This window comes from Chelmon rostratus, chromosome 4 (assembly GCF_017976325.1).
Source record: "Chelmon rostratus isolate fCheRos1 chromosome 4, fCheRos1.pri, whole genome shotgun sequence".
Lineage (NCBI taxonomy): Eukaryota > Metazoa > Chordata > Actinopteri > Chaetodontiformes > Chaetodontidae > Chelmon > Chelmon rostratus.
In genome coordinates this window covers 29,443,500-29,587,678 of record NC_055661.1, presented here as the reverse complement: position 1 = coordinate 29,587,678, position 144,179 = coordinate 29,443,500, and the positions used below count along the sequence as shown (strand labels likewise).

The window sequence follows — 144,179 nt, the reverse complement described above, 5'->3', positions numbered from 1 at the left end:
AACTAATAACCAGCTAATTGCTATTACCTAATCAGTTTGCGGTAACTAGCTGCAAAGAATAATATGAAGGGAAATGATGGACCTTCATGTGAAACCTGCACTGTTACCTGACCTGGATGGCCCGGTCATACAGGGGCCCTGAGTTAAAGTCTGCTTTTAAGGGCCTTTATTGTTTCTGTTTATATCGCGCTAACAGGTGCACACAAAGCTTAATCGAGTTGTTTATCCCGGACAAACCATATACATCATTTTTGTAAACCTCTGCAAATGTTTTACTGCAGGAAAAAGTCAAGTTTACGAGAGAGAGAAACTGAAATACTCCATGTTGATAAAGAAACATGAAAGAAACATGTTGAAATGTTGATGAAAACAAAGGCTTCCGTTAAACACAAGCTTCAGACAGTATCTACATGTACAACATATAGTAAAATTATTCAGATTTGTTGTTTGCACTCAGAAATCGCTGTTTTTAAAAAAATGTTTTAATCGTGACTGTTAATGAATTATTATCATGATGAATTCCTTTTTAAAATGTTGCAGCACAAAACAAGCAGCTTGTAAAAACACCTCATGTCAGCACAAAGTGGCGTCAGCGTGTTGATGCTTCAGTCAGCTGAACTGCTGCAGGATCCTGTCAGCAGAGCGAGCCGCCACACGTTTCTCCAATTTATCCCCAAAATCCAATAAGTTTGCCAAATATGTGCATTTCGCTTCCTTCCTCTCGCTAACCGGAGAGAGAAGAAAAGGCCTGATTGTCAACATCTGTTTTCCCTTTGCCCCCTCTTTGTGGAGCATGTCGGCGCCCCTGGGCGTCACAGCAGCAGCAGCACCCTGCCACCCAGCACTGCAGCCACCCACCCATCCATCCATCCATCCACCCGCCCGGCTGTCCCGCTGAAGCTCAGTGAAGCCAAACTGTCCATATGAAGACACATTAACATGGACGGTTCGCCAGCTGTCCTTCCACTGCTGCAGTCACCACATCAGCCATATTAAATGACCCCTTTGTCTTTTTGCATTCTCCTCCTCCACATTCTGCCCAAAAGACCTTGTTCGCGTCGTCTCCTGTGTATTCTCATGTTGTTCTCCCCCCTAATTTTAAATGTTTAGCTCTGGTGCATCTACACTTGCAGAACATTAGAGGATCGCTCAAACGGAGCATTTGACAAAAGCCAGGAAGCCTGCGCTCCAAACAAGAGTGTTTGTTTTCATGCATTTTTCCTCGTCCTGATTGCTGTCAGATGCCTTTGTGTTCCAGGTGGTTGAGACAGCAGAGGGAGAACACACAGAGAAATAAATACCACATATCCCCCTTCACGTCTGCTGCTGTCGATGTATATACTGTCCTCAGTATGGAGTGTAAGTAGGCCAACTGGCTCTGAAATCCACAACAGGAACCGTTTACTCTCTGAGGAGCTGGTGAGGAATCGGCCACCTGACCGATTCACTGATTCACTGGACTGAACCAGAGCGGTTCAACCCGTCAGACGTGTTTTCTTGAGTTTTTGGTGCTGGTACAAACTTTTCATTGACAATCCAGTGAAGACTGATGCTGCTAGTGACAAAATATTTAATGTATGTTCACATTAAAGGAAAACTTCGTTTTTTACAACCTGGACCTTATTTGTCGCATTAAATACGACCATTTACTCACCCAGACAACTTTGGTGGCATTTGGAGTCGTTTTGAAGAAATTAGCCCCAGAGGAGCGGCGCGTATATCCGTATAATGCGAGTACTCGGGGCATCCATGCGCAGCCTCTATATAACACATAATCTGCAGAAACTCGTTCATATTCCAATATTTAGTTATGATATGCTGGTGCTATTCCCCTCTGAGCCCGTGGTGGCATGTTATCAACATCTGGCGTCTCTAGACAACTACCTCTGACGTGGATGATGTCATTACCGAACGCCGGGCGCCACGAGCAGCCAGCCACAACACGGCTGACTCTGCGGCGGTCGGCTACGAATACGCAATAACGAACCACAGCTGTGACAAACTACAGCTAAACTAGCCGACCGCCGGCTCAGAGGGGAATAGCACCAGCATATCAGAACTAAATATTGGAATATGAACGAGTTTCTGCAGATTATGCGTTATATAGAGGCTGCGCATGGATGCCCCGAGTACTCGCATTATACGGATATACGCGCCGCTCCTCTGGGGCTAATTTCTTCAAAACGACTCCAAAGGCCACCAAAGTTGTCTGGGTGAGTAAATGGTCGTATTTAATGCTACAAATAAGGTCCAGGTTGTAAAAAACCAAAGTTATCCTTTAAGCACAGCCTGTAAAGATTAACAGATACAGACAGTAAACTTAGTCAGCAGTCAGAGACAGATGACCAAAAGTGGTCTACACCTGGTTGAGCATCAGTGAGGTCCAGCACTGATGCTGGTCATCAGGTCTGGCTCACAGCTGGTGAAGCAGTTCATCAGATGTGTTGGAGGGGTTGAGGTCAGGGTCAGGTTGACACAGGAAAGAGACAAATAGAAACTGTGGACACAAAGTGGAAGAACACAGCTGCCTCATCAGCGGTTCTCAACCTGCGAGTCAGGACCCTCACGAGGGGTTGCAAGATGAATCTGAGGGGTCATGAAATGATTAGCCTCACAAAATTCGGTTCATTTTTCTGTCATCTCCAATGTTTTGTTTTTTTTTTCTCGTGACATACTGAACAGTTTTACCTCTTTGCTGCTGCTTCTTAGAGGCCACAAGCAAAAGTTTGGAAACGACTGGTCTGAAATACTTAATGCTGCAGCAATAAAAGTCCTTCATTGGAACTGAGGGCCCCGACCAGGACAAAAAACCAGAAGTGGGAATCACCTCGTGTCGACATCACAGCAAACATCTGATCAGTTTTATAATCGAGCAGCATTTCTTCTGCAGCACTGACACAAACAGTCATTTACACAGCAGCACCAATAAGATGAGTTACTGCTCCAGGATCAGCTGCTCATGTTGGTTTACAGGAGTCAAGGTGATTGATCAGGATGTGTTGGGATTTGTTTTTTTTTCTTTAGGCTAAGTATTTATAATATAATATTATATGATAATATAACAGTCCAAAACAAATACAGACTCATCTGGTTACACTGTTACAGTCCAGCTTCCTATGACATGAATGTATTTTTGTGTAATAAGATAAATACTCCACATTCTATCAGCAATAAAATATACATTCTGTTATATAGTTGGATGAAAATATGTTTCAGTCCACAAAAGGGTGTACTCAAAAATTTTAGGCTGTATGGCGACCTTTTTGACATACATAGGAAATATAGATGACGCTAGCACTTAAAATTTATAGAATTGATCCTATATTGTATATAATCTATAGCCCATTTATTAAATTTTATTTTCCTATCCTTTTATATTATTATTATTATTATTATTATTATTAATTTTATTTATTTATTTATTTATTTTGATACTTGAATATTCAGATTCAGACAACATGACCTCTTAAATGTGGACATGGATCTCCGGCTGTGTGAACTGAGCAGGAACTTGACCTTTCACTTGCACAATAGCAGTAACTGGAAGCTAAAAGACAAAACAGGAAATGACAACAAAACCAGCAAAAAACTGTGCTGGTCTCATGAGGTCAGTAAGATTCAAAACACCTTTTTATTACCCGAATCTTTAGCTAAACACTGATGGTCCGGTGTAGCCTGCTATCTCTCCCATGTGCCCTGAACGCAGCATGAGGACAGTAATAAGGACCTGCTGGACACGCGCTCCGACGATTAGAAACACACTGCAGATCATCCAGACATCTGGTTCACTGAGCAGAAGAAACAAATCAGTGCAATAATGACTTCATTGTTCTCCAGCAGAGAGACGAGGAGGAAAACATGACTGTCTGCCGAAGACGCTCAAACTGCATCTACAGCTCAAAGCAGACAGCAGAGGCAGCGGAGTAATTAATGAATTCATCGAGCGCGGAGCTCCAGCCGACATGTCTTAATCAGAATCAGAAGTGGACAAATACGTGAGCACATACAAGGACCCTGACTCCAGTTTAAACACGGCACTTCATGTACTCGCACAGGACAAAAAGATGAACTGGTCCTGATGAGTTTTTGAACAGACACCAAGAAAAAACTCTTTTCAATGAAGTCCTCTGAAAAATAAAAGCAGTTCATAAAAGAAACAAACATTTTCTAAATGTTGACGTGTTCCACAGACTCTTTAGGGTTAGAGGAGGTTTCTGGAGTCACTGAGGAGGTTTGAGGAATCCTTGAGAAGGAAACAGGGGTCCTTGAGGAAACTTAAATTTTCCTTGAGGATGTTTCAAGGCTCCTGGTTGGGGTTTTGCATGGTCCTTGATGTTCCTGGAGTCTCATGAGGAGGTCTCAGGGTCCTTTCAAAAAGTACCTTAACAATATCTTTGAGCAAGCTAAAATTAAATCATAGGATTTCAGGAGTCCTTGAAGACAATCCCGGAGTCATTGAAAGGTTCCAAAGTCCCTGTGAGGGGTTTGGGGATCCTTGAAGAACTCAGATGGTTTTTGTGGGAATTCAAGGGGTCCTTGAGGAAACTTAAATTTTCCTTGAGGATGTTTCAAGGCTCCTGGCTGGGGTTTTGCATGGTCCTTGATGTTCCTGGAGTCCATTGGAGGTCCCAGGGTCCTTTCAGAAAGTAACTTAGCGATATATTTGAGCAAGCTAAACTGGTCCTTCATAGGATTTCAGGAGTCCTTGAAGACAATCCTGGAGTCATTGAAAGGTTCCAAAGTCCTTGTGAGGGGTTTTGGGATCCTTGAAGAACTTAGATGGTTTTTGTGGGAATTCAAGGGGTCCTTGAGGGAGTTAATTGTTGACATGGTGCACATCATCAGAACTGTTGCCATGGTTACCTGCATTTTATCACCTTGCGGACTGAATGGCTGACCAGAACCATGACATGTCGCCATGTGTGATTTCAACAGACACCTGACAGCCAATCAGGGACCAGGAGTAAAGTAAACGCAGTGCTGGTCCAATAGGAGCGCTGAGGACTAACAGTCTGTCACTGCAGAGACTCTGTGGAATAAAGTGGACCATCGAGGTTAATATATTCTCCTGGAGAGTCTCCACACAACAGAGCTGACACCTTCACTGTACAACCAGCTGCTGCACTACAGCTCCTATACACTCTGAGTGTGTGTGTGTGTGTGTGTGTGTGTGTGTGTGTTGTCCAAACATATTGGATGGTGAATGTAGAGGCAGCCACAGAGCCCAGAGGCCCCTGGCAGACAACATGGACCAGAGTGTGTGTGTGTGTGTGTGTGTGTGTGTGGAGGGTTTGAGTGCTAGCCACGAGCACCATCTGCCTCTCTGTCACTCAGAGCCAACACGTTGGGTCAGAGCGCCCGTCGCCGAGCTTGGACGTGGTTGTGACGCTCGGCTCGTTCTCTCGCCGCTCGCTGTGTTCAGACGTTGTTTTCTCTCATTCACAAACACTCAGAAACATCATGAACGAACTGCACAACGGTCTGAACACTCATCTGCTGCTCTTCATCTGTCCAGCAGCACTGACAACACATTTCAGAACAAAACAAATGCATCTTAAAACGAACAATTAACCGACGGATCACAAACATCTCACATATACACATGTATATATTTCTAATTATTCTATTTCTACGCTTAGATCTGATGGTTTTGACTCCAGCGAAGGGAAAACTAAAGATTTTAGCAGTTTTGTGGCTTTAAAGACACAAAACAAACCTCTTTAATAGAAATAAGAAGTATGACTTATTTTGCTTAAATGAAAGAACAGACGGGTGTGGACAAAATAATGTGAACACCTTGCAATATGAAAATACAAAAAACCAACCACTGAATCAACACAGAACCAACAGAACTCTGACATCAAGAAGCTTAAAGAGTCACAGTGAGATGTTTAAGCTCTTTAACTACGAATCATACAGACTTTATATTTCTGTTGCTGAACATTTTTAAAGGTGTAGATTTTTTTACCTGAGCGGTCTGGTCCAATCAATCTGTGTCAATCTGGATCAATCTGTGCTGACTGAACAGTTCTTGTTGTGGTGATGGAGTTTAAGTGCCAGCTGATAAGATGAGTCAACAGATGTTCATATTTTATTAATAAAATCCACTGGACGCTCAGAACACAACAGCTGCACGACTAAGTGAGTATTCACGACATTTAGTACAATAAGTGGACTCCAAGGTGCAGAACCACTGGTGTCACCCTTTAACTCAGTGTATATATATATATATGTATATATATAATATATATATATAATATATGTATATTATATATGGCAGACTGTGTGTAGATTTTCAAACAGGGCCACTGCAGCTTTCTAAGACTGATGAGCTCACATTCATTTAATAAAACATGTGGAATATGTCAATAACACCACTGAAAACTGAGAGTCAGACTCATGTGACAACTTGAAAACTTTCTAATTTCTGGACTTGTTATGTAAAGTCTGGGAGCTTTCAATGAGGTCATGAGGAAGAGGAGGAATATGTTGCTGCTGTTGTGCATCCTGACAGACGTTTCATAACAGACAAACACCTCCACGTTCCAGATTAATGAGGAGTTTCATGCGTCCTCTTCAGCTTAATTTCCTCACACGACTCCACACGGTGTCCTTGAAGGCTATTTATACCCTGCGACCTTTAGCCGTGTCTTAATGGATTATCAGAAGGCACTCATCAATTCCGCCGGCTGAGGGCTGACGGTCACGTTGGCACCGAACGCTAAAGTTTGGTCTGATTTGTTCGGCGCTTTTTCCTGATAAAAAACACACGGAGGCGGTGCAGTTCCCTCCAAACGGGCCCCGAAGACACCAGAACGCCGGCCAAATGACACGGAGGCAGACGCCTGGTGCCAGAAGCGCCGCCGTTCTTCCCCTAAAACAAGATATTGTGCAGCTTGTGTTGGCATGCGAGCGGACAGGCGGGGCTGGTAGCCAGAGAGACCCCGGCTGTGCTGAGGTCCATCCTGGCACATCACAGCCCATCAGGAAGAGCCGCCGTGAGTGGCAGCCAAGCCTGTCATCCTCATGTCCTCTGACAGCCAGGACCCTCCCACACACTGACAGACCCTCCACCCTCAAACCCTGCACCCTCCTCCACCCGCCCCCTCCCCGCCGCACCGGCAGAGTTCCTCTGCTACCAGAGCTGAGCACATGACACACACAGAAACACACAGAAACACACACCACCACTAACACACACCGACACTAACACACACTGACACACACCCTGACTAACACACACCAACACACACCGTCACACATCGACACACACCACCACTAACACACACCAACACACACCGACACACACCACGACTAACAAACACCAACACACACCGACACACACTGATACAAGCTGACACACTCCTACACACACCACCGCCAACACACACAAACACACCTCGACACACAGCTGAGAGAAGCAGTCACAGTTTATGACTTCATTGAGTTTTAACTCTTCATCATATAAACTCTGAGCATCTTCTCGTCTCAGCTGTAACATGAAGCTGTTTGCAGCTTCCTCCAGCAGCTAATATCTAATCTGAAAAAATGTCTTCACAACATAAAGTTCTGTGGACATGAAAGAAGTGAGAGTACGACTCCAGCTGCGACTCCAGCTGTGACAGACATGTTTCAGATCATCATTTTTAATGAGAGAAAGACAAACTCTCTGTACTTCTGCAGACAGGCCCGGACCTCCTGAATGTTCTTCATATAAAACCCAAACACAGAAACAGTGAAGCAGCAAATTCTCTTCAATGTGACACAAACATGTTGGTGTGAGTGGTGCATGAGGCCAAATGAGGCGGCTGCTATGACCCACTAATCAGAACACAGCATGAGATGACTGAAATGATCTCTGACACGCGGCGTCTTAATAAAGCTACAGAAATGAAGAACTTTGAAAGGCCTGTGGCCAAAGCTGCTTCGCTGTGTTTTCAAAACATGTTTCACTGGACCTTCATCACACAGATTTCATCAGACTCATCCTGCACATCATAGAGGAGCCCTGTAAAGGTTTACTGCACACCTGCTGCACAAACACACCTCACTGTGTGTGTAAAAGATCAACACGGACAAGAAACCAGCCAGAAGATGCCAACAACCACCAACGAGAGAAATGAAGTGCCAGTGAGACAATATCACTGTCAAATATCAAATGTTCCCATTGACCTCCATTTCTCTTATGTCAACACTATAAAGGTAAAATATCTACATACTGTATTTGAGTGCATGCATCTGCTGTACGTTGCAGACTTCTGTGAGAGATGCAGGACTGCAGTGCTTTATAATGGCACACAGAGAGCATGAGATATCAGCTCATACACCCTTCAATCAATATTGATTGTTTTTTGAGGCTCTTGCCCTCTGGGGCCGAAGCAGCCTCTCTGGCTGAGAGACGGTGGCTGGCAGCCCCCCCTCGTCCTGGCAGCTCCACTGAGTTTCTCCGGCCAGCACAGAAGAGCTTCAGCCAGCAGCAACGCAACAAACACTTCTCCACAGCTCCTCTGAGTGGACGATTCACCTGCATCCAGAAGCCAGAGAGCAGCAGGAGAGAGTCAACACCTGGAGAGAACCAGTGCATGTAGGAAACAAGAAAAAGTCAGACATATTGAGGCCATTACGAGTTAAATAGATTTAATACATAAAATTAATATATCCAGTATCAGCTTTTTTTAATTATTAAACCTTTGTTTAACCAGGTAAGTCCTGCTGGCAGCATAACAGTGTTTCAAACACACCAAACAAACCACGGAGTATCAACTGGTGTCGCAGTATTTCAAAGCACATACACGTGAACATTAACGGCACAAAACACACACACAGTATCAGTGTGTGACTGCGGTGCTCAGGTGACGTGTTTCAGTCTTCACCTGTTCGCTTACAGCAGCAACACCCTCAGGTGTCGTCACAGCAGTTGGTGCAACATGAACAGGACAGCAACACTAACCGACAGCTCACACAGCAGCCTTTTATAGACAGAGGAGGACTGAACCACCAGTGGGGGTTCCCTCTAGAAATATACAGCAACTAAATCGACTGAGTGGGCAAAAAAATATCATCAAGTTATACTGTTCTGTCCATAAACCAACAAAGAACGAAAGGACCAAATATCTTTGTGACCTCCAGTTTCAGGAAACTGTTTCATGTCAAAAACCAGCACGCTGACCCCCTGCACCTCAAACATGGTGGAAACAGGAAGTATAAAGGCCTGTGAAACCCTTCTCAAACCCTTTTGCCAGACAGAGAATCACGGTAAGAACACCTGATGCTGCAGGTGTGAATTCACTTCACAAACCTGCTCGCGTGACTTCAGCTACCAGTAAGATAAGTAGCTTAATAAGCTAAAGCTAGCATGCTAGCATTCAAAGTGTCCTCTCTGTATTTAATTCCAATATAAACTGAAACGAGACTCAAAGTGCAGCTGCTGGCAAATGTGTCTATGTGAGAACTGATGTTTTTCTGTTATACATTTACTCAACTTTGTAGCAAACTGTGCAGCTAGCTTGCTTATGATGCTAACATTAGCCACATAAGGTAGCCACATCATTCACCTAGCTAGCTTACTTGTGTAGCTAACATTAGCCACATAAGTTAGCCACATAATTCACCTAGCTAGCTTACTTGTGTAGCTAACATTAGCCACATAAGTTAGCCAGATGATTCATCTAGCTAGCTTACTTGTGTAGCTAACATTAGCCACATAAGTTAGCCAGATGATTCATCTAGCTAGCTTTCTTGTGTAGCTAACATTAGCCACATAAGTAGCTAACATTCGCCACACAAGTTAGCCAGATGATTCATCTAGCTACCTTACTTGTGTGGCTAACATTAGCCACATAAGCTCGGCAGCTAGCTTGTGTGTGTAATGTTTTCTGTGTAGGCTAGCTGGTGGATGAGATTTTACTGACAGACGATGTTACACATACAAACACAGTAGGAAACTGGAGCTAGCTACCTGTGGCTACATCACAGGATGCTCACCTGTAGCTGTGTGGACATTTCTCCTTTTAAATGGTGGCTGGCAACTAGCAGCTAACTGGAGTGGGTTTTCAAAGGCAAATGCTAATATTTAGAGAGCAGGCTGATATATAATGCTAATACCATCTTTTGCATTTGCTGAACTTAACCCTATAATGCCTGACCCAAGAAATAATGGACAGAAATTCTGTTTTTTTGAATTTGAAGACTTTATTTGGCCCTTTAACAATTAAAAAAAAAATTAGCAAATATGTTTTTTTGTTTGTATTGTTTTGAGCAAAGTTTTTACCATATGGTAATGAAAAACGTTTCAGAAATGCATGTATCAAATATGATACCCATGGCATTATAGGGTTAAGTCAACATTTTTTTAACACTGTTATCATCTGCATTCTCTGTTTGAGCAGATCTGCACAGCAGGCGTCAACTACTGTGAAATCTTTTTATCAGTATGGAAAAACATTTTAAAAAGATTGATATATTACTGCATTATGTCATTTCTTTAGCTGCACTTGATACAGGCTAAAAACATTAATTTAGTAAAAAAGAGAAATTATTAGGCCTAAATAAATGTATTTTATTTTGAAAGTCTGGCCTCCATCGTGTCTGAATATTGTGGCCCTTGGATCAATGCAGTTGACTCCTGCTGCAGCTCCTCACAGGGAAGCACTGAATGGCTCCATTTCTTTAAGGGTAACCCCCTAAAAACTACTGTTGAGTTCAGAGCCACAGATGTTTGAACTGTGGGAAAGCATCTGCGTCTCTGCTCACTTGCGGTCTTCCGTGATTGAATCGGTGTTGCAGACCACAGACAGACTCATTTGCATGAAACACTTTTCCCTCCAGTGAAACCTTCGTGTTTATCTGCGGAAAAGAATCTGCACAAGAACGTCGTCTTTGGAGGTTACGTACCATCAGCTGTATCGAGTGCAGAAGACGGAGGCCGGCCACTTTCTATCTCCTGTGATGAGGAGGGCCGATCATTTGAAATGGTGGTTTTGGGATGTGTGTGTGTGTGTGCTGGGGGCTGGGAGTGAAAGCTGGATCTAAGATTTCCCTTCTTCGTATAAAGCCCCCTTTGTTGTGACTGCAGATTAGAGACTGGAACTGAAGTTCACAAAATACCTGCTTTCCCCTGAGTGGGTGCCTGAAAGCTCACTTTTATTCCTCCTACCTTTTGAAATGCTCCTCTCGAGGCAGCCTCGGCGGCCGGCCCGGGCCAGGTGGCTTTCATCTGCTGATTTGGTGGAAGCCGGCTGCTCGCGCTCCGCCGCCTGAATTAGCCCGTCCGTCTCGACGACAATGCGGCCGAATCTTCTTTGATATACGATCGGCTTCCCGACGTGATAGGAAGTCTTCAGCTGTGATTCGTGTAAAAGAAGCTCAGGTCTGAACACATGCTTGAATCTACGATCCTCCAGTAGCTGAGAAGATGCAGCCTGCACTAAACGTTCTGCATGGAAGAGACACTGCACACTGGTTTTCATAGTCCTATGCAGTTTAAAACTTAAATCGATGTATGCTGGACCAGGCGCAGCTGGTTTCTGGTCTTGGAAAGCACAGCTGATGCCAAACCACCTCTGCTGTGCAGCTTCACCCTCTGAAAAATGAACATTTACCTGAGAGATGGCTAACACCTCTCTGATCACTGATTCACCAGTGTTTTGTCTCTTGTAAGATGCAGACTGGAGATTTTTGCCAAATCAGCACGACATCCGATTATTTTTGGCATTCTGCAGATTTTGCGTACTGCAGGTGTAGAGGACAGTTTCTGATAATTATTTGTTGAGATTTGCTTTTATTTGCTTCCTGACCGTCCTGCTACAGTAGAGACCTCGGTGGACCTGACGTCCTCCCTCAAACTGCAGACTTGGTCATCACTACAAGTAAACTGTGAACATGTAGGAGTGAACTGATGAAGGTCATGGTGTGTATCAGCACCTGGGTTAGACTAACAGACATTTCAGTGACTCAGGTGTGAAACAGGAACTTTGGAAAGTGAAACTCTGGATGATCTGCTGATCAGAGCCTGTTAACATGATTGTGTCGGGTCGTCAGAGACAGTTTGTTATCGGTAAATGTTGAACCTGCAGACAGACTCTGACTTTGGACGGACTGACGGGGTCTGATCCGAGCTGCCCCCTGCTCACGGGAGTCGGTCCTTCCAGAATTCGACTGCTCCCTGCTGATGAATGAAGACGTTAATTGAAAATGGTCACTGTAGGAGATCCCAACATGAGCGCCGAGCCAGCCAGATAAAGTGCTGAAAGAAAAATGAGATGCTGGGAGGAAAAACCGAGGAGAGGGGAGACTACAGGAGGAGGGAGGAGGACACAAAGGACAATGTGGGGATTGAAGGTGAGCTCGCTCTCTCTCTCTCTCTCTCTCTGTCTGTCTCTCTCTCTCTCTCTCTCTCTCTCTCTGTCTGTCTCTCCGTCTCTCTCTCTCTCTCTCTCTCTGTCTGTCTCTCTTTCCGTCTCTCTCTCTCTCTCTGTCTGTCTCTCTCTCTCTCTCTGTCTGTCTCTCTCTCTCTCTCTGTCTGTCTCTCTCTCTCTCTCTCTCTCTCTCTCTCTGTCTGTCTCTCTTTCCGTCTCTCTCTCTCTCTCTGTCTCTCTCTCTGCTGGGGGGTTACAGTTGATTGAGGCTTACATGTTAACTTTTTTGAGTCCTCGTGCTTCGTGTTTTCGTGTCCTGATGTCCATGACCTCTGCTGTGGACTTTCATGTTTCCAGGCTGAACCGTGATGATTTCCACGCCTGGGGTGCCACCCTGAGGAGAGTTTCCTTTGATACTTACGCAGACGTCCACGAAATGTCCTGATCACATTCTTGTTCGTCAGGGGATGAACCCCTGAAAATGCTTCGTCACAAAGCTGAAAACAGGCTGTTTTTCTGAGATACGAGGTTCTCACAGGACAAACATGTGATGACCTTATAGAATATGATGATCAGTTTCCTTTTTTCTCTTATTTCACACTGATAAGGGTCATTTTATTTCTTCTCTGCTGTGCTTTCACTTGTGTTTCATGCTGTTTCTACGTGCAGTTCCCTGCACGTAGAAACAGTGATCAGTGATGTGAATGTCCCGTCTCACCTACAGCAGCTTCTCTACACTGTTTATGGGATGTCGATGATGTTTTTTTCATGGAACAAGCTGGAACGTGCCACAGTGCCTCCCCTCCTCCTTGAAGGCCGTGATTCATGGTGATGTTCGTGCCCCGCAGTCCTGCATTTTAAAACCTCGACCTGAGCTCTGAGCGTCTCGTGCGGTCGTCGCGGCTGACTGCGGGCGGTGATCCGAGAGCTCCGCCGGTCCGTCCGTTTAGTTCTCAGGGAAACAATGCGGCCCGCGCCCCCTCCCCTCCCGCTTTAACTGCTGTTTAGCATAATTAATGTGATCGGCCCGCAGCGAGGCTCGGTGGGCTCCGGCCTCCTGCCACTGGGAATCACATCGCCGCGCTAACCAGTTTAACGGCGGAGCGGCCGAGCGGCCGCCGTTCACGGACAGAAACGCTGCGAACACATTAGAGCAACATGTTTGGAGAACTCATTAACATGCGGCTCTGTCAGCCTGCACTCGTCTGCATGTCGAACCTGCTGCAGGAGTTTCTTCCATTCAGACTCCGGATCATCGGTGAGGTCCAGCACTGATGCTGGTGATCAGGTCTGACTCACAGTCACAGTTCCAGGTCATCCCAAAGGTGCTGGACCTGCTCAGACCACAACAGTCACCATCCACCCTCTGGCCTCCGTCTGCAGATATAAGCCAGGTTGCCAGATTCAGTCGTCAGCTCAGTTTTTTGATTCTGGCAGGAAGCTGCACACATTCCTGCACCGACTGCAGTTCAACAAGCTGAGTTCAGCTCGTAAATCCTGAAATCACAGACTTTCACATTTCTGTTTGTACAGATTAAACACCTGAAACCAGGAGATCACACATTAATCCAAAGATGTTACAGAAAAAAGGCGTCACTGCAGAATGAAGCTGTCACTTTTACTGATTTTTGACCTTTGAACAGAGCCTTATGCTAAGCTAGGCTAGCCACATCATGACTCCAGCTCTGTACTCAAACAGACAGGAGAGCAGTTTCAATCTTGCACATTTCCCAGAGTATTCGTTAAAAGCAGGATGGACGATCATTCAGATTTATTTGTCTTTACAGATTCTTCAAATTCTCACTTTGATAAATTGTGGTTTTTAATTTTGGACTAAAGTTAAATCAGTCACATCTGACCCATTTATCAAAACCATGTATGTGTTTAATATCTTTACTACAATCCCTCTGTGACAGCGATCATTCGGATCCATATTAATGATACCTGCTGAAGCTTTTTACCCACAGTCTATTTGTAAAACTGCTGGTGGTGATAAGAGCATGAAAAATAAAAGAACCTGCAGATGAAAATATCCCACAGAAACAAAAAAACAAACTGAAAACTGAAGCGGAGGAAAATGTTTCGTTCATCGAGTCTGGACTCAGCTGGACAGATGTGATGGAGAGTCTGCAGGTGTGAGAAAGTCAGTGGAAACAGGACGACCTCGGAGCTGGAGCCAAACCACCACCTCCTCCTCCTCCTCCTCTTCCTCCTCCTCCTCCTCCTCCCATCAGCACCTCCAAACTCTAAACACGACGAAACATCGACACTCTGTAAGTTGTGGTTTCATTTCTTTCCGTGCCGCATTATTTTCAAGGTTTTTTTTAATTGGAGCGATCAGATTGTTGTATTTGTGGGAAGACAGCGCAGCGGAAGCATATGTTGACCAACCCCCCCAGCAGATGTCCGACTCCAGGCTCCAACATGCCACTTCTGCTGCTGCTGTGAGTCCAACCTCAGCTGCCTTCTCCTGGGTTCACCACACAGCGCAAGACTCGGCCGACTCAGGTAGCTGCTTTGAGCTTTAATGAGAGACGCCCCCCCTTTCATAAGCACACACAAACTTCACTTTACTTGACCTTCAGAGGTCCTGAAATAGTCAAATATGATTATTTTATCACATAATCAGTGGATGGATGGAAAATCTGGAAAATGTCCGAGTGTCACCATGAAGCAAGTTAGAAATAAAGAAGACCTTAAAGGATCGGCGGTCGGCTAGTTTAGCTGTAGTTTGGCACAGCTGTGGTTCGTTATTGCGTATTCGTAGCCGACCGCCACAGAGTCAGCCGTGTTGTGGCTGGCTGCTCGCAGCGCCCGGCGTTCAGAAATGACATCATCCACGTCAGAGGTAGTTGTCTAGAGACGCCGGATGTTGATAACATGCCACCACGGGCTCAGAGGGGAATAGCACCAGCATATCAGAACAAAATATTGGAATATGAACGAGTTTCTGCAGATTATGCGTTATATAGAGGCTGCGCATGGATGCCCCGAGTACTCGCATTATACGGATATACGCGCCGCTCCTCTGGGGCTAATTTCTTCAAAACGACTCCAAATGCCACCAAAGTTGTCTGGGTGAGTAAATGGTCGTATTTAATGCTAGAAAAAAGGTCCAGGTTGTAAAAAACGAAAGTTATCCTTTAAACTAGACTGAATGACGCGAGACGGCGGATTTTACTTTGTTCAGACTCAAACATTCGTCTTCAGTGAGGTCTCCTCAGACCTGAGGCAGTGGACTGAAGAGACCGATAAAACAAATAAACTGATGCATCAGCATCAGTTTAATTTTCTAATTTTAAACGCAAAATAAAATTATTACGACGTATCCGTTCAGCATCAACAGGAAGTGATGTGAGCTTTCAGCAGCAAACCAGCAGACGTTAGCAGCGTTAACACCATCCAGACGCTGCGGTGAAGGTGTGAAGGTCGAGCTGCTGGAGGGACGTGACGCCAGTCCAACTCTGATGTCACTTCCTGTCACAGAGACCACAGTCTTTCTCTGAATCTACCTTCATTCATTTTCTGTAGCCGCCGTTTTAATTCAGCGAGTCCTCCAAATGAAACTAAATACATCCGTTATAACTCCAGAACGACGATGATGTCACAGCTCTGTGGTTCACGTTTGTCCGAGTGTCCGAGACAGATCCGTCCTCCCTGACCATCACTCTACTTCCTGTTTCGACCCGGACAGACGAGCCAAACATCAATACTGCGGCCGCCATGTGCAGATATTATGAAAGAATTCATTATAAGAACAGTACTGAACATAATGTGAGGAAACGTCCGATATCAGCGCTGTCGTAAGAACATTTCTCATGGTGACAAAACATTTTGTCCGACGCCACAAATGATTATCTGACCTCACGGGTCTGTCGGTCCCAGGTGTGACAAAAATTTAAAAAATGACAAAATATAAATGAAACACATTAAGAAATAATTGAAGCACGATTTAAATGAAAAGCAGAAAAAGATTTGTGTCCCGTTGTTTTGTGCACGTGATAAACAGATGATTGATCCGATGCTTCCAGCCCGTCTGCTTTGCTCCTGGATTGTTTTTAGACATGAACAGTGAGCAGAAACAGGATTTTATTGTTGCTGTGCGGAAACATTCCTGCAGAAAACAGCAGCTTCACCTGTTCAATAATAATGAACTCAGAGAGTAACATGAAGTAAGAGCTTGTGCTGAAGGAGCTGGAGAAGAGCTGGTGAAGTGTTGCCATCTGCAGCCTGCTGGCCCGCTCTTGGCATCGCGTCCGTCAGCCTTTCCCGTTCCCAGCGAGCGCAGATTAACAGACAAGCCGAGCTGTCTGGCAGCCGTGGACCCCCCCCACCCCCCGACAGAGAATTATCCCACCCCTCTGCAGGCCCCGATACCACCGCTACTCCAACAAAACAGCTTTTCACACCCAAACGCTCAGAGGAGGAAGGCACCATCCTAATAACGCTGCAGCACAGAGGACGACCATCTCCCCCCGCGTCCCTGCTGCCAGAGTGCTGGGGACAAATCCAAGCCGCTACAAGGCCTATTGTACCTCTTCATCTTTATCTCTCCTCTCCTGCTGCTCACGAGCCTGTCACCTCTCCAGCGTTAAAACCCCAACACAGAAAAACCTTCAGCTCCAGCAGCGACAGTAAGGAGGTGGCTGCGGCTCAAAGCGAGAGGCGGCCGAGGGTCAGTGGACTGAAAACAAAGCTTGGCTCGGTCCGGGACGCCTGGCTCCGGCCTCGCGGTCTCCTTCCCTCGGGTCAGAGGCTACGGCGAGGGACGACGGAGGCTGATCGGGAGCTGGCTGCGACGAGGTGGGCCGGGAGTGCTCTTCGTTACAGCCTGGCTCCGCTCCTCGCCCGCCTCCAGTACTGAAATCTGATCCCGTAACTGTTGTCGCGTCGGCCAGGTTTGTGTTTACCCCCGTTTGAGCATCAAATTAAGCTGAAGGCCACATTATAAAACACAGAGGCCAGCAGTCTGAGAGGAAAGCGTTGACAGTCCACGCCGGATGTGCAGGAAGGAGGCGCTGCTTCCTGTTCACGAGCTGAAAGAAATCATTCAAATCGAGTGAAATCAAATCATTTCAGGCTCTGAGTTGCTGATGAACATTTCTCAGAAATCTGGCTCCTACATTTCTGCTGATGAGGGGTCGCAGACTGCGGGGGGTTGGAAGAAGTACTCAGGTCTTGTACGAAAGTAAAAGTAATAATACTGCAGTCGAAATGTGAAAGCATTGAAGAATTGAACTGCATTCAGAATTTATCTGAATTAAAGTAAATGTGTACTTAAAGTAGCAAAAGTACTCGTTATGCAGAATGGCTCCTTTCACATTAATGTAAACTATTTTACTGAATTTTAATTATTAATGTTTTCTTGGGTTTATGTGGAGCTCATTTTAATGACTTTATATACTGCTGAGTAGCTTAAATCTGGAATAATACTTCAGAATTTATTTACTATCATATTATATTTTGTATTAACATGAATCTGCCAAATAATTAACAATTAAAATAAACGCAGTAATGGAAAAAGTACAATATTTCCCTCTGACAGTCACATTAAATGGAAATACTCAGGTGCTGGAATCATGGCGGCATCTATAAATAACCACACGGATCAGAAATGAGCTGCTTTAAAATGTGATGTAAAACTACAGCAGACAGATTTCAGTGATGATGATGATGATGTGACCACTGGAGCGCTCTGCTTCTTCAGCAGTGGAACAGTGAACTTATCCAGTGGATATCTGAACTCTACTGATACCACAAACATGAGAGTCTGAGGGGAAATTAAAGGAAACCTGGATCATCAAACACAAGAAGCACAGCAGTCCTCAGATTCAAGAGGCCATTTAAATATTCATGTGAACATATTTTCATAATCTCGTTAGATTTTGTTCATCATTCAGTTTTTGTTCGAACTCACTCCATCAAACGTCGATGTGTCGTCGAGTGTGAATGTTGAACAGTTCCTGGCTGCGGGCTGCGGGGCCGACCTGCTCTAAAATATTTAAATTGAATCTGGAGCAGAGCCATGGGTGCTTGTTTAAAAATCTGCGCGTGCCCTGCAGGTTGGTGAGAGTTAGCAGCCTCTGCAGCTTCAGGTCAAATATTTCCTGAAATGTAAAAGTGGATGTAAATCAGCCGTATTTGAGCACTTAAAGGCGGCGACGCTCAGTGAAATCCTGCCTGCGGGGCTGGCCGCGCATGTGAGAGTCATCAGTCATCGCCTGTGACTAGCACCACCTGCTCGCCGGGGACGACAATATGGAGGCCCTCCGCGATTAGCACCCCGCGCTAACTGCTGTGACAGAGGGGCCCGTTCGGGGGACGAGGGGGGGGGGGGTCCTGGCAGGTGACAGGGCTGATTAGTGTAGATTAATAGTAGTTAATATCATCGGGGACTTTCCACTGTGTCGCCACAGAACACACGCTCATTAATAAGTGCTTTTAATTAGCGTCATTAGCCTGAGTTTGTCCTCTTCTAAACAGTCCAGTTTGTTTCCTGCGTCTCTGTGACAGAAACGTCCCCGAGCAGCACGAGGAAAGATTTACAGCTGCAGCAATGTGACATCGTTTCAGTGTTCCAGACCCCAGAACCAGAACCCAGAGCTCTCTGAGCTCTCACATCTAGACTACTGCAACTCCTGCTCGACCTGCAGTCCCTCTGTGTGACGGCGTCCCAGCTCACGCTCAACAAAACCCAGACTGTTTGCTGTCGATGGTGTAACCAGCTCCCCACTGACATCAGGACAGCAGAGAGTCGACACATCTTCATACTCAAAGGCTACCTGATTAAACTGAAAGCTCACCTGACCAAACCGAAAACTCACCTGTTCAAACTGACAACTCACCTGTTCAAACTGAAAGCACACCTGTTCAGACTGAAAACTCACCTGTTCAGACTGAAAACTCACCTGTTCAAACTGAAAGCTCACCTGTTCAAACTGAAAGCACACCTGTTCAGACTGAAAACTCACCTGTTCAAACTGACAACTCACCTGTTCAAACTGAAAACTCACCTGTTCAAACTGAAAGCACACCTGTTCAGACTGAAAGCACACCTGTTCAGACTGAAAACTCACCTGTTCAGACTGAAAACTCACCTGATCAAACTGAAAGCACACCTGTTCAGACTGAAAGCACACCTGTTCAGACTGAAAACTCACCTGATCAAACTTAAAACTCAGCTGTTCAAACTGAAAACTCACCTGTTCAGACTGAAAACTCACCTGTTCAAACTGAAAACTCACCTGTTCAAACTGAAAACTCACCTGTTCAGACTGCATCTTAGCCCACGAGAAGGCGGAGGAGGTTAAAAAGATAAAACATCAGTTCAGTGAATCAGTGAACCACCAACGTTCATCCTTGTGTTCAGTTTTAGCTCCCCTGCATGTACTACATGTACATGTACCTGTACTACATGTACATGTACACAGGCTCTGTCTGGCAGACCTGAAGTCAGATTTCTTGCTGCCGCTCCGGTCTGACAGCCTCTGGGTTTGAGTCTCGGTTGTCTCGCAGGGATCCAGAGCAGCAGAGTCTTTGTTCTTTCAGCCCCCTGTTGCTCATAGACTTTGACAGCTGCTGGGTAATAAGTGTTAAAATGAGATAATTAATGAGTGCTGTCAAACGAGCACAGTCAGCTCTATTAGTGCTGGGAGTCCATCTTCCTCCTCCCGTTAGCACACACACACTCTGATGGTCACAGGAAGTATTCAGAGTCTTTACTAAAGTAAAAGTAGCACTACTACAAAACTATCTGTTATCATAACAAGAAATATCTGGTTCTACTGATATACTGGTAATATTTTCTCATTCTCATTCCTTTATTGATCAGTGTACTACTGCGTGAGTGCGTAAATGAAAACGAAGTAGAGGACCGAGTCCAAATCCAGGAGGGATGCCACACCTTAGACCACACACTGCTCTCATTGGACCAGCTGTCACCTATTTGTTAGAGCTCTCACAGTGCAAATCAAAGCTGAACGTACAAAGTTACTGAGGAAACACAAACACATCACATACTGAGTTTATCACTTTAAAGTTGCAGCAGGTAAAGGTGGAGTTGATTTTAAGTACTTATTTGTTACAATAAAAGTACTATTAATACTATAATATAATATAGTATTATATAAATTATAAAGATTACTCATTACAAACAAACAACAAAGTAAAAGCTGACTATGTGTATGAACATATTGTATAATATTTTATATATTTTTTAATAATATTTTGTATTTTGTTTTTTGAATTTCTCTGTTTCTGTTGTTATTTTCTTTTCTAACTGCCGTTACCTGCTGCTGTAATGCCAAATATCCCATTTCTTATCTAATCTTATCTTATCTCACTGTGCTTTTTCAGGACAACACTGATCGAATGAAAATAACACGCTCATCATGCAGGTAACTTCTGAAAGTGTGAAGTACATTTTCATCATTTGAGTGTGAACACACACACACACACACACTCACACACACACACAGTGTCAGTACTAATGATGAGGTCTAAGGAAGAAGTATTTACTCAAACTGCCTCTGTGTTACTTGATAAGCCGTATGTCGTCTGTTTTCTCCTCCATCGGCAGCATCTTGTGTGGTTTGTGTTCTCACTGTAGCAGCAGGGCAGCAGAGATGCTACAGAGGCTCCTGAGGGGCCCCGCGGCCCCCCTGCTGGGACCGACTTGGACCGGGACAACGCCTTTGGTCACGCTTCCAAATGTTTCCATTGATGGGCAAGAAACACGTTGGACGCCGTTCCCAAAAGAGGGTCCTCCCAAACACAGCCGGAGCCAAAACTCAATCAGGCCTGGACTCACGGCGAGCGGCGGGTTCTGCTGGCAGCGGATCGCCTCGTGTTGTGAAAGCGTTTGGGCCGCGGCTGTGTGAGCATGAATTATTGAAGGATTAGTGATGATGATGATGATGGCCAAGCGTTTGTATTTGCTGCTTCGCCTCCTGGCTGCGGACACACAGCAGATGCTGGTTTTTCTGATGATGATAGCGCGAGTGGTGACATCATCTTTTCAGCTGGACAAACTGCGGCTGATTGATCTCATCTCGACACTTCAGAACAGCTCCAGCTTTCACATGAACTGTCCCTCCGGGTCAGCTGTTCGCTTCAGCGGCTCAGATGATGACGATTACGTCACACAGCGACCCGATAATCGGTTCACGCGAGGTTCTTTTAGGCGCCACATCCTGAAACATGATTATTAGCTTCAGTCACATTTGTGAGTTTTAATCAAACATTTTCATCTTTCCCAGCTGTTTGAACGCTGACAGTCATCTTTACACCCGAGCAGCTAAACTGTCAGCTAACGTCTGCAGAGAAGCTGACATGAACCCACAAACACAGTCAAAGGGAAACGTTAGCATTAGCATTTACTGACTAGCGTTAAACTGAAAGTCATGTAAACATAATAAACATTAATGTTATTTAAACGTTAACATGAGTTTCCCTTTTTAGAAATGTTTTTCTTTTTTGGTTCATTTGTTGCCGCTTTTCTTCTTTCTTACTTTCAGTGGGATCACATGTCATGTCGCTAACGTTAGCTAGCATCACTGACGGACTCATAACGGCACTGAAGAGAGGCTGATCGACCAATCGGGAGCTACGATCCAGACAGACGCGTGAGTGAGAATCTGCATTAAATCAGTTCATTCTGTTCATTCACATTATTTAGTTTTTAATCAACAGTTTGTGTTTTCAGGTTTATTTTCTCCTCGTCTTCATCAGAGCCTGAATCGTATTCAGCTCTTTGAAACTGTGACTTTATCCACCGCCTCCCTCTGCTCAGGTTCATCATTCTCTTGAGTCGTGCCGGGATACAACCACAGAAAGATGCCCCCCCGCTGACCAAACACAGAGCAGAAGAGCCAGATGGACAGAAGCACTGGGAGCTCTGGGAGCTCTGGGCAGTGAAGGGGAAGGAAGCCTCCGTCAGTCGGCATGGAGCAGGAGGAGGAGGTGGGTGAAGGGGTAATTTTTTGGGGGGGGTGAGTTCAGACACATATTTGTTTGTCTGATATCATTTAACACATTTTCCTGGAGATCAATAAACGTTGCGGTGGTGATTAGGTGGTGATTGACCATGAAATCAGAAATGTAACAAAAACCGTGAGGTCGCTTTGTTTAGCGTGTTAGCATGCTAACATCTACTAATTAGCGCTGAACACAGAGTGCAGCTGAGGCTGATGGGATGTCATTACCTCTGCAGGTGTTTGATCATGAACCAAAGAAGAAGAAAAGTCTCACAGGATCAATAAAGTTATCAGGGTTCATCCTGAGGGGAACATGAACGTCTGAACCGGCTGATCGACGCTGAGCACGACTGAGAGGGAGAAACTGTGTTTTTTGACCAACAGCAGTTTTATTGTTAGTACTTGTGTACTTTTACTAATGATGATGGATCTGTGAATCACAACCAGCCACTTTAAAGGTTTTCATGTGTTTAGATGCTGGACTCACTCTGATAACTGAAGACTCAGATTTGTCCCCCGCTGTCTCTGCAGTCTCTGTCTTCAGACCGTGGCGTTCCTGCAGACAGAAGGTCACAGACTCGTCTCAGCTGCAGCGTCAGACGCTCTCTGTCTCGGTCCAGACGTGAACAATGTGAGTGACTGATGTGTCCATTCTGAGGACGGAGATGAAAGCAGATAACAGAGTCTTTTTACTGCAGACAGCTCCCAGTCAGAGCTGATGTTCTCCAGCAGGTTTGACTGAATGGGAGGTGCTGGGAAGATGGCTGACCCTCGGCCTGGGGGGCGGGGGGGTGGTGTGTGTGATGAGCATCCACACACACACACACACACACACACACGCACACACACACACACACACACACACACACACCGGCCTGCTCCCTCAGTTGGTTTCTATTTGTGAATGATAGAAAAAACAAACCACCACCAACAAAATGCTGCCTGGTTGGCAGCTGGGAGCCACGGGCAGTTGGCACTGTGTGTGTGTGTGTGTGTGTGTGTGTGTGTGTGTGTGTGTGTGTGTGGGGCCTCTCTTTCAGCTGTGGTGACAGTTTATCCTTCGTGGACTTTCTTCTTCTTACAGATTATTTCGTTCACGCTTCAAACTCTGTGTTGCTGTTTTTTCCTTAACATATTTTTGTTTAATATCTAAAACTTTAAAGCTCTTTTTCTCTGATCACTTTCAGCTCTGACATTTTATTGATATTTTTCCATGCAAACACACATTCCTGGTCGATGACTTTAAAACGTGAACGCTGTATTTTGTACTTTCAAAGTCAAGTCAAAGTCAGCTTTATTGTCAATTCTGTCAATTTCAATCAAAATTACGTTACTCTCAACCTCTTTGACAAGACATATATTAAAAATAAATAAATAAAAAAAACAAAAAAACCTGTACAATCTAAACAATGACACATTGATGTAAAAAAAAGTACTGCACTACTGTAATCATCCCTCTACCTCCTACATGCTATAACATGTGCAATACTACATTCTTTTTTCCTTAAGAACTACACTATGCATGTGCTTTTATTTCCACTGTGACACATATATATATATACATTTATCTACTGTGCAATAGAGCAAACACTGTCCTTAACTTATCCACAACAACCACGTGCAATTTTTCAATATTTCTCAATACTTTCTTTTGGCATATATATATTTTTTTAAGTCTTTTGTATAAAATGTACATATACATTGTCAACTTCTTATTTTGTGTTTTTTTTCTATTGCCTTTGCTATCTGCTATTTTTGTTTTTATTCTGCCTGTAACAAATCAGAGGCAAATATTGTACTTTTTACTCCATTACATCTCTTTGACACCTTTGGCTACTTTGAAGATTCAGATTATAAAAAAATATATAATCAGCTAATAAATTATGATGCATCATCACAGGTTAAGATACTTTATTGATCCTCAGGGGGGGTTACCCCAGTTACCCAAAGTGGGGACAGTTTTTAGGATGTGACAACATTTTGTCTGGCTCTCACTTCCTGTGTTTGAGGAGCAGAGAATGAATTATGGTATAAAAGTCCTAAAAAAATCAATTATATGCAGCTCTTCAGTTTATTAGAGACGCTAAATGATTTTATTCAAAGTGAACAACAGGAAGTTTAGATTTAAACATCTCTGCAGTCTGGTTCGTCTGGAAGTAGTTCAAGTAGTCCACACGTCTCAATGTTCTGTGTATGTGCGTGTGCGTGTGCGTGTGTGTGTGTGTTTGCGTGTGATCCTCCTCTCCAGCAGATCAATTAAAAATGGTGGATGAATAAATGAAAGGTGTTTGGGGCCATTTAAGCTGAGTTGCCCATTCAGCTGAGAACAGCAACCAGGCTCTCTGGCAACATCTGGACCCCCTCCCTCCTCCTCCCTCCTCCTCCCCCCTCGTGTATGTATAATAGATGCGTTGCTTCTCTGACGGCCGCCGTGTCGCGGGGCCTCAGGTGAGAACAGTCAGCTGCGACACAATGTTTGTGCCGCTGAGGGAAAACCTCGTGTTTCCTCTCTGGGTCTGGAACCTTCGTCTGTAGTTCCAGTGAAGACGAGCCTCACCTGAAACGTGTTGTCCACGTGTCCTCATGCTCTCAGCCTCGTGGTGTCTCATTAAGGCTTTTGATTAAGATCACATGCAGCGTCTGCTCTGATTAAAGATCTTCTTCTGTGGTCTTTTTATCGTTCATGCAGCTGTGTGAACAACCAATCAGGAGCAGGAAACAGAAGTCACACGGACTGACAGCAAACTCACTCATTCATTCACAGTTTTGGTGACACCTCACCTGCATCATGACATCTCTCTCTGCTGCTTTTGATGTGAACTGGTATTAAAGGTATACGTATTCCTACATGAAGCAGCTTTGTTTTGACCTTGGGTCTTTCCCCTGACCTGTCACCACAGACTCTTCCTCTGGTCTGGTTTCCCTCGCTCTTCCTCTGTAGCCTCCGCAGTGTTTCCACATTCGGACTCGCTGCCGTCGGTGGGGCCACAAACCTGTCGGCTGAAATCCTCCCCGGCTCGTTACGAGCCGGACTTATTATTGTAATTGCATGTATTCATGTAGATCAGCGTGCGTTTCCGGGCCTGCGGCAGCGTGAGCTTATCGGACTGTCACATGTTGTTGTCGGACTGTGAGCTGATCTCAGACCTGTGTTCACTCTGTTTCACATGTTTCTGCAGAGCCGCTGTGTCACATGGCAGTGGTTCAACATACCTCCAAAATGATTTCACATCAGTCCAGCAGTCAGGATCCAGGAGGATCCAGATGAAGCTGCCTCCGGCTGATGTGAGACCTAAATGAACACAGAAACCATGAAACCAGGATCAGCTGATGGTTCAGAATCACTCTGATGAATGTGGCTGTAAACAACTAATGTGGCCTCGATTTGTATAAAATCTAACTTACAAATGAGCTGGAGGACTGCGAGTGTGTGTGTGTGTGTGTGTGTGTGTGTGTGTGTGTGTGTGTGTGTGTGTGTGTGTGTGTGTGTGTGGTTAAATTCAGACTCAGAGCTGCAGTTTTTTGTCCTCGCTGTCATCTGAGGCTTCACCAGCAGGAGGAGCTCTGCTCATAATGCTGCAGGGCGACACACACACACACACACACTGAAGCTGAAAATTCAACTTTTAATTGTCCGTGTATAAAGAAACACAGTGAGAGGATCTGATCATCTCAGCAGACAGAAATCACACAAAATATTAAAAAATTAATTTGATCTAAAGCATCACTGATATTAAAAATCTGTTTTTCAGAGTTCAGTCAGTGAACAATGAGTAAAAGATAAAACAGAAAACATAAAATGTGCCACAGATCAGAATGAAGCAGAAAAATATCTCACACAAAAATCTGAAAGATTTAGTCTGAGAAACAGAAACAAACAGAAGCTTCAAAAAACCAAAAACTAAAAGCAGAAACATGAAAGAGACCAAACGTCTTTAAATTTACAGAGAAATCCTGAAAGTTAGTTCAGCGTTCTCGGTGACGCTTCATTAAATAAAACGGATCCTTTCTCATGATTCATGTTGTTTTACAGGTTCAGCAGTTTTACTGACTCTGAGTGAGTGTCGTCATGGCGACGCCTCTGAAGTCACACCTTTGGTGGTTTTCATCCGAGTTTTATTTGAGTTGGACATTCGTGGCTGCAGGTTGATTAAATAAATGAAATAAATAATAAAAATTAAATAAAGCAAAACTTGTTTACTCAAATCATTACAGGCTGGTTTGAGGAAATATTCTGGTTCCTGAAGGACTTGCAGTCCGTCATGAGGAGCAGCTGGTTCACTGGTGGTTTATTCACTGCAGCGAGAGCTTTGCTCTGATTTTCTGAGAGTCATTTTAATTTAACCAAAGTGAGCCGATTAAAAGGGGGTTGGAACTTTAAAAATCACCTAAATGAAGTACAAAAATCTTTTATAAATTAAAGAAATTCAGTATTACTGGTAAAATACTATGAAAATAGTATTTTAATTTAAAAATGACAAAATGTAAAAGTGAAGAAAATGTGTAGCTCAAAGCATAACGAGGATCTCGTCATGAGAACGATAAACAAAGACTCTCCTCCCCCGCTCGGGGTCACGGAGCTGCTGTGTTTCTGATGAACAGTCCACCAGTAATTGATTAAATTAACAACCACATTAACATAATCAAGTGTTTTTAGATTCTCCTCTGTGGGCGAACGAGGCCCAGAGCTAATCCCCTCTCTCTCTCTCTCTCTCTCTTTCTGTGTACCATCCATCCATCCATCCATCCGCTCCGTCCGTCAGTCAGGCCATCCGCCCTGTCAGTCTCCATCAGTCTCCTTGGTGATGGGATGCTGGTGGTAACCCGCGGTGATGGGAGGCCACTCTAATATGTAAAGCAGGCCGTCTGGACGCGGGCCGAGCTGTCAGGCGTCCCGGCTGCCTGTAGCTGCGAGGGAGGCCGCCGCTCGGGTCAACCCAAATCTATGCTAATTTGACATTTCCAAACTCATTTGCATATGTACACATCAAAGTTTTTTTCCCTTCCTGTAATCTCCTTTTTTTAACCTCCTTCCTTCTGCTGCTGGAAACAGTTTAAAGACGCTCACGCACGTGGAAACGTGAAGCAACAAAACTGGCTGTAAACTCATGTATGAGCCGATGAAAGACGTTCACCCCGATGGCAGAGCTGCAATTAAAATACATTAACCCCCCCCCCCAATATTTACACGAGCTCAAACATTCCCCCAGCTCACTGATACAAAACATCAACAACAATGAAAACATCGCTCTGACATGACAGGAGACCGCAGACTGTTCATCAGACATTGATGTCACTCCAGGCTGTGACGGCGTCCAGTGGGTCTGCGTGTGGTTTGTCCAGGTGGTGTTGCCGTACCTGTGCAGGTACTGACGATGTCACGGTCTCTGTGTCATCACTGTCATGTGGAGTAAAAGGTGGGAAGCATCGAGCATCTATAGCCTGTCTGAGTGTGTTCGCTCTCACATGAGATTATTCTTTCCTGAAAGGTTATCGACTCACAGTCTCACGCTCCTGTCAGGTTCACGTTAGCTAGGTGGCTAGCTCCCACTCTGAGCACGTTCCTCTCGTTAGCTTTGTTCTGCTAATGTTCTCGTCAGTTGTTAATGGGACACTTTTGACTGTAACACCGTATAAATAGCAACACATTGATGAAAAGGTCATCTGTGAGCGCTAATCGTTCACGTTAGCTACGTTACCTACGTTAGCTACATTAGCTAAGTTACCACAGTGGCGCTCGCAGCCGCGTTCGACTAGCATTAATGTTTGTTTTCTGTTCTGGAGTGATTCATTCATAAAGTCATTCATGAATTCTCTGTTTCAGTTTTCACTTCATCGTCTCTGCTGCTGCTTTTTAAAAGTCATTTAATCATCACCTTGATCACCTTTACATTTAAACTAATTAAAACTACAGATAATAATGATAATAATTATATCCCACTCTGTCATTTCTCATGAATCTTTCATAGAAAGACTCTTTAAACATGTTAAACATGTAGAAAATTATTTTGAAATTAGCTGTAATGTTGTTGGTGTTTTATCTTTCAGAGCACTTTTATTTTATATAGAAAAGAACTGATGATGAAGTACAGTTTACTCAGCCGCCCGGGGGTCACATCAGTCCTCGTCTCTCCGGGCGAGGATGCCTCCTCCTACCCAGAAGGCCGTGCTGCTGGGGGGGTGAGGACCTGCCCACCTGTCAGAGCCTGACACAAAGTGCTGTGCTCATGTATGTTTCCAGAGAAGATAAAACTTTATCGCTCGCTGGGAAAATTAAAGTGTTACAGAACGCAAAGAATAAAAGAGACACATAGAAAGATCAAGAGAATAAAAATCAACTCAATATATCTGTAGTACATCACATACAAGAGGATAAGAATACTATTATCATAAAAATACTATTATATAGAGCAGGCATCTCAAACCAATTCCATAAAGGGCCGTGTGGCTGCAAGTTTTCATTCCAACCAAGGAGGAACACACCAGGCTGGAATCAGTTAATCAGCTGATCTCAGTCTTCAGCTGATAACTAAGTGATCCCTTGATGTTGACTGGTTGGCCTGATGTGCTCCACCTGGGTTGGAATGAAAACCTGCAGCCACGCGGCCCTTTATGGAATTGGTTTGAGATGCCTGATATAGATAGTTATATTTCCAGGTCCTGATAACATGTATTTGAGAGGTGATTTTTGGTTACTTTCATTTTATTGTATAGAAAATGCACTTGGAGAATCTTTCAGGACCTTTGGAGCAGTCTGTCCAGTCCACTCTGTGTGATGAGTACTGTTACTCTGGTGCTTGAAGTGCTGGTAGAACTTTTTACTCAGTAGAATGTTGAATGCAGGATTTTACTTGTGACAGAGTGTTTTTAACCTGTGGGATCGTTGCTTTCACTGTTCGGCTCTGACGGCTTCTGTTTCCTCCTCAAAAGTCTGCTAGAGGACCTTTGAGTTGTCACAGTACAGTCAGGTGCAGGTGTGGTGAGGTGAAGTCCATGAACTCAGGTACTTCATTCAAGTATTTCATTTTCTGCTACCAGCTGCAACATGAACAGATGAACAATCAATAATGCATCAACAATTCTCATCCAATAATATGATGCATGTGATTCTGCATCATTAGTACTTTTACTTTGATGCTGACACTTCAGTTAGATTTTAAATGCAGGATTTTTTCTTGTAACAGAGTATTTGTACACTGTATTACTGCTTTTAGTACTTCTTCCTCCTTCAGTTGCTGTGATTAATCTGACACTGTTTATATGTTTCTGACTCGTTTCTTGTTGCCTTATTTTGACACATTTTATCAGCTCAAATACTGAAGGAGTACATTTTCCTTTCTCTTATTTATGTAACAAAGTGAAGAAAGTGAGTTTGAATTTGTGCTGATCGTTTTATAGGAGCGTTTTATTGTGATGCTTCTCTTCACAATAAAATGCAGGATGATTTGAATATGACCTGAAAACATCCTGATAATGTTTCCTTTAACCTCTGCTGTGATGTGGTGCGCGACAGTGGACAACACTGCATAATGAGCGTGTGCTGAACGGTCGGGGGGTTTGCTTTAATCCTGCGCGCTCGTGTTCGACCTCAGCACGCCGCAGCTCCGATTAGAAACATGATCACGCTCCGCCGTCGCGTCTGTTTGACATTCAGAGCTTTATTCAGCTGCACGACGCCTCGGGGCGACGGCCTCCCCGCACACAGGACGTTAGCATGTTAGCATCAGCACTCTCACAGGTGTCATGGATGATTGTGAACACTGAGGATAAAACCGCGCACTCTGTAATCTGTAAACTGTGTTTGTGTGGAATCACACAAACACATCATCATCAGCTACAGGCGGTAAGAATACTGTCAAAACCCTCCAATACACTTCAAGTAAAAAAACGAAAAATACTCATTATGCAGATTGGCTCACTTCAATATAATATAAAATACTGGATTGTAATAATGTGAGGTCTGCTGCTGAACCTCATCCTCTTAAGACCAGTGTGCCCATTTTCTATTGGCTCCTCCCAGCATGAAAACACAGCACGTCACAAAGCTCAAATACGTTGGCAAAATAACCAAAATGCATCCCCCTTATTAAGCTGCCATCCCCCCTCTCACCCCTCAGCGGAGGGCTTGTTTAGTTGAATGTGTTGGTCTGGTCTGTCGGACTCACTGATCCTTTATCTGACTGAGGTGTCAGTTAGAGTCAATGAACCCGACCAGGAAACTTTTGGTTTCACACAGGAAATGAACCCTGGTCTCCGGTGTGAAAGTCCTGGTTTTGGCTCATCCAACCACCCCGACCTCCTCAGTATGTGGACTTTTTATCATCATAACACAACAAGTAACGAGAACCTGCAGCCTCACAGTGTGAAGCTTCGAGCCGCTGACCATATCTGATGAGCTGGGAGTGAGAACGGTAAATATTCTGTAGAGTAACACCCCCTCACACAGCAGCATATAGTCACGGAGGAGTGAGAGGATCATAGAGACACACTGCTGCCTGCTGTTGGCCATAATGTTCCTATAATGACTCTATGATCATTCAGAGCTGCTGTTCACACTCCAGACCATGGCTGGGAGGTGTAGGAGTGTGTGTGGGGGGGGCAGGTGGAGCTCCCATTGGGCCATCCACCCTGTTAAAAATGAACAAATCAACTGATCTTTGTAATATATCATTAAAATAGTGTAGTCACTTTTAGTTTTGTCCAATGTTCCCCCTCTCGTAGCTCTGGTTTGGTCTCGCAGGTCTTTAGCATTGAAATAACTTTTTAAATAATAATAGAGAGAAATATTAATATTAAATATGGAAATCATCATATTTTTCAACCCTGTAAACTGTACATTTCTCACCCAGTGACGAGCAGATTTACTGATAACTTGCAGATATTGATTATAGTTTTTATTACGATTCAAACGTTTCCTCTCAACATTTAACAACAGCAGCACAGAATCCCTGCAGCTGCTGCGTTTCACCGCCAAACTGTCATCAGGAGACACTTTCACACCTTAAAGATCCTGTTCTCACACACACACACTCACACACACACTCACACACATGCTGGCACGGTGCTGCTGTTAGCGGCTGCAGAGCGTCGGGGGAGTGGCGGTGGACGGACGGGTCATCCAGCGCGGTTGGCAGCTCGGCGCCGGCCTTGGCTCAGCTCGCCGTCTGCGTGCACTCATGGTGTTGGCAGGTCACACTCAACCCCCCCACCTCTCCTGGCTGCAGATTACACACCTCCATGCTGGATGAGAGGTGAGGGGTGGAGGGGCATGATGGGGGAAGGGAAGCCCCAACTCGCTGAACACACACACACACACACACACACACAGTCCTGATGTCAGCTGGCTGTGAAAGGCGGAGGCTGACCGCTCGCTGTGATTAAGCACCAACTGGGCTCCGGCCAGCAGACTGGAGCCTGGCCATGCTGCCCTGTCCTGCTCCTCCACCAGCCAACATCCTCCTCCTTCATCTCCTCCTCTGTGAGGACATGTCCACACTCAGCCAGCTGTGTGTGAACACTCATCTTTTCTGCTTCAGTCTTTCACACCCTGATCAGGGTTTTCGGGGTTTTGGTCTTCAGAGTGGAAGAGTTTGATGGTGTTCAGGTGCTGCGTGACCACGTCCACACTGAACCAGCTGACAGGAAGCACTCAGACATCAGACATGTGATTCAGACATGACAGCACATTTACATACAGAGCCCCACTGCTGCAGTGTGTGTGTGTGTGTGTGTGTGTGTGTGTGTGTTGCATCGTCAGTCTGGTCTCTGTTTCAGAACGAATCTCTGGAGTCACATTTCTGTCGTTTGTCTCAGCTCGTCTCATCAGCAGCTGCTCACCTCCCCCACTGCAAGCAGCACCACCAGCTCCACCACCAACCCCACCAACACAACCACTAACATCACCAGTAACACCAACAGCAGCACTGACACCACCACACAACCAGTAATACCACCAAGACCAGCGCAGACACCACCAACACCACCAGTAACACCACCACCAACCCTACCAGCACCACCACTAACATCACCAGTAACACCAGTAACACCAACACCAGCACCTCCAACAATACCAGCAAGACCACTTACACAACCACTAGCATCACTAACATCACCAGTAACACCATCACCAGCACTGACACCACCAACTACAACACCAACACCACCAACAGCACAACCAGCACCAACTCCATCACTTGCACCAACACAAGCACTAACACCAGCGGCAACACCACCAGTAACACCACCAAGACCAGCGCAGACACCACTGACACCACCAGTAATACCACCAACACCACCACCAACCCTACCAGCACCACCACTAACATCACCAGTGTCGAGGACGTGTCTCTCAAATCTCTCTGGTCCTCTGGGTTCTTTTAATGAAGCAATAGGAGAAGCTGTTGAGTCCAAAAAAATCAGTTTTATTCTAACATCAATAGAATGTGCAAAGTAACAGAGCTCTGGGTCTCGACTGAACCCTTCCCTGATCCACAACAGAGTTGGGTCAGTTCACGAAGTCTGACACACAACCCCTCCCTGACCCAATATTTTATAGACAGAACATCTTAGAGAATCCAACGTCACCGCAGCAACCTGTTTGCAAGGACAAATCTAGAGAGACACCCTTATCCCTGACACCAACCTGTTCTATCTTAAGTCGAGGGCCCCAAGATGATCCCCATGTCAGGCCTCTATCTCAAACCTCCTGTTCTAGGTCACACTGGCCTCAGATATATTCTGCACACAGAGAATCACTCCTCGTCTAAATCACTTCTATGAATAATAAAGGAAAAACTTCACCAGGAGAAGAAGAATTTCTGTTGATTATTCAGTCACAAAATCCATCAGCAGAAAATATGAATCAGATCAACACATCAGGATCCAACGATCATTAATGTCAGCATGTGCATGTAAACTAACTATTAGCAGAATATATGTGTGTAATCAAACCTATCAAAGTATAGGAATATGACCCAAATATCCGTCAGCAGTAACATCACCAACACAACCTTCATCACCACGAGTAACACCAACACACCCACTAACATCAACACAACCAGTAACACCAACACAACCACTAACACCACCACCAAACAACCACAAGCTTCTTTCATTGTGACAAACATGTCAAACCATCAACATGAAATAAAAACTAAACCGTGTTTTTAACAAGCTGCTGCAGTGACTCAAGACAATCTTTAATCTTCAATCAATCACGTAATGCATCAGATCGATCAGAGCTGAGACAGAAAGATGGCGTCCAGTTCAGGGCAGACACACTGGGGACTGCAGCTCCAAACAGAACACACACATTGACCTGGATCACTTTACATAGACTTCCATTCATTTCCTTGTCCTCAGTTGCACAAACTGTCCCCAATTAACTGGTCTTAAGTCTGAAAAATGTCCCCAAAAGTAGGCTAAGTCAACAATACACACACACACACACACACACACACACACACACACACACACACACACACACACACACGCACACACACACACACACACACATGCACACGCACACACACACACACACACACAGCAGGACAGGACTCTGGCTGATGATGCATGAAGTCCGGACTGCAGCCAACTCCTCTCCAGCCTCGGCGGGCTAATCTGAAGCTACTGCTCGCCTGCTGCTTCACTGAGCGTGCTCCGTGGGACACACGCCATCCAGCTCGCCGCCGCTCCGCCTCGCCCAGCCCGTAGCCTCTGGTCCATCCATCCATCCATCCATCCATCCATCCATCCGCCCATCCATCCGGGCTGGGTTGGCCTGAGCCCACGCAGCCTCCAACAGGCACGATGGCACAGTTTCAGCAGGACCCCCGGGGATGGATGGAGAGCACGTTCTCACGTCGGAAGGAGTTTGTGGTGAAGTGCCGCTGATATTGATGTGGGATGGGTGAATGGAAAGTGAAGGTTTAACTCAGAATAAGACAGTTTTTAATGCAAATAGTTTTACCACTGAACATCCCGAGTCCTCCGTCAGCTCTTTAGTTGATCTTCTTCTTCGTTTTCACTCCTGAAACTGCAGAGAAACCAGATGTGAGCTGCATCACCTGGCTGGATGGAGATGTTAGAGGTCTTCAGGGTGAAAACCTGTGGCTGGGCCCCCTGCTGACACCCCCTCCTCTGTGAAATGTGTGTCCACAGACCCAAAAACAAACCAGCAGCAAACTGTTTTCTACAGAGTCTTAAAAATGAGCTAATGATGCCTGACCTGTTGTATCTGAACACAGATGACCAGAACCAAGTGACATGTGATGAAGGTGGGACCCTGAAGGTGCAAAGAAACCAGTCTGAAGTCCTCTTACCTGGTTTTTATGACCTCTGTGAAAAATAATTAACACTGCAATCCACCACTTTTCTTCTGTCACCAGGTAGCTGTTGCCATGTGTGATGTGGCTTGTTGTGATTGGCTGAAACTGTCTTTTCAGGCAAAAACAGGACAAAATCAACCAGTGAGCGAATAAGAAGCAGAAGTCTTTCAGCTGCTTTTATGTCGCGAGCAGCGACAGTCAAACATAATTATTACTGAAAACAAATAGTTAGAGTTTGTCCTTCTTTGCAGAATTTTGAGCGTTTAATGTGAGCATGGATGTGAGAAATAATAATCTAAGTTTATAGAGTTTATTAAAGAGAAGCAACATATAAGATCACACAGGGAAGGTATACAACAACTACTGTACACTGTATACTGCATGCTGTTTGGTCAGTTAGTATAATAGACAGCTTCTAATACAGCCAGTGTCTGTTTTTGCTTGTCGTCCGCCCTCCAAATTCATCAGTTCAGTGCTTTTCCACAGCTGAGTTGCAAGTTGTTATATTTCGGAGTGTCCCTGAATGCACCAACAGGAAGTGTTTTGTAGAAGCCAGCCTCCACCTGCTTCACCATTTGGCAAAAAGTTTGACCGAAGTGCAAGCTTCTGGCTGCGATGAACCATCAGCAGCTGCTTCGTGGAGGACCTGGACGATTCTCATCAGTGAGTCACACACAGCGTGACCTTCTGACTACACTTCATGTGTGCGATCATCTGACCTTCAGCTTCTCTGCAAACCAAAGGTCACTGATCATTAAATGAATGAGCTGAATGTGTAAATCTCTTAATACTCTTTACACTGAACACACTTTGCATTTCCGTAATCTATTTTTTTACTTACTGCACCTTCAAAGCGTGACGATCTTGGAGTCCTGTGTCTGGGTGGTGAGCGATGACTTTAACTGTACTGTCGTTTGGTGGAAATGTTGTGATCCTGCATCAGGATCCCTTCGGGTCTGCGGTGATATCAGATCCAGAGTTTTGGCCTCTCAGTGGGAATCAGCAGGTCTTTCAGGCCTTCGGCTGCAGGACGCGATCGCAACCCAAAACCACTTAAATCTCATGTGTGCGTTTGGTTGTGTGCCCAGGTTATCTGGCCACGTGTGCGAAAGCAGGCTGCCAAGGGCCCCCAGAGGCTCCTGGGGGCTCCCGTTAGCTCGCTGTCTCTCACTAATGGCACTAATGTTCACATATTAATCAGATCCATGGACGCCATCGTCGTTTATAGGTCGATGGAGAGTGTTGTTGTGTGTGTTGGCGTGTGTGTGTTGGATGGTGTGAGAGGAAAGGTCAGAGGTCGTCACTCAGTAACAGAGGAAGAAAGGGAGCGGCCGGCTGTCCTCGCGGCTGTGAACGCACCGTCGAGCCGCTTCCTCATTTCATGTGGAAAAACCAACTAATTACGTGGAAATATGATAATGTATAACGCTGGGGGAGCCGCCGGCCCAGCCCCTCTCATTACCCAGAGTCCCCTGCTCCTTCCCTCCCTCTCTCTCCCTCTCTCTCCTGGTATTTCTCCCAGGGAGTCTCGCCCTTTCACGACTGGAGAAACATTAGCAGCCAGTCCGGCTTGTTTTGCATCAAAACGACGCCTCATTTGCATAATCTGAGGATGAGCTCCTCCCTCCTCATCGCTGCCAGGGAAGGTCAGACCCCCACCCAACCTCCTCCTCCCTCTCCCCCCATCTTCCTCGGGAGGTGATACCCCCACCACTTCGCATCCTCCTCCTCTGTCTTCCCTCTCTTCATCTTCTCGTCCACCCAGTCGTCTAATTCCTCCTTCAATCCGCCTTCACCTGACACTGCCGGCCAGGCTTCAGGCCTGCGTGTGTGTGTGTGTGTGTGTGATCCATTTCCCCTTGCTGACCCCACCCGCCGCCGACATCACTCCATCCTCTCCTCGGGGAGGATGGTGTCAGTCAGTCTGTTGTTTTGATGTATTGAAGCTGACAGGTTCCCAGTGTGACTCTGAGCCTCCACTGGTCACCAGTATGACTCTTTAATGGGACTAATGGGCCTGAGAGGAGCTCGAGCTCGACCACAGCAGACACTGTCAACGTGTGTCTACACACCAGGTGTGTTTGCAGGTGTCATCCATGAACTGTAGCTGCGTCTCAGTTCTGTTGCGTTCTGTGTCGACCTGTTTGAATTCAAATGTTCAGTCTGCAAACACAACGCGCAGTTTGAAGTAGTTTGACTCGTAGTCCAGCAGGGGGCGCTCGTTAAATCAACTTGACCTCCTGACCTGCTGGCAAACTGAGCTGGTTGAGTAATCGACCGTCTGACCGGTTTTGGGTTCTGCTGTTTGTGAGAAAAGTAGCTGCTTCCCATAAAAAAAAAAGCAAAAGTAAAAATGACAAATCTGCTCAAGAAGGATAAAAGTACTTCAATAAACGACTCAAGGTACACGTTTCATTTTGTTTTAATACTGTTTAGTGCGTGCAGGCCAGAAATCTTCACAAGTCGTTTTATCCCCGTCCGAGTCTCGAGTCTCTGGAATAATCAGTGCTGGACACTGTGGTGATTTTTAGGAAATGCACTTTGCATGTTGATTCTCTAATTCAGCTTTTTCTGTTTTAAACAATAACTGTACTTTTACTTGATGTACATGAAGGTATCGATGAGAGCATGCTCACTGCCTGTATCTGTTGTTATCTTGATATTTGATATTTTGTTTGCTAAAATCCACGACATCCTGTGCAATATTATGTTTTTTTTTACTGTGCTGATGTATCATTTCTACTGTGTTATATATTTTTCTTATTATCCATATCTTACCATGTGCAATGGTTTCCATTCAGAAACTGAGCCATCCTTCTCAGGACAGTTCTATTTTTATACACTTTCTGTATATAATGTCCATATACCATGTTTTCGCACTATAAGGCGCATAGAAAGTACCGTGGGGTTGCGTTATGCATCCACTAGATCAGAGGTCAGCAACCCGCGGCTCCGGCGGCTCTTTCATCCCTCTGATGCGGCTCTTGAAAATAATTAATGAGCATTTATTTAAAATATATTTTATTTTAGTTCGTTCATTTTGAAACAAACGCCGCGCGCGCTCACAGATGACAGTTTATCCTGCGTGAAGATGCAGGCGCTGAGGTTCAGGAGCAGAAATCACATTAACCACGTTTGATTAATATTTTAATTTAGCACATATTCTTATTTTACTGTTACTTCGGCCACGCCCCCTGACTACGATAGCCATAATTAGGCTTTTAGGTGAGCCTTATAGTGCGGAAAATACGGTGTGTATATATATATATATATATATTCTTCTTTTTTCATTTTATTCTTACTCTTATTGCTGTCTCTACAAAAAAGCCAAGATCAGCGACATTCTATTAAATAAATTCATCTTCAGATAGCAACATAAGACAAACAGCAGCCAATGAGAATGAGCGTAAAGAAACAGGCTAATTTCCATCAGGGGAAAGTCGAGCTCTGTGCAACAAGAGGTTTCTGTTAATTCACCAGAATCATGTTTGTACAGTGTGTAGCTGCTTTATTTCTCTCATTTGCATTATGTAAGGAGTCAGGAGTCACTCCTGCTGATCACAGACTCAGATTTATTTATATAGATTTATATTATGTGACTGTTTGAGCCTCCATATCAGATTCAGAGCAGCTGCAGATGTGTTGGTCTGAATTAGTCCAAACTTGATGTGACGACCCTCAACAGTACACAGCATGTGCTACAGTTTGATCTGAGTCTGAGGCTTTGGCTGGAATATGAGGGGGGGGGGGGGGGGGGGGGGGGTGTCTGCGTGCAGGCAACACAGAGGGAAATTTATTTCATTTGCATAAACAACCAGACTGTGATGATACAACGCTGCTGAAAAATCAGCAAGTTTCCCGTCATGATGCGACCGGGCATCAGAGCTGGACCACGCAGACACTGAGCAGGCGGTAATGATGGAGGAATATTCAGCGTTTCACTCTGAATCTCTTAATGAAGACGTCCTCCTCTCTCAGCCTCTCGCTGTGGGATGGAGGGAGGGATGGAGGGGGGGAGGACGCCGCCTGTGGACGCGGCTCTGGCTCTTCGTGGGCCGCTGCCACCGAGCTGAACGGGTGCCACGAGGCTGGCGGCGGCCCGCTGCTCTGATTCTGCTGCCAACGCCGCGCCGGTGGAGGAGCTTCAGTGGAAAGCTCCAAACCCGAGCGGCTTTAATCTCTCACTTTATTCGTGGCTGTAAAGAGGCTCCGCAGAAAGCCTCGGCTCCGACTGGAGGGGTGTCGCCCGCTTACCTGATAATTACCGAACTCCAGAAAACTGTCGTTCAAAGCGCCGCACGCAGGTTCTCACTTTATCGGCCAACGGACCTGCAGGAAGGCGTCGGCCTCCAACAGAGGGAAGGCCTGCAGTCCTCCGCCACGCGGCTCCGCCCCTGCTGATTCAACACCCAGAGGATCCACCGCTCCGCGAACACGAGGACAAAATGTCCTCCGAGTTCATGGCCAACAAAGTCGAAAAGAGGATTCTTCTTCTTCTTCTTTCTTTCCTGCCTCCACTTGTCAGTACAGACCGTTCCAGGATTTAATTACGGGTCAGCGAGGAAGGGAAATTAATTTCAGGCGGTGGAGGAGTCACGGCGTCAGGCTGACAGGGACCCCGGGGCCGAGGAGGTGGGCGCGGGGCCAAACGCCGTGGCAAAGTCTAAAGTCACCACGCAAAGGGTAGCAGTCAGAAATGATCAGAGAGCGCCGGACGGTCGACTGGAAGTCAGTCAGAGCCGCAGCGACGTTTCTGGCGCCGAAGCCTCCAAATAAACCTAAATGCATTGTGACAGACACGCCTCAACTTCAGCACAACTTTCTGTATCTGACCCCCCGCTGCTGAGGTCACGACACGTCACGTTTCCTGTTTCTGTCTTTTTGTAATTTTAATGACATTTAATAGACTCTGAAAAACGCTTCCATGTATGGAGTCGCACTGAAGCCGGTTCAGATAAAAGAATCAGTGTGCAAAACACGCACATCCAAAACCTCTTTCAAGGACTCACAGCTCGTTTATTATCATTAGATTTAGAACACTATAATAATAAAAATGGATATGAAATAACTGCAACCAAAGGTGAAGGCACCTACAGAGAAAAAACAATTAATTACATAAACGAATTAAACCCCAACCTCCGGAGACAATAAGAGCCATCAGACAGGAACATAAAATCAGTAGCACAATAATAATCAAATAACTGTGATCTGAATTTTAGATTCATAAATTCAGCTCCTCCACTTCCTTCCTTCTGTATGGAAGCTAATGGCTGCCAATATTTATTCTTCCCATCAAAGAAATGCTAAAGCAAAAGTAAAAATTACCATTTGACAAACGCAGGTAAAAGTATAAAAGTACTTGGTCAATGAACTACTCAAAGTACAAGTAACTTGTCAAATATATAATGTAATGTGAGTAGTCTTACCGGGTGAATTAATGATTCAGACTGAAAAGCAGTGGACTTCAGCGAGCAGGTGACGAGTCTAAACTTCACCTGACATGTGAAGAATGTCGCTCACAGCTGTGGAGATTCAATAGAGGGCTGTTTGTGCTGCAGGTTCAGAGTCCAGAGTCCAGAGTCCAGAGTCCAGAGACCAGAGACCAGAGTCCAGAGTCCAGAGCCTGATCATCATCACCAGAAACCACACTCACCGCAGCGTCCTTTTCTCTGCTCTTCCTCGTCGTGCTACAGGAAGTCTGCAGTGATAACATCCGTTCTGGCCTCTCTGCTCTTCTTCTTTTAACGTACGCAGCCTTACCTGGACTAGTCCACCTAACGCACCTGAGCTAATTACACCGCAGACACCGGCACGCCCTCTTCACTCTCTCAATCCCGTTCATTCTGACAAAAACTCACCTCCTGACTACTGATATTTATCTATTGATATTTATAAAATCACCTCCTCTCTGGAATATGACCTTTCAGTCCATGTTAAAGATGAAATCTTTAGAACAACACGTGTCAGTCACCTCCAACACTGATGATTTTAATATGGCACGTTGATTTTCATTGGCTAGTTTAATCTACAGCAATGCATCATATGGCTGTCCCGTGAGAACCTCGTATCTCAGACAAACAGCCTGTTTTCAGCTTTGTGACGATGCATTTCCAGCTGATCCAAGAGGCTTTTTAAAAAGTTTATTTAGCTAAAGAAAGACGAGAATTTTCTCACTTCATCCTTCAGTTTATCACAAACATTCAACAGCAACACATCTGGAGATACAAGCTTTTTACTGGACAGGAAGGAATCTGAAGAGTAACTAGTAACTAGACAATTCCGGCGCCGCCGAAATTTTGACAGGCTCGAGGGGGCTGCTGGTCTTATTAACTGAATCAATAAACATGAATGAATTTAATGGAAATGAACCATCTCTATTATCATCCAAAGTTTCCTTTTACTAACAGAGCTAACAGTGCTAACGCTAACGGTGCTAACGGCGCTAACAGAGCTAATGGAGCTAATGCTAATGGAGCTAACAGAGCTAACACTAAGGGAGCTAACAGCTAATGGTGCTAACAGAGCTAACGGTGCTAATGCTAACAGAGCTAACAGTGCTAACAGAGCTAACGGTGCTAACATTTCTAATAGAGCTAGCAGAGCTAACGGTGCTAATGCTCTTGGCGCTAATAGAGCTAACGGCGTTGTGCCTGTCTATGTATATGAGGCTGTCTGTGTGTATTTAACTGTATTTGTGTGTGACTGTGTGTGTGTGTGTCTTCATCTGGTTGTGTGTGTTTGTCTGCTTGAAAAACACATTTATCAAATTGTCCAAAGTATTTTGAACAAGCAGCCCAACCAGTTCCTACATGGAGATGTGTCTGGTATATGTGTGTCTGAATGTGTATGTGTGTGCGTGTGTAACTTCTGCCCCACCTGCTGATAATTACCTCTCTACCTCTCCCACTTTTTACCTGTTCCTGGACAGCTACTTTCTCGCTGTCGGTTTCATCCGAACAACTTGTGATTGTGACAAAACCGTAGCTGCTATCAAAAAAACGATTACACTGTGAGATGCGGACAAGTCTGGGCCAGATGTACGTGTGTTTTATGTCCAGATATTCTTTAGAAAAATGACTAAATGGTCGATTTAAAAAGACACACTCCGGCAGGCTGCGACTCAGAAAACAGGAGATTGTATGGGTTTAAATGGAGCAGCAGAGCAGGGCAGCTGGTGCAAGATCCCTCTTTATTTAAATTTGGTGGGGGCTAACCCTTTAAAATTGAACTTTGACGAGAGAAGAAAGGTTTGTCTACAAAAAGATCCAAAAATTATGTGTCTCCTATTCACCGTTTGGATTTTACGGCAATTTCAGAAAAAAATTTTAGTCGTTTTCTTACTGGCTCTGTCACTCTAAGTGATGATGTCATCCACTCTAGGGGGAGAAATTCTGAGCATTTTTTGAGAAACTTTATGGTCTTCAGATGGTCATAGCCCGAAAACCGTAAGAGATATCAAAAAAATGTGCCAGGTTCATTTCAACCCGACAAAATTATCTAAGTTTTAAAGTTTGAATGAAGTCTCTAGGAGTCTCTCCGAAGCAGCGGACAATTTAAAAAGGCTGAAATTTGAGGAAATTTCCCCATTCATTTCTTATGGGAAATTCTTCGCAGTTTCTTGCGAATAGCTTTGCGAATTATTGACAAAAGAGCTATAAAAGACATAGCACACCATTCCCGATCGAGCCGCACGTTTTGATATATAGTTTGCGAGGGTTTTCTCAAAGCTGCGGGACGAGTTACGTGCCGAAATTCTGGCGGAAGATGAAAAATGGGAAGGAAAAATGTGCGGGATAACAATAGTGGATCGAGCCACTCGCCTCTATAGCTCAAAGAGCTTTGCCTCGTGCCACTAACTAAAGCTGTCAGATAAAGTGGAGGAGTAAAGCAGAGGAGAACTGGCATTCAGCACATTCCTGCTCTCAGGAGGATGAACCGTTTCTTACCACGGCCAAGAAACACTCTCGCCTGATTCGCTGATCTTTTAAAGAGGTTACTATCAATAGTTTTAACCCGTGAAATGAATTTTAGTGGACAACAACCAAGCGTCCTCGCAGAAATATAATCTCTCGCCTCCCAACACGTGACAGCCAGCGTCACACACGTCAGACGCCATGTTTGTTTAGCTCCCTCCCACCTGGCGACATCATGCAGGTTGATTGGTCGAGTCTGTTTGCTGAGTCAGGACCAGAATTTATGACTTGTTAATCTAAAATCTGACACAGTGAACAGACGCAGTGATCCTGAACGCAGCATGAGGCTGTTAATGTGATCAGAGCCTGTGTGTGTGTGTCTGTCTGTGTGTGTGTGCGTGTGTGTGTGTGTGAGGTGAACAGGTCAGCTCAGCAGCAGCTCAGTGGGGGACAAACCTGTGTTTGTGTTTAAAGCAGTGAATTAATGAGGGCGACAGACTGTAAAGACTCTCAGACCGTCAACAACACGGAGACACAAAGTTTCTGTCGGTCGTTTTCCTCGTGGGACTCAAACGTTCTTCTCTTTTGATGAAGCTCGGCGAACAAGTTTCATTCAAGTATTGTGCTGCAGATTTGAGGTACTTGTACTTTACTTCAGGATTTTCTTTTCAAGCCACTTTCTCCTTCCACCCCTCCACATCTCAGAGGGAAATATATTGATTATTTTTGTCAGAAATGAAATGACAGTTTATACAAGTACAGCTGAAACACTTAGTCATCTAGTTAATTAGGTGATTGACAGGAAACTATTTTAATTATCTTGGGTAAAGTGTAGTGAAAAATTGATTTTTTCTGTAAAGCAGATCATTGATCTGCTGCTTTTCCTCTGAATGATCTGAATGATCTGAATGTGTTTGTAATAATGTGGAGCTTCGGACTAAACAAACACTGTGAAGGCGTCACTTTGGCCTCATCGTCACCACATTTCTCACTATTTTCACAATGTTTCCAAACCGAACGATCGATCGATTAATGGAGGAAATGATCAGCTGATTGATCCAGAATGAAAAGAATCATTAGTTCAAATGAAGCTCAACCAGCTCCAACAGTAAAATCCTGCTTTGACATGAACGACTGAGTCACAGTAATCTGATGAGATCAGAGAGAACAGGAGAACAGGAGAACAGTGGAACAGTCACAGGGACGTTTTACTGCAGTACTTTAAGACTTGAAGTACAATTACTGATTTTCCTGAAGTAACATTTTGAATGCGACACTATTTTACACTTAAATCAAACATCTGAATGCTTCTTCCATCTCTTAAAGCTCAGTTCTGCCACCTTCAACTCTCCACCATCGCTCTAATAGCTCTCTAGCAGCTGATCACATGACAGTAAACAGGAACTAATAAATCATCGAGGTCCTCAGGTAGTTCTAGTCCAGGTTCAGGTCTCTGAGGTGGTGAATTTCTCCATCGTGAGATCAATAAAGTCTAATCTAATCTTCAAAGAAGGTCAACACTGAGAGCAAAAGGTGGATTTTCATATTTATCTGCATCACACAGAAAGAAATAAAGACAGAGAGTGGGAGGCAGTGGGGGGAGGGGGGGCAGTAAAAATAACAGTCCTGGAAACCTCACAGAATATTTCCTGTCTTCCTCTCTCTCTCTCTCTCTCTCTCTCTCTGAATGTCTCTCTCTCTCTCCCTGTCTCTCTCTCTCTCTGTCTCTCTCTCTCTCCCTGTCCCCCGTCTCTCTCTCTCTCTGTCTCTCTCTCTCCCTGTCTCCCCCCCCCCCCCCCGTCTCTTTCTCTGGTTTTGGCTTCAGGACTCAACCAGTCGAGGAAACTCGCTCGCCCTTTGTTCTCCTGCCTCACAGTTCAGCCCCCCAGCCTCTCTCTCTCTCTCTCTTCCTCTGTGGTGTTGGATGCCAGACGTGTGGGGGTGACGGTGAGCTGTTGAATGGGGGGGTGGTGGTGGTGTGAAGTGTGTATGTGAATGTGTGTGTGACAGCATTCTGCTTCCTCTGAGCGTGTGCAGAAGGTGAAGAAGACGGAGACGAAGAGAGAAACTCCAACAGCTGGAGGTAGGTGCCAACCAGCTTCACGCACACACACACACACACACACACACACACAGAAGAAACACAGATTAGAGGACACTGAGGGGTTTTCCTTCCTTGTATTCTCTCACTTTTCTGTCCTTCGGCTTCTTCCTAATTTAAAACACTCACACACTCGTAAACACACACATTCGTGGAAGTGTGTCCCTTCGGTTTTACAGGCCGAGGATGTGATTAAAGCGGCAGGAGTTCAGTGGAAACTTTCTCTGCAGTGTTTTGTTACAGTGAGTTTAGTTCCTGCAGTGCTGCAGATGCTGCTGCACATCTGCATCTGTGCTCACCCTGCAGACAGACAGACTCACTGTGGACAGATGTGTGGACAGGTAAACACAGCACTGTATGGAGACACTCACTACATCAACAGATGAACATAAAGTCATGAACAGCATGGATGGACAGATTCAGACCGATAAACTCATGTATGAAGACAGTTAGCAACCTTCAATGTTTTCAAGCATAATGAGCTTTTCTGGTTTTATAGTGCAGATAAACTCACGTAGAGATCAAATTACATACAAACTGATGACGCTACAGGTGAACACAAACACAGGTAAACAAACAGGTAAACTCAGCAGTAAACAGGTAAACTCACTGTGCAGACAAACAGAGCATGGTAGCACACTAGTTTTCCGTGTTGAAGGTCTGGATGTTGTAGTATTTGCCTGACATCAGACAGACTTGTCAGGTCGTTGCACTCAGTTTCCATCCCACCATCATCATCATCATCATCATCATCATCATCATCATCATCATCACCATCATATCGTCACATGCTGCTTTCTGCTGTTCCCTGTATGCCGGCATGTTTGTGGTGTTCAGTGTGAAACAGCAGAAGACGATCATCTGATTTTAGCAGCTTTACTTGAAAAGGAGGCAGTTTTAACTGATGACTGTTAACTGCTGGTTCACTGTCGCTCACACAGTAGTGACAGTTCCCAGCATTTGTGCTGCCAACACATCATCAGGAAGTACCTCAACAGCAGCAGCAGCAGTAGTACTCAGCAGTGCTCAGTTGAATAAAGTATACTGAGGATTCACACTGATAAACTTAGAGTTTTTGTATATATCCACTCATTCTGGATTTTTGTATTGCATTCAGTCGAATGTACGTCGAAAAGGATCTTTTTATTTACGCTTTACAGAATGTGCCAGCTTTCTTTCGAGTTGGGTAGAAGCAGTATCTGTTGTTGTCAGTGTTCAGAAGCTGCAGCAGCAGGAGGACCAGGAGTGACTGATGAATTAGTGGCAGGCTGGCGGTTACAGGAGCAACCATAACCATAACATAACGGTATTCGCTGAAGTATTCTGTGTTTCAGTGGAGAGTTTTAACGGCTTCACTGTTTAAAACACAGAAATGTGAAGGAAACACTAAACACCTGGTATGTTTGGAATGAAAATAATCCAATTTCATGCTTTTAAGTGTGGCACAGTTACCAGCCAGAGACGGTCTGAGTCCAGAAACTGTCGGTGTCGGTGTTCAAAGGCCTGTGTGGGTCTGACTGTGGTCAGATCTGCAGTTAATTACCATGTTTCATTCAGAACTGAGAACCGTGGCAGTTCACCTCAGAGTATATGTTTCCCATTCAGCAGCAGTGAGTCACTTCCAGCCATCGCAGCAGCTGGAGGATAATTTAACAGACGTCCTGCCTCAGCCTGAGTCCCACCGTTTGCATCTGTCCCGTCCAACGCTCGCTTCTGCGGAGACAAGACACCGACCTACGGGCTGTGCAGGTAAAGTACGTTCCTGCTGTTTTCTGTTGAACTGGGAAAGGACAGAGCCATGCTGGCAGCTCTCTCTGCACAACGGAGCTTTGAGCAAGAAAGTCGGAGTCCGGAGGCTTCGTCCTCCGGTGATCACAAATGTCTGGACACAATCTCATGGCAGTGCATCAAATAATTGTTGAGGTATTTCAGTCTGCAGTGCAGAGCCGCACTGCTAGCTCTGCTGAAAACACATGCATATTGTTTTTAATGAACAAGTTTCTAAAGTGGAACCAGCTCTAACTTCCATGTGCTGAAAATCTTCCATCTGTTTTTGTCATCAAACCTGTGTAGTTTGGATTTGGTCAGCGTTTCACTCTCGACCTGAGCGAGCATGTTTTTCTACTTTGCAGAGAGCAGGAAACAACGTTCAAGCCTCGAGCTTCTGAACAGGTTGTTTCCAACAGCTGAGAGCGAGCGTCAGGAGATAAACTGTCACCTTCCTTTTTCAGGCAGTGTGAGCTCCAATGTCAAACCCATCGTTCTGTAAGCTTTGTAACAAAGCTACTCATGTCAGCTTGCTAACTAACCAACGTTAGCTTTAATCCTACTGAGCATCAAGGCGCAGGCCATTTGTTCTCACCGCTACCAGCGGGGAGCGCTATCCCAACCGCCGGCGTGCGCCTGATGCTCATGAAGCTGCGCTCGGTTGGTCGCATGAAAAGTGACAGAAGAGTTCGAGTCAAGAATGAGAAAGCTGAGAAGTTCAAACCGTGAGTCCTTTCTCGCCTCCACACAGCGAGCCAATCAGGGCGTGAAGGGGGGGTGAATGTCAGATTGTGGGTTTCGGACGGTCACAGAAGTCGTTGGATGCAGCCTCCCCCTTTTCTGACGTCGGACAGGTGTGGGCGGAGGGCTTTTCTTGCACTGTGGGAGCATCCAGCAGGCAGCTGTGATGGAGCGTACCAGCACCTTAACATGGGGAGTCACACAGGGGCCTGAGGTCACATGACAACATCGGCCCCCAGCTGGTTCAGACCTGCACTGTACTGTGTAAATCTGGAATTTAAATGAAAAACAATGCGTTATTTAAAAGCCTGAGCGGCAGACAGAGATCTCTGTGGACTGGAACCCGCCTCCCCATGAAAGGCCTGTTTCCACAGAGCAGCACCCAGAGGTTCACACATCCAGCCGAAGCCTCGAACTAACGAACCGATGCTCGTCTGGCCGGATGGGAAGTGACAGGCCGGCTCCAGTTGGTGCCCCGCTTTGATCCTGAAAACACCCTCCCCCGTCCTCCCCCGCTCCGCCCGTCCCATGCCATTTCCAGCACCTCCGCGGGGTCACGCAGATTAACCCCTTGTTTCCTGCAGTGGGCTTTAGTTTGAAGTGAAATGGAGGGTGAAAGCGTTTTCCGGCTGGGAGCGTGGAGCAGCGGGGGAAGACGGCTGGCCGGCCAGCTGCATGCTGGGAGTTTTTTTAAGTGTTTGGAGGATTTAGGGGAGTTTTGGTGTTGGGTAAGGGCAGTCGTAGGGCTTTGGAGCTGAGCAGTTGATCATTTTTAGCACTTTGAAGGGGTAGATGGTAACGCTGGAGAAGGTTCGGAGCTATTCAGTAAGTATTTTGAACATCAGACTCAGGGTCGAGGGAGGAGTCTGCGTGTTGGAGGTCAGGGGTCAGGTTTGTTAGCGTTTAAATGCATCAAATTTTGATTTGTTAAAGCTGGAGAGGCTCTTTAGTTGAGCATTAGTTTCATACATTAGCAGCTAAAAGATGTGACGCGGCGTCGCTCACAGTCTCACATCTCAACAAAATGATCACCAACTCTGCAGCTCAGTTCAGCCTTTTAGCCTCTTTAGTTCTGGCTTTGCAGCACATTTACTGCTCTGATAAACTCAGCGTCCACTGCTCTGCACCGGCCAGCAGATGGACAAACCAGAGCCAGAAGGACATTGATTATTGGACATATTACATCATCAGGTGGACACACACACACGACAGGATGGGATGGTCATGTTGGGCTGTGCTAGCTGCTTGCTAACACGTTAGACACAAACACGTTACAAGGTGATGATATGTTAGATGTTTGTGAACAGGAAAAACTGGTTACTGTTTTGGAGCAGCTGGCACATTCGTTTAAGCTCTTGTCTCGTCTGCAGGTCGTAGAGACACGGGACCAAAGTATGTGGGTGGAGGCAGACTGAATGGAAAGCCTGCAAAAGAACCTGCACTGATGCCCTCATCCTCCATCAGCTGTGGTTCACAACTTCACTTCAGAATAAAACTTTCCTCCTCAACCTTTGCAACAAGAGGACCTCGCTGATCCAAAATGGCTGCCGTCGGCGTGTTGTTGCTGCTGGTGGTGACGACCGTCTGCAGAGGGAGTCTGGTGGTGGTGAACTCGGGCGTGGAGGTCGCCAGGGGCCGATCGGCGTTCATCACAGAGAAGCAGCTGAAGATCAGCGTGGATCCGGCCGCGGACTGTAAGGTGGAGGCGGTGATGAACGAACCCGTCACTCAGAGAGTCGGGACGCTGACTCCACAGGTGAGGACACACCTGCCGTAGTAATCGAGTTAAGATGTTCAACAGTCGGCCGACGCTGTCTGCAGCACGAGCGAACCAGTACAGTGATTTTACTGGTGTCTTCTTCTGTGCTGTTTGCAGGTGTTTGACTGCAGCTTCCTGGAGGACGAAGTGAAATACGTCCACAATGGCAGTCCTCAGCTGGACGAGGACACGGTGATGCTGAGAGTCTACAGGTCAGTTAGCAGCAGTGAAGCGTTAGCGTTACAGGCAGTGACACTAGCACTAAAAGTACAGTACTAGTAGTAGTAGTGAAGTAAAACAGTTAGTGATCACGTAAGATGATCATGGGAAATACTTTAATCCATCTTTATACAAACAAACGTGATGTGAAGCTTCCAGAAGTTTCCTGCTGCAGTTCACAGTGAAGCTCCTCTCAAGCACTGGATGTTAGCACTGAGCTCCAGATTCAGTCTTGATTCAGAAAGTCCTGATTCTGTTCATTATGATTTGGTTCTTGGAGGTTCACTAATATCAGATAAATACCTTTTGGACTACTATGTGTTAAAAAACTTAAAGATGCTCTTTCAACATGCTGCATCTGTGTGGAGGTTCACGTCCTCAGACACGCTGGTGGAGACGGTCATTCTGCCGGTGCGGGTGGTGGACTCAGGGTCTGGCGTGGTGGAGTTGGGCAGCGCCCCGCTGGTTGTTCCTCAGTTCTACGGTTTATCCAACGCCATCGACAGCTCTGTCCTGAACATCCGGACCACGGCCGACCTGGTCTGCAGCGTCAGACTGACCACCGACACCAGGGTCCCCGCTCTGGGTCAGCTGGTGAGGGAGGAAGACGCCACACAGAGGAAGGGTACGTCATGTGTGCACAGATCATAGCACTGGCACAAGGTCGTGATGGGATTTAATGCTTTTTAAACCATGACAACAAGAAACACTGGTTTCTGATTGGCGGACTCATGCCCATCAAAAATACACATAAACATAAACATATACAGACATGACATCACCAGTATGAATTAGATGGATATTGTTTCTCTGGAATAAAAATAATGATAATTATAAACTGTATTTACTGTATGTAGCACTTTTCTAAATGTTACTTTATAATAAAACAAAGCTAAACAGAGAGAAATGGCAAAATGTGATCGTTTGTGAATACAAATAAAAATGCTGAAACACATAAAAAGTGAAATATATATTGAAAACAATAGAAACTATTAGACTAAATAAAACTAAACTGGGACATGGAATATGTTTGGTTTGTGCCTGATGGTTAAAACATGTCCACGGCTCGTCTGTCTGTCCTCCAGGCAGAGAGACAGCAGCGCTCTGTCCGGGGAACAAACCCTGTCTTCATGACGCCAAGGAGGTCCGTTTCCTCAAAACCAGCTGCCAGGACTTCCTGAGCTCCGGCCTGAAGTACCAGCACCTCAGCCCCCCATCACCGGAGATCGACTACATCCCCATCAGGGTGGAGCTGAGGGAGCAGGCCACCAGGGCCCTGCTGGAGGTATGGTGACGTCCAGAAACGGATGTGGAAGACATACAAATCCTCTCCTAAAGACAGAGAAAGCTTGACATTGATATTGGTGCCGTCAAATCTTCACTGCTCGTGAACTACAGCGTTGGAAATAATGAATTGGAGGAAGCAGCTTTTAGAGAAGAAGCTGTTTTAAGTGTTTTAATTGAAGAAAGTTGATGAACAGCAGATTCAGTCATATCCGAGTCGGATGTGGAAGTTTTCCAGGCGAGACGTTCGGAGGTTTATTGGCAGTCAGGAGGTGACATCCCACTTGGATGTACTTTTCTCAGCTCTGTGGATGTGGAAGGATGTGCAGCTGGAGGTTCTGCAGGGCTTTAAAAAACCCCAAAACACAACATGTTGGAACCATTTTTTCTCTGCTTGTTAGCACGTGAACACGTGTCTTTATGACAAACAGCTGTCATTCCTAACACATCTGATTGTCTCTTCTCTTGCTTACTCTTCAACACCACCTATAACAGTGCGGCAGTACGTGTTGATTTCTACGTGCTATATATATATGTTGTGTTAAAACATATGTTTGTCCCAAAGAGACGCAGATTTAAACAAATTGGGAGGAAAAAGAAGAAAAGGGAAAGCTGCTAAGATTAAAATCATGTAGAACCAAGAGGCACTTCATCTTTGACCTTCGCTGTCGCGTCCCTTTGCTCCCAGGCACAGTCGGTGTGGTTGCCGGTTCTGATCCACGGTGCGATGCAGAACCAGCCGCCCCAGGCCGCCTTCATGGCCTCCTTCATCCTGGAGGTGGACCAGTTCATCCTCACCCCACTCACCACCGCCACCCTGGATGCCAAAGACCACGAGACGCCGCAGGAGAAGCTGGTCTTCCAGGTGACCACCCCGCCCGCCGAGGGCTACGTCACCCACCTGGACGACCACACTAAGCCCGTCACGTCCTTCACCTGGCTGGATCTCCATGAGATGAAGGTGGCCTACCAGCCACCCAACAGCAGCCAATCACACCGCAGGAATTATGAGGTACTGGAGGCTATGCCAATTTTTATGCTAATGATAATTATGATAAAAGATAAAGAGAGACTAAAAACATTAAAAGTCTATATCTCAAATAAGATACACGGTTAATAACCCAAATCAAACTGCTTTAGTGTAGCAGCAAAACTTTTAGCTAACCTGAACCAAATAGCTTTAGTTACTTAACTGACCAGTCAGCTAACCTGATTCAAACTCATTTAGCTACTAAGCTAAACTGTTAGCTAACCTGCTCCAAGCTTTTTTGCTGCTAAACAGAAAATTTGGCAAACCTGAATCAAACCGCTTCTTGAAGGTAAATGTTAGCTAACTTGACAGAAAAGCTTCTTTAACTACTAAAACAAACACCTTGCTAACCTCAACCAAGCTAAACTAGCCGTTGGATGAAGGCTCTCAGTTTCTGTTATTATCTGGCAAAATAAAAACTACTAAAAGCCATGAAGATACAAAGCTCTGTCAGTTGTGTTGCTGCCAACTGTGAGTCAGTATCATGTAGCTCCTGCAACTTTCCGAATCGGACAACTAGTTACTGTTGACAACGGTTATCTGTTCTTAATAGCTGAGCTAGCTAATTGACCAGCTAGCTAGCTCGTAGCATAGCATTGTCATCAATGCTATCACAATGCAAAGCTAAGGACTGGAACCTGCAGTCACTCTCAAGTTTATTAAACAACTAAACGTGAGTTATTCCTTTTTGAGGATAAGTTTTATCAAATATTTTCAATTATATGAATTTGGAAAACACACAAAATGCATAATTTCCATGTATTATTCAAACTGTTTCATGTTCTCTTATGGTCACATATTAGATTTTCAGTCATATAATATTCTGTTAATCTTCTCTGAGGTGGAGTTCCAGGCTATAGATGGTTCCTATATGACCAGCCCGCCCATCATGGTCCACATCTCCATCAGGGCAGCTGAAACAAACGCACCCAGAGTCTCCTGGAACATGGGTAAGGAAACAACTTCTCGGGAGAATATCCCACTGATTTACCCCCGAAAAATGTTATAATCTAACTTAAGCACATGTGTGTAACGTACACTTTAAAGGGCTTTTGTGCTCAGATTTGTTTTCCTCTGCGGTGTCTCAGGTTTGGACCTGTTGGAGGGTCAGTCCAGACCAATCACATGGGAGGAGCTGCAGATAGTCGACAGCGACAACATCGATGCCGTGTACCTGGTGGCTGTGGATGGACCTCTTCATGGACGCCTCAGTGTCAGAGGTGAGGGTCAAAGGTCACAGGGCACCTTCGCCCTTCATTTCAGCAGTGGCTGCACTTTAGTTAACCATAATCTGTTAGTTAGTTTAAATCCCTTAAAACAAAGTATGTGGTGTCCTGTTCACACCAGCAGCTGTTTCCTTAACATGTGAATATTTAAAGGTTTAAAGCCCAGAGCATCTGGATCGCCTCAGCACATTCCTGATTGGACGCAGCACGTAAACTGGGTGTCGACTGATGATGGAAAGTAGCAGAATTGACATTTATCCTCATGCAGTTCGCTGATGGAGTCCCGTTTCTTTAAGGGAGAACCCCAGTTCGCCCTGAAACCGATCCTCTGTGCTCGTACCTCAGTCCTTTAATCCCGTGCTGGTATTCCGACACACGCTGGGTTGGGAATTCCCGGAGAGCATCGCCTGGCCTTTTCCGCCCTTTTTCCTCCATGTGTCGCCCCATCCGCCAGGGACTGCGGTGTGGCTGGGGAAGCATATGTCTAGTGGCTCTGCATGTGTTTCCTAATCAGGTGTAAAATGGGGCCGTGGCCACTTTGCCAGGGGCCGTGGCAGCATGGAGGCCGCTGCTGCCTCCCTCTCCGTCCACGTCTGGCCCTTCCAGCCCAGCGCGTTGGGGGACGGACTCTTTGTCTCAAACGGGGAGAGGGACCAAGCAGATTGGAGGAACTTATGTCATTTCATGCCGTCGTGCACAGGGAGCAGATGCACTGTCCCCAAACAGGTTTTCATGCTACCAGCTAGGAGGAGGCGGCGAGGGAGGGGGGGGTGAGGTGGCAGGAGCGCAGGCGGCCCGAGGGGCTCAGGCAGGGAGTTAACCTTTCATGGCTGCTTTAGACATGTAGAAGCAGAGAGGGGGAGGGAGGTGTGTTTTGAACTGATTCTCTGGCTCATTTCATCACATTTGTGGAACAACGAGCTGATATTTAACATGTGATCTCTCTCTTATTTAGAGACGTCCACAAATAATCCTCATGACCTGCCGAAGAGCCTCGCAGCGGGCTTTCACGGCGGACTCAGACAGTTCAGACGTTAATTCAGCTTCTGAGTACGAACTGCTGTGGCCTAAGCTTTCTTCTGTCCTTATTCCATTACAGACCATAATAACCAGCATGTTAGTGATGGAATGGAGGATTTAGACCAGTGTTTTTCAGCCTCTTTGGCTTGTGACCCATTTGTTGAGGCCTGAGGGCGTTGAAGTGTTCAGTATTTGATGAGGATTCGTCATTGAATTAGAAAATGAACACAAACGATTGGATGACTTTCCTTCGTTTCTCCATATATTCTGCCTTTGTTTTTACCATCAACCATCTCAAACTGTACAGACAAACCTTATTTAACAGCGCAGTGTAGTAGTTGGATGGTTGTTGAAACTTTTGTCCCACTGGGCAGGTTTCCACCCCCCCGCCCCTCCATGTTGGGCAGCAGCACCTGCTCCAGCATCATTTTATCGCCTCGGTTTGGACTCTTGTTTATCTGCCGCTCTTGTTAAGTAGGAACAAAGCTGACAAAAGTTTGGCTTGCTCTCCACACATGTATGGGGCCTGTAGGAAGCAGTTAGTGGTTCCTCCGGTGGAGTCGTGTCCCTGAGGAGGGCGCCGCTGACCCTCCATGCTGCGATTCAGGGGCGACGAAGCTGCAGCGCGGGGACAGTCACTGCAGGCTCGGTCCAACGCCTTCAGCCAAATGGATGGCTGCCTGTCCTGCTGCACACACACACACACACACACACACACAGTCCTCCCATCCCATTTTTCCTTTATGGGCCTGTTGCCCAACGCCACCTTTGGGCCCAATTACCAAGTTGTTTCCATCAGTTGGACCAGTAGCCGGTTTCCCTCGGTAAAGTTGCTAATGAGGTTCGGGCTCGCGACCGTTCGTCGCTCAATCTGTCTGCTGACCTTGCCCTTCTGTCTCTCTGGCACGCACAGGGAGACAGGAAGCCCCCATCCTGGCAACCGGGCGGCCACCGGGAAGGACGCCATGTTTTACCCCACCGGTGTTCACAGCACAAACCCCAGCCAGCGCCTCGTGGTGCCTTCAGGCGCTAAGAGAAACTTGTTATTTCCAAGTGACAATGGGAGAAAAAACAGTGCATGTGTTGGAGACGGTAATTGAATCAAAGTGCGAAGCTTTGGCTGGAAACGGAGCCGTCCGCCGACAACAACACATGTCCGCCAGTAGGCCGCCAGTCATGTGACGCTCTGCTTTTAGTGTTAGCATGATGTACAGTGTGAGGAAGGCCAGCCAGCAGCAGAGAGCTGACAGATGGACACGGCCTACATTTCATTAATGTAGGACATAGAAGTTTTTCATGTTCAGTCCAACTCTTCTTACTGACAAACAGGCTCCACAGTCTGTATTCACAGCACAAATCAGCTGCTCAGAACACAATTTACTGACACTAAAACCACTCATTTGTGCAGCTAAAACTATTACTTTACTACTTTAATCACATACATTTCAGAAGAATTTGTCCAAATATTTCTTCTTTTAATCTGGTGACTAAAACAAATCACATAAATGTAATTTTAAGATGCTTCTTTGGTTGCAGCGTTCGGGCTGAGTGATGTGGTTGAAATCAATAATCACAATAATGAAAAGAATATTTTTACAATGTAAATATAGATTCACGAAGCAAATGCATGAAAAGTCACATTTAAAACATTAACATATTTAAATGTATGTTTCAGGTGATGGATCGGGTACCACTGTTATGAATCCATTAAATAATTAAAATCATGGTTTTATGATCATTATCACATGATCATGTGATCATATGATGATGTCACAATTTCACTGAAAAGTCATTCAATGCTTTTATTGGATCACAGTTGTTTCCCCTGTGAATTTTATTCTGAAGCTTCTGAAAGCTTCTGTTTACCTGTAATGAAAGTCTCCTCAGGTGTGAACTGCAGGTACAGTCTCGTGGTGTTTCCTGTGTCTCAGGTGGGAAGGCCTTCATGTTTCGCGTGCGGGACCTGCGGGACGGCGTGGTCGTCTACCATCACTCCGACAGCGACACCACCCGTGACCACGTCGTCTTCCGCATCAGTGACGGCCGTCACAGCACCCGCCACAAGTTCCCCATCAACATCCTGCCTAAAGACGACTCCCCGCCCTTCCTCATCAACAACGTGGCGGTGGAGGTGCAGGAGGGCGGGGCCGTGAGGCTGGAGGAGTACATGCTGCTAGCGTCCGACCTGGACTCCAGCGACGACTACATCCTGTACCAGATGGTCTCCAGCCCCAGGGCGGGGCAGCTGGTCAGGAAGACCTCCACCTACGAGACAGGTGAGGGCGGGAAATCGAAAAATAAACACAAAGAACTCGTCTTGATGAAAGGTCAGAGGGCGTGTTTGGTTTGCTTTAAAGGTCAAAGGTCATGACTGATCAGAATTTAAAGTTTTCTAAATATCAGGCCTTGATTTTAGTTTAATGTTCGTTCATTTAAACCGAGACGTTATATCAACATTTATCAGTTATTTCAAGTCTGAATCGTGTTTAACAACAAAATATGATGTTTTTAACATTAAGTGATAAATGTTAGATAATATACGTAATAAAATGTAAAGTGAGACTGAACCTCTCTGCTGGTTGAAGCCTTTTCTTAAAAAACACTTTCAGCTTGAACTTTCACCTGCTGCAGCTTGTTCACATTTAATTCTGTTAGAATAAGTCAGTGCAGGAGTTCAGCCTCAGGTGTTCAGGTTTTAAGGTGGAATGAGTGAAAATGTGCTGCCTGGTGTCGCAGGTCCAGTCAGCTGATGCTTGTTGTTAAAGCTTAATTTCATGCATCAGTTGTTTCTATTACAGCAGCTCACCTGACAGCCAGGTGATGAAACGAGAGCACAGAGAGCGTTATGTCATGAAAACCAAACGTTTCTTTTTATTTATCCTCAGAAAGGACATAAAAACATTCAATTTGACAGTTTGCTAAAATAAATAAGGAACATCTGCTCTCTTCTAAATAAAATCCATCAAATTAAAGAAGTTGTGCTCGACTTTAAGATAATACAGTTTACTTTATTTCCAGGTTTTAAGGCTGTCTTGCTTTTATCGGTTTCTTTTGTGAACATTTTCATTTTTTCTAGCTTCAGATGTAAATGACATTAAATACTAAACACAGAAAAAAAAACATTCATCCACGAGTCAGAGCAAAAAACAACCACAAGCAAATTTCAACTCTTTGAGCCTCAAAACACAGTATAATCAGATCACTCCCATTACATTTTTATTATTCTTGGCAGGTGGATTTTATTCTCTGTCTTATTTCACTTTAATTTTCTGTTTTCTGTTCACTCTCTTTCCTTTTCTTCATCTTGTTTTTTTATGTGAAGCACTCAATTTCTTTGTTGTAAATCACTTTGAGCTGCAATTCTTGTATGAAAGGTATGCAGATAATGTGTATTATTATTCCATTTCATGCTGAGCTCTTCAGGTAATCTCTCAGTGATCTGAGCTGAAGTTCAGATCACTGTTGATATGACAGACTGCAGATCGTCTCAGTCTCTCTCACCTGCTCGCTGCACACAGCAGCAGGTCTGTATTCACGTTTTCTGTTCGCGCTCGTCATCTCGTCGTCGTCAATCTGTTCACGCAGGAGCTCCGGTGGACAGTTTCCTGCAGAGAGATCTGATCCAGGGTCAGATCTACTACCAGCACTCGGGGGAGGAACGGTTTGAAGACTCTTTTGACTTAACGCTGTCCGACAGCCACCAGCCGCCCAACCTCTCCCAGACATACGTGAGTACGTCCGGCCTGAGAGCAGCGACGTGTCCTCAGACTCCTCTCATCGCAGTGTAGAAGTCATCCTGCCACACTAACCCCTCTCCTCCCTGTGGATCCAGACGGTGGTGGTCCATGTTTTCCCGGTGAAAGACCAGCTGCCGGTGGAGGTTTCCGGCAGCGCCCGCTCTCTGACGGTGAAGGAGACGGAGGTGGTTTACATCACTCAGGCTCACCTCCACTTCACCGACAGAGAGCATCCAGACACAGACCTGACCTACGTCATCACACAGCCCTGCTTCAGCCCACTGCATCCTGGGTAAGGACAGGGAAGGACTCCCCCTGTTTAGCCTAGCTTAGCACACAGCTGGGGGAAAGTGCTGTCTCGGCGGTTCTGATGCTCTGTGGAAACAGGCGTTGATCCTGAAATGAAACTGAACCTCGTTTTTATTCTTTTTAATGTTCAGGCTGATGGATGCAGGACGTCTGTTCTACACCGACAGCACCAACGGCATGAAGAAAGACCACATGGTGCCGGTGTTGAAGTCCTTCACACAGGTTTGAAACACACAGACACAGATTTACTGCATCCTGAAGCAGGATCCTACTCAGGGCTGGATTCACTCCTGCCACGAGAAGGTGTTTCATGAAGATTATCATATATTTCCACGTAGATGCGATATTGACTCAAAAATGATCAGATGATTAAAACAACAGTCCCTCCAGGTCCGCCTCAGAGCTTTTGATCAGCAGATGGAGTTTGTCCAGTTGACAGAACTGAAGGTGCTCAGATTTCCTTTTTTCTGAGCTCTGAGGATTTCTCGTCCCCATTAGCTTCAACGTTTGGCTTCAGAGTTCATCCTTGATCTCAGAGACAGCAGGAGATGAAACGAACTCACCTAAAAGTCCATTTACTTCACTTCACTTCACCATGAAAACTGCATTCCTGGGTACATATACTGTGTTGAAAACTGAAGTAAAAGCAGTAGTAAAGTAAAAGGTTTCTGCTCTAAAATTATAAAGAAATCCAAGATTTTAAGACTGGCAGATATTTTTAATAAGCACAGTTTGCACTGAAAATGCATCAAATTTAACTGTTCTCATATTTTTTGAATGTAAAATGTTCGGAGGCCTGAACAAAAAATCGCCAGCTGTTGACGTCTCCCTCTGAGTCTGTGGAGAATTTGTAACAGAATTTAAGAAAAGTACTCGAGTAAATGTACTCAGTTACTGTCTCCTGTGCTCTCCCAGCATGCAGTGAACCACATGAAAGTGGCCTTCATGCCCCCCGTGGAGGACATCGGCCCGGAGACGCTGTTCGTCCAGTTTGTCTTCTCCGTCAGCGACCACCACGGTGGCACCGTCTCTGGCCTCCTCTTCAACATCTCCGTCACCCCCGTGGACGACCAGGCGCCAGAGGTCAGAGGTCAAACACAGACTGAGCCTTATGATGAATGTGGTCTTGGTGCATATGATGATCCCTGACTGGAGGTTCTGTGCTTGAACTTTTTAAATGTTCTCTTCCTCAAAGTGAACATTCAGTAAACTTTATTTTTTGTTCACTTCAGCTCCTCTCGAAGGCAGATTTCAGAATTTCTCATGACGTTTGAATATTTTTGACCCTTGTTGGTTGATCCTCTGTGTGGTTGTCAGGCCTTCACCAACGTGCTGCGGGTGGAGGAGGGTGGAGGGGCCTTTGTGACGGAGGAGCACCTCCTGGTTCAGGACCAGGACAGTCTGGAGGAGGCACTGAGGGCGGAGGTTGAGAGGACGGCCCGCCACGGCCGGCTGGAGCTGCAGGGCCGAACGCTGCAGCAGGGAGACAGATTCACCCTGCAGGACCTGAGAGGACTGAGACTCCGGTCAGACACAGTGGGCTGGTTTTAAGATTAGTGTCAGACTCAGGTTTACTCAGCTTGGACTTGGAGAATACAGAAACAAAAAAGAAAGAGGCTTTCATTTCTGAGACAAACTCAAAACCTACTCGTTTAATGGCAGGCTTTTAATGTGAAAAACATCAGGAAGAGCTGCCGATGACATCGATGAGAAGTACTCAAAGAATCAGACAATTACACTGACTCCAGCTGCAGTGTTTTTCAGCCTGCCTCTGGCTTTCTAACCAGCTTTTATCCGAGAATTTGCAGCGTAGAAACAGAAAGTCTGAATTCTGAGCTGGAGGTGTGCCGAGCAGAAAGGTGCACGAAGCCTGAACCAGGTGTTTTCGTCGTGAATCATTTCATAGTTTCCATGTGCAGATGTTGTTGAGAGAAACCTACCCAACCTGTCAGGCTGGGGTCAGGGTCTGGGGAATGTTGTGTGTGATGACAGTTGAACTGCAGAGCTGATACATGAGTCTACATGAGGGTTTAGATGGTGGATTAAACAGGGTCTTCAAAAACAAAAATAAGACCCAGGTTTTAATGAACTGCGGTCCAATAATATACTGATGTAATTCAAGCGGAGGTTCTTGTTCTGGTTTGCTGGATCACTGACTGCAGCTTCGTGGAGACCAAACATGATCAAAGCCGTGTGAATATTACAGAGAGCTAACGCTAATTAGACGGCTCCATCCTGCAGGTACCTGAGTACACAGTGCAGACATGCTGACCCACGTGTACTTGATTCCTCTGTAAACTGTTGTTCTGCACCTCTTTTAATGGATTATAGTGGATTTTATGTTTACTGAGTCCATGTCACCGCACTCACTGATCCAGGAGCTGAACCCACAGTCACATAAACTAAAACCTCAGCAGGAAATAACACATTCAGTCAGGCCTGTGATTTGGAAGTGGATATTTTAATGAAGGTGTATGAGTGTGATGGGTCTTTGTGCTCTCGGATCGTCTGAGACTGTTGGCGTCAGTTGTCAGGCTCTCTCTTCTGGCATGCAGCCTCAGTTCACTCCAACAAACCTAAAAACTGGACCTGATGGGACCCCTCCCTGCCTTTCAGGCCTGGTCTCACCAGCTGGTGGAGTCAACACAATGACTGTATGTGTTCACGGGCAAAGCACATCCAAGGAAAGCTAAACTTGTTGAACTTTGACCTGCACATTCACGACATTGACCAGCAGGTTGGCCGTCATGACTGAGCTGAGAGTCCGAAATGGAGGATGCTAACGTAGCTTCTTAGCTGTGAGCCACCATTCAGTGTAATTGAAGCTCCCCTGCTGGAGCACAATCACAGCACAGACCGGGTGTGCAGGCAGTTATGTTATTTTAATTATTTATGTCCACGGTACAAACTTTAGAATAAATTCTGTGAACTTGTGTGAATGGCCGCGCTAAGCTAACAAGCTAGCTGAGTTTGCTAAGGGACCGCTAACAGGTTTGTTATGAGTAATGATGATGAGTAATCATTGTGTGGTGACCAACATCTGTAAAACTTGGATGATAAGCATGTGACGGCTCTTTGTGTTGCAGGTACATCCACGATGACTCCGAGACCACGGCGGATGAAGTCGATCTAAAGGTGACGGACGGTGTGAACTCAGCCGATGTCGTGCTGCTGATACAGGTGAGTTACCTGCCGCCAGGACTGACGGGACATCATCAATCAACATCCTGCGAGTGACGTACATCATCAGAGCTGCTGCTTATATCTGACATCCAACATTTGATATTTGACAGGTGTATGTTGTCGTAGTTACACCCCCAATCACTTTGTTTTTAACCTTCTTGAGGTAATTTTAGTGATCTTTGAGTTGGTGGAGGGAAATATCACCAAGTTATGATAAAATATTTAGATTATGTAAGAAGCTGTGGGAAATATTTGTACTTTTGATCAGCTGACACCTAATGCTGACCAGATGATGGAAGGTTTTTCAGACAGACTGATTTCAGAGACCACTTCCTGCTCATAGTTTAAATGTGAATGTTGATCTTTTCAGCTGACCTCATGGACAAAAATTATTATTCCAACCAGCCTTATTCATACCAGCGTGCAAAGTTTTGTCAGCACTTTTCCACTACATTTCTTAATTACATTGAGTCAATTAAAAAATCCAGATGTGATCTAGTTTCCTCAGACTCTCTGTAGCATCATGGCATCAGAACCAGGCCTTTATTTCCCTCCATGTTTACTTGTTGTCTTGATCAGTTCAGTGTGATGTTCATATCCATAGCACTAATTCCATCATTACAACTCGATCAGGTGTTCCACTGTTTCCCCCCTTTCCACCACACGATGTTAACCTACCATGAACCTTCTTCCTCCGAAATCTTCACATTAAAAGTCTTGCAGTCTTTCACTGATATGAAGGCTTTTAATGTGAAAAAAACATCAGGAAGTGTTAAATTTGTGACAGTGTTTTATCATTTATCAGCAGTACGACAAAGAAGAAACGACATGAATTAAGTATGAAGCATTTTTTCTGCTGATTCCACCCCCTCAATGTTTTTTCAACCCGGCCTTTATTAAAGACAGGCCTTTGTTTGGCTCTGATTTGAGACTGAACCATTATCTGTCCTCAGGTCCTGCCGATGAACGATGAACCTCCCCAGCTGGGTGGGGGTCTGCGGGGGGAGCTGAGGTGTGAGGAGGGGGGGCGGGTCCAGGTAACAGTGGACTACCTGTCGGCAACAGACCGGGACAGTGATGACTCCAGACTGACCTACATGCTGGCCCGGAGTCCAGCCCGAGGGGAGCTGCAGAGAGCTGGACTGACCGTGGACAAATTCTCCCAGCAGGACCTGCTGCAGGGACACATCTACTACGTCCACACAGGTCAGAAAGCATCATGGAAGGCCACGATGTGTTCATGGCATGTGGGAAAAATACTTTTTGACTTTTTCTTGCGGGAAGTGCAGTGAGTGTATTGAGGACTGTTTTTCATGGTATGTTGTCAACCTCACCAAAAACCTCATTGCAGTTAACAACATGATGTCACGGTCGTCGTAGCAACACACAGTGTTTTCTGGTTCAAACTTCCGTGTTCATGTTGGTGTTCAGGAGGTGAGATCGGACCTGAGCCGACGTTTGACACCGTCACCCTCATCATCTCTGACGGCGAGGCTGGAGGGACAGACGGCTGTTGTCACGGAGACGCCCCACCCCCACCCGTACCTCTCCATGGCACACTTCCTGTGTACGACCTCAACGTCACTGTTCTTCCTGTCAACAACAAAGTCCCCGCCGTCACTCTGGGTGAGAGGCCAAAAAAGGTTTTTAAAGTCTTAATTCTTGGTTCTGGGCTGATAATGTTCATTGTAAAATGTTTCTGTATGTGACTGCAGGCTGTCTAAACTGAAAGTTGTGACAACTTCAATCAGCAGACATGTAAACTCAGAATAGGTCGCCTATGTGATCCATGTAGATATGAGGAGAAACTGTCTCTGGGGGGCTCACGCTGCCCAGATAGATAGATAGATAGATAGATAGATAGATAGATAGATAGATAGATAGATAGATAGATAGATAGATAGATAGATAGATAGATAGATAGATAGATAGATAGATAGATAGATAGATAGATAGATAGATAGATAGATAGATAGATAGATAGATAGATAGATAGATATACTTTATTTATCCCAAGCTGGGAAATTGCAGTGCAGCAGCAGCATCACACACAGTGAAATAAGTGAAAATAAGACTATAAAGAACAAACTATACATAATAAAAATATAAAAATAGCGAGCAGTAAAAAGGTGATATACATAACAAAATAATAGAATAGCCAAATAGTAAACAGTAGTAAAAAGTATTGCACAAAAGGAATATCAAATGCAAATGGCAGTGAAAATAAAGTGTACTGTGACTGTAAGAACAAACTATATATAATAAAATATCAAAATAGCAAGCAGTAAAAAATTATATACATAATAATAAAATATCAAAAGCAAACAGTAGTGGTAAGAAGTATTGTATTATTATTATTATCTTCAGCTGTTATTGTACAGTGTAATGGCATGTGGCAGGACAGATTTCCTGTATCTGTCCCTTGGACAGCGGAGCTGTAGCAGCCTGTGGGAGAAGGTGCTCCGCTGTCTGTCCACTGTGTGATGGAGAGGGTGCTGATCATTGTCCATGATGGATAGCAGTTTATTCAGCGTCCTCCTCTCCACCACAGTCTCAAAAGACTCAAGTCTGAGTCCAAGTACAGAGCCGGCCTTCTTGATGATCTTATCAAGTCTGTTGGTGTCGCTGGCTCTGATGCTGCTGCCCCAACAAACAACAGCAAAGAAGATGGCACTGGCAACCACAGACTGGTAGAAGATCTCCAACATTTTGCTGCACACGTTGAAGGATCTCAGTTTCCTCAGGAAGTAGAGTCTGCTCATCCCCATCTTGTACACAGTACACACCCAAAGGTGTTATGGTTTTGGGTTATACAGGTAGATGGACAGACCGTGTAACCAATCATAGAGCTAGAATAAGCAGCTAAACTGTGCAGGGAGTGAGCGAGGAGGGTTGTCTGACAGCACTTTGTGCGACGCTGTGTATGGGTGAATAATGAGGTTTTAAATTAAACAAACCTTTAGTTTCCTCAGACAGATCGATCCAGTCAATCATTAAAAATACAAGTTTCTTCCCTGTTTTTCCATCATACTGTCATGCTTTGGCCGGTGTGACCTTGAAACAGGCATTAAATGTCGTTCTATGTGCTATTAAAAGGTTTTTAAAAGTCTTTCACGCGGTGACATTTTGCTAGTTTTGGCCAGTTTTAATAACATTTTACTCCCCAGTCACGAAGACCTGAGCTGTAATCACATTTTGTTAATAGCAAGAAAAAGATTTCAGAACATTTACCAGCTGAGCTGTAGTGTGTGAGTGTGTGTGTGTGTGTGTGTGTGCGTGCAAGCGTGCTTGTGAGTGTGTGCGCATGTGTCTGTGTGTGCCAGCGTGCGTGTGCGCATGTGTGTGCGTTTGTGTGCATGTGTCTGTGTGTGTGTGTGTGTGTGTGTGTGCGCGTGTGTGTGCGCGTGTGTGTGCATGTGTCTGTGTGTGTGTGTGTGTGTGTGTGTGTGTGCGTGCCAGCGTGTGTGTGTGAGTTTGTGTGTGTGTGTGCGCCAGCGTGCGTGCGTGCGTGCGTGTGTGTGTGTGTGCCAGCGTGCGTGTGTGTCTGTGTGAGTGTGTGTGTGCCTGCGTGCGCGTGTGCGCATGTGTGTGTGTGTGTGTGTGGGTGTGTGTGTGTGTGTGTGCCAGCGTGCGTGTGTGTGTGTGCGTGCGTGCGTGCGTGCGTGCGTGCGTGCGTGTGTTGTGTTCTCCTGCCGACTCCTCCTGGTGCTCACGCTGACAATCCTCTTAATGCAGCGGAGCAGCTCTGACCCCAACGACACGCCGTCACCTATCAGTCCAACACACACTCTGCACTGGGAGGGGTGAGGGGGGGCAGACACCATATTTATTCACACACACACACCTCTCTCCTGGGGAGGGTGTTAGTTCTCGCCAGAGTCGGAGCCAAAAAGAGGGATTGGAGGAGCTCTGTGGTTATCAATGGAGACCAGTGACCACTGGGACTCACACTGGGATGACTGGGAGATGGTCTGTGTGTGTGTGTGTGTGTGTGTGTGTGTGTGTGTGTGTGTGTGTGTGTGTGTGTGTGTGTGTGTGTGTGTGCGTGTGTGTGTGTGTGTGTGTAAGACAGATAGAGTGCTACAGTCCTACTATAGAAACAGAGACATTACACCACAGTACTGTGTATGTTTACACACTGCAAAAAATCTCAGTCTTTAATCATTTTGTTTTCTTGTAGTTTTTCAAAAAGGTGTCAAAAGCGAGTAAAGTCTGGTTTGTTCCTGTTTGGAATGTGTGGAATTTGTGCAGTTTCTGTGTGAAGCGTTCATCTGAAGTGAACTTCAGGATTCAGCCGTACGAGTCAGACAAATCAAGTGAATGTTTCCCGAAGTTAAAATTTGTTACTGTCCATCGGCTGCAAGGAAACACAAGGGGGGGGGGGGTTCTGCTAAAAAGACTGTAAGTTTGGAAGAAGGAGGAAGAACACAGCGACCAGTGACTGTTTCAGCTGTTCGGTTTGTATTTGGATGGTTGGACCGTCTCCCTCCGACAGTCATCATTTTTCACTTCCTCCAACTTTAACTGAGTTTTTAGACGTAAGCAGACTTTAATCATGGAGCAGCAGGAAGCAGGTGAGGAAACAGTCAGATGTTTTGTCATATTAAGACTCTGAAAACAAAGTGTTCCTCCGTGGTCTCACCTGCTGCCAGATGCTGATGAGGTTTTAGAAACGATTCGAAATAACATGTTAATAATATTTAATATTGACCAAAATGATTTGGCTGTGTTGTGTTTCTTGCAGTGTGTGTTTGTTGTGTGTGAGCGACTGCAGGCTTTAACCGAGTCCAAAGTCTCATTGTCTGCACAGTGCATTGTGGGTCTTTTTACATTTTATTCCTTGCATTTGTGTGTGTATGTGTGTGTGTGTGTGTGTGTGTGTGTGTGTGTTTTGTCGTTTAGCGTGTCGGCTAACGAGGTTGGCAATGATGTGTTTAAGTGAAATCTGCCTATTGTCTGCTGGTATTACATGTATACACACACACAGCTGGGTGAGATTATCACTGTCCTGTGTGTGTGTGTGTGTGTGTGTTCCCCAGGAGACAGTGGACAATGAGTCTTTACAAAACAAAAGCCGAGAGAAGCGCATCCCTAGCTCACAAAAGGCGACGTGTACTAGCCGCCTCGCTAGCCGGATTACCGCGGCGCTACCAGCGGCAGCATAACTCTCTAATCCTGCCATCATATCTCACCATTCATTCACCAGCAGCACCGCCAGGCGGTGCAGGGTTTGGGGTGGGGGTTTAGGGGCTGCATGTGGTGTCTTGGTCTAATTAATTAGCAGTGAATAAAGACGCAGAGTAAGAGCATTAGCCGGCCAAACAAGAGGAATCCGGCTTTACCTTGTTTCTTCATTTAGAGGGACGTTAGTTTATCAGCGAGATCCAGGACTGTCCATCATTAACGCCCACACAAACACACACACACACACACACACACACACACACACACACACACACACACTTCATACATACACATGGATTACAGCAATAATCCATCCAGGACCAGAGGTGACTGTGTTTGTTAATTAACAGCAGTGTGAAGGAAGATGGCAGTGTGATGGACTCATTAGCAGCTGATGAGAGGATGGATGGATGGATGGATGAATGGATGAATGGATGAATGGATGATGGATGGATGGACGGACGGATAGATAGATGGATGATGGACAGATGATGATGGATGGATGGATGAATGATGGACAGATGGATGACGGATGGATGAATGGATGGATAGATGGATGGATGGTAGATGGATGAATGATGGACAGATGGACGGATGGATGATAGATGGCTGTGTGATGGACTCATTAGCAGCTGATGAGAGGATGGATGGATGGATGGATGAATGGATAGATGGATGAATGATGGACGGATGGATGATGGATGGATGAATGGATGGATAGATGGATGGATGGTAGATGGATGAATGATGGATGGATGGATGATAGATGGCTGTGTGATGGACTCATTAGCAGCTGATGAGAGGATGGATGGATGGATGGATGAATGGATAGATGGATGAATGATGGACGGATGGATGGATGGATGGCTGTGTGGATGGATGGATAGATGGATGATAGATGGACTGATGGATTGATGGATTGATGGATGGATGAATGGATTGATGGATGGATGATAGATGGCTGTGTGGATGAATGGATGAACAGAGGTGTGTTATTCATACACGTACGTTTATGCTGGTACAGGTTTGGTGGTTTATCACACGTGTCCACTAGGGAGCAGCGTCACATTTAGTTTAACGAGAGTGAAACATAGATCAGGTGACAGAGAAATCAAACCACGCACACATTCAGGTGGAGTACTTGTACCCTAATTGAGTCTTTTTATGCCAAGTTCTTCTTCTACTCCACCACATCTTAGAGGGAAATACTGTATTTTTTACTCCATTACTATTTGTCTGACAGCTTTAGTTACTTTACAAATTCAGATTTACACACAAACATGAAGAGTTTCTAAAATCTGATGTTTTGTTATAAATTAAATTAGATTAAAACAGTTTATACGAGTTTGTCGGTGTTTCTCTACAGAGGCTGAACTCCAGCTTCACACAGTTTACCTGAAGAAGAACACTGACTTTCATGTCGCTGTTGTTGTGTCTCCGTCCAGGTGAGTCCATGTTGGTGGTGGACGAGGGCTCCTCAGCCTGTCTGTGTGGGGGGGTCCTGGGAGCCTCGGACCCTGACAGCCTCCCCGACCAGCTGACCTTTCACCTGGAGACCCCTCCTCTGCACGGGTTCCTGGAGAACACGCTGCCGACGCCCGGCTCCGAGAAGAGCAATGCAGGAGTCCGAGTCGGTCAGTGTGTGTGTGTGTGTGTGTGTGTGTGTGTGTGTGTGTGTGTGTGTGTGTGTGTGTGCGTTAAGCATACGCCTGATTTGACCCTGAAGTTTTTCTGTTCCCAGAATCCTTCAGTCTCGTCCACCTGACCTCTGGTTTCATCAACTACATCCAATCAGAGAGCAAAGGGGTGGAGCCAACTGTCGACCAGCTGTCCATCAGTGTGAGTGATGGGCTGCACCGCTCCGCCCCCGTCCCCTTCTACATCATCATCAATCCAACCAATGACGAGACGCCTTCACTGCTGCTCACCAACTTCACCGTACGTTCACCCGAGCGCTAACTTGTTTTACTCCACCCCTGATAAAGATCTGAGAGTAACAAAGTCGTCTCTCGCATAGTTTTCTTTGTAGACTCAAAGTTCTTCTTGTTCTCCACCTCCTGCAGGTGAAGGAGGGCAGGATGAGGGAGCTGACTCCGTCCATACTGAACGGCTTCGACCTGGACGCCCCTCTGGACGTCCTGACCTTCACGGTGGTGCAGCAGCCGGCTCACGGCGTCCTGATCAACGGCGTCTACGGCACCGAGATGAGCCGCTACAAGGAGATGGGAGCGGACCTCCTGCAGAGGAGCCTCCCCGTCACCTCCTTCACCCTGCAGGACCTCCGACAGGGTGAGAGTGACACCGACGGGTCGCCGTACCGCTGTCAAATGGCTGCGTTGACAAATGGCATAAAAGTCTACTGCATTTTTAAAGTAGAACACTGTTCTGAAAGTATCATCTTAGTTTCTTCTAGACAGAAAACGATGGAGTCGTGTTAGCTTTGCTTTCTTTAGATGATATAGAAGAATCACTTTCCTGCTAGGAGTTAATGGCTAGAAGCTAGCTGCTAGGAGCTAGTGGCTAGAAGCTAGCTGCTAGGAGCTAACTCATCAACTAACTCATTCAAATATGAACACACAGATACAAATAATGGCTAGAAGCTAACTGCTAGGAGTTAATGGCTAGAAGCTAACTGCTAGGAGTTAATGGCTAGAAGCTAGCTGCTAGGAGCTAGTGGCTAGAAGCTAGCTGCTAGGAGCTAACTCATCAACTAACTCATTTAAATATGAACACACAGATACAAATAATGGCTAGAAGCTAACTGCTAGGAGTTAATGGCTAGAAGCTAGCTGCTAGGAGCTGAATTTTCATGCCTCACCTCAGATTCACAAAAATGTAAAGAAATATCGACTAGAATGGCGCTCAAGCTGTATTAGCATACACCTAACTCACTGACTCCATGGTAACATTAACCTTCCTGTTAGCATCACCCAAAGCATGTTGGGAACAAATGACAAATGACAAAATGACAAAACCATGATTATTAGCTTTTTGGCTATGCTAGCAGCATGTGATTCCCTGACGATTCGTCTGGCGCCACCAGCAGGTCACAGTTTGTGTTCAGCACTTCGGTTTATCGATCTTTCCTTTGTTCAGGTTTTGGTTTTCTTTACAGTGAAGTTTTGTAGCTTCACAGAGCTGCTCGTGTGTCACGACCAACAACAGTTGACCTGTTTTACTAAAAACCTAAAATATGAACCTCATGCTGGCTGCAGAGGACCACCAAAGTCCGGAGGATTCATCCTCTGAGAGCCATGAATGAATCAGAGATATTTCTCTCTGGACCAAAGTGGTGGACTGACCACATCAGGACATTAACCTGACAACTGGTAAATAGTTTGTCATACCAACAGTGACTCTGGTCAAAGCCTGTAAGTAAAGTCAATTAAATAAATCATCAGAATAGTCTGTGGATTTAACAGTTTATTGTAATCTGTTCTATTATAAATGTTGCATTGACTGAGTTTGTCTGTTTGTATGAACCTTCAGTGTCCTCCTGTCCTCCTCTGCACTGTGTTTTAGTGTGTGTTCAGTCTGTGTGTGTATATGTAGGTATAAGTATATATAGTATGCGTGTAAATGTTATTGTGTGTATATCTTTATGTGTATTTATAACATTTCTATATTATCAGTGTACAAACAAACAGATGGAATTAAAAACAATTATAACGAATGATGTGTCCTCCTCCTCCTCCTCCCCCTTCCTGCTCCTCTTCCTCCTCCCTGCCCTCCCTTTCACCTGCTCTCCTTCTCCCGACTCCTCATCCCTCCTCCCCCCTCCCCCTCATTCCCCCCCTCCCTCCCTCTGCAGGCATGAAGATCGTGTACATGCACGATGACACAGAAACCCTGAAGGACGCCGTGGCTCTGCGGCTGACAGATGGCGTCCACACAGTCCAGGGGACGGCTCAGGTCACCGTGCTGCCGGTCAACGACGAGAAGCCGCGACTGCTCAAGTACACACGAACGCACGCGCACACACATGCATGTGCACAGGCACAGGCACACACACACACACGCATGCATGCACACAGATTTTGACAGCTGATTTGAGGATTTTAGTTTAATGCTTGTTCATATGATATTTCAGAGTTTTTCGACATGCAGAGATTTTTGCTTTGTACATGCTGATACTCTTTATTATGCATTAATAAATAAATAATCTATTCAGAATTTGAAACTAAACCTGTCAGAGAAACGCAGCGCAGTAAGAAGTACCACATTTCCCTCTGAAATATGCTGGAGTAGAAGTATAAATATACAGTAACAGTAAAACAAGACATTGAAGTTATATCAAATGTCTTGTTTTACATTTTAATTATTCGTGTTCTGTTGATTAGATCTGACTTCTATCAGCAGAAATTTAGTGTAGTTATCATAAAGAGGGGAGACCGGGGAGGAGAGGGGGGAGAGGGGGAGAGGGGGAGGAGGGGAGCTGTAACCTGTGCACATGTGGCAGGTCGCTCTGCTTGAGTGGGTGGTTAGAGACCAAATCTGTGACCCCCACCCATAATATTTTCATTTGAACGAGTGTTTGCATCCTTGACTGCGTTGCTCATGCCGTCCCGCCACCCCCCTCGCACGCTGTCCCCAGATCAGTTGTTGGCGTGCGTGGGTGCGCTGGCGCAGGCGAGCTGGTGCTGTAAAGGCCGCCGAGGCAGAAGTAACGCGGAGACTTGGCAGATGCCGGCCGCCTTGTTTTTGCGTTCCTGCAGGATGGACGTGGCGGCTTCTCTCCTGCGTGGATTTTAGTTACGAGTGAGGAAGCAGCCAGACGGTTTCTGATGTTCGCCCCCACCCGCCCGACACCACCACCCCAGTTCTCCACGATCCCGCTGGAAAATCCCGCTCTCACGCAAACTTTCGACTTCTTCCTGTTTGTATCAAAGCGTCTGCAGGTCGTGTTCATCACATCAAACCGCGTTCAAAGGAGAACTGGGTTCCTGCTTTTCCTCGTCATTACACAGATAAACACAGATACTGATCGACACGAAGAAAAAAGATGCTGCAAAGAAATGAGACAAAAAACAAAATAAGAGACATCTGAGCCCACCTGGATGAGACCACCTCCGACAGGAAGTCTGAGACCACCTCCGACAGGAAGTCTGAGACCACCTCCGACAGGAAGTCTGAGACCACACCCGACAGGAAGTCTGAGTCCACCTCCGACAGGAAGTCTGAGTCCACCTCTGACAGGAAGTCTGAGTCCACCTCTGACAGGAAGTCTGAGTCCTCCTGCACTTTTCAGATTGAGGTGGATTTAGAGTCGGCTTCTCAACAACCAGCTAACAATGTTGGGAACGTACCTGAGGCCAGAGAAGAAGCTTTGTGACGTGTGCGATCGTTGGCAGCTTTGTGGGTGTTTTGGAGGGACGAGTTCCTCAGTGAGGAACATGCAGTCATCGCTGCACCGTCAGTCAGAGGACGTGACCTCGGTCAGGTGGTTCATGAACCGGCCTCTGGTGGCTGGTACCTTGTTAGTAAAGAAGGATGCAAAGTCATCAGCTGAGATCAGCTGTCAGATGAATAGAACAGAGTAGAAAGTGCAGTTTTTCCTTTGAAGTTTGGTGGAGTAGCTCAGGTCAATGACCGATGTCCACTTTTGTTTTTATTGTTGGACCATTTTTCATCCTGAATTGTTGCTTTTTAGTTTTAGCGTCTTCTGTTAAAGTTTGGACTGTTGGTCCGGAGGTTGGTTGGATGTTTCTTTTTTTATAATTCACTTTTTTATTGAGCTTCTGCATCAATTTTAACAGACATCCATTTCAATTGTTATTACCAATATGTTAGCTTGAGTGTCCTTTTTTCTGATAATAGCAATGAAACGAACAAACAAGCAAACAAGCAAACATGAACAAAATGGGAGTGAAGTACGGTTATTGCATTTGCTATACAAGATCTTCTATGCAAAATTAAGAAAATCAAAGTCCGGTCTACGTAGTATGATGTAGTTCATCCATTTCTTCCATCATGAAACAAATAAGTCCGTCTTATAGTTCACCTCTGCGGGTAGTCTTGTAATGTCCATCCACATATTCAGCGTTGGGCTTTCTGATGAAAGCCATTTTCTTGTGAGGGCTTTTTTGGCCGCTACTGACAGAATGTTAAATAAATATTTGTCTCTCTCATCTTTCCAGAATGAGTCCAAAAAAAAAGTTTTACATTCCAGAGACAAGTGACTCCCAAAAATTTCTTGTGTTGCCTTTTGTATCTCCTTCCAAAAATGTTTGATAACTGAACAACTCCAAAAGACATGATAATGATTTGCATTTGTATTTCCACAGTTTCTCCAACAAGTTGGAGAGTTGTCTCTATAGTGGGACTTTTGGTGTGGTGTAATAAAATATCTCATCAAACTCTTCCCAGCTCTGTGAGCTGCTACACTTCCATTGATATTCCGAGATCATTGCCCACTCCTCCTCTGGTTGGATGTTTCAAACACTCTTCTGTTTCTTTTATGACTCTTTCTGAAAAGTGAGCAGAACTAAATAACGTCTGAATGATTCTCATGTTTATTTCAGCGGTTTCAGTCCAGCAAAGTGACTGAAATCAAATAAAACTGATTCAAACCTCATCCCAGCTCTAAGTTTACAGTGAACATGTGATCATTGTGTCAGGAACGCCGGGTTGGCGGTGGACTCCGGCGAGCGCAGGGTGATCTCGAACGTGGTCCTGGAGGCCGAGGACCCGGACACCCCCCCGGACCGGGTGTACTACTTCCTCAACGCTGACCCCCGCTTCGGCAAACTGCAGCTCAAGGTGAGCGTTCAGATCGGAGCCCTCCTGGTCACATGATCTCACTCTCAAATCCAGTTAAAGCAGCGTTTACCTCAGACATGTTGTTTTAGACATTTTCCTGTTATTTCTAACTATTGATGTGAAGCTTTGGCTCTGTTCACTCACGTTCCTGCAGTTTGTCTGACAGCAGACCAGCAGTAACCACTCATGATGTGATGGTTCTGGTCCGCAGACCGAGCCGGGCTGGACCGAGCTGTCGGCCGGTCAGAACTTCACTCAGGACGACGTGGAGATGAACCGTCTGTGGTACGCGCACACCGCCGCTACCAACGCCGCCGGGTTCAAAGGTCACGACAGCTTCCGCTTCACCCTCAGTGACCTGGACAACGAGAGTCCCGCTCAGAGCTTCTTCATCTCCGTCCACACCGTGCAGAAAGGTCAGAGGTCAAATTCACAGTTCTGCCTCACAGTCCAACGTAACACGACTCCAAATGACTCTACAGTCATGCTAGCAGCTCTGCGAGCTAAATGCTAACGTCAGCATGCTAACATGCTGATTTTTCTGCAGGTTTAATGTTAGTTAGTTTAGCATGTTAGCATGCTAATATTTGCTCATTAGCAGTGAACACAAAATACAGCTCAGGCAGCACTTTAGGTGCTTCTCATCCACGTTGAGTTCGAAGCTCATGTCTGATCTGGAATCAGCCGACGATCAGCCGACGATCACATCCAGATCCGTTCAGTATGAGCGAAGAGTTTTTAAAGTACTCAGAAAATGAGACGTTTCCATGACAACTGGACCATCAACAAAGTGACCGAAGTTACAGCAGCAATAAGAAGGATGTTCTCATACACACACATAAACACACTCTGCCGTCCCCCCTGCGTCCCCCCTGCCGTCCCTCCGGCCGGTCCTGGTTCATGTATTATTGAGCGCCCCCCCCCCTCCCTCCAGCGCACCGTGCCAGCTTTGCCAGTCGGGTGAACACGGTGCGACGAGGCCTCGGCCCTTCTGGCTCCGGGCCCTCTGATCCTGGAGGAGCGGAGGTGAGAAACGACCGACCTCCTCAGCCGGTGAATAATTAACGGAGGGGAGGTGGAGCAGCTGTGGAGGGGCGTCGGCTCGTCTCCTCTGGGCTCTCCTCCTCCTCCTCCTCCTCCAGCTCCAAAAAACTGACCTGTTTGTTTTAGTTGTAGTTATTTTTAGTTTCACTGTTTTTTCCATCAATGGAGTTTTTAAGAGAATATTTAAATCCTTTGTGTGTGGGGGGGGGGCAGATTCCCACAAATGCTCCTTCAGACACAGTTTAAACCAGGGGTCACCAACCTTTTTGAAACTAAGAGCTACTTCAAGGGCACTGAGTAATGCAAAGGGCTACCACTTCTGAAATAACAAAGTTACACAGTGTACCTTTAATTTTATATTATTATTAATGATATTCTATGAAGTGTCTCTCCACGTTAGCCGTCGCCACAGTCGCACCACAAATGAGACACACGCAGTTTTCTTTCACGTTAGTAAAAAAGAACTCTTCCTCCCATTCACTGTGAAAATGAGAAGTTTTCTTCCTTTTTTCTGCTGTTTTTGTGGGTAGAAAACGCGTTCGTCTCCTCATCTTTGCAGCGCTCACAAGCTCATCTCAGCAAAGCTGGTTTGTCACGCGCAGTAGACTGGCCTCCGACCCAGACTACGTCAGAGTTCGTATATTAAACTTTTTTATGATATACATTTCTTTTTACGTTTTTATGTATTCGTTTTTAAATTTACATCACTGTAAATGTAATTCAAAAAGAATAGCAACACAATTAGATAAAATTTTAGACAGAGCTAATTCGTGATTAGTGCTATTTTTAGAACTGGCTTACGGGCGACTGATGTGGATGCTGTGCGGGCACCGGGTCGGTGACCCCTGGTTTAAACGATGAAGATGAATCCTGGTTGTGGGTGAAACTAGACAAACTGTGATGTATGTAAAGGATTTCAGTTTGTGCAGAAATCTGTCCTGCAGACGTGGTTAAATGTCATTAAATGACATCTGCAATCTACCAAACGATTAACAGACGGAGAGACGTCTTTTCTCTTCTGTGCTTTTAGCAACTTAAAGCTCAGCGCTCCGTACGATCTCTACTATGAATCTGCTGAACGTGTATGAAGTTATTATGAACACCACAGGGCCGACGTCGTGGCAGCTTCTTCTCCTGGTCCAAACGTTTCAGATTGTTATTAAATGATTCGTTTCCTCAGACATTAAGAAATCAAGGAGTTTGATCATTAGTGCATCATCGTGACCTTCGTCTGTCGGAGCGGGTGAAAATCCCCGACGCTGCAGGGATGGTCGAGAGTGCAGCTCATAAATCAGCCGGCGGGTTCGTCTCTGGCTCGTGGGCACTTCAGCGGGAGAGATGATGAGAGATTACCTGCTCGTATTAACACTGAACAAACACGGGAGCTTTGACAGGAGGCCCGAGGAAGAAAACCACAGAAGAAGAAAAGAAGAGCGAGTTCAGGGCAGGGATGCAGGAACTGACTGAAAGATACATTCAGATAAATATTGATTATTATTAAAGGAGTCGATCAATTCACACTGAGTTTTATGTGGATTTTATGTCCACAGAAACAGCCAAAAGTTTCCTTCTTCAGCAGGAGCTGCTGGTTTTCCATTGAAGGCACAGAAACAGGAAGACGAAGTGGAAACTCCAGAGTCCCTTCAAAATAAAAACCAGGAAAATCACCAGATTTCTTTTGAATAACGTTTTGAATAATGTGTATAAATTGTCAGCAGAAAGCTCAGACGCTCCTCCTGAATCCAGCGGTTTGACCTTTGCCCTCTGGCTGCCTCCAGGTGACGTGGTGCTGCAGACCAGGGCGGTGCGTCTGACGGAGGGGCAGCGCGTCGTCCTGAACACCGACGTTCTGCTGGCGTCGGACTCGGCCGGTCGCCCGGAGGAGCTGGTCTACACGGTGTCGGCCCCGCCGCGCCACGGCCTCGTCCACGCCGTCCGGCGGCCCGGAGTCCCGCTCGTCACCTTCACGCAGCTGGACGTGGCCGCGCACCGAGTCTGCTACACCCACGACAACAGCCACCACGCCGAGACCGACTCCTTCAGGTCAGAGCACACACTCAGACGTCAGCGGCTGCTGAAAACTGACTGACTTCTAGACGCCACCCGGGTTAAAATAGAAACATGAATCATGATTTCTGATATTTGAGGCACATTTTCAGCCTGTGAAAACCAACGTGTGTGACTGTTGCTGTGGAGCAGCTGTGCTGTTTGACTTTGGCCCTCTCAGCTAAGTGAAGCTATTTTGCAGCACAGCATGAAATTCTGCACACATCAGGAGAATAAATGGCAAATGATCTGCCTACATATTGTGAGCAGAGGATATTTCTGTCGGCAGCGCTCCCCCCAAAAAAACTATCACACGCAACATTTGGCCGAGGAAAGAAAACCGGGAACCGAGATGAGAGAAAAAAGCGTCGGCGTCAGGAGACGAGAGGCTTTCTCTGCTGCAGTATGTTTATCTGCTTTTCCAGCCAATTTGGCAGTGGCGGGGTTTGAGAGGGGGAGGAGGGGAGGGAGGGGAGGGAGGGGAGGGAGGGCGAGTGTGTTGGGGTGTGTGTGTGATCTGGAGTGTGTGCAGACCCCGGGTCTGTCACCCAGACCTCTGCTGCCCCGACCGGCTGCCTGTCTGGCTCTCAAAGAGCCGTCAGATCATAGCCAAGACCCTGAGACTGAGAGGGCAGTGAGACAGACAGACAGAGAGACAGAGAGACAGACAGGGAGACAGACAGAGAGACAGACAGGGAGACAGAGAGAGAGAGGGAGGGAGACAGACAGACAGACAGAGAGACAGACAGGGAGACAGACAGAGAGACAGACAGGGAGACAGAGAGAGAGAGGGAGGGAGACAGACAGACAGACAGAGAGACAGACAGGGAGACAGACAGAGAGACAGAGAGACAGACAGGGAGACAGAGAGAGAGAGGGAGGGAGACAGAGAGACAGACAGACAGACAGAGACAGAGAGACAGACAGAGAGACAGACAGACACATGTGTTCATGTGAGGAAGCTCTCAGCCTCCTCATCATCCTCCAAACACATCTGACGTTTTCAGCTCATCAATGAAAAGACATGTAAGTCACATGATTCATGACATCATCATTTATTCACTCGTCTGTTTCCATTAAACTAAAACTCAACACGTCAAACACAGTCAGTACACAGACGGTACACAGTCAGTACACAGTCAGTACACAGACAGTACACAGACAGTACACAGTCGGTACACAGACAGTACACAGACGGTACACAGACGGTACACAGTCGGTACACAGTCGGTACACAGACAGTAGGCAGTCAGTACGCAGTCAGTACACAGTCAGTACACAGACAGTACACAGTCGGTACACAGACAGTACACAGACGGTACACAGACGGTACACAGTCGGTACACAGTCGGTACACAGACAGTAGGCAGTCAGTACGCAGTCAGTACGCAGACAGTACACAGTCAGTACAGTCAGTACAGTCAGTACGCAGTCAGTACACAGACAGTACACAGACAGTAGGCAGTCAGTACGCAATCAGTACGCAGACAGTAGGCAGTCAGTACGCAGTCAGTACACAGTCAGTACACAGACAGTACACAGACAGTACACAGTCAGTACGCAGTCAGTACAGTCAGTACAGTCAGTACGCAGTCAGTACACAGTCAGTACGCAGACAGTACGCAGTCAGTACAGTCAGTACGCAGTCAGTACGCAGTCAGTACACAGACAGTACGCAGACAGTACACAGACAGTACACAGTCGGTACACAGACAGTACACAGACAGTACACAGTCGGTACACAGACAGTACACAGTCAGTACGCAGACAGTACGCAGTCAGTACGCAGACAGTACACAGACAGTACAGTCAGTACGCAGTCAGTACACAGTCAGTACGCAGTTAGTACACAGTCAGTACGCAGTCAGTACGCAGTCAGTACACAGTCAGTACGCAGTTAGTACACAGTCAGTACACAGACAGTACTCAGTCAGTACGCAGTCATTCATCATTGGATGTGTGTGTGTTGTTGAGGAGGATGGTGCCACATCTGAAGAACACACAAGTGCATCGTGTGTGTGTTAATGTGTGTGTTGTGTTGCCATGACAGCAGATGATGAATGGGCATTATTATGAGAATAACAACAGCGCTGGCACGGCGACGGCGGTCAGAGCGCCGGCCACAGACGGCCGTCCCTGGGCAAATATGGCCGACATAGGAGCCAGATGTTGTGCGTGTGTGTGTGTGTGTGTGTGTGTGTGTGTGTGTGTGTGTGTGTGTGTGTGTGTGTGTGTGTGTGTGTAGTGGCCGGTGTGCCGAGGCCCGGGGCAGTTTGTCAGCTGCAGGGCTGGGAGGCAGATTGTGTTGGCAGAGGGCTGAGAGGAGGACAAAACACACACACACACACACACACACAGACACACACACACACACACACACAGCATAGTGACAACTGACAGTGTAGTGGACCTGAGAAATGAGCAGTGTGTGTGTGTGTGTGTGTGTGTGTGTGTGTGTGTGTGTGTGTGTGTGTGTGTGTGTGAGTGAGACGATCTGGTGAACACACACACACACACACACACACACACACACACACACACACACACACACACACACACACACACACCAAAGCCTCAAATGAAACCAGGAAGTGTTACTCAAGAAATCAAACTTCTTCTTCTTCGATTCTCTGAATATTTTTTAATGTATTTCATGAAAAATATCAGGAAAGCTGTAATTTAACAAAAACTAGTTCCACTCCTTCTCAGTTTTGATCTCACGTTGATCCGGACTAAAGGAGATCGACTCGGTCCAGAAATACTGGATCCTACAACCCTGAATCCAGAGCAGTCTGGACTCTGGAAAACAGAAAGAAAACCAGAATCAGTCAATCAATCAGTGTTTCCTGAAGTGTACCTGAGTCCAGGTATTAATCTCATTATCCAATCACGTGTTGACAAAGTGTTGACCCTCGCTCCATCCTCGCTGTGAACCACTGAGCCTTTCAATCATGATGCTCTCACCTGTTACCAACCAGCCTGTTTACCTGTGGAATGATCCAAACAGGTGTTTTTGGAGCGTTCCACATCTTTCCCAGTCTTTAGTTGCTCCTGTCTCAACGTGTTTGAAACGTGTTGCTGCGTCAGATCCAGAATCAGCAGATATTTACAGAAATCACTGAAGCTGATGAGCTCAGACAGTAAATATATTGACTTTGTGCTGTTTTCAGGTCAGTTTCTGTCAGAGAGGATTTTTCAAATCGTGTCTAAACTGTTTTGGAATCAGTGTCATACATTTCCCATAATGCACCTGGATAGTGTCTTTGATTAGAGTGAAACACAGGAAGCTCATATAACGAGCTAACAGACTGTGGCTGCAGCGTTTGCGACACGCTGTCAGTTTTTTACTGATAAAACTACTAAAATACCCTAAAACGCTAAAAAAAAAAAACAAAAAGGAGTAAAATTACTGCTTTTAATTCTGGAGTGACAGAAAAGTTGCAGCGGCTTTGATCTCTTTCAGCTGTCTCTTAGTTTTGGTGTTTTTGTCTCGACCTGCGAATCAGAACTCGTTTTGTTTCTTAGCAACATTATTTCCTGACTCAGCAGCGTGACGCGTGAATAACTGACGACACATGAAAGACTTCACTCTCAAACTTCATGATCTCGGTCTGTTTCTAACTACGTTTAATTTTCTTCACAGTTTCGTCGTCACCAACGGCGACTCGTCCCGCGGCGGCACCCTCCACCTCACCATTGAGCACGGCGACCGCATCCCGCCTACCCTCCACCACAACGCGGGCCTCCGGCTACAGGACGGCTCCACGGAGACCATCGGCGCCGACCGGCTGCAGCTCACGGACCCCGACACCGCCGCCGCCAACCTGAGTTACGTCGTCACGCAGCCGCCGCGCTACGGTAAACTGCTGCTGAGAGGAGGCCCGCTGTCGCCGCCGCCGAGCTTCACTCAGGCGGACGTGGACGAGCTGCACCTGGCCTACCGGCACGACCCGGGGAGCCCGGCGGAGATCGACAGGTTCTACTTCCTGCCGACCGACGGGACCAACAGAGGATACCTGGAGTTCGGACAGCTGAGAGAGGAGCCTGCTGTCTTTGACATACAGGTGAGCGGAACACGCAGCACGCAGCACACGGCCATGTAGAAAACACGTCCACACATCCACACTCTGTGTGACTAACTCCTATTTTTACTTCAGCCGTCTCGTCAGTCATGTTTCCATCTGACCGCCAAACGGAATTTAAGCGAACTTTTAAAATGTCACAAAAAAGAAGAAGAAGAAGAAGAAAATGTGATTTAGGTGCATTTTCAACAGATTGAAGCAAAGAAAGTAGTTCTGTCAGAAGGTGGCGGTGTCGGCACAAACAGAGCAGATGAAGAAAAGGTTGCAAATCAGAAACAACAACAACAGAAGAAGAAGAAGAAGAAGAAGAAGAAGAACAAGAAGAAGAAGAAGAAGAAGAAGAAGAAGGAGAGAGCGACCTCAGCCATGCGTAACGTGGCCTGTACCGCCACCTTGTGACAAAAATGCACTTTACGTTAGCCTCGTTTCTTCGCTCCAAACCAGCCTAATTCACTTCTTCTTCTTTTATGTTACATTTTAAAAGTTCACGTAAACTTCTCCGACAGTTAACAAACTTTTAGTTTGAGTTTGCTGTTTCTGTTTTCCAAAGCTTCAGAACGAGTACAGACGGAAACACGATGAAATCTAAAGAATCAGAACGCTTCTGAACTTCAGCTGTAAATTCAAACACTCATCTGTCTTCATCCAGATAATCTATCCTGCAGATCACGTCCTGCATTCAAAACCCGACTGGAGTAAAAGTATTAGAGTACTATCAGCTAAAAGTACTTAAAGTATGAGGGGTAAAAGTACTCGGATACAGCTGCAGCTGAACTCCTGAACAGATTCTTGTGATCTGAAGCTTGTTGGACGTGAAGCTGCTGTCGACTCTCAGGTGGTCGCTGAAGTACACAGATAAATATTTGAAGCAGGTGAGCCAAGACCCCCCCCTCCCTGTCCCCCCCATCGCATGCTACACACACACAGAGGCAGCCAGGTGGCTAACACGCTGGCCGGACCGACTGTCCTGAGCCTCTGAGAGACTGGAGGCTGTTTATGATTTAACAGAGTGTGTGTGTGTGTGTGTGTGTGTGTGTGTTATACTGTATATGAGTAGTTTTGCTTTGTGTGTTTATGTGTATGAAAGGATTTTAGTGTAATTCTGTGTGTAAGGTTGTTTTGTGTGTGAGAGAGTATTCAAAGGCTTCATGAATATTTGAGACACACACACACACACACAAACACACACATACATTAAATTACTTTAAGTGTTTAAAAACTGATAAAAATTTGCAATAAAAATCTTAATTGAGGTAAAAGTTCTGTTTAAAATTGTTTTGTGTTCAGGATGAGTCACAGAAGGATGAATATATCTGTCTATATGTTGATATATCTGTATATATATATAATGTATATTATATTATATCTATATATAAAATGTGTGATTTATTTTTATTACACAACATTGATTTTAGATGATTGTTTAACTATTTTTATTTGATTTTCATTTAAATTTTCTTTACATTTAATCGTTTAGTTGCTAAAATGTCAGAAAACAAAAATATCTTTACATATTTGAACCTTTTTGGCATTTTTGTATCATAAATAACTTTAATGGTCAAAATATTCTCGTGTTTTAGTGTTTAATCCGACATAAACAAGCCAGAAGAAATAAAACTGAAAACAAATAAATAAAAATAAACAGAAAGGGAGAAAATATTTATCTCACCTGAAGAAAGAGAAACTCACGCATGACAGGAGCGACACCTGGCGGCGGGAGATGGGAACTGCACCTGTTTGACTCGTTTGTTCTTCATCTTCAGTCTCTTCCTGTAGTTTTTACAGTACAGGCGGTGGACAAAATAACAGGAACATCTGCTCCTTCACCTGTTGGGAGACTTTCTGCTGCTCCTCCACAACATTTCAGAATAAATATTAGAGAAATAAAAGAAATATCTGACAACTGGAGGCAGTAATTACTCTGCAGATCATTTTATAACATTTTATTGATTTTGTGTATTTCTGTTGAAATTATTGATTTTTTTTACCTTTATTCTAAATTTGTTGTTATTACACTTCTTTTTTATTTTTCCTCCTGTTCCTTCTTTTAAAAGTGATCTATGAATAAAACTATTTAATGTCAGATTAACACAGAGTGAAATGAGTCTAACCAGAAGCTGAAGCTTTAAGAGGTTTTGTGCAGTGAAACTTTTGCCTGCTCGTCTCTTTACACAATCCTCCTGAATCCAGACTCCACGCTGACCGTCAGGTGTTCTCCCGCTGTGTTCAGGTGCATCGGGTGGACAGGACACCTCCCAGTCTGACCACCAGGCGGAGTCCCAGCACCGTGGTGGATCTGGGCGGCGGCCGTTACGGCATCTTCATCACCTCCAAACACCTGCAGGCCTCCGACCGCGACAGCCCCACAGAGGAGCTGGAGTTCTCCATCACCAGACCGCCTCACTTCGGCTACCTGGAGAACGCTCTCACAGGTGAGCCGTCTGTCCCTCAGCAGTTTAAGGCTCCTGGATAGATACAGTGTTCAGCTGAACCCCCGTCTTCCTGTCCTGTCCTGTCCTGTCCTGCCAGGAGCTTACATCAGAGGACGGTTCACCCAGCGGGACGTGGACCAGCGCGCCGTGGTGTTCGTCGTCCCGGCCGACATGGAGGTGACGGCTGACAGCTTCCAGTTCCGCCTCACGGACCCGGCAGGAAACGCCGCCCTGCCCGACATGTAGGTTTGTAGAAGGATGTGACTGAAGGGAAGGAACCAAAGAAGGAGCCTCAGGTCTCATTTAGAAAACACTGTGAGCCGCACCAAAAAGTAATCAGTCAGAGTCTCTGTGCAGGTAAAGGTGCGCTCTCCTGTCAGGTGTGTTCAAAGATCTCTGCGTGTTATAAGAGACTCCTGGTCCAATCAGTGCTGACCACCACCAACAAGACACACATGAGGCAGTTTAGAGCCCTGAAAATGTACTTTAGGACAGTACTTGAGTAACTGTACTTAGTTACTTTCCACTACTTGACTTTACATCACTGCAGTATAGTATCAGCTGTGTGTGTGTGTGTGTGTGTGTCCTGCAGACTGGAGCTGTCCTGGTCTCGGGTGGAGCTGTCGGCGACCTGCTACAGAACCTGTGAGACGGCGGGGACGCTCCAGATCCAGATCCAACGCAGCGGGAAGAGCGGCGAGCCGGCGTACGTCGCTATCCAGGTACGGCGGTGACGCCTCCGCCCACCGACCCCACAGTCCACGTCAGAGAGTCGGCGCTCAGTGTTTGTGTCGTTTGTGCAGGTGGAGGAAGGATCGGCCAAAGCCGGCAGAGACTTCACCCACAGCAGCGCCGGTCTCATCCAGTTCGATCCAGGTCAGACTCTGTTCAGGTCTGCTCTTAGTTTAACACAGAAGAAGTCCAGGAGAGAAGTCAACTCAAGTCCCAGAAAGCCTTGCAGTTAGAAAGACAGCTTCAGATTCAGTGGATTCATCTTTGTGGATCTGTTTGGATCCGTTCTGGATCGGGTTGTGATGTTGCAGCTCGGTGCTGATTTTTCTGTCTGTCTGCCGTTCAGGAGTCAGTGTGAAAACCTGGAACATCTACCTGATAGACGACGGTCTGGAGGAAAACCACGAGACCTTCACAGTCGCCCTGAAAAACCCCCAAAACGGCATCCTGGGCCAGAGGAGCTCTGCGAGCGTGGAGATCATCGACCCCAGAGGAGGTGAGAGATGATCAGGAGCAGCTTCATGTTTGGGGTCTTGGTGTTCAGACCAGGACGAGGTGACCTACGGTCCTCCTTTGGGAGGGGAGGAGGCTTCAGGCTCTGAGCCTCCAGTCACAGCTATGTGCAGATGTTGACCTTAAAGAACCTCTCTGCTGTCCGTCCGTCTGTCAGGATGGTGCGATCCGGACGACCTGAGAGTGGAGGAGGACGAGAAGCGGCTCCCGGCTCCTCCTCCTCGCCTCCCCGACCCTCCCGGTCCAGAGGAGGAGGACCCCGTCACCGACATCGAGGCGGAGCTGCTGTGGGAGAACCAGCCTCACCCTCCGCGGGGCGACGTCCCGGACCGCCGGCCCTACCTGGACTATGGAGAAGGGGAACCGCAGGACCAGGCGGCTCCTAGCTACAGCCACATCTACTACCACAGCAGGCCGCTGCCAGGGGCAGCCGCTGGGAGCACTGGGAGCACTGGGAGCACTGGGCACAGGGTCAGACACGGAGGACTGAAGGTGATTATTGTCTGGTCATCTGACCGCTTCTGTTTCTCAACCAGTCAGATTTGTGTTGCACCTGTTCAGGTGCAGGTGAGACGCTGCACCTGAACAGGTGATGTCACTGATGTGTGAGGGGGGGAACCTCCACAGCAGGCTCACCTGATCTGTATCGTCTGTATGAAGCTGATGTTTCAGTGTTTGTCCAGGTCCACCTGTCAGGAGAGAGGAGGTCTGAGGAGAAGGTGTGGACGGTGAGAAACGCGCGCACACACACACACACACACACACACACACACACACACACACAGTGTAGCATACCCTCCGAAAGCTGGTAAGAGACTCGACTGATGGTTTTTAGTTTTTATTCCTTTCCTCAAATTCCACAATAAACCAACGTGAGAACTTGTAAGAAAACAAAGAAAACAACAAATCACATCTCTATTACCGTTTCCTGTATAACTGGTAAACAATCACAGTGCAAGCGTAACTGAATACTCAGCAACATATCGTAAGACCGCTAAACATATGAGCAACAAGCTAGCATACACACACATTGTCAAAAAATATACTTTGTTTCTGTCACGTTTCTGTTTTGCTGCTTCACGTGTGTTTACCTTTGTTTACCTTACAGCCAACTTTAGAATTTCACCGTCAAATTGTTCATTCCGTGTTCATGGCTAAATTTTCCCGGCAACACTATTAAACACTATTAAACCGGAAGTACGACATAGCGCCTTCAAAATAAAATCTTGCACTCTTAAGATGAACCCTTTTAGCTCTTAAATGAGCAAAATATACACATACATATAGATGAAATTACATTTTTTAGCAAAACTCTAATCATGAAATATATTTATAAAGGAATCATGTCAAAATACTATTTGTTCTTCCCAAATGAACTTATGGCCTCTGGTGGACAAAACAAGAAACAGCAAGCACAAAACACAAAGTGGGTTTGCTACACACAGTGTTGATGCGTGCCTCCTCCTCCATCAGTTCCACAGTCTGACTCCTCTCCGGATGGAGGAGCTGAAGCCGAGCGATGTCGGGTGGAGCCCGTCGCCTCACAGTCGCGTCCCGCAGGAGCTCCCGGTCGGAGACCCCCCTCAGATGGATCATCCAGAACCGAGACCCCACCCAGAGCTGCGCCAGCGCAAGGTATGATTCTACCTGACAGAAACTGACCTGGAAACAGCACGAAGTCAACATATTTACTGTTTGAGCTCATCAGCTTCGTTGGTTTTTGTAAATATCTTTATATCATATATATTGGGTCTGAATCATCGTGGAAAGGCTCAGTGGTTCACAGCGAGGAAGGAGCGATCACACCAACCTGTGGCTGTTATCGCTCGTCCGTCTGAGCGCTGCTGAGCGACCGCAGACGTCTTCGGCCTCGTTGAGCTGCAGACAGAAGTCTTTGACGGCTGCTTGTTCGTCTCTTTGTCTCCTCAGACGGGGAAGTCGGTCAGCAGCTCTTGTCCCGACGGTTGGACTCACTACAGGAGACGCTGCTACATCCTCAGCTCGTCTGTGGCCAGCTGGGCCAGCGCCGAGAGGACCTGCTCGCTGCTGTAAATCACGCCCAAACACGCCGCCGCTCTTTTCTCAGACTTCACTCGTCCAATCAAATAAGAGTCTCCAGCTGACAGGAAGCAGTTCATTGGTTTGTTTCCTCGTGTGTGTGTCGCTGTGGCAGGTTGAACGGCAGCCTGACCAGCGTGCGGTCCAGGAGAGACATGACCTGGCTCTGGAAGTTTGCAGGGAGGAGGCCATTCTGGATTGGTGAGTGAGCGACAGATTGAACCAGAACGGCAGAAAACCGTCTGATTGTTTATCGTTACGAGCTCAAGAAGCGATGAGCGAGGCTCCGAGGTGATCCGGACCTGCGGGTAGTCGGATCCTCGTTAGTCACGGACCTGCGGGTAGTCGGATCCTCGTTAGTCACGGACCTGCGGGTAGTCGGATCCTCGTTAGTCACGGACCTGCAGGTAGTCGGATCCTCGTTAGTCATGCGCTGATGATGAAAATATTCTCGTCTGGGCGTCAAACCGCCGTCTGCTCCTGGTCGGTCCTCGTCGTCCGGTCTTCAGGCCGCTAACTTCTTCTTTGTGTCTCAGGTCTGTCCGGAGGTTCGGGTCGCTGGATGTGGGCCGACGGTCGGTCGCTGTCCTTCTCCAGGCTGCGGGGGGCGCCGCCGGGCCGTGGCGAGTCCGACGTGGGCTCGGACTGCGTGCTGGTGGAAAACCCCCGAAGCTGGATTTCTACAAGCTGCTCCTCCGAAACTCAGCACGCGTTCATCTGCTCGTCGCCGGCTCACACTCACTGAGGCGCTTGGCGCCCCCTGCTGACGCCACGACCACCTGGCGAGTTACTGAACACCGAGATGCTGCTCTGCGCATCAGGCTCCATGTTTCTGTCATAATAAAGATTTCTGCTCTCAAATCAGTCTTTTACGTTCAGAGATGAATCAGCTCCTCTTTCAAACTGTGGTGCAATGTAACTAAGTACATTTACTCAAGTACTGCACGAAGGACAAATCTGAGGTACTTTTACATAAATGACTCTTTCCTCTTCATGTCACTTTCTCTACATTAGTTTAACAAAACGTGAAGAGTTGATCAATTAACGGTCAATTAACAGGGTTCTACACGTAGAGCTGAAACTATCAGCCCATTAATCAATTAGTGTATTGACAGAAAATCAATGATCATCTATTGATTGTTGCTGTAAAATCATTTGATGTTTGATTTGCTGCTTTTCCTCTGAATGATCTGAATGTGTTTGTAATAATGTGGAGCTTTGGACTAAACAAACACTGTGAAGGCGTCACTTTGGCCTCATCGTCACCACATTTCTCACTATTTTCACAATGTTTCCAAACCGAACGATCGATCGATTAATGGACGAAATAATCAGCTGATTGATCCAGAGTGAAAAGAATCATTAGTTCAAATGAAGCTCAACCAGCTCCAACAGTAAAATCCTGCTTTGACATGAACCACTTATACACTTTTAATGTAGGACTTCAGCTTGTAACAGTACTTTTACTGTGGTCTCAGTACTTTTACTTCAGTAAATGATCTGAATACTTCCTCCTTTTAATGACCCGTCAGCAGCGAGTTCTTGGTTTGATTTTCAGGGTGATTCATGTTTTCAACGACACTGAAAAACATTTTCTATCTTATAAATTCAACGTAGAGTCAATCTCACCACCGCGCAGGAGACGTTGGTCACATGACCTTCCCTCTGGCGCCACCTTCAGGACACACTGCACCTCTCCGCTTCAAGCTGAGGACAAAACCGCCGAACAAGCAGACAAATGACCTGTGAGGAGGAGCGCGAAGGAGCGACGCAGCGATGAAGAGTCGACCTTCGTGCTTTGTGTTTGAGGAACGTTTGAGTCGCTGGTTTAAAGAACGATTTGCATGAAATTATCAGATAACTTTTATTACAACACAGTTATTAATGTTCTCAGACTAATGAAGACGTCTTTCTGGTGTCCCTCGTCTCTTCTCGTCATTCTAATGATCACATCACTGAACTGTCACACCGAACGAAGACAAGTGAAGCTTCGTCATCATCATCACCACGACCTGGTTTAAGCTTCGACACAATGAACTGAAACAGGCTTCAGTTTCATCTGTCGTCTCTGTTTTTACAACTATAATTATTATAATAACTCAACGACAGAACAATCAAACACAACTGAACTACAACGTATTACTGAATGAAGGTATTTTTAATTGAAATGTAAACTGAAGGAATTAAAATGTTTCTGTGGACTTTCATCCTGACCACACGTCACAGTCTCGTTCACCGTCAGTGATATTTTATCTGCAGGCTCCGTCAGAGCAGTACGAGCACGCAAATATAAACTCAGGAGTAAAAACAGTAGTTTTCAGTGATACTGGCTGCAGCGACATTAAAGTGGGAGTTCTGCTCCTCCTCTTCTTCTTCTTCATAACAGACTGAATTTAAACCAGAGCCCTGAGTCATCGCGCTGCATTCACTTCACCGGGGAATAATCGTACAAATCCTTTCACAGTTAAAAGCAACAACAGACACATTCAGGCTCATTTAAATCTACGGAGACGCCACGACTGTAGTTTTCTGTGCACACTGAGTTGAGTGTTCTGGGGTTGATCATCGTGCAGCTGATCAGGCCTCGCTGAGCGAAACGTGAAGCGAAACTGATGTTCAGGAGAACTTCAATGTTCAGAGGAGCAGTCGCTGCTGTCTGCTGATCCGCTGATTGATGGCGAGCTGACTGAGCGACCAGCTGACTGAGCGACCAGCTGACTGAGCGACCAGCTGACTGAGCGACCAGCTGGCGTGGAGAGGCTGCGCTCTGTCAGCAGCTTTCTAACACTGATGATTTGGGTTTGTCACTTTTCAGGAGCGTTTTAAGCGTATCTACAGTGGTTCTGCGCTGCCGAAACAAAATATTCCCACGGGATGTGAATGCAGCATTATTACAACCACTCACGTAAAACAAAATAACTAAACACACGTTTCTGTCCGCCCTAACAGCGTCCTCTCTGATTAGCTGTTTCCACGGTGACATGATCATCTCTGACCAAAGAAACGGCGAGGACGTCACATGACTCTCCGTCCTGTCGCGTCGCCGTGAGGCTGACCTAGCTGAGGATTTTGTGGTAGGGGTGGAGGGGGAGGGAGGAGGTGAACGCTCTGATGTCGGTGATGAGCGTGACGTCCTGGAGCGATGGCGAGGAGGCCGTCAGGAAGGTCAGCTCGCTCACTTCGCCGTAGGCCGAGGACGGAGGGTTGTCGGCGCCGTCGGGGCCGGCGGCGGCGCTCTGCTCCGCTGCGTCGTTCTCCTCCGCCCCGAAACCGACCACCTGACCCACAAAACACACGTAGACGGATCAGAGTCTAAATATTTCACGTCGCCTGCATCACAACCTGCTTTTCCCAAACCTGCAGAGGGGCAGTGAACACAACACACTCACATGAACGCTGAGCTTCCTGCTGCTGGTGTTTCTGTGCTCCAGGAACCACGAGACCAGCTCCTCCTGGCTGAAGAGCTTCAGGGCCTCGATCTGCAGCGAGACCACAGCGGGTTAGAACCACAGAGCGGGACCAGAACCAGAACCAGAGACCTGCAGCCACACGAGCTGTTCTGAACTTCCATCAGGTCTAACTTTCATCATTGTGACATACAGAGTCGTAATTAGAGAAAATGGCTCCAGCTCCAGCTGCAGCACTGCAGGATCCGACGAGTCCAGAACAGTATCTGAACACTGCAGGATCCGACGAGTCCAGAACAGGAGCTGTGAACACTGTAAACTCTCCAGCTGCTGTGTGATCCTCCATGTATGTATGAAAAACTAACTTTACTTACAAAATGCTGCCAATTATTAGTTATCATTAGACCTGATGGTGCTACAGATGTTTCCTGTGTTTTAATGGTAAATAGTTTGTTGTAAACTAGCTGCTAGTTACTGTAAACTTAATGACTTCACTCACTAACTTAAGGCCCAAACGGCAGCCAGAGACTTTAACTGACTGTGGTTTTGTTTTGTAGCTTCAGCCAATCACAAAACAATCAAGTATGAAACCAGGAAGTCCCCACAGCGCTATCACCTCTTAGACGCCAAAACGCGCGCTCAAGTGAAGTCCTTTTTGCCCCTGCCCTTCAAAAAGTCTATGCACGCCACTGTTTATAAGTGCAAGTCACACACTGTGCTCAGGTAACTTTCACATGTCCAGGTGTCTATATATTTTTGGCCAATTAGAGTACTGATGTTAGATATGTCTGAAAATAAACAGTAAAATGAAACAGCTCTGACAGCTGAGTGTTTTTGTACAGAAACCATCATGACCTCTACAGCAGCTTCATACTGGAGGACACACACGGAGCTTCACAACGCCTCTCACCTCCTTGTTGAGCCGCTTGAAGACGTACTGCTGTGTGACCACCTCAAACCAGTTCCGGTCCACTTCCTCTCCCAGGTGGGCGTCCTCGCACTCCTTCAGCTTGATGAGAGCCGTCACCTGGGACCTGAAGGCCTCCTCGCTCAGACTCGACAGACGCTCGCCGAAGCTGACCAGGAACTCCTCGATCTTCGCCTCCACAAACTCTGTGCTGCGAGGACAGACGGGACGAGGAAGAGGAGGAGTGTTTAAAAACTCTGGAGCTCCACATACAGAGAGGTCGACCAAGGTCAGCTCACCTGAACTTGGTGGCCTGCGTTTCCACGGTGATGGAGAAACCCAGCACCCCTGAGGTGTTCCTGCAGGTCGGGTACACCTGGTACCTGCAGGAAACGACATGACACACTGGACGGTTCAAAGGAAACACCATCATCAGACGGATCTGTGAGCTCAGCAGAAAGGACACTCACCCCAGAGTCTCCTTCGTCCTGAGGAAGTCGAAGCAGGGCTCCTCCATGTGCATCTGCGCAGACAGACAGACGTCACATGACCGACAACACTCACAGGACTCACCGCTGCTTTGTGTTTAAACGTCGACACTCACCACCATCAGCTCCATCAGAGCGTGTTCTCTGAGGTTCTTCAGCCCCGACTGCAACAAGAACACACAAAAACACAAGAGAACAAACAGAAACGTGACTTTGAAGAAGGCGACACGAGTGGCTGAGATCCAGGAAGTACTCCCATCCTCGGGTTTGGCTTTCTGGTGCATTTTCAAAGCTTGTCTGCTCATGTGTCATGTTTTGTTTCACTGCCTGTCTGAAAACTGTGTGTTTCATCACTCAAGGATCCTCTGCTGTTTGTTCTCAGGTCAGTTTTTGTATTTCTCCGCAGTACTTGGATTTGTCTCGTCCTCTGTTTTCTGTTGAAAAGCTCTCTCTTTGCTCTCTCTTTGCTCTGCTTGGTTTCCTGCATTTGGGTCCAACCCCTTGTTTCCCTGAACCCCAAAAAATACTACAACACTCTACTTCAGTAGAAGTACTAATACCACACTGTAAAAATACTGTCACAAGTAAAATTCCTGCTTTGAGTAAAAGTATTTAAGTATAATCAGGAGAAAGTACTCCTACCTGGTAGTAGACGGTGACCTCAGAGTTGGCGTCTCCTTTGTTGAGAGATTTGACTTTACACAGATGCTGCTTCTGAGGCAGCTCCACCACCCGGAACAACACAGGGACCTCTGCTGACAGAGGCTGGAACTGCAGCTTACTGCAGAGACAAACATCACATTTACAAACCAGTCTGAACTGGAACCAGCTGGAGGACGAGTTTCTGAACTGAGTGACTGAATGATTCCTCTGCAGCTCCACTCAGACACACTGAGTTGTGATATTTCAGCTCTCAACCCATTTTACATGAATGCAACACGTTTTTTTTTCTTCACATTAATGATAAATCTTTTTTCTGTGTCCTCTGAGAAGATGAGAAGATAAAACTTTATTGATCCTACACCAGGGAAATTAAGTTTCAGGCTATTTAAGAGTGTGACTGTCTACTTTATCAGATGACGGAGATCTCACTTTAAAACCACCACAAACATGAAAGTGCAGTAAAAACTTTCTGGATACTCACTCGATGAAGTACTGCAGAAACTCCTTTGACTCCTGTTGGAGAAACAAACTTCATGAGATCAAACCTGAACTTTTCAAACGGAAACGTGGTTCTAAAAATTACATTTTATAACAATTAACACCAAAAGAACAGGATCCCAGTTAGTCTGAATGAAGCACAGACGTCACTGAACAGGTGATAATCCCACTGACGGCAGTTAGTTCTGTAGATTCTCTGAAGACACTGAAGACAGCTTTAAATGTACATTTTGATTTTTAAACAGTAACTCCACATCAGACTTTGGAGGAGGATGAGCGTAGCTGCAGTAAGTCATAAGAGCACAGGTCTGTTGTGCTTGTGACCACACCCAGCTGTGATGTAGGACGACACTAACGCTGTAATAGATTGATCATTTGAGCAGTGGCGTGCACAGACTTTTTGAAGGGCAGGGGCGAAAAGGAAAAAAAGGGCACATAGCGCATCCTCGCCACTGAAGAGGGCACTTTAGCACACGTTTTGGCTCCCAGGGGGCACTTTAGCGCGTGTTTTGGCTCCCAGGGGGCACTTTAGCGCGCGTTTTTCAAACACTGGGCCACGAGGGGGGGCAGGAGATTTTTCAGTTTTTTTTTTTTTTTTTAAATTCAATTTTTTATTTGGAAAAGCAGATGGTACAGAACTTCACTTCTCGATACAATTTAATCTCCACATCAGTGTTGTGGATGCAGGATCGTTAAATGCTAATCCAGATTTTTAATAACAAGGAACAATATAACATGTGGGCGGGAGCGGGGGAGATTTTTCACTGTTTTATAGACCAGAGAGTTGATCAATAACAATATTAGATAAGCAAGTGAAGTCACTCTTTAAATGCAGTCATTCAAAGCTTTGACAAACTAAACTCCGGAGTGGAAACCTCACAGTCTGATAAAAGCCTCGACCCATGAATGACACATTTGCTGTCATTGTTGCAACTGTTGTGTTTGATTGTTGTGTTGAACTTTGTTTTCCTGCAGCACAGATGTCAGAGTGTCTCACCGTGCTGGTGAAGTTTCCCTGCACCAGACCCTCCGTGTACAGCTCCGCCTTCAGCCCGCCGACGAAGGTCAGGAGGTCGTCGACGGTCAGACCTTTCATGATGGCCTGATACTTCTGAATGACCGACCAGCGACAGTGCTCCAGAATCAACAGACGAATGTCTCTACAGAAGGGAGATGATGGTGAAACTTCAGAAAACATTTCAGCCATCCAGAGAAAGTGTCAGCGTTTGCAGTGTGTGTGTGTGTTTGCAGTGTGTGTGTGTTGGCAGTGTGTGTGTGTTTGTAGTGTGTGTGTGTTGGCAGTGTGTGTGTGTGTTTGCAGTGTGTGTGTGTTGGCAGTGTGTGTGTGTGTTTGCAGTGTGTGTGTGTGTTTGCAGTGTGTGTGTGTGTTTGCAGTGTGTGAGTGTTTGCAGTGTGTGTGTGTGTTTGCAGTGTGTGTGTTTGCAGTGTGTGTGTTTGCAATGTGTGTGTTTGCAGTGTGTGTGTTTGCAGTGTGTGTGTTTGCAGTGTGTGTGTTTGCAATGTGTGTGTTTGCAGTGTGTGTGTTTGCAGTGTGTGTGTGTTTGCAGTGTGTGTGTGTGTGTTTGCAGTGTGTGTGTGTTTGCAGTGTGTTTGTGTTTGCAGTGTGTGTGTGTGTGTTTGCAGTGTGTGTGTGTTTGCAGCGTGTTTGTGTTTGCAGTGTGTGTGTGTTTGCAGTCTGTGTGTGTGTTTGCAGGTGTTTGTGTTTGCAGTGTGTGTGTGTGTTTGCAGTGTGTGTGTTTGCAGTGTGTGTGTTTGCAATGTGTGTGTTTGCAGCGTGTGTGTGTGTTTGCAGTGTGTGTGTCTGTTTGCAGTGTGTCTGTGTTTGCAGTGTGTGTGTGTTTGCAGTGTGTTTGTGTTTGCAGTGTGTGTGTTTGCAGTGTGTGTGTGTGTTTGCAGTGTGTGTGTGTTTGCAGTGTGTGTGTGTGTTTGCAGTGTGTGTGTGTTTGCAGTGTGTGTGTGTGTGTTTGCAGTGTGTGTGTGTGTTTGCAGTGTGTGTGTGTGTGTTTGCAGTGTGTGTGTGTTTGCAGTGTGTGTGTGTGTTTGCAGTGTGTGTGTGTGTTTGCAGTGTGTGTCTGTTTGCAGCGTGTGTGTGTTTGCAGCGTGTGTGTGTTTGCAGCGTGTCTGTGTTTGCAGTGTGTTTGTGTTTGCAGTGTGTGTCTGTGTTTGCAGCGTGTGTGTGTTTGCAGCGTGTGTGTTTGCAGTGTGTCTGTGTTTGCAGTGTGTTTGTGTTTGCAGTCTGTGTGTGTGTTTGCAGCGTGTGTCTGTGTTTGCAGTGTGTGTGTGTTTGCAGTGTGTGTGTGTGTTTGCAGTCTGTGTTTGTGTTTGCAGCGTGTGTGTGTTTGCAGTGTGTGTGCATGTTTGCAGTGTGTGTGTGTGTTTGCAGTGTGTGTGTGTTTGCAGTGTGTGTGTGTTTGCAGCGTGTGTGTGTTTGCAGCGTGTGAATGTTTGCAGTGTCTGTGTTTGCAGCGTGTGTGACGTACTTGCCGAGTCTCTCAGGTTTGATGAGGATGTTGAAGTAGGTCTTCTTCAGCTGATCAGAGAACATGGTGAAGACGCCCGGCTCAGCGCTGAACTCTGCCAGATGATCCACGATCAGCTTCAACAGCAGCTGAAACACCAGCCAGGAGGAAAGTACATTAACTCAAGTACTGCACTTCAGCACATTAAGCTGCTAAGTTAGTTTCTGCTTTGTTATTGATTTATAAAGTGACAGCTGGAGAGACACAGGGAGGTCAGGGGTCAGAGGGGGGGTGACAGGCAGCAAAGAGCCTCCGGCTGCACCTGAACACTGCAGTAAGGACTCAGCATCAATACACAGCAGGTGCTCTACCAGGGAGCACCCAAGTTAGTTATACTTCTGCTTTACCACAGTTATACAGGGAAATACTCAGCTTTTTACTGCCCTACATTCAGCAGGGCAGCAAAATTTACCAACTTTGATTATCAATCCAAAATATAAATGAACTAATTAAACAGTCAAATACTGTGCGTGTGTGCGTGTGTGTGCACGTCTTCACCGGCAGTTTGTGGTTGAAACCTTTCAGTCGGATCACCAGGCCGTGCTCTCCGGCCACCAGCTTGTACTCCAGCTGAGCCACGTCGGCCTCGTAGGCTGGTTCTGCCAGGTTGTGAGCCAAGATGTTCACAAAGAGGTCAAACAGCACCAGACTGAAAGAGGAACCACACAGTAATAAGAAGATCAATTCATCATCAAAAATCCACGATGGTTGATTTTTCCATGAACGGTGTTTATGTGTATCGACGGTCTCTTACTTCTCAGGACTCTTTTGAATCATTGGGGAGATCAGGTTGAAACGAATATAGGCTGAAAGACAGCAAACAACGTGATCATTTCACACCGACGTTTACAGAATGAGTCATTTATGATTTCACTGTATTTAAAACCCCACGTAGGAACTGTCCACCAGACACTTTTATACCAGCGGCTCATCTCGTGACCAAATAAATGAAGCAGGTTCTTGTAATAAAAAATAAAGCTTTTTTTCAGTTTTTCATTGAAGTTATATGACACATTTCCCCAAAATTCAGTCTGATAGATTTGATATGTATGATATATATATATATATGAGTTATATATGAATGAGCCTATTGTTTGTAGCATTAGCAGGACTCATACCCACCATATCACATGTGGATAATATCCAGTTTTCACATCAGGTCAGAGCTCTAGTTTTATAAAGCAGCAGTGATTGACACTGTCCACCAGATGGAGCTGTTTAACATGCTGAGGCTCGAGTTGGACAGGACCAGACTACAGCAGGGGAGCTCATGAGACCAGCGTCTCCTCCACATGTTTTCAGACAAATATACTAAATTTCTTGTGTCTGATGCGGTGTTTCCACAAAAAAGTTCAAGGATCTGTGAAAATGATTTGCTTCAAAAGTTTAGAGACGCACAACAACATCTCCTGCTTCGCAGCTTTAAAAACTCTGTTAGCGCTCACACAGCTTCAGGCTCATTTGATAACTGGACTCACCTTTCGGGATCTTGAACTTGTTGTCCTTTTTGTACCACAGACAGCCTCGCTCAGTGTTGGTGATCCGGACAGGAAACTCTGAGTCCGGACAGTCGGACGTTTTCAGGGTGAAATCCGTCGCTGCAGCACGAAGAAGAAGAACAATCGTGAGTGTGTCAACAGCTGGAGTCGTCGTTTTAGTCGGTACTCTTTTGCAGTCGTTACGTTCTGTCCTGCATGTAAACAATACATCACTGTGAGGTGTCACGTGCACATTGTGTTTTACTGACCGATGAACTTGTTCTCAGCAGGAAGGTGGAGTTCAGGGTTGAGTTCCAAGTCTTCTGCCCAGAGCTGAGCCCACGTCTCTGAGATGTCTGATGAGCAAAACAAACACACCCACAGTCAACAGAAGTACAATGTTCTTAGGTTTCTCACTCCTTCAGGTCAGCAGGGAGGGCTCTTCCATCATGTATAACACACAGAGCAGAACACTGCACCTGCGTGTCTGACATGGAAGTGCTCTGTGCTATCGTACCGCCTGTTTCACAGTTATATTCTGCTCTCACTTACATTGAAAGCTGAGCCTGGAACCTAAAGACAGCAGAGACACAGAGCTACGAGTGAGACGCTGTGGTCATAAATCAGCTGAACGTGGACTCGCTGCATCCAGGGCACATATGGAGGAAGTGTCTAAAATCTAAAAATCCTTTCCAGTTGACCCTTTTTATACAATAGAGAAATAGTCATAAATAATTTATATTTTGCAGTATTTGATTTTTTTTAATCAACTAATAACTAATCAATCAGCACATTTCTATAGTTTCATTGCAATGTGCTACATTAGGATCAATATGATTGATTACCATGTGCAACATGTTGCCTTTGCTTTTCAAGAAACAGATGGAGTCACACTTACAGGGGAGGTGTGTGTGTGTGTGTGTGTGTGTGTGTGTGTGTGTGTGTGTGTGTGTGTCTCGTACCCTCCATGCTGTAGCAGGTACTGAACCATTTTTCTCTGAGTGGGCAGTGACCTTCGTTCTCTGGTGACAGCAGCAGCAGGTTCGCTCTGTCAGGAGTCAGCAGGGACAGAGCAGCACTGATCACCTGAACACACACACACACACACACACACACACACACACACACACACACACACACTTATCTTTACTGCACATAATGTAAAAATAAATAAATAAAAAATAAATAAATAAATAGTAACAGTTCCTCAGAGGGCTCATGTCAACATGTCAACACCCAGGCTCTACAGAGTGCATAATTTACCATCTGAGTGTATAAATTTACACTCAGAGGGTAAATTTAGTGTCGTATTGAATGCACAGGGAGTGATTTTGAGCTCTCAGACTGATCCTGGATCAGATCTGGGTCCTGCGGCCCTGGTTACCTGCGGGTCGTACTCAAACATGAGCTGGTCTCCGGTCAGGAAGTCCTCTTTGGGAAACAGCTGCATGTTCTCACAGATGTTCTCCACAAACTCGATGGGATCCGTCTGTCAGTGCAGACGAAACCAGAGACCACGTGTTTGATCACGTTATCAATAATAGGTTTACATTTTATTAAAACATTAACGTTACCATTGACTTTCACTGATTCATGCAAATAAACAGCTTTCATGTCTGTGTTGCTGCTTGAGACGTTATTGGCTCATTTTAAGATCAACTGATAAAGATAACTACAAACATGGCTACTTCAAAGCAAAATAATTGATCTTTTAATAAAACTTTTAACTTAATATACAGACATACACACACACAGACGCGCACACACACAGGTAAAAACTTGTTTTGTGTTTGTATCCTGAGGGCACATCTCATCCAATTTAAAACTGATTATTTCTGTCCTTATCATCAGTATTACTGTCGCTTTAATGATCAACTGATGAATTAAAAATCATCCCAGAGATGAAGCAGATTAACCTGGAACACACCTGACGGTAAATCACCTGCTGACACACCTGTGTGTTGTTATCTGGTTGTGAACGCATTGATTCAGGGTTACCTGCTCCTGATAGTGGAACTCGTTGGCTTCTATCTTCTGAATTTCCTCATAGATCCTGAAAAAAGGAAGTTTATTGAAATATAAAACTTAATAAAGCAAAGAGACGTTAAATAATTAAAAGAAGGACAAAATGTACAAAAATCAGTGCTTTCATCTCAAAATAATACGATTGTTGTTGGCTTTCTGGAGTTATTTGAAAACTTAAAAGATAACTTTGGTTTTTTACAACCTGGACTTTATTTGTAGCATTAAATACGACCATTTACTCACCCAGACAACTTTGGTGGCATTTGGAGTCGTTTTGAAGAAATTAGCCCCAGAGGAGCGGCGCGTATATCCGTATAATGCGAGTACTCGGGGCATCCATGCGCAGCCTCTATATAACGCATAATCTGCAGAAACTCGTTCATATTCCAATATTTAGTTCTGATATGCTGGTGCTGTTCCCCTCTGGGCCGGCGGTCGGCTAGTTTAGCTGTAGTTTGGCACAGCTGTGGTTCATTATTGCGTATTCGTAGCCGACCGCCGCAGAGTCAGCCGTGTTGTGGCTGGCTGCTTGCAGCGCCCGGCGTTCGGTAATGACATCATCCACGTCAGAGGTAGTTGTCTAGAGACGGCGGGTGTTGATAACATGCCACCACGGGCTCAGAGGGGAATAGCACCAGCATATCAGAACAAAATATTGGAATATGAACGAGTTTCTGCAGATTATGTGTTATATAGAGGCTGCGCATGGATGCCCCGAGTACTCGCATTATACGGATATACGCGCCGCTCCTCTGGGGCTAATTTCTTCAAAACGACTCCAAATGCCACCAAAGTTGTCTGGGGGAGTAAATGGTCGTATTTAATGCGACAAATAAGGTCCAGGTTGTTAAAAACAAAAGTTATCCTTTAAAAGAACACAGAGAATCAGTGATATCAAATAGAAGGAAGTGAGCAAGTTTGGTGGAGTCAATAATAACATTTAAGAATCTTAATGCTGGTGACACTGAAGAGAAACTCATGTTGATGCAGCAGACAGACCTCGGCTTTACAGAAACAGAGCGTGAATCCCATCTCGTCTTATAATTATCAAATACATTAAAATTCATAGATCTACGCTTCAAATCCTAGTTTCTTATTTTAGAGCCGTCGGCATATTTACTGTAGCTTAAACTCACTGTGTTAATATAATCACTCCACTGTTAATGTCAATCAAAGCAGCATCTGAGCATCACAGTGTCTCAGTCTTCCTGATGGAAATGAGGCCAAGCAGAGTTCACTGAATAGATGCAGATGTTCCTCCCTGGTGATGAAGCTTTAGTGAACTGTTCACATGAAGTCAGACAAACCAGTGACGTGTTTGATTTGGAGTAAATCTTTGCTGTTTTACTTCTCGCCTGTGTTATTCATTAGTTCTGAGGCCATTGTGAGATCATAGTTTCTGTCAGTTTCACCTAAAATCTCCCAGATGTCACTGATCAGTTCTGTGATGAGCAAACGTATTCTATATCTTCAGAAGTCTGATATAATGCATTTTTCTTTTCCATATTCATTTAATCCATCATAAACCTTTAAAACAACAAACAAAGCCTTCAGTTTTAAATAATCCTGAAAAAGAAAGTGTGACACAGAGTGTGAGACTCTGAGGGGCTGATAAATGGAAGTAGGACATAAAAAGCACAGTTTTGTCCTGGGACTGAAAGAGTTTACAGGTCTCTGATGGGGCTTTTACAGATGTGTTACGCTGCAGAGACAGACTGTTACTGTGTGTGTTCGTGTGCAGTCTGACCTCTGCTGAGGGCCCAGAAACTGGAGCATCTTCAGGTACTGGAACACAAACTGGACCACCTGCACAGAGGAAAAACAATGCTGTGTGGGCGTCACAGAACACTGAAGAAACGCAGAACAAACACTGCTTCTTATTATTATTATTACTATATTTATATCTAGTGACTATTTAAACGGCTGAGTGAAGTTACAGCAGCAGCATCATCTTCTCTGCAGGAATACGACAACAACTGTTTTCCACGAGACGTTCAAACGTTCTTTTAAGTTCTGCTTTTTTAAATGTACGCTGACTTTCAGGATATAAAAGCAACAAATTTAGTTAAACTGTGTGTCGAACGGAATAATTAAGTACAGCTACATGAACAAGAAACAACGCGTTTCATTGCTTTTGTTTCATTTCAGACACATTATATCTATATCTATTATATTATATATGGTCTGTCGGCTCATTGGGGAGTCACAGCTGTGCCTGCAGTCGCTGAACACTCGGCAGGTACAGCGACTGGCCAGCTCCATCTCCACTGATGACTCCCATCCCCCGGCAAGTGAGTTCCAGCATCAAAAAGGAGATTCATAGTGCCGAGAGTTAGCACCACTCGCTACAGGAACAGCTTTGTTCCTGCTGCTGTTTCTCTTTTAAATAGGACGTCTGTCCTATTTTAACGTGGTCTTAACCTGCTTACTTATTTATTTATCATTGTTTTACTGTCCCTTGTATCATGCTCTTATGTTTTCTTAGCATTCTTGGCATTTTTAGTGATATCTAATGACTTTTATTTATTTATTTTAGTCTTTTAACCATGATCAGTGAGCTGCTGGGAGTACCTGTCAATGTCTGCTGTTAATCTGTCTTCTGTATGTGTCCTGTGTTTCTAAATGTTGTGTATAATGTTTGAGATGCCCTCTCCAGACTGCAAAACAAATCTACCTACGGGTATCAATAAAGTTACCTTGAACCTTGAACCTTGATATCAAATGAGGATCCTCACAAGCATAGAAAGAGAACGTGTGCATGTGTGTGTTGACCTGGTAGAAGTTCTGGTAGCCCTGATCAGTGAGGGTGATGGAGATGGAGAAGATGGAGTAGGTGGTGTTCTGGTCGAAACCCGTCTCACTGTTTCCTCCAAACAGAGCCAGAGCCCAGCACCTGAACACACACACGCACACACACACACACATCATAAACATCCTGCTCATATTCAGTTTTTAGTGCCAGTTTTTCATCGGTTCGTTTTTCTACAGCTCACTTCTTCCTGAGCAGAGACAGGATGCTGTTGGTTCCTTCGTGTCCGATCAGCCAGGAGATGTAGTGAAGAGGCTTCACTCTGAAAAGAAAACACACTCCGTGAAGTCTCATCTGACTGAGAGGTGATCCCACAGACTGACATCTGAGCGTCGGCATGAGAGGGATCAGATTCAAAGTCTTCCGATAAACTAGTTTTTAACACTTTGTATTTTTGTACTAATATTGTCTAATAACAAAGTTTATTATATTAACTTGCACATTGTTATGCATCTCCACTGGTGGAGGGTTTGACAGCAGACTCACCTGTAGTGCTTCCCCTGCGGCGGTACGGCCCAGCTGATGGTCAGAGCGTGCACCTTCCTCACAGGAACCACTGCAGCACACATTTATGTATTAGTTAGTACGTCACATTAAAATGAGATCAAAGGATAATCAGATTGTAGAACTGCAAAATTAATTAGATGAAAATCAGGATAATAAAATTTGATTTTACTAATTATTTAAACCTTATTTATGTAACACAGGGAATTACAGAAAGAATACTTTTCAGTTCAATGAGCAGAACACTTTACTGATCCCCAGGGGGTTAATTAGGTGTTACAGCAACGCCAGCAAAACACCAGATGGGGATATAAAAAGGAAATAATAAGCAGAACTACACCATGAAGCAATGTAAGAAATGTATTCAATACAAATTAAGCAGAAGAAAATTACTGTAAATCTGCATGAATATGTTTCATCTGTATTAATGTGGCAAAAACAGATTTTAACCAACGGTGCAGTTTCTTCATTCTTCAGTATCAGATTACATCCACATGATATGCAGTAATAATACCACAGCTACTGCAACTACTACTACAAATACTACATCAGATAATAACAACGATACAACAGCATCTGACCTCTGTAGAGTTTGTTGAAGTCTGGTGTGTCAAACGGCTCCTGGAGGTGAGAGAAGTCGGGTCGAGGTTCACCGCTGGAAATACATATAAAAAAAAAAAGACATTACATTTACCTGATCAGCGATTATCGTTACTGATCAATATCAGGTGTCGTTAACTGTAGGCAATGACACAAACAGAGGAATGTTCCCTCTCGTCCACATGTCACATCACCTCTGTCACAGCGCTGCCTGCCCCCGACCTGCAGAGACTCTACTCTGCCTCTGATTGGCTCGTACTCGTTGCTTTCTTCGCAGGGTGCAGGTGGGAAAAAAAAGGAACACTGCTGGAGTGGGCTCGACAGGCGGTGGCAGGCCCGCTAGCTACAAGAGCTAAAGTAAAGGTTGGTGTATTCCAGCCGGCGTGGACCAAAGAGAGGAGTTTGTGTTTCGGGAGGACGGTGCTGTGTGTAAATGTTTGCAGGATGTCGAGTGTTAAACAACGTTCTGAGACCGACCATGAGAAAATTTTCACGCTGTGTCCAGATATGAAAGCAAGCTAACATCCTCAAAGTCTTTGCCACAGCTAAAAATCACCCTGCTGCAGCCACTCACTGATGGAGAATATAACAAGCAGTATTAAATACTTCACATATACACATAGCATAATACAGTGAACAACACTATGTACTGATGTTGATATGTAATAGTTTGTATGGCAGCCCGACCTATTTTTGGAATTTTTTTTAATTTGTATGTTTTCAGTTTCATAAACACAAAAGAACGCAACACAACAACAAGGGAACCTTAAATAAACAAACAAATTAAAACAAAAACAAAAACCAAACCAGAAACTTGTTCTCCAAGGATATAAAAACATAACAGTTAGCAAAACAATCAGCACCAAATTGGCTGAGCTAAATATCTAAGACATTTTTATACATAAATACAGTACATGTACACTGGTTATAAAAACAGTCAGATTCGTAGCCACAAAACAGGTGCTTTAGTTAGTTTTGGATAAATAAAATAGAAAAGGTTGCCACATTTTGTCAAATTCTGCAGAGTTGTAGGAAGTATTATGCTGGATTCTCTCCATGTGCAGCAAGGCTGTAAGTTCAGCTAGTCGTGTTTTGAAAGAAGGGACATCTTCATTTTTCCAAAGGGATAATATGTTCCTCTTTGCAACAACCATGCCATATTGTATTGTCTTTCGTTGTAAGAGGGGTAGAGATACTAGATACTGGGTTCCGCACAAAATAGCAGTGTATGGGTCTGGTGGGATGTCACAGTTGTAAACATCAGAAAAGCATTTAAAAATGTCTGACCAGAATTTGTTTAGTTTTGGGCAAAACCAAAAGAGGTGACCTAAGGTGCCCTCTGCAGATTTACATTTTGGGCAAGTTGGTGAAACAGAAGGGAAAAATGAGTGTAGTTTGGTGCAGGAATAATGTAGCCTGTGGAGTACTTTAAACTGAATAAGTTGAATAGTTTTGAGACTAGATTCCCAACTGTCGTTACTGATTAAAATGCCAAGTTCACTTTCCCAGGCTTCCTTTAAACAATGTGTGGAGACCAGATTATATGCTACGAAAAATTCACAAATCGGGAGACAAGTCTCTTTGAGTCAGGGGCCTGATTCACAAGTTTATGCAGTTCATTGGGGGCTGGACATGATTCAAAATTTGATATATTAGTGCGGGTATAAGCTCTTATCTGGAGGTAACAGAAAAAATGTGAAGGTGGGAGTGTGTACTTTTCCTTCAGCAGTGTGAAGGTAGCAAAAGTATTGTTGATGTAAAGATCTGCTATAGTGACGATGCCTTTGCTTTTCCAGATCTTGTAAGTTCCAAGAAGAGAATCTCGTGTGAGTGTTTTATGCTACCAGGAATTACTACAAGGTGTGTGTTTGAGATGTGGGCTTACTTGTTGGGAACTTTGATGAAGATCTCTCTCACCCACTGCTCCAGAGTGTCCAGAGTCTCTAAACAACAACAAGACAACAGCAGAAAATGTTGTTGCAGACCTCCGATTGGTTTAACCTCTGCCCTCAGTGCAGTGATGTAAGGTGTACTTCAGTGTCAGTACCCAGTGACATCACTGCAGGGTAAGGATACGGACAGTAAAGACTTCCACATCTTTTCATTAGAGAGTCCAGGAGTTATGTAAATATCATGAAAGTTTCAAAAAGTCACCACCCTCAGCCACGCCCCCAGAGCTGAGGAAACATGGTGGCTGAGAGCTGACCAATCAGAGCAGACTGGGCTTTTGGCAGGTGGGCTTTAAAGAGACAGGCACTAAAATGGAGTGTTTGAGAGAGAGGGTGAAAAGAGGCGCTGCAGCAATGACAGTATGAGACAAAAATAAGTTTTTTTACATGAAAGCATGTAAACGTTTTCTAGTAAACCCTCCAAAATAAAAGTATGAACGTGAAAATGACCATGATATGGAACCTTTTAGGGATGCAACCACAACCAACACTGCAGCTTTTCAGCTTCTCTACTCTTTAAGGTGGATGCTGACATTAGCATGTTAGCATTAGCATTCCATAGATTTTATACATTAGACAAAAGCAACTTATAATAACTGCATTCACCTTGTTAGGAACACAAACTCAAAGTCATCAAAAACAGTTTGCATTCAGCTCATGAAGGGCCAACATACAGAGGATAAACACTTTTGACTTTTCCTCCTCAGGACTTTGTTGTTGGAAGGATTTAATTGTTTCTCCATTTTTCATCCATCCAATAAGCTTACATTCTGGTGTTTAATGAGCATTAGAGTCTCACAGGACTGCTGCGGGCTTTAAGTCTTTGCACGTCCAAAACAAGCTGCGGCAGACATGTGCTGATGCCCTAAGGTTGTGACCATCTCTGGTGAGTCTGTGTGAGTACCTTTGGATTGAACAGCCAGCGTCATGTAATGTGCAGAGTAGTATCTCTTCCAGAACTGTCTGAGCCGCTGGTAGGTGTTGATCTGTTTCTCTCTGGGCTCGTGCTTTAATGTCTGAGCGTTACCTGATGGGAAGAGATGTTCAATCATGATGTGACATCAAATCTGAAGACAGCGCTCCTTTCCAGGTCCATCAACTTAAGAATAGGACTTTAAACTTCAGACAGACATCTAGAATTAACTATGTGACAACTTCATTACTGGAAAAAGTGGAAATTGAAAATAAATGTATGATTTCTGAAACAGACTTGAAAAGGCATCACAACAGTATCTGTATTCCAGACAATTTAAACCCTTGTATATTTCTTTCTTGTGGTGTCTAAATGTTTTTTTTCCTTCATTGAAACAACAGAACAAACCTCAGGGATTTAGCACAGACGTACTTTTGAAGCCTGCATGTGTGTTCTTACCCCAGCAGAATTTGCTCATAGGGTGTCCTGGTTTAGCCAAACTCCCAAACAGCATCTCCTTACGATGCGAGTCAGACGGCCTCGCTAACTGGTACTCTGAACGAGAAACGAGTAAAGGGCCACGAAGGACAGAGAGAAAGACAGAAAAACATCAACAACAACAAAGTGTGGCTCTCGCTGAAAGGTCTGGTGGTTTGTTCGGACCGTAAGGATCATAACCGTGTGAAAACAAACAGTTTGCATCAGTGTGGACTCACCGCTGTCCACAGCCTCCACCTCTCTGTCGATGGCATCTTCTATCATCAGAGGACAGATGAAGAACTGAGCCCACCTGGAACACACACACACACACACACACACACACACACACACACACAGTTACAGTATGTGTGTCTTTTTTCTTACAGTATAGTAGAAGTGGTTCTTCTTCCTTGGCTCTCGAAGAAGGCGGACGCTTTTTCTCTCGCTCCCTCCCTGCCCTCTCCACCCTGCTACTGCTCTCTGTCCTGTGCGGTCTCTGTCTAAACTATGGATCTGGTCAGCTGGTCTCTCAATGCCATTGACCATATTTACTCCACAATGAAGATGGGTGAAGGAGAACCCGCCTGTCCTGACGGAGCGTTCACAGCCGGCTACACGTTGGACTCCTGGGAGGAGTGGAGGATTGTGTGTCTGTCGGTTCTTTCCGTTGAGGATGTTGAAGACGTATACAGAATTGGATTTATGATCTCAGGCTTTCTGCTGTTTGGCTTTGGCGGCTACCTGATCTACTGCATAATAAGGAAGACGCTGGCGGAAATTGGCAAGCTGCTCGCCTTGACTCAAGCGCTCTGTGAGCTCAATCGCAAACTGGATGCGATTCCTGAGCTCCTTCGCCGGTCGGATACCAACTTGGAGAAGCTGTCGGCTCGGTTCGGCTCGGCTCGGCTCAATCTGGCCGCTAATTCGGACATATTGGAGCAAGCCACCATGAGACCAGAGAGACTCAAGGCCAGACAGAGAAATTCCAGCGTCGGCCCCTCCCAAAACAATCTGTTATCTCCACTGGCTCCCAGACATGAACGGCCTTCTCAAGGACGCTTACCTCCCCACTCTCCTGGATGTTTCTGCAGACAAGATGCTCCGACCCCCACCTCCTTCTGGGACATTCACCGGCGCCCTGTAGGAGCTGCAGCCCTCCCCCGGGCGACTGCGCCGTGACTCCCTAACTTCCTTCCCCCACCCACATGTGCAGGTGTTACAGTCTTGTTATGATGTCTGAAATGTTGCTTTGTGCCGAGGTTTTTTTTTACCAAGTCCACACTGTGCCCCCCCCAATGGGCACAGTCTGAGATTAGCTTTTTTTCTCCTCTCCCTCCCCCTCCTGTTTTCATTTGTTTTTCATCTAAGTAAGCGATGCACCGCCCTCTGGCTGCATCGCGGTCCTCCTGTCCCTGTCTCCCCATGTCGATTATTTGAACTGTCCTCTGTGCCTCTGTGTCCTCTGGGACGGGTGGAACCGAACAGGATTTTGTTGCACTTGGAAACTTGTGTAATGACGATAAATGATTCCTGAAGTGTTGGTGGAAAAAAGCAGAGGTAAGCAGGAGGTGGACTCTGCCTGTAACGGTGGGGGGGGTGTGTCTGAGTGCAGAAGCACTGGGGAATCTCAGGGGACGCCTCAGGGGACGCCGGCTAAAAACAGCAACAGCACCAACATGGCTGCACAGAGTACGTCAGCTGGCCTGTTGGAGAGCGGCTCGGTGATCGTGGTGATCTTTAATGAACCGGTTGACCTCCCGTCAGAGAGCCAGATGGCCCAAAAAGAGCTGCCATCAACACACACACACACACACATACATACACAGGACGCTGGTCTTCCCAACAGGGGGGACACCCAGAACCTCATGTTCTGACAGGAAACCCCTGCGTACCGGCCAACGGTTCACTGTCAGTCACATGCTGGACCTGTAAGCTCTCTGCCTCAGTCTCAGGACCGTTCTGGTGTTTGTCTTTGTAGTAAAAGCATCTTAAAATGTTTAAAGTTAAAGGAAATAAGGCTCAGCGTTCCCAGCGCGTCCCTGCTGAAGCAAACAGCAGTCACAGAGCTTTGAATCCAGCCTCACCTGTCGAGCGCCTCTCTGAAATACTTCCTCTGCACGTCGAACTGGAAGATGGTCCTCTCGCAGTCTGTGGAGGCGTTGTCACTTCCTCCGTGCTTCTTCAGGAAGGCGTCGAAACCGTTCTCCGCTGGGTATTTCTCACTGCCCATAAACACCACTGAACATCAGGCAGGGGGAAATCAAAGAGAAAGAGAAGTCAGGGGGGAGATTAACGGGAAAACGTGACACCAACAGATGAACAGAGGTGTGTTTATCATTTAGAGTTTAGAGGACAGTCGAAGAGGATATCAAGATCACCTTTTATCTCTCACCACTATTTTTATTAGCAAAGAGCTGTAGCTGTGTTTCCATCAATGTCTCTTTACGCACATTTTGAAGTATCACATGACAAAATGCTGAAATGACAAAGCAGGAAAAAAACTTCCTAATTTGGCAAAAAAAAAGAAGTTTTTACGCTCACTTGAGGTGGTTTTTGCATCTTTTTTTTAAAAAAAGCATTTATTTGCATTTTCTTCTGCTGATTGTCTGAATAGTTAAACTCATGATACATCTGGACGGAAACGCAGCTATTACAGAAAACATTCAGGTAGAGGCTTCTCATTTCTTCAGACAAACAGCTTACAGAATTAGCTGCAGCTAAGATATTTAATATGAAGCGTTTAGCTGTTGTTCAGTTAATGTTCTCTCCGCAGGCTGGTGAATTGTGATTCATTAAATGGATCTGATACTGGATTTGGATTTGGACTCACTGTGTTCCAGGAAGTGGGCGAGGCCGGGCAGGTCGTCTGGGTCACTGAAGCTCCCCACACCGATGCACAGAGCAGCCGCCGCCTGAAACACACACATACATTACATACGCTCATCCAGCAAGCTCAGGCTTGACCTGCATTTATTAGGGGTGCACAATAATTATCGGGCCGATAACAGGAAATATGCCAAACAAATTGCATATTTCCTGTTATCGGCCCGATAATCGGAACATTTGTTTGGCACAGGAAATATGCCAAACAAATGTTCCGAGCGAGTTCCACGAGGAGGGAGAAACAGCACGGGCTTTAATACTTCAAACCTGGTCAGCCGCCCGACACAAAGCGGTGGGGTTTATTTCTCCACAGGAACCTGCTCACTATTCGTTATCCCGCTTAGAACACGGCTCACTACTAAAGCATTCAATAATGTGACATAAAATAGTGATTAAAACACATTTTATTGATTGATTTAAAATTAGTCTACTCGTCTGTCGCATCTCTCACTGCGCAGCGGCTCTGAAAGTAAACACGTACGTTGCGTAGCAACCGCCTCTCACTGTGCGCCGCTGGTTTTGGTTTTGTTTGTGATATTGATGTCATGATGTTAGGTATATGTGTGTGTTATCGGTATCGGTTTTAAAAAACAGTTATCGTGCATCCCTAGCATTTATGGTTGCGTGTTACAGGGTTGTGGTCAACGTAGCAGCAGACAAGCACCTGTATGTCGGGGCTATGGCGAGACAGCACGTGGGAACAATACACACTCGTCAGCTTTTCTGTATTCTGATGGCGACAGTTAACAAAGAAGACAACATGATATAAGATGAAGAATCTGCTGCTTTTCAGTTACACTAAACATATTTTGTGACATCGAGAAAGCTCCCCTGACGTGAATCAACACTTGTGTACTTCAGTAAGTATTGTTTGTGTGTTCAAAGTCTCATATATTCTATCTTCTATGCCAAAGAGGTCCATTACTATCCAAAAACTGTGTTCGGAGCTGAGAGCTACAGACAGGAAGCCAGAAATTACCAAGAGAAGGAGGAACACATTGTCGGTTTTGGTGTTTCATGGGATTTGTTGACAATAAGAAATACACTCTGAGTCTAGGCCTGTGCTAGCATTGTAGCAGCTAACAATAGCTAAAGCGGTGGTAGTATGATAGTATCTTAGCAGTTAGCATTGGCATCTAGCAGTTAACATTAACAGTATAGGTGAATCTAGCTGTATTGTCTTCTTCTGTTCCTCTTAGCAGGTAGCGGTTAGCATTTAGCATTAGCATTAGCTAAATGGTAGCATCGGTACTGGCCACTACCTGGAGCATCTCCTAAACAGGCCTGGGTCAGTTGAACGTGGCAGTGCTGTTTGGATTGTGTAGGAGCAGTGTGAAAGGGCACTAGGGGGGGTGACTCTGGGACGCCGGAGTTCACCGCCTAGCCTCCTGGAGGTGTTGTGGGACTAAGTAGGCGAAACACCGTTGAAGGGAGGTTTCCACCTGATGACCCCCAGAGACGTGTTAGGAATCAGTGCTCTTTGGCAGGTATAGAGGCAGATTAGAGCTCCAAGGTTCTTCACTGAGAATGAATCCTCTGTTTGAGCACGAGTATCTTGTGTTTAAATTAACTTCAGACCAAACCTTTTGGCCAATACAAATATAAAGTCAAAATAATAATATAAATAGAGTCAATGACAAAATAATTGACCTCAAAGTTAAACACTGCACAGATTGTATGATTGTGTGAACTAAACAAACTTTAACTGCTTCCAAAGACTGACTCATCGTCACCCACCTGCTTCTCGGAGCTCCCTCTCTTCTTCTTCCCTGTGTTCTCCTCATCCAGCTCATCAAAGTCACTGTCCTGCTCTTCTTCTTCGTCTTCCTCCTCATCCTCCTCCGACCCCTCGCCAGAATCACCTTCTTCCTCACCTTCCTCCTCTTCCTCCTGCTCAGCGTCCTCTGCGTCTCCCTTGTCCTCCGCCTTTTCACCGCCTCCCTTCCCGTCTGCCCCGCTGAAGTCGGAGATGAGGAGCGCTCGGAGGCCGTTGGTCAGCTCGATATATCTGCAGAGAGAGCGAGAGAGGATCGGCATCAATGTTCCAACAGCGTCGCTCACAACAACTTCAGCGTGACACTCGCTGTAGCCGAGGAGATAATGGCGGCTTTCACACCTGTAATTCACTAACATTATATTACATTAAATTCATTTGACATTAACTGAGACAATTTTCCCCACACATGTCCACAGGAAGTATGTTGTTGCCTCAGCAACTGTGAGCCCTGTCTTTTTAGGTCTATATTTGTTTCTATTTATGTATATTATATCATATATATTATAATGCTGAATTAGCTATTAGCGGCTCCTGTTTGCAGCGGATGCATGGATGTACAGACAACTGTCACTGGATTACTTTAATACTGAAGAAAACTTAAAAACATGATGATTCTCAGGCAAGTTCTGCATTTATGAGGAGCATCAGATTTGACTGAAATTGGGATTACAAGCATGACGCGTCTTTAAAAATTTTAAAGATGTACTATACGGGATTTTCCTAAAAAACAAAGTATAGACAAAAGTAACACCTCTCAATCATTAGTTATGACCCACTAGACGTGTGCAGCGGTGTGTTTATCTGCAGAGACGCTGACCTCTGTCTGTATTTTCTTACATTCTTCTGCTTTATTTGCGGTCGGGCTGCAACCTTTGGGCAGTGGGTTTGTAGCCTCCAGCCCATAATAGTGTGGAGGTGAGAACAGGACTTTAGGAAAAGGTAGCGACCAGGTTCCAGACCGTAAGCAGCACACATCCAAGAAGGATCTACAAAAATGGCGGAGGTCTAACAAACACACTGAATGCATTTCCTTCCTTATAAAACATTTGAAAAGCAGCATTGTTTACATCCACAAGTTAGCAGCTGTCTTCTTCACTGCCTTTGTGGGCACATTTCTCCTCTTCTCTGCACGCTACTGCCACCAACCAGTACCACAAAAAGCTCACCAAGAAACAAAAAATTATCGCTGCATAATTGTTGCATTATTGGATTAAATTTATGAAAAATGATGAACAGGTAAAAGCAGGATGAAAAACAGCACAAACAACACACAACACACCTCTGTTCCAGCTACTTTTTTCCGATGTGTCAAGGAAAAGCCACATAAAGGCATGGTGGCACATCATGTGTTACCATGGTTACTAACTTAATAAATCTAAATCACATATCGTGTGTCACTTCATGTATAGATTGTTTCAGTACAGTATATCGCAGCATAGTTCACTTTCACACAATAAGAACATGGATGTGCAAATTTAAGAGCAGTTTATCTTTTGAATTTATGCTAAAATCACATATCTACTATCACAACAACCTGTCTGATGTGCAACTTCCTCTATGACTGAGATTTCTTTCCCACCTGTATTTCTTCGGGTCACTGGGTGATTTGATGATCTCTGGGTCTCCCTGGTCTTCTGCAGCGGCTCCTCCACCTACAGCTCCAGCAGCCACCTGGTTCCTGGCCTCCTGTGGCGGCGGCTCACCCTGATCGGGAGCAGATATTTGTCCTGGCACACTGCCCCCGCTTGCTGACTTGTTGGTTTGAGGCATTTTGACCAAGCCCTCCGGAGTGACAGCACTAGTTATCAGATGGAGAACACACATGTTCATGAACATTCAAAGTATTTGAGTTAGCATTTGAATGCGAAAGTTTTGGGACTGATGATTATTTCCTATGGTACACTATAGAAAATAGTATGTGGACACTCCAGGGGTCTTTATCATTTATATCATTTATATATTCATTCATTTATAATCAACAAAACAATAATGGCTGAGTATTTTAGAATTAATTGTTTAGTCATAGTCAATTAAAATATTTTTGGAGTGTTGCTCCTACGAAACAAAGAACTTGAAATGTCACTTTGGACTCTGGAAACTTGTGAGGGACATTTTCACTATTGTCCATCATTTTATAATCTAAATGATCAATTGATTGGAAAAGTAATGAAAACATTAAAGTACTGTCCCACTCACGTACTGTCTCTATTACTCATCCACTCAACTCAGCAAGGAGTCACTATGCACAAAAACATGAGGGAAATTGACACAAAAAGAACTGTAAATATGCACTTGATCTGACTAACTCGCTGCTTAAGCATGATATTATATATTTGCTTCAGACGAACTTAGGAAAGCAAATTGCACACAACATGGATGGATTTTGCACTTAATCACATACACTGAATTCACCTTGATAAGGGATCTCTTCATAGAGAGTATGGACAGAAACAATGATTACAACCTACCATAACTTTTCATGTTCATTAGGGCATGTGAGCACTGTTTGAAGACAAAATTGCAGACCTGTCCTTCAATCAGTAATGAGAACAATCAGAACAAAGTCCCTGCAGCCAGGTTGCAAATCTTGCAAAAAAGCCTTCATAAAAAGGAAGCTGTTGTAGCAGCAGATTATGTTTTGGTATGACAGTCACATACGGATAACATTTTCGGGTGTCCACATATTTTTGACTATGTAGAATATCTAGTAATGCGTATTGGTAAGGAGGCTGGAATTTGGGAAACCTGATTTTCAAAGATAAAACAACTGTAGTAACTGGATCAAATGTATGCCGAACTTAAGATCGCCATCTACTGTTTTCAAGACTGTCTCAAGTCAAATTTAATAATGTATAATTTTGTACATAAGACAGGCAGAATGAGAATATCCGATTTTATTATTGCGGTTTGGTGGCATGGTCTCCTCGCGCGAAAGAATTGCATGGGACGTTAGGGGGGTTAATACTGTATGCCAGTGAACAGAACCTTTGGTTAATATAGAGTGAACTCAACGGGGGCTTAGTTAACCAACGCTAGCTGTCATTCAACGGTGGGAATGTAGCTAGCTAACTGCTGGAGCTAACTTAAAACAGCCACAAATAAAGACAGAATTACTGTAAATTAGACCATTTAATCGGATGGTAAGTTCATTTAGCTTCACACCGGCTTGGTTAGCTGTATATTAGCTTTCAGTAATCCTGTTGTTGAGAATGACACAACACCGCCTGTTAAACAGCTAGTTTAGCCACAGTTGCTAAAATACGAGTCCTTTCAATCGTTAGCTAACCAGGCACAGCTAAACTCTAAAACAAGACACGACAGTTTCGTCTGTGGTACTTTGATATGAGGAGTCGCTCACCTTTGTTTCCGCTAGCTTAATGATGATGGAAGTTTGGAGTTTCGGTTTCAGTACAGCCGCCTAGCATGGGTCAGATAGCAGCTAGCCAAAACAATCCCTGTGATTCGCTGAGAGCTAATCAATCACAGACTAACGGGCCGTGTGATTGGTTGAACCTGTGACGATGGAGGTTAGTTTGATTGACGAACACTGGAAAAAAAAAAACTCAGTAGTTCTGGTCACAGTTGTCTTAGTAGGCTAGTTCTCTCAAATATTACATTAATCGTTATAACTAAGTGGTTTACGCTGTATTTAAGTACAAAAAAATAACTGAATAGCTAAATAACATCATAAAGCCTGCAAAACCATAAGAGTGAAATACATTTTAGTCACAGTCTTTCACTCCCTTAGCTTTGAATCTACATTATGGCTCTGAATACTTTGATGATTTAAAAACCTTTAATATCTGTTTGTGTTCTTCTTTGCTTGTTTCATACATCTTTATTTTTGTCTGTGCCTTTTTAAGTCTTTTCCGTTTGTGTTGTTTGTTTGGCTGTATGTGCTGTAGGGCACATTATATATACATATACCCTAAACAGTATTTTTAGTAGTATTAGTAGTACTAGTGGAGGTAGAGAAAGTATTTAATAGACACACATAAATAAGAACAGTCAAATTTTATGATTAAAGATTGTGATTTTTATTATACTAAATTGCATCTATAATATACAAACATTCACAATATTTTGTACAATCACTTTGTGCTTCTCCCCCATACAGGAGTGAACTGTAAGACGACAAGTTTACATAAACTCTCTATATAATTTTTCCATGGTATACACAGCATAAAAATAAATTCATACTCAACACCATTATAATTTCTAATTCTATCATTTACAAATTCACTTAAAAAATAATCATATGAAGACAATGTCAATATTATCGTATGTTTTTATCAATCTGAAGACACATGGTGGGGAGTTACACACAAAAACGTGCGCTGTGGTAGCTATATAACAATTTGGCAGGATATTTTCATTTTCTATTGTTGTAATATTTAATCATAAATGCACAAATTTTTGTTCTCCTCATCTTCCCTTTTTCTTGAAGTCTTTCATTTGCACACGTACTGTATCTCAGCTGACATGACATTATCAAAATATCACACTTCCATCAAAGATACTGTACACAAACACAAAAACCCTTACAACTGAACACGCAATAAATATCATGATAACCATATGCAACAATAGAACATGTCGGCTCTAACATCACACACACACACTCACACACACACACACACGTTCATGTAGGAAACACTGCGAACTTGACGGCTACGTGACTACACCTGCTAAAGGGGAAGGAGAGAACATTCACTCATCAGCTCTGCCCACATGTGTGTGAGAGGAAAACGCCCTCAGTACGGCGCTGGGTTGTGTCGGCCAGTGCAAAAGCTGTAAGCCACCATGAAGCAGGGCTGCAGCGCCCGGCGGCAGTCTGGGGTCCGGTCTCTGACAGGCAGGAAGGGGGTCTGATCTGGGTCTTTGTTCAACTTTTATGCCCAGTTTGGCTTCTCAACATTGACAAGTTGGTCATTTATATCTGGAAAACATTAGAAAACCCAACATGGAAGTTTGGTAATGTGCACAAAAGCAAATTTCTGTAAATTAATCAACAAGTGGAGGTTTGAGAATGTGCAACATGGCCAACCTTACAGCCTCAGCATGCTTTAAACTGAGCGCTCAGATCTAGAGTAGGGCTGTAACTACTTTCAATAAGGATTAGGACTAATTTTTAAATCTAGAAAATATCAGAAATGAGAAGCAGAGAGGAAATATCTCTGGATCTCCTCCACCGTAGAGAGACGGATTCATGGGAACAAAACAAGTTCTGAGAGTAAACGAGGGGAAAAACCTGCGTGTAACTGACGTTTTTAAGGGGTAATTTTGTTTCTTGATGTGAACAAGCCGTTCGCCTTTTTTGTTCACGTCTTCAAAGCTGCACATTGTCAGCTCTGGCAGTTCGTATCACAAACTGACGCCTCGCACACGCCGACTGGGTCTTACATTGTGTCGACTGACAGCCGTCAAAGCAGCAACAGAACAAGATGCCACAGAACAGCAGCTCGTCCTCTCCGCCGGTCCACGTGACAGCAGCTAGCTGCGGGTTGTCCCTCTGTCACTGTTTGTCACTGGAAACACACCGTGCTTCTGATATTTGTAGCCACTAGTTATGCAGCAGTACCTTGTATCACCTGTCTGTGCTTCTGATTTGATCACATTCATCTTACAGTATAAAAACTGCTCACGTTGGAGATGCAGGCCTTAAGATTTGAATCCGGACTGACTCGGCGACACCTGTGGTCACCGCAGGTATGTTTTAATAGTGCAGGTGAGCTGTGGATATATGTGTGCTCAGAGGATCCATCACATCACATTAATAAAGAACCACAATGACCCAGTGTTGCTCCCATTTTAACTACAGGACACGAATGCCTTGTTTGCTGTTAGTCCCTTGTCTGAGGATCAGAACTGAGTCTAATTTAATAAAACTCTCAAAGACTGGAACTTGAAGGGTTTGCAGTTCTGAAGCCTCCTGCTCTGTTTCTCTTTTACATTAATTACAGTCGGGGTCAAAAAGGTCACATACTTTCAGCACATCGCTCCCACAGCGAAGAACAGAGTCTTCTTCAAAGTATCTTCCTTCCAAGGTCAGGAGTTCCTTCGCTTTGCTCCGCCGTGTATTAATGAACTTCACAGGTCAGTGACAGCAGCGTCTGCCTGCTCTGGGATCTGCTTCATGTCTAAACCTGAGCTCTGATTTCTTCTACACCAGCAAAACAGAGGATATGGTTACATTATCCAGCCATCATGGAGGGACTGGGAGACACTGGGTCCTTTCAGAGTCAATGGTCTAAGGATAGAGAGTGTTGTAATCTGTACAAATTGGAATCACCCTTGAGGCGAGTTTGTGATTTGTGATATTGGGCTCTAGAAATCAAACTGACTTGACTGCTTTTACATTGTCAAACGTCGGCTGTGAAGCAGATGAGCTCATCAGCCACATACAGATACAAGCCTGTTTGACAAAACAGTTGGAGAAAAATTGTGAGGAGCAGGTTTCAAAATGAGGCCACAGGGAGAAGGATTGTGTTCAAATGCTCAAATCTGGACTTGCAGGCTTAAATTTGTTTTGTGCACCCAAGACAAGTCTGTCATTGGTAAACTTCCATGTCTTCAATTCCTGACGTAGGATTTCCTGACGTAGGAAATGATTTCACAGATGTCTTGTCCTTCGGTCGTCACTGAACACATGCTGAAAGATTTAGTCAGAACAGAGCTTCAATCATAGATTAGTCATCTTTCTGCAAAAGTGCATTACAATGATTGTCCAATGAAAAAAAGGAGACATTTCTGTGTAATTAGGACTTCTATGTCTCCTATATGTTATGAGGAAAACATCTCCTCATTATGAGTTCCTTATCTCATAATGAAGACATGTGAAAACGTTTTCTGGTCATTTTAAGACAGACAAGTCCTAAAGTCAGATAATGAAACATCGGCCATTTTTTCTTTGGTGCTGCAATGTGCTTCTGCAGATTTCTGTCCTGTTCATTTGCATTAACTGATTATTTTTGTAGCTGTTAGTGGTCGTGTCTAATCCTGCCTGAGGTCCTGGTAATCACATCAGTTCATGTGTTGTATTAAAGTTTGTTACAGATACACAAGTGCTGTTGTCATTGTTCCATTGTTTCATAATTCTACCAACACAAATAATCCATATGCACCCTGTCAAAGCATCACGAGGCCGTCTCTGTTTAGCTGTCAAAAACACTACAGAGAAGCATGGGACTGGTTTTGGGACATGTATCAGCTTGGACTCAACCCACCCCTGTTGAGCCTTTGACTCGAATGATCTCGGCTGCAGCCCTGCTTGGGAGTTGTGCGTTGGTGGTGCAGCCCTAAAGCGTCTTTCAAGCCAAAAACAGCACTAAGTAAGGCCAGTAACAGTTAGTGGGCTATAGGCATATTGTATTTGACTGGACTCACGATTTCTAGCTACTGAAGAAGCAGCCGATCCGATGGCTCGATCAGCAGATGACTCGGTTAACGACTACGACCTGTAAACTTGTGAACATGAGCAGCTGTGGTGTTGTAAGTTTCTCGTTGTGCTACACTTTGAGAGGAGAGGCAGTGCTGTGCTTACCTGTGGACCCTGCTTTCAGCTCCCGTCAGCAGTGCACTCCCAACAAAATCAAATTTGGCATCTTTCTGTGGTTGTGCAACTAAAATGAAGCCCCACCTTCAGCTAAGACCGGGGCCGTCTGGGGGCTAGCCAGATATACGATATGCACCACATCAACCGCTGATGCCTCGGACTGAGAGGCCTTTGTTTGAACTGTGTCCTTTGGGTTACATGTTTCTGCTTTAAGTTTGGAACGAACTTCTCAGTCCTCATGGAAAGAGCAACACACACCAGTGGTCAAAGACGTCTCCATACAGCAACATCTTGATTTTGGTCGTCCGTACCCTCCGCTGTCCTATTTTCTTTCGTCAGTGATCATTAACTAACAAGGAGGCGGTAGTTTTATAGCATTCACACGTTTTTTTTTCTATTCTGGGGTTGTTTGTTTTTTTTTTAAATCTCATGTGCAGAAAAATAAAAACTACACATCCCAGCTACTGCACCTAATGTACTGTTGGCTCGTCTGTTACGTGCTACGGACGTCAAATGGCAAAATGCTTCATGAGCCCACTGATGCGTGCTGCACTTCAGCTTTTGGCGACATTCATTAATTGGTCTGTTTTGAACCCTCTTCCCAACAGGAGGTTGCAGCAACCTATCAGCTCGATGAACACCTTTCTGAGACAGCTTCTCTGGTACCTACAACATCAGTATCTGCTTAGAGACATTTACATGAATCTGTGCAGAAGCATAATTCCAGCTTTGAAGACGGTCAGACCAGTACGGTAAATGTTCATGTCAAATCAGTTGATGGAATCGCTGCAATTACTGGAAGAAGCAATTCAGTGAACTGAGCAACAGCAAACCGTGTTGACAGAACAGAGCCAAAGCTTTCAACACAAAGGAAGCTAGCGTAGCCTATTAGCTGTGCGCCATCTGCTTTTATACTCTGTCAGACTATAAACGGCTCCACAACAGAAAACTGGTCTCACCAAAAACAGTTAGAAAATCACTGCCCTGTTAGCGACCATGTGAACTAGCTGGCCAACTGACAGGTAGCAAGCTAGCCAGCTCAGAGAACCCCTGTCACTAACTCGTGCTAACATTTTTCACTGGCTAGCTTTTTTAGCAGTTCATTTGTTAGCTACAGTGATTCGCTAACTAGCCAGCGAGCTTTCCCTCTGTCAACAAGCTTCTAGTGCGACATATGTGACGAGGACGCATGGACGCTTTTATTCTAACTTCCTGTATTAGCTTAAACGTCATTGAACAAACAGGCCTCCAGTCGCGGTTAGCGTGCTAATTCACAGCGGTTTAATCCAGATCGGCTCTTCAACCTTTTCAAACGTGGCAAATTAAAATGGCGTTTTGTGTGGAGTACACTGCCACCCTTACTCCTCTGTCTACATAAGGGCCAACCTCGGACACTCGGGAACGTGGGGGGGGTGAAACTGGCTATATAAGTGTTAGTTAGCAGGAGTCGCAGTAGGCGTGGGGATTATTCACTGCTCACAAACATGGACTGAAGCAGAGACAGTGTGTTGAGGAATATTACAATAGTTAATCTGTTTTTTTCTTTTTCTCGAGAGCTTGGGGGGGGGGGGGGGGGGGGGGCGGACGAGGTGACAGCGGAGGGACGAACGGCGACGAACGATCAGCAGCACTTCTGAGGTAGCTGGGCGGGCTTGTCGGTCAGTCTGGTGGTCTTGGTGCCGGGAGCCGCCGGCGCCTCCACGTCCACGCGCTCCGACATCTTCACGCAGATGATGTCCACCAGGCGCTCGAAGACCTGCCGCACGTTGATGTTCTCCTTGGCGCTCGCCTCGTAGTACTCAAAGCCTGCAGGAGACGGAGGGTTAAACCTTTGCTCAGAGCTAGAGAAATATTTCACTCATTAACTTAAACTGACTGGATTTCACTCAGAAGTCAAACTTTAATCTGTTGTTCAGTGGTGGAACGTAACTAAGCCGTAGTACAAATCTGAGGTACTTTTACTTTGCTTGAGTATTTTCTTTTTGTCATTTCCTCCTTCTACTCCAGCACATCTCAGAGGAACATATAGTACTTTTACCTTGACTTCATTTATCTGACAGCTGTAGTTACTAGTTACTTTGAAGGACTTATAAAATATGATGTTTTTATAATAAATTCAACTACCTGCTAGTTTATACAAGTACAGCTGAAGCAGTAACTATAGTATTGAGTCTGTGATTTAATAACACTCACACATGGACATGTCTTTATTTTAAGCCGAACCAGGGGCCTAAGCTTGCGCAGCTCTGTCTTCAGGCCTTTAAAGAGTGTTTTCTCACTCTAGCTGGGTGTGGTTTCATCTATTTGAGCATCTCAAGGTGTGTTTGCTGAGTTCAGACTCTTCACAAACATCCATCTGTGACCTGGGATCAGCTGACATGAGCGGCTGTGGTGTGACATCACACAGATGCAGGTTGGACAGCAGTTCAGTCACTTTGCGCTTGTGTTTCTTTTCATGATAAAAATGAAATGTCGTCACTTTTAATGCGTCGCTCTCCATCTGGACGCTGAGTCTGGGTGTTTCCCTGAACGCTGTGGAACTTTTATGTGAGTCAAGCCTGCAGCGTGTACATTTATCAGTGGAGAAGTAGTTCCCAGCAGCAGAGCTAAAACCAGTATTGTGTATTCTTAATTCAAACACCTCGCTGGCCTCAGGCAGTCAACAATACAGTTACAGTATTTAGGTATTCCTCAGTACACACCCCCCAGGGCTAAGTCATTTTCTGCTGGATTTTACCTGGTTAACAGAAGAGCAGCTGCTCTTTCTCACAGTACAGATGAAAACTGTTCAGAAACCCAATTATATTCAGTGTTTTAGTAAACAATAGTTCTTCTCACTCGGCCTCAGTTCTCTATAAAATGGTCGTGGGTGCCCAGCGTGGGAAATATAATAATTTAAGACTAATCTGGCAAAGAGACCTAAACTGTGACATTGAGGAAGATGTGTGGGAAAACATAATAGCAGAGACAGGGTGGTCAATCAGGGACGCCCGAGGCAAACTCACTCATTATAAAATGGTTCGCAGGTATTATTATGCGGCAGTAAGGCTCCATAAAACGGGCTTGATTCAGAACAGCCTGTGTTGGAAGTGTAAGGCACAGGCAGGGACCTTCTTACACGCATTGTGGGGGTGCTGTTTGGTTTCTCCTTTCTGGAAAGAGTTTAGAGGAAAATTGGGTGAGTGGCTTGGAAAAGCTCTACCAGAATCCCCCCAATCCTGCCTGTTGGGAGACAGGTCAAGGGCACCACCAGGAATATCAAGAGCAGAACTGGGGTTAGCACTGATGGGCTTCATCACTGCAGCCAGGATCATTCTTCCATACTGGAAGAGTCCGACTCGACCAGAACTTAATGAATGGGTTAAGCTGATGACGATAATGCATCATGAATTAATGATAGCAAGACTGAATGACAACAAAGGCAAATTTTACAAGGTCTGGGGTCAATTTCTGAATTCTATAAAAGGGGAATTGGTGCTTCTGACATGTGAGGGGAGGACGATTCATGTATGTATGTTTATTATCATATATTCTATTTGTGGACTTAGTGTTTAGTGCTGGGAGATGTGCGGCTCTGTTTATGTTTATGGGATGGGATTTGTGTGTAAATGTATATGCATATGCACATTTTAGTTTTTTGCTCTATATTTTTGTTGAATTCAGCACAGCTGATTTGAAGTTTGACATCTTTGTATGATGTGACAAACAAGAAATTGAATAAAAACTTAAATAATTTAAAAAAATGTTGGTTTTGAAGCACTGCAAAACTTTAAAGTGTAAAAATGTGAGGAGTCACTGGTTTTATAACAACTTCTTCCCTCAGTAAACTGGTATCTACTTTTATTGATCAGACTGGACTTTTGCCTGATGTTGATTTTAACTTGATTGAATCTATTTTCATTTGATCTCGTCAGCTCATACACTGTGCGTATTTTACCTCCAGTAATAACTGCAGCTACAACCAGCTCCTGCTTTTCTGTGAACTGACTGCTCCTCCTGTCATTTAATATCTTAATAAAGTAAAATGCGATAAACGTATTTGAGAAAGATTTCTGAGTTTTTTCCACGTGAAGAGCTGCTCGTCTTTCTTCTTTTCTGTTTTTTTAATCAGCTCAGTGTGAAATTTGAGTGAAAATGGAAGAAGTCAGAAATGTTTCAGTGAATCCGACAGATGGAAACACGCCAACAGCAACAGATCAGACTATTTGTGCCCCGGTGTGAGGGTCAGAGCAGCTGCACCGATGATGATGAAGCCGTCACATGTTCTACAGTCAGCTGGGTTCTGCTGCTGCTCTCTGAACTCTGAATCAGCTGTTAGCAGCTCCTGTCTGCAGCGTACTCATGAATGCACAGACAACCGTCACTGGATTAGATACTGAAGATTCTTCTTACCTTTAGCCTCAGTCTTTCACGCATCACCACACAGGACTGAGTTACTGCTATCTCATTATCTCATACAGCTGATAAATCAATCAGTGACTCGATGCTTGCTGACGAGAAATGAGAAGCTGCGTTTGTTCCCTTTGTTGTTTGAAAAATGATCACAGGTTTCTCTTCAGGAGGTCCTTCAGGTAACATGAACCTCCTTCAGGTTAGAGCTCTGCTAACATCTGACACCTGAGCTGCAGAGTATTTAGCAGCACTCGTGCAGCGACGTCTCACCTAACTGGTCGGCGAGGTGCTTTCCCTTCTCTGGAGGTACGACTCTCTCCTCGTCCATGTCGCACTTGTTGCCCACCATGATCACCTGGGCGTTGTCCCACGAGTACGTCTTAATCTGAGTGGCCCTGAAAGCACATTGGAAGCAGTTCATTTGAAACACACAACATCAGACACGCACACAGCCTCTGAGCAGTCGCGTACCAGTCCTGGACGGCGTTGAAGGACTCCTCGTTGGTGATGTCGTACATGAGGATGAAGCCCATGGCGCCACGGTAGTAGGCCGTGGTGATGGTGCGGTAACGCTCCTGTCCCGCCGTGTCCTGGAGACGAAAACAAACAGCTCACTCATCGGCTTTACTCAGGAATACAACTCAAAACTTAACAAACGTTTTACTGTCAAGACGGCGAGTCTCCCTGCGAGGCGGCAGTGTTCGTCCAGGATCAGACCCAACGACACTGAGACAGAACAAAGAGCATCCTGATCACCTATCACTACGACGAAAGGTTCATCATCCAGAGACCAACACCACTGCAAATGTCATGAAAACTAGTTTCTTTGTGTGCAAGGTTTGGCCTGAAGGTGGCACTAGAGGACCAATTCCAGAGTGTCCAAAATAAAGAGGGTTCATCCTCCAGGGAGCAGGACTGTGAGATTTAACAGCATCTGCCCTGCTGATACTTCATGTAGGTAAATATGCACAATCTCAGATACATTCACATGGCTGCTACCTCGGAGGTATCGTGGAAATCTGTGCGTAGTTTTATTTTTTGTTCTGGACAAAAGCATCGGACGGCCGAACCAGGCAGCCTCACCGAGTCAGTCAGCTGGTCGTCCGTCTATAAACTGCTGGACACTGCGAGCAGGAATAAGCCCACATCCAAGCACGCTGAGCTGGGATATTATCTGTTACATTCTGCCATCAAAACCAGACTGTTTGATTTGGCTACTGGTGCAATTGCTGTTGCCATGGAGACTCAAGCGCCGATAAGACTGTCTCCATCGTTTTGACCACGAGTTGTGGTAAAGCTTCAGTTTTCTTTATGAAAAGCTTGGCGCAAAAACTGGAGGGAAGAGACATGAAAGATACACACACACACACACACACTCACACACACACACACACACACACACACAAACACACACACACACACACTCACACACCCCCCCCTGTTCTCACCTCACAATAACACACAGCGACGTGTTGAACATCAGTCTGTCTGTTCATTAGTCGACTCACTACGTTCTAATTAGAGGTATTTGTACTTTACTTGAGTATTTACATTTTCTGCTGCTTCATAGTTCCACTCAACTACTCCTCAGAGGGAAATACAGTACTTTTTACTCCACTACTTGATAATTATAATAATTATAATTAGAATTATAATAAATTTTGATGTATTATTATCAGTTAAGTTTTATTCTAATCTATAATATAAAATATACATTATGTTGAAATGGGCCATTCTGCATGACAGGTACTTTTACTTTTAGTACTTCAAGTACTAACTAACTACTTTTTTACTTTTACTTCAATGCAGGACTTTTACTTGTAACAGAGTATTTCTACACTGTTGTTTTGATGCTTTTACTGAAGTAAAAGATCTGAGTACTTCTTCCTCCTTCATTAGTCATCATCATGTTCATGACTGCAGATACAAACTGCTGCTGCTGATGTTCCTGTATGTAGGCGGCTCAGTTTGGACTGGAATAGAGAGCCCAGTCCCCGTTCTCGACAGCGACAGAGACTCCTCAGGGGTCTGTGGGGAAGGGGGTGTCAGCGACTTACCTGCAGGGGTCATTAGCAGGTGTACAGAATCAAAACCTGAACGTAAACGGGGCAGTGGGACATTAATCTACAGGTTGGGGTGAAAAAAGCTCTGTTGACAAACCAAACATGCGTCCTCTGTTGTGTGAGAGGTTAGAAAGAAATGTTAGTACAATATAATATGTACAAAGTTTGTGGATTTTGGATTAAAAAATCCTGTTTATATTGGTGACACTATGTGAGCTTGTTAATTCTTCACCTTGAGAAGAGGAGGCATCATCTCAGCAATATGATAATATTGATAATCAGTGTAAAAATCTTCTTATACGCAAATTTAAAACGTGTAAAAAAAAAAAACGGTAGTTGGAAACGTAATTAATGAAATGCTAAATAAAGAGGTCATGCTTTGGATTTTGTGCAGCCACTCAGTCATCCTTCTTCTTCTTCTGCTGTCAGAGTGTGAATGTCTCCCAGCTTTAATCTTAACAGCCCGACTCGTTTCCTCCTCTAAGACTCTGAAGCGTCTTATCTGAAGCGCCGATCGATCCGCAGCCGACTGCAACAGACCAGCTGAGCCTCAATGTCACTTTCACACTCGTCCACAACAACTCCCACAACATTCAGCCGCCGTTCTCATCCTCACAGCGCTACAGCTGGTCTGGGTGCAGTCACTCCTCTAAATTTAGCTCTTTTATGCTTCACTTCCTCTCCCTCACTCAATCCCTGCTTTTCTCCTTTTTCTTGTGAGATATGGCGAGTGCTCGAATGTTTTTAATTAACTGAAATTTGATGTTGGGTGTGATTATCTCTGTGTGTGTGTGTGTGTGTGTGTGTGTGTGTGTGTGTGTGAGTGTGTGTGTGTGTATGTGTGTGTGTGCAGCAGCGACATTAATCATCGAGGGTGATGAGCGGAGCCTCAGGCAGTGACTGACTCCTTTCAGTTCATTTGAAAGCAGAGAAATGTGTGTTTGATTCCCACAGAGGAAAACATCACTGCACTCCAGTGACGTGGCCAAAAGTGTGCGGACAGCTGAGCACTGCGTTTGCTTTCCCTTCATTGGAAGTAAAAGGCTGAAACCAGGAAACATGGACTGAGAAAAAGTGGACTAAAGCACGTGGACAGGTGGTGGGATTAAAACAGGTCAGTTTTCAGACAATCTCGCCTCCTTTTAAAGGTTAACAGCGTCCTCGTACTGTCCAGCCACCGTCAAGCAGAGAAGATTTGAGTTGATTAAAATGCTGAAACACTTCATCTGCAGCCACACTTACACAGGCACTGTTAAAACAAGGTCTATCTTCCTCCATTCAAGAGCCTGACCCCGTCTTGGATGAAGCCGTCGAGGTTGGCGGCGTGTCGGTGGCGGTGGATTACGTAACTTTGACCTCTGTAGCACATTCTGAAGCCTCTGCCCCTCGATAAAAGAGGAAGAGTAACCGACATTTATGTGCCTCTGAGGTTACATCTTGAAAAGGTGCTCCACCTTCTTGGTGAAGGTTGTTGGAGCAATACCTGCAGGCACTACTCAGGTAAAAAAAAATGAATAAAAAAAATTAAGTATGTTTTAATTGCAGCTAAAATTATCCTAAAATATGTCAAATTTGATCATCAGTAAAAAATAATTTTATAGTTAAGCACGGTGATCTTTGTACTGTGGTAACTTTGTAGTAAATATTATCTATAAAAAAGTACATCAACCAGAATCAGAAGCAGATTCTCACGTCGTCTGAAACGCCTGAAAACAATGATGTTACAGCAGAGGCTAACATGGCATATGTTCCTATTGTTTTACTACCATTAATATGGAAAGTACAATAACCCATTTCATCATTGTACCTCACTGTGTCCTCCCTCACTGCTCGTACAGAACAAAACATTCAGTCCTTCAAACTCCCTGAACTAATCGTAGTTCCTTTAAATTACCGAAACCAGCTGACATGCAGTGAACCAGGAGCCCCGAGTGGTTGCTCCCTCTGCCCAGCTGGTAACCCCACCTGGTCAGGTGGCCCCGATCAGACTGAAGGTTTTCAGCCCCCTGTTTGGATCACTGAACATTGTGCTGGACGAACACCTGAACGCCTCATTATTTTGACAAAAATAAAACAAAGATATTTTCATTAACGTTCAACAGCTCGCACAAGGCTTTGATAGCATGTCTGTGGCTAAGCTAAAGGAATGCTAAAATGCTAAATGACTACACAAAAACAACTTAACTGTTGTGTTGTCTTGTTTGTGTGTGTTTATGTGTGTGTGCTGTGTCTATTTTCACTCATCACTTCAGTTTGAATCAATCGGCTCTGATTAGCCCACTTATGGCACTGCCCCCCCTCCTCCCATAGACACACACACACACACACACACACACACACACACACACACACACACGTCCTCACCCCTCTTCATCCCTCCTCCAGGCTCCTCAGACCCCTCCTGGGTCCCAACCTCTTCACCCTGAGAGGTCTCTTTAATTGCCACTGAAGACAGCACTGTTAGTGTGTGTGGATGATGTGTGTGTGTGTGTGTGTGTGTGTGTGTCAGCAAGAGAGTGAGTGTGCATGAAGAGCTGCTGCCATGGCAACAACATCACCACTGATGATACAAGCTGAGGTCTGTGTGTCTGCTTTTTCTTTTTCTCCCAGCAGCTTGTTGTTGACTGAGAGCAGAACATCATGTTACACTGCAGCACTCTGCTCCCTGACACACTGCTGCGTGTTGTGTTACTGCGTGTGACGGTCTATGTTGTGTTACTGTGTTTTACAGTATATTATATGTTGTGTTACTGTGTGTTACAGTATATTATATGTTGTGTTACTGTGTTTTACAGTATATTATATGTTGTGTTACTGTGTGTTTTACAGTATATTATATGTTGTGTTACTGTGTTACAGTACATTATATGTTGTGTTACTGTGTGTTTGACAGTGTATTATATGTTGTGTTACTGTGTTGCAGTATATCATATGTTGTGTTACTGTGTTTTACAGTATATTATATGTTGTGTTACTGTGTTGCAGTATATTATATGTTGTGTTACTGTGTTTTACAGTATATTATATGTTGTGTTACTGTGTTTTACAGTATATTATGTGTTATATTACATGTTAATTTGAGTCTTTTCAAACTGGAAACAGGTGCTCATGAGGTCATGAGTATCTGAATGCATCTTATCATTGTTCTTAGAAAATATATTTGTTTGCATTCATCGACAACATCTCGTCATCCTTCATCCTTCATCCTTCATTCACTCTTTCCGGTTGAGACTTCTGAATTATCACTGACAGGCGTAGCTTCACATGACAAACATGCAGTCCGTCCATCCTCACCCAGATCTGCAGTTTGATCCTCTTGTCGTTGCGATACACCGTCTTCACCTTGAAGTCGATGCCCACCGTGCTGACGAAAGAGTTGCTGAAGGAGTCGTCGGCGTAGCGGAACAGGAAGGACGTTTTCCCCACGCTGCTGTTGCCGATGATCAGCAGCTTGAACATGTAGTCGAAGTTCTGGTCGGAGCCGTCCCGTTGGCCGAAACGCTGGTCTGCCTTCGCCATCTGGAGGTTTGGTTTGATGAGAGAAAACACACAGTCAGCACCATCTAAACAAAAGGTGGAGGGACGACACAACTTTTATTCTTCCCTCCTTCAGTTTTAAAGCCGCAGTGTCCTGATTGATCTATCAAGCTTTAAGACGAGAGTCTGCAGCCGTGCTAACAGCTCTGTGAGGCTGTACTTAAGCACCGCAGAGTCAAATGCTAACCTCAGTATGCTAACATGCTCACAACGTGTTAGCATAGCTAATGTTTGCTAATTAGCATTAAACAAAAGTTTGGAGGGCTTTTCATAAATGGAAGTACGGGATGAAATAAATTCTTGACCAAACGATGGAGGAGGACACGAAAACCTGCACGACGTTTCAATCCATCCAACTGTTCTTTCTATATTTCAGTCTGGACTGAAGTGGTGGACTGAGACACAGACAGTAACAACACCGCTGAAGCTTTAAAATGCAAATATATTCAGGTAGGTCGACTTCAGTTGTTGTTATGTGCTCACATGTTCAGAAGCTGCAGCAGCAGTTCTTTTGTCCTGGGTTTCGCCTCTCAGGCCACATAAAGGCACAATCACTCCCAATTAACTATGCGGTGCACCACATTTACTGCTCGCCGTTTTATTTGAGGGTCTGCATCGAGCCCTGTCACCTAGAAACGAAATGTTCATTAACGTATCTGGCAAGTCGCAAAAATGTTGATGTTCAACTTGTTTACTGACAAATTTCATTCATCTGCTGCTCACTGACGAGTAAACTGTGAGTGTTCGTTAAAGAGGAAGTCGTGAGTGACTGAACAGCGCAGCTCTTTGAAAAGAAGGAGGAGTTGTTCCCGAAACAAGGATTGATGCTGTTTCAGTCTGTCGATGTAGAGCTCGTTCTTCTGTCGGTGTTTGATGGTTAAAGATGTAAATACAGACTGATGTAATTCTTCTTCAGCATGTTAAAAACAACGAGGTTTTATTTCCCGTTCAACATGAGAAAAAGACATTTCTCAGTGTCCACATGGAAAACCAATCCTATGTATCATCACATACACACCTAAAGGCAGACGATAGCAAAGACAAAACATTCTTCATGTGTGGAAAAAACATTTCCAGAATACGGCCGATAAAAGCTGTGCTTTGAACTGTGGGTTTCTAACGGCTTTCATGTGAAAGGCAGTCGACAGTTTAAGGGTTTTCTTTTTGTTCCTCTGAGAACGTCCTCCGACCTCTCGCTGTGACGAAACCTGTTGGTTGAGCCCAAAGCAGCACGGAGCTGCTCCTCTTTGTTCCAGGAGAGCTGACGTTTCAGAAGTTTTCCCGACGACGAGCTGCAGCCAAACATGATTCAGCACAAAGAGCCACCAAACCCGCAGAGGGCTGAGCAAAGACTCAGTGCAAACAAACATTTCCTGTTCGACTTCACCTGTCGAGTCAAATGAAGTCAAATAGGAGCCCGAGCCGCCGCTGCAGTCGACCCTGCAGTCAGGCAGGGCTCGGGTTAGTGTGTGAGGGCCGAATGAATGCGAGCGGCTGATGAGTCACAGCTGAACATCCTGCTGGGTTCAGGCCTGCGTGGACGGAGACTCATCCCTCCGTCAGGGACTGGAGGAGGAAAACATGGCTCTGGAAGACGTCTCAAATGATGATTCTAGTCGTGGGGAGCAATAAACTGACAGTTTCAGCCTGTGCCTTTTTTAAAAGATCACTTGTGACACACAGCAGAGAAGAACACACTTTCTGCTGTGTGTCACGAGTGATCTTGGAGATCTTTTCCCCTGATCCAGTACAGTCAGAGTCCAGAAAGCTGCTTTCATTTTTTTTTTCACACTTCCACACTCGAAAATGTCAGAATGAAGTGTGCTGACAACTTCTGTTGTTTCATTGATTCAAATCATATTAGGGTTTAAATTAACACGCCTGCATGGATGCAAATGATATTGTGCATTGTGCAAGTTTCACAGTGACCTCTCAGAGAATCGTCTCCAGCTCTGCAGCTCTGCAGCTCTGCAGCTCTGCAGCTCTGCGGAGCTTTTCAGCCTCTTTTAGCTCCTGGTTTTGGTTGCAGTACGTTTCTGCTGTTTCCAGCTGCAGCAGGAAGCAGCAGACAGACACCGTCAGAGACAAGCCGGTGAACATATGGAGCGCTTCGCAGCTAAAGAGCTAACAGAGAATGAGCATTGGCGTTAGATTCATCGGGAGGACACAACACGACTCTCATGGGATGATGATGTTGCTCTGGGCCTGCTGGATGTGTGACTGGGCCACGCTTTGTTAAACCATTAGCCACAACAACTTATCTCACAGCACATCAGAGCTGTGCCTCTGACAGTTTGTTTCTGAATCTTTGTGCCCTTTAAAAACACTTCAGGGATGTCTGAGAAAGACAAGGTCCTCAGTGACTCTTTAAAAAAACACAAAAACTGGTCTAAGCTGCAGTTTGATTTATCCCCTTATCACAAAGAGAATATTAACTCACAATGATTCTGTGTATAATAGCCGCCATAATGTCACATTATTACATCATGCTGTATACTTTATAGTGTTCTTATAGATTAAAGAGGGATACGGTGTTTTCTTTGAGCCAGCATCTAGAAGCTAACAAGCTAACTTTATGGCTGCTAAGATATAAATATGGCTAAAGATGAATAAAATAACTGTGAATCGTATATGAAACGTTCATGTTCCCCTCAGGATGACTTGAAACACCTTCAGCGATGCTCTGATTTTTCATGTAGCGCCATCATCAGTCAGCATTTCGCAGCGCTGCTGAGTCTAAACCTGCGTTTAAACCACACAGTTCAGTCCAGTTTGGTTCGTTACACATTAAAATCATGATTTCTGTGTTTTCATTGGCTGTCGTTGTGGCCGGCACCAGTAGAACGACTCCATCACGCCATGTTTTCTGGGTACAGTGGAGATAAAACCACTGCTGTCTGCTGATTGGTCAACAGGACCGTCACTTGTTGCACCACAAAGGACTTGATGCACAAACCCATCACTTCATTTAATTCGGAAACTGTCGCTTTAGCAACCACATACTTAGAATAAAGACCAAGAAACATTTAATTGTTATTGAAAGCTTCCTCTAAATCTGTAATTCTAACAACAGAAACTGAAACGCTACTGAATTTCTCCGTCAGCACCAGTAAAAAGCACCATAAAAATCACAATTAGGACACTTTTAAGTCAACATGGAGCCCGACTAGAACATAATACAAGCTGGTAGAGATGTGATGGCCAGAAAGTATTATAGAGATACTACAGCAGACACGGTGAACGCTGAGGAGAGACACAGATGCAACATACACCTTAATAACAACACCTGAAACCACAGCATGGAGAGAAAACTCCACATATCAAAAAGCATCATGAGCATAATCACATATAATTAGAATGATGAAAATAAAGATACTGTGTGAAAATCTAGAAAATGATTGTTGGAATATGAGGATAATCGTGGGAATTTGTTTCCTTGTGTTTTATTGTTAAAATGCTGCAGGCACCACAGGAGGACTACACAATCCTGCAGGGACATGAAACCCTACAGACACACTACAGCACATTAATGGCCCAGCACACAGCTGCACCTGTCAGATTATTATGGGATATTATAGAAACGTTGTGTTTCATTGGGTTTTATGGCCGACATGTGTAACCTGTGAAATACAAAAGGGTCCACAGAGTCCAGTATGTGAGTCAGAATATGAATGAAGTGGTGCAGAAAATTGAGAAGCAATGATTCAGAGAAGATTGTGATCAATGTTGAGCACCGTGGGGACAGAGAGAGAGCCCGCAGACATTACAGGAGATTCAATATGTAAAGCCTTAATGGATATGATGAAATAACTTTCATTTCATTACATTGGCTCGAGTGGCGCATCGGCTCAGGTGTGATCGACGTTTCTGGATTCATGTCAGTCAACACCATCAGGCCTGTGTGTGTGTGTGTGTGTGTGTGTGTGTGTGTGTTTCTGTCTGTCTGTCTCTTACCTTTGCTGGGCGGATCTGATGCTCTCTCTCTCTCTGTGCTCTGCACCTGACGGAGGCAGCTCGCTCGGTGTCCGCGCTCCCAACAAATAATAATTAAACCCACGAATGTTTCCGCAGCAGCGACAGCAGACCTGATCCAGCGAGTCTGTTCAAGAAACCAGCAACTCCGGCTGCGTCGTTTGCAATGAGCAGAGTGGAAATCTTCCTCCAGAAACGGGCTAAAATTGCCTGTAAAACGTCTCTTTTCCGCACGCAGCTTCTTTACGCACGGCTTTACGTTGATGACATCCTGCGTTAATTTAAGGTGGAGCGACGCGGTATGGGCACATTTGCAAAGGCGTCTGTTGCCTGTCACCACCTCCCGCTAAAAATAACCAGCACCGGCTTCTCTGTGAATGAACAGCGTTTTCTTTTTTCTCTTCGGGCTGTTTGCACGCGGCTCCTCCGCCCTATCAGGCGGCAGGGTTCTGCAGACGCGCAGCGGCAGCAGCGGCAGGAGCGGCAGTCATTTGCTTGCTATGACTCATAACTGAAGCAGTGGAGGTTTGTAATTGTTTCAGCATCAATAACAGAGACGCTGTCCTGAAAAAGGAGGCAATAACTGCCTGTTTGTGCTGCAACAACACACACACACACACACAGGTGTGTTTTCTGCTCTCTGCAGCATCGCTACACATTCAGCGCTCACCTGTGAGCTTCGTGTGTCTCCACAGCATCAACACCACAGATGGGATCAGAGCTGAAAACCTGGTCCTTCATTATATGACTGTGGATTTCCTGCTTCTGACATACGAGGATGGAAAAGTAATCTGTTACCAGTAAAAGTCCTGCATTCAAAACTTCATGAAAAGTAAAAGTACTCATTTAGGAGAATGGCCCCAAAAATGTAATCTGAAAATTAACTAGTAACTAAAGCTGCCTTGTAGTGTAGTAAAAACTACAATATTTCCCTCTGAGATGTCGTGGAGTTGATATAAAAAAGTGGAAAATGGAAATACTCAAGTATAAATACCAGTAAATTGTACAGTACTTGAGTAAATATACTCAGTTACTTCCCACCACTAGTATAGTGTGTACGTCAGCTGATTTCTATTTCATTGATTTGTTGTCACTCTATTTGGTTCCACATTTATGGCTAAACTGGCAACTGAAGATGAAATAATGTGTCGATTAATTGACTAGTCGATCGACAGACAAATAATCAGTAGATATTGATTATAAATTAATCGCTGTGGTTTCTCAAACTGAAATGTCAAACATGGCTCTCTGGTTCCAACTTCTCCTTTTTTGTCTAACGTGACTTCAAACTGAATATTTTGAGGGTTTTTTTTACGATGTAGCACAGAAATTGTGCTGGATTTTTTTTATACCATTTTCAAACAGTTAATTGATTAACCAACAAGATAATTAGCTGATTCATCAGTAATAAAAATAAGTGATAACTGCAACAGCTTCTCTTTCTGTGGTCACCAGTTTATTACGCTAACGTACAAACTTAGCTGCATGTTTTTGGACTTCGGGAAGAAACAGAAACAGTTTAAGAAATCAGAACAGATTCAAATGTAGGACCAAATGTTAGCATGTTATTAGCATGCTAATAACAACGAACAGGCTAGAGAAGTAAAGGACAGAGTCTACGGCCACGCTAGCTAAGGCAGCTAAGTGGTGCTTCAAGCTAAATGCTAATGTCATCATGCTAACACACTCATATGACAATGGCTTAAGGCTAGTGTTACATAGCATATAATGTTTACCATGTTCACCATGTTAGCCTGGCAAATATTAGCATGCTAACACTTGCTAATTAGCAGTAAAGACAGCTGAGGCTGATGAGGTTATACTGACATACTTAATTGTATGAAAAAAGTATGTCAGTATAATCAGGAAAATGTACTTCAAGTATAACAGTAAAAGTACTGAGTGCAGTAAAATAGCCCTGTGACTGTTCTGCTGTTCCACTGTTCATCAGATTATTGTGACTCAGTCGTTCATGTCAAAGCAGGATTTTACTGTTGGAGCTGGTTGAGCTTCATTTGAACTAATGATTCTTTTCATTCTGGATCAATCTGCTGATTATTTCCTCCATTAATCGATCGATCGTTCGGTTTGGAAACATTGTGAAAATAGTGAGAAATGTGGTGACGATGAGGCCAAAGTGATTCACAGTGTTTGTTTAGTCCAACCACACTCATCTTTTTTTTTTTAAAATATCATTTCATTTCATATCTGACCTCACAACCACATCCAGCAGAGCTTCATGTGTGTTCCTGTCAGTGTCCAGAAGATGGTGCTGTGACTCTACACTTGTCCTGTCAGAGGCCATCAGTAAGGCAGACATTCGTGTCAGCAGGGACCAGGTTTGATCAGACAGGTAGAAACATGACATATGGAGGTGGAACCAAACAGGTGAAGAGATATTCCGTCAAAGAGGAGTCACATGACATGAGATTACAGTCCAGTGTGACTGCTGGGGTCCTGGCAGCTGATCCAGCCTCATAAACTGTTTCTTCACCACAGAGTTAATTTTTTTTTATTCACTTTACTGATCCCAAACTGGGAAATTGTTCTCTGCTTTTCACCCATCACTGTAAACACACACATGCACATGCAACATGCAGTGAACACACAGGAGCAGTGGGCTGCCGCATAAGGCGCCCGGGGAGCATATGGGGGGGTTAAGTGCCTTGCTCAAGGGCACATCAGCTGGCTGGAGTGGGGAGGAGATACTCCACTGCACCCAAGTTTCTCTGCCAGTCCGGTGGGGGGAATCGAACTGGCGACCCTCCGGTCACAAGCTGCTTCTCCAACCTCTAGGCCACGGCTCAATCAGATTACTTTTCCAAAAATGTTTTCATGCTTCTTTTGTTCAGATCCATAAAGAGTAAAAGTCCTGCACTCAGATGGAAAAACACACACAAGTACAATCGGTAAAATGAGGCATTACACTGACGCATTAGCACATTATGAGTCTGGAGCTAATTTGAAGCTAAATTGGATAAATGAATGTGTGACTGAACATCATATTTTATAATCTTCAATTTTATTTATATAGCGCCAAATCACAACCAAAGTTGTCTCAGGACACTTCACATTTAGAGCTGGTACAGACCAAACTCTTTATCTACAGAGACCAACAGTTCCCTCATGAGCAAACACCTGGCGACAGCGGCGAGGAAAAACTTCCTTTTAGGAGGCAGAAACCTCGAGCAGAACCAGGCTCTGGGTGGGCGGCCATCTGATCGGAGACAGAGATACACAGAGCATAGTATATATATATATATATATATATATGTGATATATTTATGTATGTGATCGAGCCCTAGCTGTAAGCTTTATCAGAAAGGAAAGCTTTGAGCCTGCTCTTAAAGGTAGAGGGGGTGTCTGCCTCCCGGACAATAGCTGGAAGATGGTTCCACAGGAGACGAGCTCGATAACTAAAGGCTCTGGCTCCCATTCTGGTTTTAGAGACTTTAGGAACCACCAGTAAGCCTGCATTCTGGGATAGCAGTGTTCGACTGGGGTAATAGGGTACTATGAGCTCTTGAAGATGGTGCCTGACCATTTAATGCTTTGTAGGTTAAGGAGGATTTTAAATTCTATTCTGGATTTTACAGGGAGCCAGTGCCGAGAGGCTAACATCATATCAAATATGGTCTCTTTTCCGTGTTTTTGTCAGAACACATGCCTGAGCATTCTGGATTAGTTGGGGAGTATTTAGCAACGAATTGGGACAGCCTGATAGTAAGGAGCTGCAATAATCTAGCCTGGAAGTAACAACTGTGTGGACTTGTTTTTCTGCATCACTTTGAGACAGGAAGTGTCTGATTTTTACAATGTTACAATGTTTTGTCTTACGTGGGAGTTAAATGACATGTCCTGATCAAAGATGACTCCCAGATTTCTTACCGTGGTGCTAGGGGCCAGCGCTATGCCATCCATAGTTACTATCTCATCCGATAGTGAGTGTCTATGATGTTTAGGTCTTTATTTCCTTAAGACACACTTGGAGTTTAGTCAACGGATTGGTTTCCTCTGGCTTCATTAATAAATATAGCTGATTATCATCTGCATAACAGCGAAAATTATTGGAATGTTTCCTGATTATGTTGTCTAGAGGAAGCATATAAAGAGTGAAAAGGATCGGTCCAAGCACAGAATTCAGATATAAGGACTGGGAGGGCGGTACACTATGACAAATAAAACTGTCTGTGATGTTTTCAAGGTTCGGTTTAAAAGACTAAGAACAAGGCTTTCAAATGAGTCATAACTCATTTACTAATTTAGAAGACAGAGATCTGACATTAAGCAGTCCACATTTAATTCTCCTGTCTTGTACTGTCGTGGTGCTGGTGTTAATTTAAAGTTTTTAGTATAACTCCTCTCCCGTTTATTTTAGATTTAGTTCGTTTGCGTGGTCGGGGGGCAGACACAGTCTCTAACGAGTATTGGGTGGGTAACTGCTCTAATAGAAGCGCAGAAAAGCGTATAGGACTGCAGGTCGGTTTGGTCGACTAATAAATTAATAAAAAAAAATAATAAAAGATGAGAGGTGCTCCGTCCAAGGTGGGATAGAAAGAAAGTCTGCCAGTTATCAATGTAGGAGCCATACAGGTTGAAGATGAGGTATACAGTTCACCTGGATGTGTGTGTGGTGTGGCGGCGGTGATTCACGTGGGAGTAGGTGTGTGATTGGACGGAAGTGTGTGTGTGTGTGTGTGTGTAAAGGTGTGCACTCACTGGTGACACAGATGAGAGAGAGTCACGGTTGGGAAGTAGCCGTAATTTTTGTTGACCGCGCTACTCATTCATCATTCACTCATTTATTCATCATTTGCTGAAATCTGTTTAATCCGCTGGTTTTCATTTTCATTTAATCATCTTTGCTGCGCTGTGATAGCTTGCTGTTCCACAATAAATGCACCAAACGCATCTTTGGATCTCAGCGTATCTGTCACCATAACCTCAGTGCGCGTCACAAATCTGCGAACCCCAGGACCCAACCTCATACTCTCTGCGGCTAAAAGGGTTGGTTTTTGGAAGCCGCAACAATCAATGAAACCCACACCGTTTGCTGGACACCACCTCGACAGCCAGGGATTGGATGACGACATGCGGCTGAACATGTCATCACTGGTCAGATTTGGCACGGGTCCCGAGAAAACTACAGAGTCCGACACTGTCTTTGCATACGTACACACCGACTCCACATTAATTTAGAGACCTTTGATTGGCGTAATCGGGTGTCATTACCGCGACCATGAATAAAAATCTTACTGTATTTACGCTAATCGTTAGCCAGCAGTGCCAAATTTGATCCAACGTCGCCCGCTCTGGCCCCCGGTCTGCATTTGATGGTCGCCGGTGCCGCTAACTTCACATTTCTCAAAATAGAGCAGCCAATAACCAACGTTGGTTTCTCAGCGGGTGTGTCGCTGAGTGGGGAAAACCTGTTAGAAACATGAAGTGGTTGGTGATGAACCGTGGGCTTCAGCTCTGGGCTGTGCTTCCTTCGAACAGTCACCCAGGCTCCCTGGTTTCCCAGCTGCCGAGGGACGGCTAGCAGGAGCTACACTTGGTCGGTCCGCACGGGCTACAGAGGCCTGGCTAGCCAAGCCCATGGATTGAGTTTCCATGGTGCGGAGCCACGTTTCCAATTCACTAAGCCTCACCTCAAGCGCAGCAAACAAACTACATATATTACATGACCCAGTATCACTAAAGGAGGCAGAGGAATAGCTAAACATCCGACACACCGAGCAGGAGAAAGACGGAGAGGGAGAGCGCCATAGCTAGCTGCTAGGCTAAGCCAATGTGGCTAGCAGAGCGGACAAGTGTGTGATTAAGTGAGATTAGCGGTCGCTACAGAGGTAGACCTATGAGTGCTTGAGTAGAACTAATGTTAATTTAAATTGCGGTAATTAACCGCTGTGGTAAAAGAGCAACTTATGTCAGAGGAGCGTGAGCAGTAGGAGTATACAACTACTGCCACAGTAACCGGAAACAGGAAATGGGACAATATGCTTACCTCAGCACGTCATTACGTAAGCACGTCAGCCTGATGCTCCCCTTGTAGCTCCCCCGAAGCATACTCAGACACAAGTGGTTTCCTTTAACTGGTTTAATGACTGGCAACCGCCGTTCATCATTCACCGTGAAAACTAAACACACAATATAAAACATATTAAATTATGAGGATACATGCACAGCATGTGGAAAAACGTTTTACAAAAGTAATATACACAAACAAAAATTACCTCGTTGGCTGCGTGCTACAGAGGAGGTTGATCTTCAGGCTTTGCAACAAGTAACTTCTTTAATTAGTCCATCGTGGAGCAGGCTACACATTCATGCCCACCATTAGCTTGCTAACATCCACTAAGGTATCTGCTGCTGCATGAGCAGCCCAAAAACCTCTTCAAAATAAAAGCGGCTTCAAAATAAAAGCATAAGCGATTTCATCAAATAAAAGATAATTGCAACTTAAATTCTTACAAATAAAAACAAATATGACAACAATTACACCCCTACTACTATTGTAGTGAAGTAGAGGTATACATACAAACAATACCATGGAAATACTCAAGTAAAGTACACGTTTCTGACTACATATATTTAGTTACACCCAAGATTAGACAGCTGTTACTTGTTCATCTCTGGTTATTAGTGGCAGAGAGTAACAGTACTCCAGTACTGCGTTTAAGTACAATGTTAAGATACTCGTACTTGATTAGTTCCATTGTACAAATTGTTTTATTTCTCCTCCACAAAGGGAAATATTGTATTCTGACTTCAGTACATTTAACCAACAGTTTTAGTTATTAGTAACTTTACAGTTTGAGGTTGTGATTGACAACACATTTAAACATAAAATCAGTTTATCAAACACAGCCTTTGACATGTGACCTGGTGTCTGATCATGTGTCAGAGTCTCTGAGTTGTTGTCAGTTCCACCGAAGAGACATTTCTCCTCTAAACTCAATTGTTTTATCTGCGTCGTGTTGCAGCCGTTGAGCGAGGTTGCTAACCAGGTGGGGTCGACCTCAGCCGCCAGCCACAGAAAGCGGTTCAGGATCATCAGCATCAGCCGGTGAACTGCGGACTGATGTTTCAGGCTTGTGGATGTGCAGCAGGAACATTCGTAGCAGTGAGAATGTGAGGCGACAAGACTAATATGGATCGCAGGCTAAGGTTAGCTGGCCCCCCGCAGGCCGTCAGAAAAACTGACACAAACGTTAAATTCACGTTTATATTCATATCATACACCATTAGAAAGCTCAGATTCTCGTGAATCGATTGATGCAAACCATATCAAGATCCATTCACAACAGGAGGCACAATCAACGCCAACAGCAGACAAACAGCTCACCAATCACATCTCTCAATGATCCACAGATCAATAACACAAAAATTATCAGCAAAAAAAAAATTAAGTTCAGAACAACTTCTGGAAACATACACTGACAGCTGCCATCTTGTCTAGAGTTACTCAGTGAAGTCTTACATGGCTGCCATGTATCACATGACACGTCAGTGGACCAATCATGATCTGCTATATGAAGCCTAGCAACAAGAGAAGCCAACTGATTTTGCAGATGACTGACACTTCGAATAGCCAATGAAATACATGCTACAACCTGTGCAATATTACATCAGGGATTATTATTCCACAAATGGCCTCAATATAAAGATATACAGCCAAAATAAAGGTTGATACCTCAAATATAAATATAGAAAATTTAAATTTCATAAGTATTACTACAGATTTTGATGATGATGTGCAGATTTTTAGGCATTCTATTAACTCAAATGGCTTGAAAAATGGTACATATAGCAGCCACCCCCACCCCCACCCCTGGCTAAGCCCCTTATGTTCTGGCTCCGCCTCTGGAAAAGAGGAAGTTAGCTGAGTCTCTAATACTGCAGGTTTGTGCTGGACAGAGAACAAAAAAGCAGAAATTTGCACAAAAAGTGGATGAAACAGAAGTCAGACGAGCGAGATTCAGATCACGTTTGGAGCCAAACACTGAAGAAACTCCATGTTCTGTGGATGCGGGACTTTCTGCGGTTTACGGGTCAAGTGAGGACACGATGGCCTGATCTGCTCGCCGTCAGGGGGCGGGTCCTGTGGAATAACCAATAACCAGATGTGTAGCTGGCTGTTCTTCAGTTTGAATCGGAAGTTCGCGTAATGAAGCTGGGAAACACTCGCAGAATCTTCTGGAAACTCGGGCTGAGAGCCGGTGAGTCGATTCTCAAACTGCGCTTTCAGGAAGTGAAATCAAAGTGTTTCTGTGGTGTGAAGTTAATCACAGCCACTAGCTGCTCATTTACGCGTCGGAGCAGTTCAGCCAGAGGCTAAAACAGAGATTATCATTGATCCTGAAAATGAGCTGGATCAGATTAAACAGGAGAAGAGATGTGTGGTTTCGTTTCGTTCTGACTCCGTGTAACACTATTACTAACTATTACTTAGTTCTGTAAGTTTGTGACGTGTTGTCAGCCTAAACCAGCGGCCAGGTATGTGCCGAAGCAGGTAACCTAATGTAAAACGTTACACTACATGGAAACTATGGAACTGTGGAAGTTCCGAGAAAAGGAGGGGCAGTTGGTTCTGGGGCTTTCCACCTGCTCAGGACCAGAGGTGGGACCAGGTCTGTAGTCTGCGGAGTCTCTCAGTTCACTCGTGCAGATAAATGTTCATGTTCAAACCTCAAACTTTCACCCACCGCAGCTGCTTTTTAATCCAGAGTTTCTTACCTTCCATAAACTACAGTAAAAGTGCGTCAGAGCAGTCAGCTGTCAGGGGTGACAGAAGGTATGACCATCAGTGGACTCCACCTGTAACACACCATGCAAAATCTACATAAACTGTATTCATTCAGTAATAATAGCATGTAAATAACATGCGATAGCAACATAATTAATTTACTGAATACAGGCATGTGTTGCACCTGCTCCCAGCTTGTGTTATACATCTTTTAAACTGGCTTGTGTTTAAGCATGTGTGACATGAAGAACAGTTCAAAACACTTTTGGTTAATCACGTGATTTAATGAAAATGTATTCAGACCTAAAGATCCACTCAGCTCAGAATCGATGAGGCGTGGCGGGGATTCACACCAACACATGTTGTGTTGTGGTCACATGTGGACGGCGTGGGTTTGAAACCCACCACGAAGACACGAAGCGTCGAACCGACGATCTCCTGCTCAGAACTCTGTCTGCCACGTTTCCACACAGTGTGAGCAGCAAAGGACTCGTCACCCATTTGATTCACAGTCCTGCAAAACAATAATCCTCGACACAGAATCATGTTCTGAGATTAAAAAAAAAAATCCTTAACGCTTCACTTCCTGCTTGGCAGCTGACAGCAGAGAAGAAATGAGAGAGTTCACACATTCAAGACGACACATTAAATCATTTTATTGATTCTTCCTTAAAATCAGGAGCTGGAAACCTGATGTGGATGTACTTAAAGCTGACGGCTGTCACCTCGTTAGAGCTCATTTTAAATCCAGTGTTCTGTGCGGTGTGTGAACTGATCCTTTAACGCTTCAGCACTGGATGAATGAGAATATTCACAGGCATCCTTCAGCACCGCTGTGTCTTCATCACAGTTACTCATGACCATTTTTAAAATCTGCCTCTTGTGAGTCACCAAACTTGATGGAAGTACGTAAACAAGTGAACAAGAGTTCACTTTAATTTAAGTAGAATTTATAGCAACAGCTGGAAGTCTCACCTGCGCTGTGTTTGGCCTCTGCTGGACGAACCAGCTCAGTTTACATTTATTGTTCACTCATACTTTACGTGCAGAGATCTGTTGAACGATCAGCGTTTGTATCCGATCATAAAAAGCTCTTAATCACTGAACTCTTGAACGTGTGCTGTGATGAGCATGATTATGAGCTTACTGCTACACAGCGTACTTCACATTAACAGCTCTGTCCTCCCGTCTCTTTCCCTCCTTTGCTGCAGATTCCTTCTTTCTTGAAATCACTCAGGATTAACGACATCAGACAAGTTTCAATCTTGTCTGTCTCTTGCCTCCTTCATCTCCAGAAAGTCCACATCCCTCCATCTGCTTGTCTTGACCCTGTGGACTTGACCCCTTACCCTGAGACCTGCCGGGACAAATAAAATAAGCCCTTTGTTCTTGCTTACTGTTAGAACTGTAGACAGACCTTTATAGCCACCCTTCATGAAGAACTCTTTACTGCAGATGTTTAAATCAGTGATCATGATAAAGCATCAGTCATGCTCATCTTCAATGACTCCACATGATGAACCCACTGGAGCACGCTAACACCTGAGTTCACGTGTAGTTGCACACTGACATGTGTGTTTTTCTTTATTTTCAGTTCTTGCGGTTTTGCTGATGTTTCCTGCGGCTGCAGCAGAGTCTCTGTCTGAGATCATCTGTGACGTCAAGCAACAACCTAATGGTTTCTACATGTATCTGCTGTCCAAACCGGCCCCTTCAACCGAGTGCGAGACATGCTGGGAGGACATCAATGTAAGTCCTGCACACTCCTGCATTGGGTTAATTGGAGAGGCTCTTTAATAAGATCTAATGCTGAGATCAGACTACAGGATGATAAGATTAGATTAGATAAGATGAGATAAGATAAAACTTTATTTATACCCAGCCGGGGAAATTTGGGTATTACAGCAGCAGGTAATAACAGTGGGAAGAAGTCAGCAGTGGCGTGCACAGACTTTTTGAAGGACAGGGGCGGAAAGGAAAAAAAGGGCACATATAGCGTGTCCTTGCCACTGAAGAGGGCACTTTAGCACGCGTTTTGGCGTCCAAGAGGGCACTGTAGCGCGCGTTTTTCAAAACCTGGGTCACGAGGGGGGGCAGCCCCCCCCCCCCCCCCCCCGTGCACGCCACCGTAGGTCAGTAGTAGGTCAGTAGTAGGTCCTCATGAGGTCTTCAGAGGTCGCTGCTGAGTGTTGGGAAATAGTGTCTGTGATGGTGTGATGTAACACCAGTAGGTCAAGTGATTTTCACTCTTCTGCCTTTCCTGCGTCAGGTGTTCTGATCGAGGCACTCTGCTTGTGAATGAACTGAAAACTCCCTACAACTCCTCCTCTTCTTCCTCCTTTTGTTCTCATCCTTTTTTTTTTTTAAACAGTGTGATGAAATATGATGATCGTGATCTCTGGAAAAAACCACCTGATCACTGATGTTCTGATAAAAACAAATCTGTTAACTTCACTTTGGGACAGAGATGATTCTGTCCCCAACCTTTTTATCAACGCGTAAATATAATGATAAACGTAAATCACTGTGTACCAGGCTGCTTGGTCTCCAGTGGTCGCCACATATGATGCAGAGCGGGCTCAGTGTGGGGGAATCACCTGTCTCGGACTCCTGGTGTTGTCTGTTAAAAGCTTCTTTTTCTTGGAAGTCGTCACTCTTCCTCTCTCTCTTCACTGGGCCTTTTCCCCGTCGCAAAGAAACTTTCCAAACACGTCTGTTTAGCTTGTGGGTTAAATTTGAGCTCTCAAGTGACCGAGATGTAACCGAGAGAATCCAGTCATTTTTCAAAATGAAGATTTTTCAAAATAAAAGATCGTTCAGACTCATAATAAATAAAACGGAAACAATTAATTATTTCTTATGCGGCCCGGTACCAACTGATCCACGGACCAGTACCGGTGCGCAGCCCGGGGGTTGGGGACCACTGATATAATGAATCTGTCTGTGTTTATTTTCCAGGGAACTGCCATCGCACGTAACACCTTAGGTGTTCAGACTATAGACTGGTTTGTGCATAGTCTGACCAACCAGTCCACCATCCTGAAGAAATGTGTAGACAACGTACGCTACACACAGGACTGTTTAGGGGTAAGAAACACCTTCATATGTTCATTCAGTGATAAACATCATGCACAAGCAGCTGCAGCCTGGAGATGTTAAATGAGGGAATGTGGACGCCTGGCAGGGAAAACATGTTCAGAGCTCAGGAGTAGAATAAAAGAAACATTTTACCCAAAGTTCACCGATGAGTGAAAACTAGCCAGTGTCGACACACCACGTGAGGCACACTTACAGGCGAAACACACACACACAGAACTTTTCACATGTGATTCATGCAGAACACATGTTGTGTGAAGTCACATTGATGAGTTTATATGTGCACCATCATATAACACATGGGAAAACGTTCAGCCTACAGCATTTTATAAAATACTGTCGGAAAATACCCAATTCAGTAAACTTATAACAACCCATGTTAATCCAACTTCAGGCAGCTGATAAAGACCTCAGAGCTTAAAGGAAAAAGAAACCAGCCGTCTCTGTGTCACTCAGAGAGACGACTTCATGCTTTCAATCTGATTTCATTGTTTTATTTGACTTTAATGTTAATCAACAGAGAAACGAGTCTCTCAGGCACAGCGGTGGTTTGAGCTAAATGCTAACACCAGTGACAATGCTAATGCAGCCATGTTCCACAAGCACAATGTTTGTCATGTTCAACCGCTTAAGCTAGCTTGTTAGCATGCTAACATTTGCTAATCAGCACTAAATACATACTAAATACTAAAGTAAAGCTGGGGCTAGGGGGAACTAGGTAATTTGAAATTTGATGACAGTGTTGAATGAGTCATTCATTACTCGTTCGTCTCTGCGTGTCTCTTCTCTTCTTCAGGCCTTTGAGGAAGCGTCCTGCAGAGGTGAGTGCAAGCTGAATTACATCAGACTGTGTTTCTCCCACGCAGCGCTGCAAAAGATGACTCATGATGTGGAAACACGAATGTTTCCTTCTAAACTGAAGGGATCAGTCAGAGTTTGCATTTCCATGTTTTGTTTTTTTTAAATTGACACTACATATACACTTTTGTTTCAGCAGACTAAAGCCCCATTTTGTAAATAATTTTAATGAAAAACAAATATTCTTCTTCCCACCTGACACATTTACTGATTTGTTCACTTTTTTTTGTGTTTTCTAGTC

General features: G+C 45.0%; 4 protein-coding genes across 6 annotated transcripts in view; 2 read left to right on the top strand and 2 right to left on the bottom strand.

The window, feature by feature from the left end:
• The first annotated feature begins 48,718 nt into the window (after positions 1–48,718).
• Positions 48,719–86,980, top strand: frem1b (Fras1 related extracellular matrix 1b). Its single transcript, XM_041935427.1, has 35 exons — positions 48,719–48,934; positions 49,055–49,149; positions 49,525–49,781; positions 50,242–50,441; positions 51,129–51,452; positions 52,312–52,420; positions 52,559–52,690; positions 55,648–55,992; positions 57,302–57,444; positions 57,549–57,745; positions 57,894–57,984; positions 58,678–58,845; positions 59,080–59,288; positions 60,849–60,942; positions 61,899–62,151; positions 62,377–62,571; positions 67,575–67,763; positions 67,871–68,067; positions 68,193–68,418; positions 69,941–70,085; positions 72,747–72,888; positions 73,100–73,304; positions 75,711–75,975; positions 79,622–80,042; positions 82,291–82,492; positions 82,590–82,734; positions 83,085–83,214; positions 83,296–83,368; positions 83,571–83,720; positions 83,895–84,229; positions 84,421–84,465; positions 85,211–85,372; positions 85,667–85,785; positions 85,911–85,996; positions 86,332–86,980. The coding sequence occupies exons 1-35, from the start codon at positions 48,719–48,721 to the stop codon at positions 86,538–86,540; spliced, it is 6,474 nt and encodes a 2,157-aa protein (XP_041791361.1). The 3' UTR covers positions 86,541–86,980.
• Positions 86,981–87,201: 221 nt separating this feature from the next.
• Positions 87,202–113,111, bottom strand: LOC121605153 (nardilysin-like). 2 transcript variants are annotated; one of them, XM_041934949.1, is made up of 31 exons: positions 113,075–113,111; positions 111,296–111,514; positions 109,677–109,947; positions 107,887–107,968; positions 107,141–107,294; positions 105,293–105,366; positions 105,036–105,131; positions 104,568–104,690; positions 103,600–103,657; positions 101,696–101,769; positions 101,097–101,166; positions 100,795–100,872; positions 100,574–100,694; positions 99,549–99,607; positions 97,775–97,829; positions 97,161–97,265; positions 96,739–96,862; positions 96,046–96,132; positions 95,777–95,896; positions 95,053–95,104; positions 94,797–94,947; positions 94,260–94,387; positions 92,756–92,918; positions 91,742–91,773; positions 91,240–91,378; positions 90,714–90,761; positions 90,580–90,632; positions 90,409–90,492; positions 90,113–90,320; positions 89,185–89,274; positions 87,202–89,073 (listed from the first exon to the last, which is right to left on the bottom strand). In XM_041934949.1, exons 2-31 carry the CDS (start codon positions 111,484–111,486, stop codon positions 88,852–88,854), a joined length of 3,312 nt encoding a protein of 1,103 aa, XP_041790883.1. In that variant the 5' UTR covers positions 111,487–111,514; positions 113,075–113,111; the 3' UTR covers positions 87,202–88,851. The 2 variants fall into 2 exon arrangements, with proteins under 2 accessions (XP_041790883.1, XP_041790884.1); XM_041934950.1 differs by lacking the exon at positions 87,202–89,073 and having other exon boundaries at positions 89,182–89,274; positions 90,113–90,315.
• Positions 113,112–118,892: 5,781 nt separating this feature from the next.
• rab3b (RAB3B, member RAS oncogene family) lies at positions 118,893–127,245 on the bottom strand. Its single transcript, XM_041934928.1, has 4 exons — positions 127,021–127,245; positions 122,135–122,253; positions 121,934–122,058; positions 118,893–119,077 (listed from the first exon to the last, which is right to left on the bottom strand). The coding sequence occupies exons 1-4, from the start codon at positions 127,243–127,245 to the stop codon at positions 118,893–118,895; spliced, it is 654 nt and encodes a 217-aa protein (XP_041790862.1).
• Positions 127,246–139,194: 11,949 nt separating this feature from the next.
• LOC121605488 overlaps positions 139,195–144,179 on the top strand; it is a 10,888-nt gene continuing 5,903 nt past the window's right edge. Inside the window, exons 1-5 of one of the 2 annotated variants that reach the window (XM_041935407.1) lie at positions 139,195–139,457; positions 141,579–141,733; positions 142,943–143,071; positions 143,877–143,901; positions 144,178–144,179. The exon at positions 144,178–144,179 is cut by the window's right edge and continues 31 nt beyond it. In XM_041935407.1, coding sequence (XP_041791341.1) covers positions 139,406–139,457; positions 141,579–141,733; positions 142,943–143,071; positions 143,877–143,901; positions 144,178–144,179 — 363 coding nt within the window. In that variant the 5' untranslated portion in view covers positions 139,195–139,405. The remainder of the gene's footprint in view (positions 139,458–141,578; positions 141,734–142,942; positions 143,072–143,876; positions 143,902–144,177) is intronic. The other variant, XM_041935406.1, reaches the window with a different exon arrangement.

Bases quoted from the DNA above. Each gene is read 5' to 3' on its own strand.
- frem1b (XM_041935427.1), top strand. From the start codon at position 48,719: ATGGCTGCCGTCGGCGTGTTGTTGCTGCTGGTGGTGACGACCGTCTGC. The intron at 48,935-49,054 runs GTGAGGACACAC...TGCTGTTTGCAG, and splicing joins TCGGGACGCTGACTCCACAG to GTGTTTGACTGCAGCTTCCT. The intron at 85,997-86,331 runs GTGAGTGAGCGA...TTTGTGTCTCAG, and splicing joins GAGGAGGCCATTCTGGATTG to GTCTGTCCGGAGGTTCGGGT.
- LOC121605153 (XM_041934949.1), bottom strand. From the start codon at position 111,486: ATGCCTCAAACCAACAAGTCAGCAAGCGGGGGCAGTGTGCCAGGACAA. The intron at 95,897-96,045 runs GTCAGTAAAACA...TTCGTGCTGCAG, and splicing joins TGCTGAGAACAAGTTCATCG to CGACGGATTTCACCCTGAAA. The intron at 89,275-90,112 runs GTGAGAGGCGTT...GTCTCGCTGCAG, and splicing joins TCAAGCGGCTCAACAAGGAG to ATCGAGGCCCTGAAGCTCTT.
- rab3b (XM_041934928.1), bottom strand. From the start codon at position 127,245: ATGGCGAAGGCAGACCAGCGTTTCGGCCAACGGGACGGCTCCGACCAG. The intron at 122,059-122,134 runs GTACGCGACTGC...ATGTGCTTTCAG, and splicing joins TTCAACGCCGTCCAGGACTG to GGCCACTCAGATTAAGACGT. The intron at 119,078-121,933 runs GTGAGACGTCGC...CGTCTCCTGCAG, and splicing joins GCACCTCGCCGACCAGTTAG to GCTTTGAGTACTACGAGGCG.